General features: G+C 42.2%; 3 protein-coding genes across 4 annotated transcripts; 2 read left to right on the plus strand and 1 right to left on the minus strand.

Moving 5' to 3' along the window:
- The first annotated feature begins 31,256 nt into the window (after positions 1 to 31,256).
- Positions 31,257 to 46,186, plus strand: LOC124152994. Its single transcript, XM_046526086.2, has 8 exons — positions 31,257 to 31,342; positions 32,479 to 32,589; positions 37,027 to 37,192; positions 41,670 to 41,864; positions 42,405 to 42,584; positions 42,826 to 43,121; positions 44,276 to 45,048; positions 45,765 to 46,186. Exons 1-8 carry the CDS (start codon positions 31,308 to 31,310, stop codon positions 46,088 to 46,090), a joined length of 2,082 nt encoding a protein of 693 aa, XP_046382042.2. The 5' UTR covers positions 31,257 to 31,307; the 3' UTR covers positions 46,091 to 46,186.
- A 7,317-nt stretch (positions 46,187 to 53,503) lies between these two features.
- Positions 53,504 to 67,035, plus strand: LOC124153016. Its single transcript, XM_046526113.2, has 9 exons — positions 53,504 to 53,620; positions 54,477 to 54,554; positions 57,411 to 57,652; positions 59,208 to 59,308; positions 60,669 to 60,848; positions 62,603 to 62,892; positions 63,963 to 64,107; positions 65,218 to 65,845; positions 66,521 to 67,035. Exons 1-9 carry the CDS (start codon positions 53,583 to 53,585, stop codon positions 66,841 to 66,843), a joined length of 2,025 nt encoding a protein of 674 aa, XP_046382069.1. The 5' UTR covers positions 53,504 to 53,582; the 3' UTR covers positions 66,844 to 67,035.
- Positions 67,036 to 72,894: 5,859 nt separating this feature from the next.
- On the minus strand, positions 72,895 to 118,555 carry LOC124153017 (protein HIRA-like). 2 transcript variants are annotated; one of them, XM_048401276.1, is made up of 27 exons: positions 118,395 to 118,555; positions 116,308 to 116,370; positions 113,542 to 113,652; positions 112,727 to 112,817; positions 111,958 to 112,046; positions 110,020 to 110,115; positions 108,995 to 109,077; positions 108,533 to 108,610; positions 106,800 to 106,967; positions 105,314 to 105,364; positions 104,375 to 104,431; positions 103,470 to 103,540; positions 102,553 to 102,658; positions 101,799 to 101,993; positions 95,901 to 95,992; positions 94,984 to 95,236; positions 93,359 to 93,453; positions 91,984 to 92,161; positions 91,289 to 91,381; positions 84,384 to 84,544; positions 83,063 to 83,224; positions 82,319 to 82,377; positions 81,537 to 81,639; positions 79,701 to 79,823; positions 78,488 to 78,651; positions 76,885 to 76,976; positions 72,895 to 76,164 (listed from the first exon to the last, which is right to left on the minus strand). In XM_048401276.1, the coding sequence occupies exons 1-27, from the start codon at positions 118,429 to 118,431 to the stop codon at positions 76,057 to 76,059; spliced, it is 2,979 nt and encodes a 992-aa protein (XP_048257233.1). In that variant the 5' UTR covers positions 118,432 to 118,555; the 3' UTR covers positions 72,895 to 76,056. The 2 variants fall into 2 exon arrangements, with proteins under 2 accessions (XP_048257233.1, XP_048257232.1); XM_048401275.1 differs by having other exon boundaries at positions 101,775 to 101,993.
- Positions 118,556 to 128,204: the final 9,649 nt, after the last annotated feature.

Genomic DNA, 128,204 nt, shown 5'->3' on the forward strand with positions numbered 1-128,204 from the left:
CCTTGAATGCTTTGTGAAATGATGCCAAGCATTAAGACACTACATCAGTGTCTGCTCACTTTGAGAATTATATCTGTGCCTTATATTTGTGGTATTTGTGGTATTATTGCTCAGTTTGTGTTTTCACTGAGGTATTCTTACGAGAAAGTAAATATTATTGTAGGGTTTGTTAGTAGTAATAAGTGACTAAGTAATAAGCGAGTTCGAATAAAATATTCCTTGTAACTATGTTTCTAGATTTCACAGCACCATAACCGTGCCCGTGGGTTTCACAAAAGTGGTAAATGTCTAAAACATGCATCACTTCGAGCTTTCCCACCACAAAACCGGGAGGACGTGGGACAGTATCATGCTACAACCACCGTCTTCGCCAGGTTATTATTCGATTCATAACAGGCTGAATATTTGCTTTGGTGGGAATAGTATATGAAATATAACAAACAAACTGGTTATACATTCGGAAAAACGGACATCTATTACGATCCTACTCATTAAATACCGACCGCCTCCGTGGTCCGGCCGCGTCATACCAAAAGACGTTGAAAAAAGGTACTTATTGTTACCCTGCCTTGTGCTCGGCATAAGGGGCTAAAACAAGGACTGGTCGGCTCAAAGTCAGTATACTGTGTCTGAGTGGGATATTCTATTAATCCGTGGCATGGTATCTCAGTGGGCTAGCACTATAAATCGGCATCAGTCAGGACTTGTACAAGTAGCCACACACAAACACACGTGCATGCACGTCGCTATATAAGTGAAATAATCTTTTACGCGACGTTAAACCCCATTTCACCTCACCTCATTAAATACCACGTTTGGCAAACCTGCTGATGTTGTCAGAAACAAGCGGTTGGTTTACTATTGCTAAAGTATAACATATTGATTTTTCTGTAAAATCTTCCAATCAACACGTTAATGTCACAGGTATATATTTGATCGGCATGCCATACAGTATACTCCTGAGTGGATAATGAGTGCATTTCCATTTTCCCCTTTAAATGAATGCTGCATCATCACATGATCAGTTGCTTGCGAAATCACTGTCGTGACAACGCAAACACATGTCACTGTATATTCTCACAACTCGACAAACTACACATAATTTGCAAAGATTTTAATCCGTTAGGGTTTCAGTGACGTTATTTCTATCACATTTGTCAGTAATGCTTTCTATTCCGCGCTTCAACATGCTTTCGGTCATAGTTGGAATCTATTTTGGCCTTAACTGTGCTCAAGGAAGCAGCATTGAAGCATCATTACACCAGCATATTTTCAACAACTATAATAAGCATGTCCTGCCTGGAGATGTTGGTGAAGCTGTGAATGTATCTGTGGAGGTGGGGTTGGAGTACGTCTTTGGTTTGGATGAGAAGAATCAGATGCTGTCAACAGGAATGTTTTTCATTGTAAAGTGGGTGGACAAAGCCTTATCGTGGAATGAAACCGAATTTCCAGGTATGTATGAGACGTTTGTCCCAGATACACAGATATGGATTCCTGAAATCGCCATCCCATATGCTCTAAGAACAAACCGATACTTGACCGTGGGGAACTACCTTACTAACATTAAATCAAACGGGACAGTAAACTGGGTTCCTGACTTTTCCGGAAATACTCATTGTCCAATAGACACAACAAGATTCCCATTTGACAATCAAACATGTGTTATTACTGTTGTGATTTGGACATATGAGAGCAAACATACACAAATTGTTGAGACGAAAGTTCGTGTTGGATCCTCAGTAAAGGAAAATGGACAATGGGAGGTTATTTCTGTAGAAAGTAACCTGGTTCGGGGATTGGGTGAAATGAACATGGTTGCAATGACTCTGAAAATCCGCCGGCGACGAGATTATCACTTGGTCAGCTTGATATTACCTACCGTTGTAACCTCCTGTTTGAATCCCTTCGTGTTCCTGTTGCCGGCTGAGAGTGGGGAGAAGGTGGGATTGGCCATGACCCTGATGCTTTTCTACTCCGTCATGCTGAGTCATATCTTTGGGAGCATCCCCGCTACGTCCCTCACTATGCCCCTATTTGGAATGTTTATTGGCGGACAGCTCATATTGTCAGCTCTATCAATCGTCTGTACGGTAGTTCTTCTGAAGCTGAGGCCAAACAACAGAGATAAAGCAGTGGACCTGAAGACTGAAAGGTCAGAGGATGGAAATAAAATACAGATAAACTGCGTTTGGAAGCGAATTGATAATATATTATTTTCGGTGTTTGCAATAACTGAAATTGTGTTATGTGGAACAGTTTTAGTTTTGATGCAAGTATGACGACTACATACTAATTATACACAGCATTGAGATGGACTTGGGTGTATTATTTGTGGTCATTGTACACTATTGGTGTCCATATACAAACAAGTACAGTTTCAGCAATTTATAAGGTATAGAAAAGTGACCTTGCATGTTTTGTGAAATCATACCAAGAATTAAGACAGTACATCAGCGTCTGATATCTTTAGGCTTAATAATTGTGGCGTATTTCTGTGGTTTAGCTTTTTTCGGTGTAATTGTGATGGTGTTTTTATTAGCTAAGTTTGTGTTTGCAATTACATGTAGGTATTAAAAGGTGCCCTTGTATGTTCTGTGCATTGATACCAAGAATATCATAGTTTGTATTTTTTCTAATATATCATGGTAAACTGTTCTTGTGTGATCTTTGATAGTATCCTTGATACGATACCTTAAGTATGGTCACCAACATGTTTTATTGCTGTAGATGTAAATTGCTCACTTGCATGTATGAGTATAATCGTATATCTGCAGTTTCATCGTAAGATGAATATATATTGTCGTAGATTCTGCCGTGAATTTAATAAATTACTCTATTGTGATTGGTCCGTCAGAGGTGTCAAATCATAATAATCCTTGATGGAGACAGCTGATTTGATGGTTGCATCTCCACAGAAGCCACAGATGTTGTCATAATCTCAAGTATTCTATTGCTTCTCGTAAGAGTCAATCAAACTAGATCGGGTTGTCAGACTATGTGACTTGACTGACTGCGGATCAACATGGCCCGAGGGAGGTACCCATGTTTTCGGTGTAGATTCGTTTATTTACCATAATAAAACTAGTATTGTGTTGGATGTGTTAAACGACCTTCACCAATTATGAAAAGCAAAATTATTTAACACTCACAAATACCTTAAACTAGCGATTGTTTAAAGTAGTTACATATCGCAGTAAATCGCTACCCTGTTGTATGCATATACATGATTCCCAACGCCAGATATTGATTCTTGCTGACACGTGTATGCTAAAGGTATTGTCAATCCTCAAGTACGGAGTAACTTATAAATGTGATTATAAAACGTTAACGGCAGAGATACCCAGTCTTGATTATCTGTTACGTGGGTTGTCCCATTATTGAACAGTGAACATTCAATAGTTTTGTATACAGAAATATTATCAGCTTGTTACAACTGAGTTATGCCAAGTAAACGTCATTTGATGAACTCTCAAAACGTTGAATTATACCTCAGAATACTGGTCGCATATGTGATCCATTTATAAGAGATTAAACTTTCTTTGTTAAAGATTTAACTTCCAAAAGCAGTGGACACTAAGCAACAAAAACGAAACAAAGGTACCTCATAATTATCTTTCCTCTTGTCACATTTCACATTCAGTCGTTGTAAATTAAGCACTATCCATGTCCACTGTTAGAATTAGGACTCGATATTGATTTGGGTGTATTATGACTGTTGCCTGTATGGAAATGCCTGTTCCTGGAATGAAACCATATTCATTATTTATATATTATTATTTATTTCTGTTAATACTGCACTCAGCAATATTTCACATCTATGACGGTAGCCTATAAATAATCGACTCTGAACCAGACAACATGCAGAGAGCAACGTCCCATGCGGCCGTGGGAGTACGATAACACGTTATCATCCAAGTCATCAAACCTGATCCCCCGATCCATTAAGTCACCTCTTACAAAAATCATACGTTGCTGGAGACCTATGACAACCCCTATGGGGTTGAGGTGAGCCATGAGCTGTGGATAAGATAGATTGATGTTTTGTTTGTTGGTTGGTTGGTTTACACAACACTCAGCAATATTCCAGCTATATGAAGGCGAGTGTTGGCTGTATATGAGAAAGATTGATATATAGGTATCCAACTGAGTACATTGCCTTTTCAAAGTGAGGACTCATCTCCGAGGAACGGAGCTTTAACCTGCCAGGGTTGTTGAGGAATGTTATCGTGGAGTTCGAGTGGAAACCAGTAGCAGAGACTTACAAAACCAGTGTACTTTCTAAGAAGGTCAGTATGTTGGAATGTTCCACGTTGTTTCACAGGCAGTATTGTTGATTGATACCATTATACTGTTTATTACACTGCTAACAATAAAATACAGCTGTGACGTCACTATTGTTTCAACTGTTGATCATCTGTAACGGATTGACAGTTTACTGACCTACTTTCTGCAATGCAATTTTTTAGATTATGCATTAACTCCAAGCACATGCATTGTGGATATACTAGCTACAGCGATTAAATCGCACAAAATACACGTGCAGTAACAATATTACGCGCTCGTGTTGGATACACAAAGTTAAAGATTCCGTGCAGCATATTGCGTTGTACTTATTTTCATTTATTTTAGATCTTTTTTTAAATCTGAAAATGCAGTGGTTTGTTCATAGTTGTACAGTGAAAATTTGATAACTCCAAGTTCTTTGGGCAATTGAAATGTATGTAACTTGAATGCAGATATTTAAGAATTGCCTTCAATATTGTTAAGCATATTAAGGTACATCTTTCCAAGCCAAGAGAGTTAACTGACTATAAAAGTCCAGTTTCAACCCTTGCCAAACTAGGCTGGAAATACTGAGCTCAATCGTAGCGCCACCAGTGGCTATTACCAGTTTTGTCCCTTCTAAGCCTCTCCTATGGACCAATCAGATTCCACCTCTCGTATTACTTGCGTTTGCTTGACACAAAATGGTGGCGCCCAGTCAAGACGATCTGATCGATAATCAAGTTCCATATTGTGATAAAAGGGGTCTTACATTGCATCAAATCACGTGAGCACCTTGATTAAAAACATGAAAAGATTTGGAAAATATCTGCTGACAACGAGTTGGCACTGCACATGTTTTGAAAATCCTGCAATCGACCGAACTCTGCATGACAGTTTACAAACCGGATTTCGATTTCGGTGCGCGAATTTGATTGGACTATGCATAGACTCGTTAGTCCAGCCAAAATGTATCTCCATAATACCAGCCTAGTTCGGCAAGGGTGGAAACCATTTGGTGTTTATGGCAACGTTGGCAACAGACGAATGCAGTCAGAAACCATACTCGGAGGGGCAGGCCACGCGTAACCAATAATCGACAAGACAACTGGATTCGAACAACACACCTACGAAATCGATTCCAGCCAGCAACAGTGACTGCAAGAAGCATCCCTTGCCTTCGGCGAATATCTTCACAAACCGTACATCGTCGCCGTAGATGTGCAGGGATTGTCGCCAGAGGACCCGCCAGACGTTCCATTTTGACAGGAAACCACCGTCAAGCACGTCTACAGTGGTGCAGACAGCGTCTACGCTGGACGGCCATGCATTGGGGGCAAGTTCTATTTACTGACGAGTCTCGTTTTCACCTCAGCCACAGCGATGGACGGAGTGTACCGACATCGAGGTGAACGTTACGTCAATCAGTACATCATGGAAGAAGATCGTTTCGGGGGCGGCAGCGTTATGGTATGGTATTGGATTACAGCAAGACAGAGGACCCGTTTGATAGTGGTAGAGGGAAATCTCAATGGACAGCTTTAACGAGATCATCGGCCCTGTTGTTCTACCGTTTTTGCGTCGCCATTACCTTACAACATGACAATGCCCGGCATCATATTGCTCGACTTGTTCTGGATTCTCTTCAACAAAACAACGTGAATGTCATCCCCTGGCCGGCTCGCTCCCCTGATCTCTCACTAATCAAGCACATGTGGGATGAGATGGATCAGCACCTTCGACGTCAACCACAGACACTTCAGGAGCTTCGAAACATGCTCCAGCAGATATGGACAGATATCCCAAGGACTTTGTGCGACGCCTGGTCCATTCCATGAGGCGAAGATGTGTTGCTTGCATCGCAACCAGAGGTGGACACACACGCTATTGATTTGTAAATTAACATTTTGGCATGTTCGTCAGAATGGCAAATAAAACCATTTGAACATTTACAGGAATCTTTTATCTGTTGTCAACCGAAATTGTTTCAGATTTGGTAAAAAACATAACTTTGCATTACATCTTATTCAATGTCACAGGAACTTTTGTTCATCAGTATATTTCTTTTAAAAAAACGATGAGTAAATGAGCTCTTATTTGACTAAAAAGATCCTTGATGGATGAAACTTGAAAAACTTATCCCTTGTAATGGAAAAATCAATACAGTAAAGCAGGACATGTATCTTGAATAGCCATCGTCGTAAAATTACCTCTTCAAATCTGGACTGACAACCCAAGGTGTAACCGATAGTTGGCTTTATTTGATGTAATTTGATACCTACTTGGATGGCCCACTTTTTTGCATAAGATCCCTGATGTAACACCTGATCACAGTTTTATAATCACTGTATGGAATTAGAAGTGGTGTCACAGACTTGTTGAGTGCAGCTTTTGCAGCAGCAGCAGCAGCAGCCATTGGGTTACCAATGATTTGAACATGGCTCGCTAACCAACAAAAAACGATTGGCCAGTAACACGATCATAAAACAATTCAATAATTTTGATTAAAATCGGATGTGTACAAGATTGATATTTAATAGCTTGAAGGCAAGAGAGTAAGTAATAAATTGTTTATGTTTTGATTGGTTATTGATATATTATAATGTTGTGAATATGGCCTTTGCTTCGGCCGTAAAAAGGGAACAGTTATCTGGTATTCGGTTTGATATAGTCCTCGATCTAATGACAGTGGCGCTGGCAACAGCATCACCATCCTTGAATTCATCTGTAAATATAGTTTTGTGGGTATTGTATGAGGATCCTCATTGATTATATTCTTGCAGATTCTAGTTGATTTGTTTAAGATTTTTTTTAAATTAGTTAGAGAAAGGTCTACTTCAGGCCTGACTAATTGCCAAGGAGGAGTAGACAAAAGCTAGCATGGAGATATTATATCCAAGTCAATACTAGCATTTGCAATGTGAGGCTTGACCCAAATGCGAAGTGGCGGTATAAGCTTTGGCTTGTTGTGAAACAGTTCCTCATTGAGAGGATGAAAGTCGCAGTTATAAGCTGGATTTGATTGGTTTGTACGTAATTTAGTTATATACTGAAAGGATAATTTTAAGCGGCGTTGTGGAAGCGAAACTCATCGGCCTCCACATACAAACTAGCTACAGGAGAGGTTCTAAATGATCCAAGACAGAGTCTCAGTCCTTGATGATGTATGCTATCTAATTTCTCTAAATTACTTTTGGCAGCTCCACCATATACAATTGAACCATAATCTAGTGTAGATAGTCTCTGATAAGGGATATATACAGGTGAAGTAAAGTTGTCTGATCCCCACCCCACTTAGTATTTGCAACAACTTTTAGCAGATCCAGAGCCTTCAAGCATTTAGTTTAAGATATTTTATATGAGGTAAAAACTCAAGTGGCGATTAAAAATAAGACCCAAGAACTTGGTATCCTCAACAACCTTGATGGGGGCACCGTTTAACAATAGTTCCTGGTCTTTATGTGGTCTATAATTTCTACAGAAATGGATACAATTTGTCTTTGCTTTAGAAAATCTGAAACTATTTTCAAGCGACCACTTTTGGATTTTATTTAGGCAAAGATGCAGTTGCCTTTCTATTGCGTTGAAATCATCTACAATTGAGCCATTCAATACCTTGGAGAGGCTGTTAACTTTAATGCTGAATAATGTGACAGACAAGATACTGCCTTGTGGTGCACCCTGATCCTGATTGTAATGATCAGACAGGGTTGAACCCACATGGACTTGAAATTGTCTGTCGGTTATAAAACTGGATATAAACTGAGGCAAACTACCTCGCATTCCAAAATCATGAAGATCTTTTAAAAGCCCATGCTTCCAAGTGGTATCGTAAGCCTTTTCTTAATCGAAAAAGATAGATAAATCATGTTGTTTCTTTATAATGGACTTTTTATGAACGGTTCTTAACGCACCAGATGATCAAAGGCACTTCTGTTTTTCGGGAAACCACATTGTATATCTGTAATAAGATGATTGGTTTCCAAATACCAAACTGAACGATTATTCACCATACGTTCCATACATGTAGTTTTGCAAACGCAGCTTGTGAGAGATATCGGACGGTAATTTGATGGATCTGAATGATCCCGTCCTGGTTTTGATAAAGGGACTACAATCGCATCGCGCCGCGAAGGAAGAAAAATCCCTGATGTCCACATATCATCAAATATAGTTAAAAGTGTTTGGAGACATGATTCAGTCAAGTGTTTTAAAAACTGATAATGAATACTATCTGCTCCAGTTGCAGTATCATGAGCTTGCCCAAGGCTGGTATTGAGCTCATGTAGTAAAAATACTTCACTATAGTCTTCACCATTATAAGAATTAAAATTAACCTTTTTCTTTGCCCGTTGTTCCTGAAATTTCTGAAATTTAGGATCATAGTTGGATGATGAAGAATGCTTGGCTAAAGTTTCACCTTATTTATTTGCGATGTCAGATTTATCTCTTAACATATCATTACCATCTTTGAGATGTTTCATGCTGGATTTAGAACCCTTGCCTTTGATTCTTTGAATCATATTCCACACCTTTGATATAGGTGTGCATGATTCTGGATACATAATTTCTCCAAGACTGACGCTTATTTTGTTCAAATGTTCGTCTAGCCTTTGTACTATTTATTTCTACAATATTCAAATTATGGACCGTAGTGTGTTGGCGGAAAAACCTTCTGATTTTTTCCTACGTTTTCTAGCCTGTTTGCAATCATCGCCAAACCATGGTTCGCGAATGTGTGGGTTCACAGAGGACTTAGGAATGATTTCATCAGTTGTCCTGAGAACATCTGAATAGGGTTCTGGAATGTTTTGGGAAGTTTCCAGTTTCTGTTTGAATAGAAATTGATACTGTAGGAGAAGTTGGAGGGGAAGGTTCTGGTAATTGGAGTTTGATTGACTTTCAAGAACCTTCTTAGCCTCGTTAAATGAGATGTTTTGCTCATGTTTCAGCTTTAGTATTTTTGATTGCTTTTGCCAAACTGGACACAATTTAGATGAAGCTAGATGTTGCCATTTACAGTTTGAGCATTTGATGTCAGCTGTACATCCAGTGCTGCCATGGCCGTCACCACAGCGCTGACAGACTACAGGGTTATCACATGATTTAGAGCCATGTCCAAACCTTTGGCACTTGAATCATCGGAGTGGATTGGGGACATACACCTCCACTCAACAAGAATTATTTGTTCAAGAAATACTCAAAAATATATATTTTGCCGAAAGCAGTATATTTTTCGCTGGAAAGCTGGATGTCCTGTAATGATGTGTTATTGAAAATTGTTAGACTCTTTCCAAAATATATTAACTGATCTGTTTTGCAGTGAGTGTGTGAGTGAGTTGGGTTTAACACCGCTTTTAACAGTATTCCAGTTAAATCACAGCGTGTCAGGTTAATGTGGGAGGAAAGCGGGAAGTGATGCAGGTCTGAGACGTTTACCACTTCAGTGAAACCCACGAGTACGGATATGGTACTAAGAAACCTTGAAACCTTGTCGAGGCGAAGCGGGATTCGAACCCATAATCATAGGTTTCTGGCGTGTCCAAGGGACTCTGCATAGCGAATCGCTGCGCCTTAGACGACTGGGCCACCCAGTACGGTCGGTTTAGGTGTTTAGTTTCATTTAGTATTTGTCCAGGTGTTCCTGTGATAATAACCATTTTTTGTCTTGATAATTTTATGGGTATGGCTGGTATATGTTTTTAGATATTTGAGATAGCTTTTGTCAGTGAATGCTGTTTGATATGGAGTGAGTGAGTGAGTGAGTTTGGTTTAATGCCGCTTTTAACAGTATTACAGTTATATCACGGCGTATCAGCTTAATGTGGGAGGAAAGCCCGAAGTTATGCAGGTCTCAGACCTTTACCACTTCGGTGAAACCCACGAGCACGGGTATGGTGCTGACAAACCTAGAAACATAATCAGGGCGAACCGGGACTCGAACCCACAATCATAGGTTTCTGGCGTGTTCAAGGGACGCAACTCTGCACAGCGAATCGCGGTGCCTTAGACGACTGGGCCACCTGTGCCCCCCTGTTTGATATGGAATGTCCACCTGTGGGGATTGCGGATAAGAATGGGCCCTCAGCAGTCTGTGATTGTCACTGGTTTGCCTGGTCGCCGTTATTTGCCTAAACCCTAAACAAATGATATGCAAATGCACTCATTCTAACTGATAGTTATGTATATACTGATAAGTTCATGATGAGGAAGTTTGTGTTGAACGCTGTAGTTAGAATTTGGAAAAGAAATGTGCCCGTCGTCGAAAGTGACTACATTGGGAATCGTTTGTCAAGAACTGCACAATCTATAAGCTTCCAGATCAGTGACGCCCGACTAAGACAGCTTCAAGGTCTTGTAAAGATATATCGTGTTTCCGTGTTCGAGTGGCATTGCTCACTCTCTCAAGCGTGTTCATGATATTTTCGCCAATGCAAATGGATCTAATGATTTCAGCATTGTATTTTTGTTCATTAATCTAATTTTATAAAGTCACTGATTTATCAAAGCACTCCGTATGAGCCACTTTCAGGCACGTGGGTGTGGCTGTTTGTACAAGCCCGGATGTATGCCAATTTTATAGTGCTAGCCCACTGAGTTTCCATGCCGCAGTTTAACATAAATATCCCATTCAGACACAGAATACTGACTCCGAGCCTCTTAGACCCTTAATACCGAGCGCCAGGCAGGGTAACAACAAGTACAATGTTTTGACGTCTTTTGGTATGACGCGGCCGGGGATCGAATCCCGGACCTTCCGCTCTCCGGACGGATGCTCTACCACTGAACCACAGAGGCGGTCGTTTAGACTTGAATGACTTCTTAATGTTTTGTTTTTTTATTATTGTAAGTAATAATCCTTATCGCCTTGTTTTCACTTTGTATGTTTAGCACACATACAGCTAACTTCAGTAATCATCGCGATATTTCGTGATTTATTTCCAGTGTCGAGGACGTTTAGGCCAAGTGTCCTAAGAAGGTCTTTGAAATCTTCGTAGAAATAACAGTCTTGTGGACAGTCAGGAAATACAGGAAGCTATAAATCTAAGTAAGAACATGTCAAGTCTGGTCACTATTGGTTTACATATGTAGGCTAAGCGGTTACAACATTCACCCATCGTGTGTGACGGCGTTGTACTTCTTGCCAGACCCGTGAAGATCCGGGGTAGAATAGGTCTTCAGCAACCCATGCTTGCCGTAAAAGGCGAGTGTGCTTGTCGTAAAAGGCGACTAACGGGATCGGGTGGTCAGGCTCGCTGACTTGGTTGATGCACGTCATCAATCCCAACTGCGTGGATTGATGCTCATGATGTCAATCACTGGACTCGATTATTTACAGACCGCCGTCACATAGCTGGAATATTGCTGAGTGCGGCGTTAAACGACAAACCAACCAACAACTTCTTGCCAACCTTATCAAATAGTCTTTTCATTGCAGGAAAACAACTGCACATTCCAATACTGTATACATGTCCAGTATAATCACAGCAGACGTAGTGAATACATTTGGATAACATTGCGTATTTAACTTGTACATATTTATAAAAGTCACTCTTCACTCACTCACAAATTCACTCACGCACGTACCTATTACTTTAAAAAACAGCTAGATATACAATCACCATTATGTCAAGCTTCACACATGTACATATGTTCAGGACATAATGTGTGTATTACATTAAAGAACCCTCACTCTACAACAGCCAGTAACAAGAACTGAGACTAAGCACTCTAGAGCACGTTACGCGAAACCCCCTAAAACATTCGCATTCGGGTACAAACCATCAAACGGGTATCCCGTTTGTTATAAAAATACGTCTTGAGGTTCCTGACTGTTTCGCCTTTTCTGAAGACTATCGAAAGGTTTTTGTCGACGTATTTACTAGGAAATAATTCCAAGTTCTGTCGTGGCCAAATGTGAACAGCAGCCAACAGCATCGAGTGAAGCGTTCCACGTGGTCTTGTACTAGAGTTATCTCCCCTCGATGCGTACATGGACATGGTCTTCTTGATCGTTCTGGAAAATTATGGATGGGACAGTTTCTAAAAGCCTGGCTATGCGTATATTTCAGAGTGATAAGAGGGCGATTCGGGGCCTTTTTCGACCTGTTTCAAATTTACTTACCAAGTAGAGTTTGGATACAGAATCAAAAATAACGTTCGCGGATCTTAGCGCCAGTCTATGAAGGAATTCAAAGCTTCTTAAAACTACACTTGCTATCTCTTATAAATACCAACCCTTCACACAAATTTATTCATGATAGTATATGCCAGTGCATGTATTTTCCATTTTCCAGCCTAGATGGACCTTCACAAATCTATTTCAATCACAGGCACAGTCCTTAGCCCGGTGCAGTGACACCTTGATCCTACGCAAGAGTAGCATTGGTTCACAACATGTATCTGACCTCACCTCATCTTCAGGCATTTGTATGTCAGGCTATAATACATATACCTGCATGCACCAGAGGACAAGGTGGGTATTGAAATATACAGGGTCCTTGCGAAAAAATACAGTTTCTCTTTTCATTTCATTCTGGGACAACTCCATGAATCTTCATTTTTTTTAAATCGCCAATGTTTTGACTTTCATTTGAAACAGAAACACGATGGCGTATAAAAATGATGCAGGCATGATTGGGAGATGGACCTTTCACAAATCTACTTCAAACGCGGCACAGAGCTGAGACCTGTGCAGTGACACCTTGATCCTACGCAAGAGTAGCATTGGTTCACAATATGTATCTGACCTCACCTCATCTTCAGGCATTTCCGATCAGTTTTATGTCAGGCTATAATACATATACCTGCATGCACCCGAGGACAAGGTGGGTATTGAAATATACAGGGTCCTTGCCAAACAGTTTAACCATCGAACTGACACAATATAGCTTCATTTCAAGTGTTCCCTTCACCAGTAGGTAGGTAGCTATCTCTCAAAAGATGGGTAGAATACATTCAGGCCACATATGTTTACTCGTATGTCAAACCTGCAAAAATAATGGGTCAAAAGTTCACAACTCCATGAATCTTCATTTTTTAAATCACCATTGTTTTGGCTTTCAATTGGCAACAGAGTGAGTTTGGTTTAACGCCGCTTTTAACAGTATTCCAGTTATATCAAGGCGTGTCAGCTTAATGTGGGAGGAAAGCCCGAAGTGATGCAGGTCTCAGACGTTTACCACTTCGGTGAAACCCACGAGCACGGGTATGGTGCTGACAAACCTAGAAACATAATCGGGGCGAACCGGGACTCGAACCCACAATCATAGGTTTCTGGCATGCCCAAGGGACGAAACTCTGCACAGCGAATCGCGGCGCCTAAGACGACTGGGCCACCCGTGCCCCCTATTTGGCAACAGAAACACGATGGCGTATAAAAACGATGCAGCCATGGTTGGAAGGATTAAGCTGAACACAATATACCTTCCCATTGGACAAAACAGAAATACATCTACTTATCTCTAAGACCAGATTGAGTTGGTATTGAATTAGGTATAGCCAGATCAGAGGTTCATGCTATACCAACCAGACAAAGGTTCCTGAAAGTCATTTCATGATACTGAATTATCGATCTATTTCACAGTAATAAACGCCAATCAGGATAGCATGTGATCCTTCTCCTCCAAAACATTATATATTCTGTACCTGAACGTTGATGGACATGCTCACCGCAACACTAGAGTTTCGTAGAAGGACATTCTTGTCGTAAAATATGCTGATGTAAGAATGATTTAATGTTGTTTACTTGTACGCAGAAAACACAAACCGATATGTCAATACTGACAGACAGCATCTTGTGTAAGGCTGTTTGGACGAGATGTTTCTACTCAGAAAACATACATTTGTGTATTACATAATTTATGAGGACAACGCTATGCCTGTACGTCACTAATCAATAGCTTTTGCAATTTCCTTTTATATAACATACGACTAAAGTCCTCTGCAAACACCAATTTATCCTTTATAATTTTTTATGTGCTCTACGTAACGGCAATTATTTTCAGGGATAAAGTTAGCTTTGATATCATGTAGTACTAAAGCATCCTTTGTTTACATCACTAATGTGTTTTACGATTGATTGTGGTCCTGCTGAATTAAGCTTGTAATGCAACCTGACCTTTCCACCACAGAACTTGATGTAGATTTGGCCATATTTCGCCAATAAATCAAATGGATTATACAAACGTTTTCTATCGCTCCCACAACTTGTTCGATCAACTTCTGTGTGGGAAAGTCATTTATTTTCACAATTTGTCACGGAAAAGGTATTGTGGGTTCATATAACTATCTGAATTAAATGAGGATCAAGTAGGCCAGGTTCTTTGTGGTTGGTTGGTTGGTTTGTTGTTTAACGCCGCACTCAGCTTTATATTGGCGATCTGTAAATAATCGAGTCTGGACCAGACAATCCAGTGATTGATATCATGAGCATCGATCCCCTGCAATTGGGATACGATGACATGCATCAAGCAAGTCAGCGAGCCTGACCACCCGATCTTGTTAGTCGCCTCTGACGCCAAGCATAGTCGCCTTTTACGGCAAGAATGGGTTGCTGAAGACCTATTCTACCCCGGATCTGCACGGGTCTGTTCTTTGTGACATGGTGATTGTATTCCATCATCTTTCAGAAGACTTCAGAAGGCCGTCCCTGTCCCTCGGCAAGGCGGCGTCCAGTAGGCGTGCCAGAAAAACGGGTCCGAATCACACATTCGCACTATGTTTCTACATTTTTCAGCACCATACATCTGGCAATAGGTTTAACGAAAGTGGTAAACGCCTGAGACGTGCATTACTTCGGTCTTCCCTACTACATGAAACCGAAACGCCGTGATATAACTTAAATACTGTTTAAAGCAGCGGTCAACCAACGTCACTGATTATACAGCGACCACGTGGGACGTTATCATGCTAAAACCACTGGTTGTTTTGTTTGTATGTTTGTTGTTTAACGCCGCAATATTCCAACTATATGACGGCGGTCTGTAGATAAGAATAAGAATCCAGTGTTTGGCATCATGAGCATCGATCCACGCAATTGGGATACAATGACATGCATCAACAAAAGCAGCGAGTCTGACCACCCGATCCCGTTAATCGCCTCTTAAGACAATCATAGTCGCCTTTTACGGCAAGCATGGGTTGCTGAAGATCTATTCTAACCTGGATCTTTACGGGTCGCTAAAACCACTGTTTGGTCCGAGTATTGTTCAGTTATTAACAATGTGCATTGATTGGCTTGAATAGAATATGAAGTCATGCTAATATTATCATAAACAAGCAGATGGTCAACATGAGCACTGCTTAGAAATGAAAGATATTGATATGTCTGACACACCATTTAATCTACGAGTTAATATCCCAATGCCACACAATTTATTCCTGAGTAGTTAATGAGTTAAAACCCTTTACATAAACAGACTTTGTGCTCACACAATGCCCCAATAAGCACAGATGACAGAATTGCACAATCCTATACATGCATAATCACATGATGTTGTGAAATCATCGTCACTGTGACAACAAGAATATATATGTATGTGTGTGTGTTTCTATCTGATCGTCAAACTACAGCTTTCTGTGTAACAAGAAGTTGCATGATCATGTCTCTTGGGTCCGTCACTATGTTGGCGTTGGCAATAGGAATTTGCAGTTGCATTGTATGTGCACAAGGAGATATGGTTGAGGCATCTTTACATGAATACATCTTCAAAAACTACAACAAACATGTTTTTCCTGGAGCATCAGGTGAGGTTGTAAATGTCTCTCTCACATGTTTTATTAACCTCTTTCTGGGACTTGACGACAAGAAGCAAATGTAAACATCAGATATGTACGTACAGGCTACATGGTTGGATGGTGGCCTCTCTTGGAATGAAACAGACTTTCCTGGGATTAAAGACACTGTTGCCCCTGTGGGGTATGTATGGACACCTGATATTGCAATACGGAATGCGATGACATCCAAGCGTCGACTAGTGAGCGATGATCAGATTGTTATAGTTAGATCTAATGGTACTGTTATCTGGGTAAGCGACTATATTGGAGAAACCCACTGTCATTTAGACATGACAACATTCCCTTTTGACAGTCAGACCTGTTATATATTCCTTGAGCCTTGGATACATTTGGGAAACCATGTTCGGATTGTTGAAGCAGGTCTTGGTTTGAACCCTTCATCGTTTGTCAATGGACAGTGGGAACTGATGTCATTTTCATGCAGCCTTTATTCAGATGAAAGACAAACCAATGTTGTTAACATTACAATGAATTTACGTCGCCGGAAGCAATATTACCTATTCAGCATTGTGCTCCCAACCGTGGTTGCGTCCTGCTTGAACCCTGTGGTGTTCCTATTGCCAGCTGATAGTGGGGAGAAGGTTGGTTTAGCCACAACATTGCTGCTCTTCCACTCCGTCATGCTGAACCACATCTTTGATAGCATCCCTTCAAATTCCTATACAATGCCTATCTTTGGTGTGTTTATAGGGGCACAAATGGTACTAGCTGCTCTTTCCCTTGTATGCACCGTACTCCTCCAGAAAGCAAGACACAGGGATGTTATGAAGATAGCAAGGACTGAAGGGTCAAGGGATGATCACAAATTAGAGACAAAGTGTAAACATGTTGAAATGATATTATTTTCAGTGTTTGGAGTAACTGGACTTTTTCTGTGTGGGACAATTCTGATACTGATGCATCAGTGAGGACTTCCTACTTCATTAGCTTGTTGCGGTAGTCTATAAACAATCGACTCTGGACCAGACAAACCAGTGATTGATATCAGCAACGATCCATGTCGTTGGGGTACGAGGAGACGCAATCAGCCAAGTCACCCGATTCATTGAGTCACGTGGTGCGACAAACATCGATGTCTTGGGGCCAGTTCTAACCTAGAATCCCAAACAATATTATATTATTCCTGTATGTGACGCGAGTTCAAATTATGAATGTTGGATAAGAAGCTCATGTGTTGATTCTTAACATTACATCTAATATCACTGACAATTCAACCCGGATTCTATGTATTGATGTAATGATGGTATGACAATTTTGACGTGGCTTGACTATACATTAAAGGTTTTGTTTTGAAAGATCTTGACCTAAACTATACAAAAATAGATTTTGCACAAGCTGAAATGTTTCGTCACAGGGTGAAAAAGTCTATTTTACTAATGTAGGCAGCCAATCAAAAGTCATTGTACCACAGAATTCCCCATCGATTACTTTTACATTAATTTTGCCTGTGTGTTTTTGATTGGATTGGTTTGGTTTGTTGTTTAACGCCGCACTCAGCAATATTCCAGCTATATGACGGCGGTCTGTAAATAATCGAGTCTGGACCAGACAATCCAGTGATTGATATCATGAGCATCGATCCGCGCAATTGGGATCGATGACATGCTTCAACCAAGTCAGCGAGCCTGACCACCCGATCCCGTTAGTCGCCTTTTACGACAAGCATAGTCACCTTTTACGGCAAGCGTGGGTCACTGAAGACCTATTCTACCCCAGGTGTTTTTGACTTTGGATGATATTTCTAATCATGGCTCATGGTGTGGGCCAGAAGGATGGTGTAAATCCTGCTGGGGTATCATGCAGGAAGCAGATGTACCGTAAGCCCCCATGGTCCCTAGTTTTGTGTCCTAACTTTGGTTGCTGGTGATCTCTAGCCCATTTTTATAATGTATTGTTCAGAGTAGTCACATTTTTATGATAACATGCTAGTTTTAAATCTATCTCTGTGATAGACTAGTGCTTTTATTGTCCTTTGTCGACAGATTTTAATATCTATATGAATGTATTATTACTGTATAACTTGATTTAGTCACTATATGGCTGAAATATTGCCGATGTGACTTTAAATCTAAACTCACTCACTCACTCACTCACTCATGGTGTGGATCGCCGCTCATGCTTTAAGTGATTTGTGTGCCTGGTCAAGAGTCGATATAATATTGGAAGCTGAGAGCGGTGTTTCTGTGCAATATTCACACACTTTCCTACTGTGATATGTTCAATATTGTAAATATTTATTTAAGTGAACGAAACCTGTCGATAAAACTATTAAAGGGCATGGTGTCGTGTTCTTATTCTTATGATTACACATTGAACTATAACAAGACTATATGATTATTTTCTGTGACTATATGATTTTATTCTGTGACTTTATGATAATATTATAGGACTATATGATAAAATTGTAGTACTATATGATTATATTATCTGACTATATGATTATATTCTATGACTATCTGATTATATTTTATGACTATATGATTATATTTTATGACTATAAAATTATATTATAGGACTAAATGATTATATTATAAGACTATATGATTAGATTATAGGACTTCGAACGACTGCCATTCAAGGTCAAAGTCACTGTGAAATGTATTTCAGTGACTTGGTAATATTTGTCTAGCTTTGCTAGTCTGACGTTTCATGAGTGCAGCTTATTTGTGTGTAATTAAGCATTCCTGTGTAAAGTTTTTGCCTGAATTTGACCACTGTCGCACTGTAGCAAACCATTTGGGGGGTTTCAAATTTGTACACCACTATCCCACATGACCAACTTAAGCAAAAACATTCCTTGATCCATGGGGCTTATGTTACAAATCGTGGTGTATAGTTAAATATCTGTTTTCAAAAGTTCAGGAGGATTTATAAGAAATGAAAGCAAATGTCATGTGAAGTTTACTGAGAAAACAATATGTGAAATGCTGGACTTCCTCATAGATGACATCAATGTGAAATATGGGGAATGGACATTTAGGCAAGAAGTAGGCATCCACAGTGAACATGCCCAGTGTGCTCCACTTCTTGCTGATCTGTGTCTTTATGCTTATGAATCGGAATTTCTGTTCGGATTGGCATATCAAATTACCTTATTAAATATTCACTGTAATAGCTTTCATATGCAAAACGAAGTACGTATCATCATCAGAGTGGGGCGGTCGGGAAGCCTAGTGGTTAAATCGAAGTTTGAGATGTCTTGATAGTGGAAATGTCTTTAGGTTTTGTTCATTACTTTAGCTTGATAATGTGATATGAGATTGCATTTGGTATTCATTTCATCAAATCGAAGGTACACTTGCAATGATGGCATTTACTGATTTCTTGAGCCTCCTAGATAAGGAAACAATTGCTGAGTAACACATGTTGGCGCTATTCGTTTAGAAACAGGGAAGGGCATGATCATACCACAAACATAGGCAAATAGCAGGTTTGACTGATTGGAAGGCTGTTTAATGACATTTGAGCTGAATTACTACAGTGATTAAGAAACAAATATCAGCTACCACTTGCAGACAAGATATATAGTTCTAAATCTTGTAGTAGGTGACATAGTAAAATTTTGTATCTATTACTTGAAGTTGTGTTTGGTTTTACTGAAACCTGAAAAGACGTTTAACACAAATTAACATTGTTACACTTTTGAAGATTAAATATTTCTGTTCAAAGCTAGGCAAATTGTTTCAACAACTTGAAATTTAACATTTCGTGTGTATTGAAACAGAAAGGAACAACATTGTTGAAATGGTGATACAAACATGATCATTCACATTGACATTCCTTGTGGTATGTGCATTAAATACATATGTCAGCCACCTGAAATTCGAATTGGCTGATAAATTTCAAGATGTCTCCGTGTGTCACGTTGATTATCTATGTGTGACCAATTTAATAAAAGCTGATCTGTTACTCAATTGCAAGTCGATACTTCTCTCTGTCAAGTTCTGACAAATCTTTCATAAAATATCACGTCAGATAAAACCTTGAGTGAACTTTGATCGGTAATTAGGGATCGTGCATTGTTTCAGCCATTCACTTTTTTTTCGTTGTCGGTCAGCTTCTGATTTGTCAAATTGTTTGACACCCCTCGATTATCGCGAAAAGGTAAGGAAGGTCCTAGACTACCTGTATCCCCCGAAGTTTTTAATGTCTTGGTCGGAACATTTATTTTGCAGTTGACTCGATCTACATACATATGCTACTGAGCTTATTATGAAACTCGGGGACTTCAGTTCACCAGCAGAAATATCGACCAAGTCCACGTAAATATGAAAAGTTTAAGCCAGACAATAACCGGTCGTGATTATCGACCAAAATAGAATCCGTTGGGCTTAAAGGCAAAATAGCCGTGACAAAAATATGAATGGATCACTGAAATGCAGGTCGTGCCATACCGGTAGCACCCGCCACTCGTGCAGTTTGTATGAAAGGTAATCCTGCCATCCTGTAAACAAACCAGACAATCAATTTTTTAGTTACCAGAAAACACGATACGAGACACGATAACATGCGGGCAATATCTCCTTGATAGTACAGCCTTGTTAGTGTTGATGCCATGACACTCTGAACCACAGGGAATCAAGTATCTACAAAATTGGGAGGTCATTACTTGTCTCCATTAGGGACTACAGACTTTACATTCGTTTTCGAGATAGTGAAATTAGACATACTTTTCTGAATTAGTCATTCGCTTGTACACGAAATAAGGAAGCCTCAGCGCTGATTGCCTGACTGAATCGGAGTAATATATTTGATATTCACAGGATTGTTTGTTACATAGAAATTCACAATTTGGGCGATCTTGGTATTATTTTTTAAGTTCACGAGACTGCTTTACTACTTTACTTGTCGGGGATAGTACAAGCACACACGCACGCACGCACGCACGCACGCACGCACGCATGCATGCATGTCTCTATATAAGTGCAATATTCTTGGACGCGACGTTAAACCCCACCTCACCTCACCTCACCTCACCTCACCTCACCTCACCTCACCTCACTGGGTTAGAATGGGTCCCCAGCAACTTATGGCGGTCGCAAGAAGCTCGGGTCGTGAGAATCTGTGACTTGGCTGTCTGCGTGTCTTCATACCTCAGCGGCGTGGATCGTTGCTCACAACATCGATCACTGTGTTGTCTGTCTGGACTCCAGTATTTACAGGCCGCTGTCAAATAGTTGGAATATTGCTGAGTGTGGTGTTAAACTACACACACACGCTTTAGGCCTTTGTGACATGCCATTATTCTTTACATTGAGTGACACAGCATACATATTCGTGTGAGCTTTACCTGTATGACATTATCTGTCATCCATCACATGGGTACTGCTGTGCTAGGTTTGGTAGAACACCTGGTGTCATGACTGATTTTCAGTGATCCATTCATACATTTGTCACTGCTATTTTGCCCTTATGCCCAGTGGAATGTGTCCCGGCAGTTGATCGAGTCTGGTTGTTATCTGGCGTTTGACGTTGTACGTTTCCATTGTGGAGTGGAGCGGACAAGAGTGATTTTTGGGCAGAATCTTTCAGCTGATGATACAAACATGAAAATTCTCATGAGCAGCCGTCATGGGTCACTTGAAATTTCAAAATGGCGGTGCACGGAACAGAAGAGCCCAAAATTCAAGTTCTGGTTTCTCATTAATAGGATGGAGCTGACCGTTCCCAGTTCTGAGAAGTTCGAGAAGCTAACTTCAGACTGCACCGTGAGTAACTGGTTGAACTGATACCATACGTCTTTGATGGCAAAAGCTTTAACTGTGCTCGATGGCTTCAAATCCATCTCTGAGACAGGATGTGCATTGAGGAGCACCAGAAGTGGCTAGCGAGGTTCAGCAGGGGAACGTTGTTGTTCACACGTCAGACAGAGATTTCTCTGTAGTCGCAATTGATCGACGTCATTAGCGAAACAATGCTGTCGTCAATAATGATGGAGCAGCATCAGACAAAGGACCCATCAGCACTGAGAAGATGGACGGTAGCAGGTCCAGAGGTTGCAAGTTATGATGCTACGTCAGGTGCCAAAGATGTGAAGAAAAGTAATCGTCACCAAGAACAAACAGAGGCTGCTTAAAATTCATGTTTTTTGACAAAGTGAAACGACTTACGTCGGTGATGCGGGAAATGGACAACCCTTTCATGGAAGAATCAGATGATCTGTTTGTCTTGGACAGGAAGGATGTTGTTGATCCCAGAGCAGCTGGCCTGATTGCGGTACATCACGAACGAGACAAAGAGCAGTTCAAGTCATTCATGACAGATTTTCGGAACCCGACAGGCAGTGCTCTTTCTTCAAGCCGATTAAAATGAATATGATAACTTTCTTCAAACACAATCCAGCTGTTTGTGGAACAAACTCCCAAGGTGAAGGTGCGAAAGAATCACTACCAACTATTCATCTCCTGCCAGTACGGGCAATGTGATTTGCAAAAGTTCTTCAAACATAAGAACTAATCAGTTCCCGCCTCTCTCAGTGATAGAGGGAAATTCTGCCCGTGTACCAAATCACAGTTGTCTGATATACTACAAGTCAAGAGACATTGCCTGACAAAAAAGCCAGAATCAGACGTTCCCATTGTGGATGGACCAAAAGCTTTTGACGAATATGCATAAGAGGACATACTTCCGAGAATAGAGACATACAGCAATACATACAGAAGGATGTTTGATGTTTACTGGCGGTCAAGTCTGAAGTCTGAGACAAGGTCTAAATGGGGAAAAGCAACAAGGAGGAAAGTGACAGGCACAAGCAAAACGCCATCGAACTGGCAAAGCTTCCTACAAGATGAAAACAACAAGTGGGAATTCAGTTGCGTTGCTGATGACGTTACGGAAATATGTACAACCAATACAGTCATTGAGACGAAAGGGGGGGGGGGGGGGGGGGGGGGGGGGAGTTTTAGCAGCCAAGCTGTAAAAGTGGATCCAGTAGCTCCGTATAGCTGTGAAGAGGCAGACACACGTATTTTTCTCTATATATGTCCGGCATGCATTGAATGAGGGACACAGATCCCTGATGATCGATGAGAAAGTTCATTGCTTGTATCACCACCTGAACGAGTATATCACTTACCTGCTCCACATTCATTATTCATACATACATATTAGATTACAGACGTATATTTTTCATTCGATACATGGCTGTTGGGTGCTGCATATACATGTCTACAGACGATTATCAGGTAACAAGGAGATACTTTCCATATGCCATACAACTTGTTTACGTAGTTGGAAAGGGACAGAGAAGACATTCCTAGCCTCTGACATTCCCAGATTATTTCATTTCAACAGACTGGTATAGGTCCAACAGCCAGCATGTTACTTTCAGTGTTGTTGTGTGTATTTATTGTTTCAAATGATGCACACAACATGCAGTTCTGGGTGAAGAAACCAGGACCGCAGATGGACCAAATTCATTACAAGCAGGTTTCTATAATGTTCATAATGGAATGTTTTAAAAAGGATGGTGAGGATGTAGATGCGTGTCTTGACGGTGAGGATGATCCTGTAACCACAACTACATCCACGACTCCGTCAGAAGTAGATGGCTCTTTAGAAAATGAAGACGTAAAGCAATGTGACTGTACCCTTCTATCTCCATATTTACCATCAAGAAATGAAACAGCATTTGCCGTGCAGCCAGAAAAGGGAATTTATATACTTGACTTTACAAAACAGGCTTTCATCATGCTTAGCGAGTATGACATTCCGGAGTATGACTGGATCCATGTGGATTCCAACGACTGCCATTTTATCATTGTGAACAAGGATACAGACGTGACTAGCGTAGATTCATATTGCCTTAACACAGGTGAACACATTACAAAAGTAATGCAAACTCCCTCTAACATTCAGGTTGCTCATTATGATAAGAATTCGAAATACTTGTACTATTTAGTGAAAAAGAGCACTCGGAAGTGGCGGATGATTGCCCTCAATGTACAAACTTTCAAATTAAATGTAATCGCGAAAAACGTTATCTTTGTGGATGATGATTCATTCATTACTGGTGATTCTGAAAGCCACATGATAGCGTGGTGCAGTGAAGAGGAGGAGGATCGTCATGAAATAAGTTATGTCATTTACAATATGTCTGTGGACGTAGAGCCACTCCCCCTTACGCAGATTATAGATGAAGATCTAGATGGTATAATTATTGTGAAAGGAGCATTGGTTTTAGATAAAATGGTCGGTATCGAGGTTGTAACTGATTTATCCACTGGGACGACTAAAGTGCTGTCGAACATTTCAGTTGACGAGTTAGGTGCTTTAGGTAATTATTTCTACATGATTTGTGAAGATGAAGTTACTCATTTTTATGTTATGGGTGTTAACGGAGGCAACCCTAGTATGATCTCCGTTCCTCTTGATTTTGAAGGGTCAGATGTCATAGTGGGTTGATAGTATAAGTATATCAAAGTGTTGATAAACACCGAAACCTTCGCCACACCTTCAAAACAACACATCAAGATAATATAATGTTTTGGTCCTGACAGTATCATTATCGTATTGGCGTTTACCACTGACACTCCACATGACAGAAACTATTCATTATTGGATGGTAATCGGGTATTCGAGGTTACGCGATTTGACTGTATTTCCGAATTTTAGTTCGGAATACCTCCTGTATGTCAAATCCAGAGAACATACCCCTCTTTAACTTTCAAATCTGCTAACTTTGCATGAGCTAATGGAAGTAGAATTACATTATTTGGTCATTATTAACAATTGCCAAATGTAATCTGCATTAAAGGCTTTTCTTTTATTTAAGATGTATCTTATGTAATTATTGTTAGTGTCGATTCCCAAATTGAATGAATGTTAACCCAGACATCTGAACGTAAAGGAATTAAGTGTGAAACCAACAAACAACAAACAAGCGGTATACAATCAACAAATTTATTACAAAATTTAGCGAAGTTTACAAATCAATTAGGAGATAAACATACTGTGTTTTCAATGTATAGCTAGGTTACCTGTAGATTTAACCCCGCTAAATTGAATTCGGAACCGAACGCACAGCGTGAGGTTTCAAATGTTAAATTCAGCGCGGTTAAATTTACAGGTAACCTACCTCTACATTGAAAACACAGTTTGTTTATCTCCATTCTACCATGACTAAATAAAACGCGAACTCTTTGGTGTTAGCAAATATACCGAGTGAAGCGGCATGGGTTGAGTTCAGTGTTTTGAGTGGGTTATCGATCTGAACTACGGAATCACCGAACAAAATATGGTGCTGTATACTCAAGCAGTTTGTTTACACCGTAATACTTCACTCGAACATATGACAGGCATTCAAAGCATATAAGCACGGCAACTTCTTAAGCTAACGTGAAGTGGGCAAAGAAAACAAAGCAAGCTTTGCAAGGCTTTCGCTCTACATCGCACGTCACCATTATGACGTCATATCGCTCATTGTGACGCAAAAGATATGTCGTCACAGTCGTACATAGAAAAGCGCCAAAATTCCAAGTTCTCTGTTGTCTCCAAAACGTAAATAAATTCCCTTTGGTGATTTCTGTCGTGTTTTTCTACACGAAATATATTGCCACACATTCTTTGAATATTGTAGTAACCGCATCTGTGCATATTGTAACATGTAATTGTAGATATAATTATTTGAATATGCCTACCGACAATGACTAAAAGAAGTACTATTCTATGAATATTAGCTTCCGCGGTGATGCGGCCGTCAAACCAGCTGTTTCAATCAGAGGGGGTTTATTGTGATTTAATAGCCTCTGATTGACCAATCAGAATCGAGTAATTTCCAAATTCATGGTAGAATACGAAATACTGCGCAGCAATTACAATGAGTGGTAAACAATAGAGTGGTAGTACAATATGCAATGGCAATATCTAATATGAAGGCAGTGGTCAGTATCAAATAATATATACTGAAACGGATTAAAAACACACCAGAGGAGAAAAGTGAAATTGACTCACAATGCCTTCTCATGGACAGTATCAGCTTGTGGTCCTACGCAACTCACGTTCCAGGACAAGTGCGAGCTCCCTTACGTTGGCGATTTGAGGTTGACATGCAATGCGCTGTCCAAGGTAGTCCCGCAAGTGCTCCCTGGGCGATAGATCGGGAGATAATGCAGGCCATGGCATCACAGGTACGTTATTCTGTGCCAGGAAGTCCATAGAAGCACCTGCTGTATGTGCTCCGGCGTCCTGTTGGCCGTTCTGTGCCGAAAACTGATATCGCATCAAACCAACACACTTCCGCCGCCCCATCGATCAACAGTCTGCACAACACGATCGTCGTGACAACGTTCACCACGGCGACGCCATACCCGTATACGTCCGTCGGCGTTCCTGAGATGAAATCTGGATTCGTCAGAGAAGAGAACGCCATGCCAGCGTCGAAGTATCCATAGTCTCTGCCGTGTAGACGTCCATTTCGGTGCCTGAGGGTCGGAGTCGGGCTTAGAATAGCCTTAGAATGCCATCCTTTATACCCCATTTCTGCATGAAAAGGTGATGGCACTTTGCTTTGTTCGTGTTTTTGAGTACTGTTCTCTTTTGCCTTTTGGCGACGACTCACAACGGCTATCAAACTTGACAAAGGTTTTGGAGCTTCCTTAAGTCCTAACATGTTCTTTGCCAACTATCATCATATTTTCATGGATTCATGTTGGTGCATATTCAACACGGGTCAGTATATATTCACCCAGCGGTGACTGTGTTCAAGCTCCAGAGATGGGCTAGGCAGGAAATCAGGGATAACGAGCGATCTTTACATGAAAGCTGGTTCCGATGTGATGAAGTGCTTGAGAGAGACGTAAAGACGCTCTTGTCCCCATACATACAATCTAACCAGCCACTGGAAAATTTCACACAGTGCCCTCACCAGTGCATCGGCACTAGAACATTAAAGAGGTTTCCTATTATACTATCACCGTCCGTGGTATACCGGACCGGATGTTTACACACTACAATGGCATCTAAATATAGTAACTTCCTGATCACTGATCAATATCCACACAAAATGCAATGAGCGTCTAACGAATCTCAACACAAACAATGCAACATAGCTACACTCACTGTTAACCAATAGAATACACTGCCATATACCACTGGCATATGTCATTTGTGTGACAATGGTACCTCAGGGACAAAACACTTTCATTTCAGAAGCGACAGAAAACCAAAATGATTAGTGTCTCAGTTTACAATTCTAACCTTTGGCTGTCATGCGCAACTGCTTAACACATGCTTACACCTCAAGGGTTGAAACTGACACTAGATCAGCTGAGGTCATATCCAACTGTTCGTATAATAATGTAAAGTTTATGTATGTGGATGCCGATGCCGACGCCGATGCCGATGCCGAACCCGACGCCGATGCCGATGCCGATGCCGATACCGATACCGATGCCGATGCCGATACCAAGCCGATGCTGATGCCGATACCAAGCCGATGCCGATGCCGATGCCGATGCCGATACCAAGCCGATACCAAGCCGATGCCGATGCCGATGCCGATACCGATACCGATGCCGATGCCGATGCCAAGCCGATGCCAAGCCGATACCGATGCCGATGCCGATGCCGATGCCGATGCCGATGCCAAGCCGATGCCGATGCCGATGCCGATGCCGATGCTGATGCCGATGCCGATGCTGATGCCAAGCCGATGCCGATGCCGATGCCGATGCCGATGCCGATGCCGATGCCGATGCCGATACCAAGCCGATGCTGATGCCGATCCCGATGCCGATGCCGATACCAAACCGATGCCGATGCCGATGCCGATGCCGATACCAAGCCGATGCCGATGCCGATGCCGATGCCGATGCCGATGCCGATACCGATGCCGATGCCGATGCCGATACCAAGCCGATGCCGATGCCGATGCCGATGCCGATGCCGATGCCGATGCCGATGTACTTGCATGCTACATAAATCCATTTCGTCATTATTGTAAATTACTGTAGCTAGACTACCTCTCAAGATATAAAGTAATAGCATTGTTAGTCTTTAAAAAAATACAATTTTCGTATTTCCTCGCTCGATATATAACAAAACGGAGAGACGGAAAATGGAAATATTTCACACACTTTTGCTCAATTACATGTGTATACATCTGGAAACATTGTAAGCATGTCTTTGTCACATCACTTGCTTGATAACCTTGTTAGTGCCTATAACGAAACGTCGCATTGGTTGTAATAAAGAAGTTATATTTCCATAGAACTATCTCCCTTTTTCATTTCTCCCTTCGAAATGTCATTTCATAGTCCAGGCAAAATAAAGTTTCATTTGGAACAAATTGCAACAGAATTTATTTTACCACAGTGCATTTCTATAAGGTCCCAAGAACAACATACCAAAAGTCCCAAGCAATCCTAGTGTTGGAAATATGTCTAATTTGGATAATCCATAATGACCCCTTAATTATCAAACAATCTTCCGTTTTTCAAAAGAGCTATTGATGAAAAAAAGACTGTTTCATTGCAAATTAGCAATACTATGTTTCTAAAAAGATATTCAGCAATTCATACCCTACTAAATGTTTTCAACAATTAACAAATTTTCACAAATTCAAGATGGCCGACAAGTGAGTGAGTGAGTTAAAGAAGTTAGTTACAAAACATGTCATTTGATAATTTATTCCGGTTTCTGCATGTCCCCTTGTAAACAAATGACACGATAGGCGATTTCCTATGTTTGGAACTATATGGTTATCGGTGCTTATGGTTTTACATGAGTATATATATTAAATGTTAACTGGCAAGATGGGCAATATGATGGAAAAAACTTTGTCATAACGTTCAATGTATTGCAATTCTAAATCTGAATTGGCAGTGTATTGTAGGGGTGTAAACGACACATCCCCAATCTGACAGTAAACTACGGTTATAACGAACACAAAGGGACCACTAAGTTAAGTTCCTTATAACTGTAGTCCGTTATAAGCATTTCGATATGTCCTGTGTTTATTAATCGTATACAACTATTCAGCAAGTGGCCAGTTCGTTACATCCGTCAGTACGTCATAAGCGCGTTCGTTATAAACGTAGCTTACGGTACTGCATGAAGCGAGAGATGGGAGACTACGTAGGTAATGAAAATTAGCAAAATTGATAGCTCAGACTTTTCACAAAAGCATCAAAGGTAAGATGTTTCGGGTGTTTTGGGGGGCGTTAGGTTTTGGTTCCAGAACTATTCTTTTTTTTTTTCTCTGGCAGCTATTGTTCAAAACTGATCTTTCTTCTGATGACCGATTTACATATATTTTCTATGATCTCCTACTTTTCTTGGAGTGTAAATATAGATAGAAACAGGTAGGTGGTTATGAATTGAAAGGAATGCTAGAAACTGTCATTCAGTAAATTAGAAATTGTACTTTTTGCTGAAGATGAGTATATATATATACACTACTATATATAGGGTGTGGGTTTCGAGAATTGAGGATGTCAAATCATTCTTCAACTTCATCATTAATTCTCATTCTTACTTTCATATTCTAACAGATTCTTGTTCCAGTTGAAGGGTGCCGTTGCCACAGACAGAATACTGAGGTAGCGCTGTCGGCTTGATGGCTTTTTATAACCTCTACGGTCCCAACCGATACCAGTGATTCCAACAGCAAAAAAGAGTTACTTCCCTTTACAACTTAAATGAAGCCCGCTAAAATATAAAATTAACCCAAACAATTAATCAGAATTCAACATAGGGACTTGCGAAGATTGTTATTTTAAATATCTATAAAATCCATCCATATCCTTGTATCTTCATACAATACCATCATGTAGGCAAACTGTCAAGAGATATCACGATGCTTTACAGCGCCATAACAACCACTTAATTAATTATTCATGTATTTATAAATTTATAGTACAGCTATTGATTACCTTATTTTTGTCATTCTCATCTTGTGTGTTTTGTGGGTTGCTATGATAGATCACTTAATCGTCTTGTCAAGCTTCGAGTGTTTATGATTTGCCGTCGTACTGCAGGAGTATAGCTGTGCGTCATCAAGCAACAAATAAAAGCTCCAAAACCCTTTCGATATTCAGAAGGAATTTCTGCGAAAAGCAGAATCAATAATATGATTCTGGCATCATCATAAGTATGCGTTTGTTTATCACTATCAAATAGTGATGATACCAGGTGTTCAGGAAAAGGAGAGCGTATCCTGCCCACCGATAGCACCCGTCACAAACACATACAAAGACTAGTCAACTGTACACCTGGAATAAACTCGGAAACATATGGTACAATTCAATAGAGTTAATTGCATCAGACATGGGAACATATGGTACAATTCTAAATAGGGAATTGCATCAGACTGGTGCATCACTGATGCGTCAAATTTTTCAAATGTCTTCCACATGTCTACGGCCATGGGCTTTTGAGATAGAGTCGTTTGAAGCTCTTTGAAATCTTCGGAGACAGAGCACGCTCGGTTGTACCTCAAAAGTTGTGAAATGTAGACTCCAAAGTCTGAAACTTTTGGAATATTGCTAAACATGAAGAATCCTCGTTATTGTATGGAATCCTAGAAGGGACATTGTCGCGTTGTGCCATCGTCGCATTTTTGCCCTTACAAAAACAAGAATAAAGTGTCAAAATGAACCAAAGCGCGACAATACGACATTTTGACCATTTGTCGCATTGTCGCGTCGTAGAAATTTTTTCCTTTGGAAAAATAATAAAATATTATTCAAAGCGCGACAATGCGACCATGCGACAAATGGCAAAAATATTAATGTCGCGTTGTCGCATTGTCGCGCCTTGATTAATTTTGACACTTTCTGCATGCTTTGTAAAAGGGCGAGAACGCGACAATGCGACATTACTCCTTCCAGGATTCCATACTATGATCTTACAGTAATTTGGATAGTCAGGTTCACTGTACATACCGGAAACAATTACATGCATCTTGAAGCAGACAGTTAGCGTGTGCATGACCAAGTCTGGTCACTCACTCACTCATTCACTCACTCACTCACACACTCACTCACTCACTCACTCACCCACCCACCCACCCACCCCACTCACTCACACACTCACTCACTCACTCACCCACCAACTCACTCACTCACTCACTCACTCACTCACTCACAACACTTCGTCGTTTGGAGACACACGTTGTTGTGTTACCAATACTTATCAACACTGATTTAAGAACGTTCAATCAATGCCTGACCTGTGTACAGCCAGATCCCATATCAATATGCACACAAACTGGTCTAGCTATAGGTTGTGAGTGGATTACTAACATGGACCGTTGTGAAGTCGGAGAAGTTCTCTATGGGTACGTATCTATTGGGACCCGTGAAGATCCGGGGTAGAATAGGTCTTCAGCAACCCATGCTCGCCGTAACAGGTGACTATGCAACTGGATTGTCTGGTCCCGACTCGATTATTTACAGACCGCCGTCATATAGCTGGAATATTGCTGAGTGCGGCGTTAAACAACAAACAAAACAAAACGTATCTGTTGGCTCAAGTCAGTGTTGCAGATGGGTTCCGAGGTGAGCTCAGATGATAACTTGCTGACTACGTGGCCGGAGATATGTGGTCGGTGGTCTTAAAGGGCATCTATTTCGTCGGATAATCGAGACTGGTTATTCTCTGTCTTTGACGATTCACATTTATGTCAGATTTTTGGCGACCCGTGAAGATCCGGTGCAGAATAGGTCTTCAGCAACCCATGCTTGCCGTAAAAGGTGACGGTGCTTGTGGTTAGAGGCGACTAACGGGCTCGGGTGGTCATGCTCGCTGACTTGGTTGATGTATGTTATCGTATCCATATCAATGCTCATGATATCAATCACTGGATTACTGGTCCAGACTAGATTACTTCCAGACCGCCATCATATACCTGGAATGTTGCTGAGTACGGCGTTAAACAACAAACAAAACAAAAACATCTTTTGGAACATGAAAAAGAAATGGAAGGTATCTTCATAAACTCAACTACATACCCTGCAAGGTTGTTGGGCACTTGCTTATGAAGAGATCATGAATGAATCTCTTAAGGTCAGTGCTGACACCAGGTGTTCGTGAAATCATTAAATGAGTTCGCGAAAGGTTCGGTAAAGTTCGTCAAAAGCCAGCAGTGACCGAAAACAATACTGTTTACCAAAGTCCGAGGCCCCTGCTCCCCCGAATATTAATGTCCCGTGGGGCGGTCGGGTAGCCTAGTGGTTAAAGCGTTCCCTCGTCATGCCGAAGACCCGGGTTCGATTCCCGACATGGGTACAATGTGTGAAGCCCATTTGTGGTGTCCCCCGCCGTGATATTGCTGGAATATTGCTAAAAGCGGCGTAAAACCATACTCACACACTCACTCATTAATGTCCCGTAAAATATCATTGCGAGCATGCGCCGTATGTCCGTTTACAGTATGACGATTTAGTATTTCAGGCGTGTATTTAATTTGTTCAGGAAATCTTCTGATGTCGGCATCACTTCAGCTCCAGACACCAACATGGCGGGAGAGGATGAAAACGAGGATGTATCCTCCTCCTCAGAGGAAGAGGAAGAGGAGGAAGCTGGGTAGGAAATCCATGTTTTAGTTGAGGTATTTACATAGGGAGATGAACATATTGTCTGTGAAGGACTTTATAGAATTGATGGCGTTAGACTGATGCAGTTTAATGCCGACCGCCTCCGTGGTCTAATAGTAGAGCGTCCGCTCGGAGAGCGAAAGGTCCGGGGTTCGATTCCCGGCTGCGTCATACCAAAAGATGGTACTTGTTACCCTGTCTGGCGTTCGGCATTAAGGGGATAAGACAATGACTGGTCGGCTCGGAGACAGTATACTGTCTGGTTGTGTATTCATGTTAAACTGCGGCATGGTATCTCAGTGGGCTAGCACCATATTAATATGCATTAGTCCGGACTAGTACAAGCAGCCACACACACACGTGCATGTACGTCGCTATTTAAGTACAATAATCTTCGACGCGCCGTTAAACCCCATTTCACCTCACCTCACCTCAAACCCAATGAACAGTGGTGATGGTTCACTTATATCACAGGAAGAACCGAACGCGAGCCTACGGCATGACAATCCTCACTTTAACCTCTATCCATCCATCCACATAATTAATACATCATATCTATGAGTGAAGTGAGGGAGTGAATGATATTTCACCCGCCATATCACATCTTCTAGAGGCAAGGGCGTTAACTGACTATATAAGTCCAGTTTTCTCCCTTGCCGAACTAGGCTGAAATTCCGGAGTTACATTTTGTCTGGACTAACGAGTTTATGAATAGTATTATCAAAAAGTAAACAACATGTCAACGTGCAGATGTCCGTCGACTGCAGGATTTGCAAAGCATTTAAACCGTATATATTTTGCAAATCTTTACATGTTTTTAATCAAGGTGCTCAAGTGATTTGATGCGGGGTAAGACTCGTTTTATTACAATGTAGATCTTGATATCAATCAGATCGTCTTGACTGTGCGCCGCTTTTTTGTTTAAAGCAAATGCAAGTGATATGAGAGATGAAATCTGATTGGTCAATAGGAGGGACATAGAAGGGACATAGCTCGTAATAGCCATTGGTGGCGCTACCATCGAGCCTGAAAGTTCCAGCCTAGTTTGGCAAGGGTGGAAACAGGAATTTTTAAGTCAGTTAACGCCCTTGCCTCGGGAAGATGACCATATAAAGCCGGCCTGTAGAAATAGTATCTTTCCTTTAGTCGAGCTCCTAAACGAAAATAATAGTTTCCGGAATCCCCATCCTGAAACACCGAGGAACAAAAATATGCTAGATGTCCAAAAGCTATTAAGCTTGTATGATAGTGGTGTCACGACTTGCCTTAACTCGCTTGTGATGCAGATGTCCTTTCGCTGCTAAATCCTCTGCTCCTTTGGTCGAATGCCAGGTTCGAAAAACCAGACAGACAAACAGAAAGACACACAGATATGTTATTAAAGTCAATTAAGATACAAACAGAAATAAAACAACAGTACATGCATCATAATACTCTAAAATGATACACAGCAAATATAACGAGCCACCCCACTAGTTACGAGAGGCCATCAACGATATATACAATAACAGAATTTACAATATATTGAGGATCACACTAACATCTACTGGTATATAACTTTCGATTTTAGGGCGACACTGGCAGGTCTTGGCAGATACTAAAAGTACATCTGGACTGGAGTGTATAAAACCTACCTTCCTAATGGCGGTACAATTACACACACTTCATTTGCTTCTGCAAAATCTAATCTTTCCACTTCAAACATGTAAGCGACGGTTGGGTAGCCTCATGGTTAAAGCGATCGCTCGTCACGCCGAAGACCCGGGTTCGATTCCCCACAATGTGTGAAGGCGATTTCTGGCGTCCCCTGCTGGAATATTGCTAAAAGCAACCAAAAACATACTACTCACTCATACAGGTAATTTAATAAAACGTGTTTATCATCCTTAACTTCAAAGGGAAGATGTCTCCGTTAACAGCTGGATAATTGCTGATGCGTCGTAAAACAATATTCATTCATTCAGCCAGAGGGGCGGTCGGGTAGCCTAGTGGTTAAAGCGTTCGCTCGTCGTGCTGAAGACCCGGGTTCGATTCCCGACATGGGTACAATGTGTGAAGCCCATTTCTGGTGTCCCCCGCCGTGATATTGCTGGAATATTGCTAAAAACGGCGTAAAACCATACTCACTCACTCACTCATTCAGCCAGCCATTCATTGAAAAGGGATAAACTCGATGAGAGAATGCTGAGTGTTGTAACGACCCATTCGGAATTTAGCAAAAACGCTTCATTGACTTCTTGGGAATGTTCAACCCCATAAATTTCCTTAAAGGTTAATTGATTCCTTAATTAATTCCTCAGTCTGCCATTAAGAGTTGAGTCACTTTGGCTTCACTTACATTGTACATGTCCACTGCCCTTTAAGAACAATCCACCCACTCACACATGACATATGCAGTTAGACCTGGCCATGGTTGATAACAGTAATCAGTAACAGTAAAATATCGATATGTCAATGGCAAGGACTCAATTCACAAAGTGAGCTTGGCTGAGTTGCGATAGTCTTATCACTTGTGTAAATCCTACTCAGGGTTACATATCTGATTCGCTCGGTAACATGCCTGCAGTGCTAATGCGGACCTCGTGTATCAATCAGTCTGTAACATGAAGGCAGGCTCCCCCGCAGTGGTTGTGTTATATGACGTTGTTGAGCTCCAAATTGTTACAAATGACCTATACTAATCTTAGTTGGGCGGTATTATAACTGTTTATTTTAATTTTCATTTAAGGATGGACTGTGTATTTTTTTCGGTTCATTGAGGTATGAATCGAAAAACCAATGTACAAACTGTATGAATCCGCGTAGCGGATTCTTACAAAAGTTTGCTTATAATTAAATTCGACAGCATAAAACATGTTTTATCTACAATAGTTTAACCAAAAACAGTTGTATATATCAAAACAGACAAGAATGACGAGATTGATAAACATTCCAGGTGTAGGAATACATACTGTGGCGTGACATGAATCAGGTGATTGTTTAATTTATGCACATAAATTGACACGCCTACACTGTCAGTAGCCAATCAACGGAGAGCAGGATCAAAACAATGTCCATTGGACCTGTCAGGTAAGACAAGAGGCGAAAAGAACTGCAACAGTCAGACTGTAACGAACTGGAAGAAATATGTCCGGGAGAAGGCGGCTGTTTCAAATTACATGGTCAGTTACCGCCAGATTCAAACATAGCTTCCCTGATTACGGTCAAACACAGTTGGAAAAATGCTAGTTAGAAAGGAAACCCGAAGACAAGAAGTTGAACCGAGTCGAGCAGAAAAAAACAAACAGACGAGCGAGCCTGCACGTTTGCTGTTTCATTCAATCTCGGCCATCGGTTTCAAAGGGTAGTTTGGACAATGCATATGCACGAAAGTCGCTAAATGTCCTGTGCATGACGATACACGTGAGCAGAAAGGGAATTCCCTCGGCTGTAATATTGGGATTCACCGACATTCCGAAGTAATAAAAGTAGTGCGCCTCGTTTGGCGTGGCTTATTTTTTTACATTCATTGGAAAATGAATGCAATAACACGTGACCAATTCAGCTAATCAGAATACAGAATACAGGAAGTTCACAAAAATTTAATTATTATAATTGTGTCACTAAATCTAGAGCCAAATATATGAATTTATTTAGTTGTATTTCAATATTTTCATAAAACATGGGTAGGTATTCTCTAGTTGTGAAATCAATATCACAATTCCAAAATCACGACAGTATCAATCCATAAAAAAATATTATATGCCACCATCCTAGTAATCGTTTCATTCAAATAACTAGGACCTTTGTAAAAACTCTGCAAGATACGAGGTCAGGATGTACGGGTGGTGGGTCGAAACCTGTTCCAATGTTGGTATGCGCAGCAAGCAAACTGTAGATAGGAATCGAGTTTAACGTATTCGTACCTCCACCGTTGAGTGAGTGAGTGAGTGAGTGAGTGAGTGAGTGGGTGGGTGGGTGGGTGGGTGAGTATTTAGAAGTAGTAGTAGTAGTAGTAGTAGTAGTAGTAGTAGTAGTAGTAGTAGTAGTAGTAGTGAGTGAGTGAATGAGTGAGTTGGGTTTAACGCCGCTTTTAACAGTGTTCCAGTTATATCGCGGCGTGTCACCTTAATGTGGGAGGAGAGCCCGAAGTGCTGCAGGTCTCAGACGTTTACCACTTCGGTGAAACCCACGAGCACGGGTATGGTGCTGACAAACCTAGAAACATAATCGGGGTGAACCGGGATTCGAACCCACAATCACAGGTTTCTGGCGTGCCCAAGGGACGCAACTCTGCACAGCGAATCGCGGCGCCTTAGACGACTGGGCCACCTGTGCCCCCATTAGTAGTAGTATACATAGATATTGTTACAGTACAATTCATTGTCAAAATATTGCTGAACTGCCGAAGGGATTTAAAAATTTAACTCTCTCTTTTGTTTGTAAGGGATATATTTGTTGCCCGCGAAAGCAGTCCCGATGCTATGGAGCGAGCGATCAAGCCACTGGGTCACGGCGTGCTCGCAGATGTTCCTTTGAAGCATGAAGATGTGAAGTGTAAGCTGGTAGAACTGGATGTACCGAGGAGAAACTGGCAGCTCGTACAGTTGCGGGTCAGAAACTATTTATTTTCCATAGGTCATGAGCTGCAGCTAAATGCTTTCAGTAAATGGTAACTATTAATATTTGCTGCTTCATAGTTTCATGTCCCACAAGAAACTATTTATTTTCCTTAGGTCATGAGCTGCAGCTAAATGCTTTCAGTAAATAGTAACTATTAATATTTACTGCTTCACTGGATTGTGTCCCACAAGAAACTATTTATTTTCCATAGGTCATGAGCTGCAGCTAAATGCTTTCAGTAAATGGTAACTATTAATATTTGCTGCTTCACTGGATTGTGTCCCACAAGCTGCATATTCATTCTTGCAATAGTTATGTCTGTACGATGCCGTCGTTTGCTGACATATGGAGTTGGCATGCTCCTGTACATATTCTGCATGTATGTCGCCTATATGTTGCATGATGGTGCCTTATATATTTTTGTTGCACATTGCAGGTATGTTGTATGGACGTTGCAGGTATGTTGTATGGACGTTGCAGGTATGTTGCATGAATGTTGCTGGTAGGTTGCAGGTATGTTGCATGGACGTTGCAGGTATGTTGCATGAATGTTGCTGGTAGGTTGCAGGTATGTTGCATGGACGTTGCAGGTGTTGCTTGAATGTTGCTGGTAGGTTGCAGGTATGTTGCATGGACGTTGCAGGTATGTTGCATGAATGTTGCTGGTAGGTTGCAGGTATGTTGCATGGACGTTGCAGGTATGTTGCATGAATGTTGCTGGTAGGTTGCAGGTATGTTGCATGAATGTTGCTGGTAGGTTGCAGGTATGTTGCATGGACGTTGCAGGTATGTTGCATGAATGTTGCTGGTAGGTTGCAGGTATGTTGCATGGACGTTGCAGGTATGTTGCATGAATGTTGCTGGTAGGTTGCAGGTATGTTGCATGGACGTTGCAGGTATGTTGCATGAATGTTGCTGGTAGGTTGCAGGTATGTTGCATGGACGTTGCAGGTGTTGCTTGAATGTTGCTGGTAGGTTGCAGGTATGTTGCATGGACGTTGCAGGTATGTTGCATGAATGTTGCTGGTAGGTTGCATGGACGTTGCAGGTATGTTGCATGAATGTTGCTGGTAGGTTGCAGGTATGTTGCATGGACGTTGCAGGTATGTTGCATGGACGTTGCAGGTATGTTGCATGGACGTTGCAGGTATGTTGCAGGTATGTTGCTGGTAGGTTGCAGGTATGTTGCATGGACGTTGCAGGTATGTTGCATGGACGTTGCAGGTATGTTGCATGGACGTTGCAGGTATGTTGCATGGACGTTGCAGATTTGTTGCATGGACGTTGCAGGTATGTTGCACGGTCGTTGCATGAACGTTGCAGGTATGTTGCATGGACGTTGCAGGTATGTTGCATGGGCGTTGCTTGAACGTTGCAGGTATGTTGCATGGACGTTGCAGGTATGTTGCATGGGCGTTGCATGGACGTTGCAGGTATGTTGCATGAACGTTGCAGGTATGTTGCATGGGCGTTGCATGGACGTTGCATGGGCGTTGCATGGACGTTGCAGGTATGTTGCATGGACGTTACAGGTATGTTGCATGGGCGTTGCATGGACGTTGCAGGTATGTTGCATGAACGTTGCAGGTATGTTGCATGAACGTTGCAGGTATGTTGCATGGACGTTGCAGGTATGTTGCATGAACGTTGCAGGTATGTTGCATGGACGTTGCAGGTATGTTGCATGAACGTTGCAGGTATGTTGCATGGGCGTTGCATGAACGTTGCAGGTATGTTGCATGGACGTTGCAGGTATGTTGCATGAACGTTGCAGGTATGTTGCATGGACGTTGAAGGTTTGTTGCATGGACGTTGCATGAACGTTGCAGGTATGTTGCATGGACGTTGCAGGTATGTTGCATGGACGTTGCATGAACGTTGCAGGTATGTTGCATGAACGTTGCAGGTATGTTGCATGGACGTTGCAGGTATGTTGCATGGACGTTGCAGGTTTGTTGCATGAATGTTGCAGGTATGTTGCATGGACGTTGCAGGTATGTTGCATGGACGTTGCAGGTTTGTTGCATGGACGTTGCATGAACGTTGCAGGTATGTTGCATGAATGTTGCAGGTATGTTGCATGAATGTTGCAGGTATGTTGCATGGACGTTGCAGGTATGTTGCATGGACGTTGCATGAACGTTGCAGGTATGTTGCATGAACGTTGCAGGTTTGTTGCATGGACGTTGCAGGTATGTTGCATGAATGTTGCAGGTATGTTGCATGGACGTTGCAGGTATGTTGCATGGACGTTGCAGGTATGTTGCATGGACGTTGCAGGTATGTTGCATGGACGTTGCAGGTATGTTGCATGGACGTTGCAGGTTTGTTGCATGGACGTTGCAGGTTTGTTGCATGGACGTTGCATGAACGTTGCAGGTATGTTGCATGAATGTTGCAGGTATGTTGCATGGACGTTGCAGGTATGTTGCATGGACGTTGCAGGTTTGTTGCATGGGCGTTGCATGAACGTTGCAGGTATGTTGCATGAATGTTGCAGGTATGTTGCATGAATGTTGCAGGTATGTTGCATGGACGTTGCAGGTATGTTGCATGGACGTTGCAGGTTTGTTGCATGGACGTTGCAGGTATGTTGCACGGTCGTTGCATGAATGTTGCAGGTATGTTGCATGGACGTTGCAGGTATGTTGCATGAACGTTGCAGGTTTGTTGCATGGGCGTTGCAGGTATGTTGCATGAACGTTGCAGGTATGTTGCATGAACGTTGCAGGTATGTTGCATGGGCGTTGCATGAACGTTGCAGGTATGTTGCATGAACGTTGCAGGTATGTTGCATGGGCGTTGCATGAACGTTGCAGGTATGTTGCATGGACGTTGCAGGTATGTTGCATGAACGTTGCAGGTATGTTGCATGGACGTTGCAGGTTTGTTGCATGAATGTTGCAGGTATGTTGCATGGACGTTGCAGGTATGTTGCATGGACGTTGCAGGTATGTTGCATGAACGTTGCAGGTATGTTGCATGGGCGTTGCATGAACGTTGCAGGTATGTTGCATGGACGTTGCAGGTATGTTGCATGAACGTTACAGGTATGTTGCATGGACGTTGCATGAACGTTGCAGGTATGTTGCATGAATGTTGCTGGTATGTTGCATGAATGTTGCACTTATGTTGCATGGACGTTGCAGGTATGTTGCATGGACGTTGCAGGTATGTTGCATGGACGTTGCAGGTATGTTGCATGAATGTTGCAGGTATGTTGCATGGACGTTGCAGGTATGTTGCATGGACGTTGCAGGTATGTTGCATGGACGTTGCAGGTATGTTGCATGGACGTTGCAGGTATGTTGCATGGACGTTGCAGGTATGTTGCATGGACGTTGCAGGTTTGTTGCATGGACGTTGCAGGTATGTTGCATGGACGTTGCATGAACGTTGCAGGTATGTTGCATGAATGTTGCAGGTATGTTGCATGGACGTTGCAGGTATGTTGCATGGACGTTGCAGGTATGTTGCATGGGCTTTGCAGGTATGTTGCATGAACGTTGCAGGTATGTTGCATGAACGTTGCAGGTATGTTGCATGGGCGTTGCATGGGCGTTGCAGGTATGTTGCATGGACGTTGCAGGTATGTTGCATGAACGTTGCAGGTATGTTGCATGGACGTTGCAGGTATGTTGCATGGACGTTGCAGGTTTGTTGCATGGACGTTGCAGGTATGTTGTCTGTTTTTGCAGGTATGTTGCATGGGCGTTTCAGGTATGTTGCACGGTCGTTGCATGAACGTTGCAGGTATGTTGCATGGGCGTTGCAGGTATGTTGCATGGGCGTTGCATGGACGTTGCAGGTATGTTGCATGGACGTAGCAGGTTTGTTGCATGGACGTTGCAGGTATGTTGTCTGTTTTTGCAGGTATGTTGCATGGGCGTTGCAGGTATGTTGCACGGTCGTTGCATGAACGTTGCAGGTATGTTGCATGGACGTTGCAGGTATGTTGCATGGGCGTTGCAGGTATGTTGCATGGGCGTTGCAGGTATGTTGCACGGTCGTTGCATGAACGTTGCAGGTATGTTGCATGATCGTTGCTTGAACGTTGCAGGTATGTTGCACGGTCGTTGCATGGGCGTTGCAGGTATGTTGCACGGTCGTTGCATGAACGTTGCAGGTATGTTGCATGAGCGTTGCAGGTATGCTGCATGGACATTGCAGGTGTGTTGTCTGTTTTGCAGGTATGCTGCATGGACGTTGCAAGTATGTTGGATGGGCGTTGCAGGTATGTTGTCTGTTTTTGCATGTGTGTTGCATGAGCGATTCAGGTATGTTGCATGGACGTTGCAAGTTTGTTGCAGGAATGTTGCAGGTATGGTGTCTGTTTTTGCAGGTATGCTGCATGGATGATGCACTTACGTTGCCTGAACGTGTCTTACACATGGTTGCAATAAATGACTGTTTGCGGGTAAACATCGATCTTTAAAGTCAACCTTTTCTTGTTAAATTTGCGCACAGCTGAGTTCCAGCGAGAGTCTGGTGAGCCACTTCTTTGAAACAGACGGGAAAGACAATATGCATATGCCTGATGACGTCATCATCAACATCCCGGTGATGATTCCACGCAGCAAGGTGCGACCAGAGAAAATGTACGACTTCTTTTTCATGGTGGAGAATGCGGGGGTCTGGTCACGCTGCCCAGCTGAATACAAGGTTGGACATTCACCTGACTTCATGAACCATACTTATGGAAGTTCAATACACGCACAGAAAGGGTTCAATCAGAATAAATGCTGGAATAGTGTAAAGAATCAAATGTCATTAAAGTAACAAATCTATATTAACAGGGATCATGATTGCAGTATCATGATGGAGGGGCGGTCGGGTAGCCTTGTGGTTAAAGCGTTCGCTCGTCACGCCGAAGACCCGGGTTCGATTCCCGACATGGGTACAATGTGTGAAGCCCATTTCCGGTGTCCTCCGCCGTGATATTGCTGGAATATTGCTAAAAGCGGCGTAAAACCACACTCACTCACTCACTCAGTATCATGATGGCATTCGTTTTCGTCAAAAACAAGCATCATTCGAATGGTTGACAATGAGATCCAAGTGATAAACTCAAATAATAATTGCTAACGAGAAATTTCTGTCTACAAAGAGTTCTAACAATTTGTTGTCGTCTTTGATAATACATGAAACAAAATAGAATTCGTTTGATTGATGCTGTTGTAAGGTGTTCCTGTTTTAATATAGAACCGCAACGCCAAGGCAAGCATCAAGGAGTTCAAGTCTCTGTGCGTGATTGCGAGACTCAAGCCAGAAGAGCATGTTATCACTCCTAAGGGATTCAATTTTGTCTCTGATAAAGATCAACACGTCACAGTCAGTTTCCCAGAAGGCACCGTGGAGAAAGATACAAATTTTAAGTTCATAGTATGTATACCATTTTAAAAGGATTCGTTATCGTATTGCCATCACAGTAGGGATCAAAATCAAGTAGTAGTAGTAGTAGTAGTAGTAGTAGTAGTAGTAGTAGTAGTAGTAGTAGTAGTAAAAGTAGTAGTAGCATTGTCGTAGTCGTCGTCGTCATTATTATTATTATTATTATTATTATTATTATTATTATTATTTTTACAAACATGCCACGTAAACCATCCATGTTTCATCCGTCAAGGTGGAGACAGTTGACCCCAAGAGGAGTAAGAAATACAAGACCTACAATCCTTCCACCTTTAACTGCATCCTTGGCTTCACCACAACACTGCACGTGAAACACGTGCATGACACGTGCCTCAAGCATCTCGTGGAGGTCTGTCTTCCCATACACAAGTCGGGGGATGATGATGGGGAAGAAGAGGTGGAAGGGGAAGTGGTGTTCCTCAGATGGGAGGGCGATGAAGTAGAAATCGTTCAGGATGAACCGACAAGGGAGGAGAGCTCTTACAGCATTCCTGTCAAGCATTTCTCAGGGTATGATCCGTTTCATCTTCATATACACCCAAACCACCAGCCCATCTGGTTGATTGATTTTGTCGGTTATCCTTTTTTGTCTTTCCGGAAACATTAGGGTTTCATTAACGTTTTACATAACTACAGTGAATCCATTTGCCTGGGCCTTCCCATTGAACTCATTAATACCATTAATTCCTACAATCATATGATGGGTATAGAGTTGTCCTTTGGTGCATTTGGGTTAATTTTTTAATCTGCAATTGAATTTCCATGCTCCGAAATAACGGGTTTCTTTGTAACATTTTATCTTTTTCTGACCCCTGTCTTTCTTTCTTTCCGCCCAGTACATTCTGTTCCGGCGAATAATCGAGATTTATGTTCTCTGACGTTGACATTTTTTATTTGCTGATCACCCGTGAAGATCCGGATTAGAATTGATCTTCAGCAACCCATACCTGTCGTAAGAGGCGTAACGGGAAGTGGTTGGTGCATGTCCCAATTGCATAGGGCGGTCGGGTAGCCTGGTGGTTAAAGCGTGATATTGCTGGAATAAGGCCAAAAAGCGGGGTAAAACTATACTCACTCACTCACTCACTCACTCACTCACCCAATTGCATAGATCTATGTTCATGATGTTTTTCATCGCCATGATACAGCTAACCTGTTGCGACGTTGAACAACAATTTTAAAGGAATAAATAAAAAGAAGATTGTTGATATGATAATGACCATTTTTGTAAATTATTGGAGATGCATATTAAACAAGATACAAGCTCACTGACTTGGTTGATGCATGTCATCGTATCACAATTGCGTGGATCGATGTAATGATATCAATCACCGGATTGACTGGTCCAGACTCGATTATTTACAGACCGCCGTCCTATAGCAGGAATATTGCTGAGTGCGGCGTTAAAAAACAAACAGACAAACAAACGTTGCTGACATACGTCTGACATCTGACCATTAACAGAACAAATGGAAACATGACATTGAGCTGATATTGTGATATGGCTGTTCTTGTTTCCGGGCGTTAAGACAACAAGTGGTTAAAGAGTATACAAGGCTCATTGAAGACATGGTTCAATTACCACAGGGGTTAAGTATGTAAAGCCCATTAGTGTTGGTAAAATAGATTAAGACACCCTCACGCTTACTTTTTTATGTATTAAGCTATAGTGCCGTCCGTAAAAACAAATCTGCCTCCAACCAAGATGTCTTGACAGCTGCCCGCATCTTGGCCGGAAAGGAGAACCTCTGTACCCTTCTGTCCTTCATCAAGGTGCGTACTATAGGACCTACAGTCCTCCTGGACGTCGTTGAGTCTTGTAAGGCAGAGAAGGTCATCCGGATACATCGTAGAGCAGGCATGAAGGAGATCGAGATGAGCAGATCCCGTGACATTCCAGTGTCGGACAGAGAAAGGATCAAGATCGAGCTTGGCGGAAATCTCGCCCATGTCTCATGTGTCCCACGTAAAATCTATAACCTCACGTTCGTGAAAGCAGCTTCGACCAATAACGTCAGCTTCCCTCTACAGACACGGGTCTCGTCGTCAGCTTACAGCGTCATCAACTTCAGAGGAGGAAGAGGACGGTGGGTCCACTCTATCCATTTCGATCTTGGCCTTGGAACTAGAAACCCCAAGAACACCCTTCTTTGTCCCACCAGTGTCTGTTTCCCGACCTTTCAGCATTACCAGGCCGAGTTGAAGTATAGGCCAGTGTCGGATGTCCCAGTAACAAGGGTGGTCTTCAAAGGGTTAGATACCCCCGACAGCCAGTGGGATGACAGCAGGCCAGTAACCCGCCAGTCAACAAGTACAATGCAGTCTGTGGAGGCGGACTCTGAAGTGAATGTAATGTTTGACAGGCCAGTTAGTCGTGCAGTGTCATTGAAGTCAGAGTCAACCGTTGCCTCACCCACTGCATCAGTAATCGAAAAAAGTAAGAATATTTATACCAACAGTTTATCATTTTGTCACAAATGAAAAATATATGATTCGTCTATATAGCTCTACACTCTGATGTTTGATAAGTGTATAATTTGTTAATGAAATGATAACACGTTTATTAATTTTGGGACTTTTTTCCTTCCTATGCATATGGAAGATGTATAGAGGGGATTTGGCTCTAGTTTATTGGCTGTTTGATTCAAGTCATTCACACAAAACAATATGTCTATGTTAAATTTTATTGATTATTCTAATTTCTCCGAGAAAGTATGTCAAAATCACACAAGGCACTGCTTACAACGTGTAGACCAAGACTAAAATTTGGTACCAGGTCATTGGACATGGGGCAGCACGGGTGGCCCAGTCGTCTAAGGCGCCGCAATTCACTCTGCAGAGTTGCGTCCCCTAGGCGCGCCAGAAAACTATGATTTTGGGTTCGAATCCCGGTTCGCCCCGATTATGTTTCTAGGTTTGTCAGCACCATACCCGTGCTCGTGGGTTTCACCGAAGTGGTAAACGTCTGAGACCTGCATCACTTCGGGCTTTCCTCCCACATTTAGCTGACACGCCGCGATATAACTTGAATTCTGTTAAAAGCGGCGTTAAACCCAACTCACTCATTCATTGGACATAGTCTAAAAGTACATCAACAATCATCAGAATTATATGGGGATGGTTTTACTATTTTTATTTATTATGCTTGTTTAGGGCACCCTCTGTTGAGCGAGAAAAGCCTACTGGCCCTGAGCGAGCAACTTTCCATGACTGAATGGAACCGAGTGTTGGTGGAGCTGAATATTGGCAGTTCTGACATAGCCCGGGTCAGTGAAGAAGCAACTCGACAAAATTTTAGTCAAGCTTTCAAACTACTTGTGTTTTGGATACAGACCAACAGGGGCAAGTCTGACAGGGATCTCATCAACACTCTGGTTGCAGCCTTTGTTGAACTATGTAGAATTGATATGGCGGAAGTCATTCGGAAGGCCGGAAGGACGCACAGACATTTGAAACGGAGTGATTTTAAGAAAATGTGAGTGAGTTTAGAGTCGCTGTTGACAGTATTTCAGTTAAATGTCAGGTTTATGTCAGGTCAATGTCAATCTCATTAAAATCAGATCTTAGTTCTCGCTACCGCTAAACAAAGATCTGAGGACACCCCATTAGGGGTCACGTCAGACCGACCTTGCGCGAACTTTGACCGACCAATGGAATGACTGACAAGAAGTCGACATTGGCCAATCAGATGGCAGCTTTCTCGTGCTTTACGGCACTAATTTCAAATTGGCGACCACGCTTGGAAACATATTTTGACAAATTCTCGATTAAAAATTTGGAACCTGAACAAAAGAACATTCTGGAATGGCTAATCGATTATCTAGATCTGTATGGATTCAATCTTTAAGCCTGTAACTATCGTTCGGAATACCCCATATTAAAGTTTTTGAGGTTGCATGATTAGAAATCACATTCCGACTGTCACTTTCATGATCTGGTAAGCGACGCTCTGATTGGACGGATGTAAGGTCGTTCTGGCGTGACCCCTAATGGGATGTCCTCAGATCTTTGTTTAGCGGTAGCGAGAACTAAGATTTGATTTTAATGAGATTGGGTAAATGTAGCAAGAAAACCATAGACCATTCGGACTTTAAGGAAGCCCAGGACCATGGATAAAATGCTTATTAACCAAGAGTCAGGAGGACCCTAGGATTCCTGCATCCGATTCCGGTACGACTAAGGGATCTAACGCTAACAGCCACACACTGGGCCAACCATCCCCTGTCTCCTAAGTGAATTACTGAAAGGTATATTTCAGCGGTTTCCATGTGTCAAATATAAAAAAGGCTTTTATACATACCCGATCATTAATTGTGAAATAGTTGCAAAACGCATATCCCATTTTGATGTTGCTGGTCAGGCCTAGAAATCCAAATAATAACATCCTTCTTTGCCCTACCAATATGTCTTTCCTGACCACGCAGCATTATCAGACAGAGTTGAGGTATAGGTCAGTGTCGGATGTCCCACAAGGGTGGTCTTCCAAAAACATTATTTGTTATATAGTGCATACATATTATTGTAACTAATGGATATCACAGCATTTGTTACATTGTCCGACACGGCATTCCGTTTTTTATGTGACTGTAGCCAATCTAACATTTCTGTGACATTGTGTGACATAGCGTTCTGGTTCTTATGATTACTATCAATTTATAATCATTTGTTACGTTGCGTGAGGATCGAGTAACATTGACCAACTTCACATTATTTATAACATTGTGTGACACACCTTATAGCTTTTTGTGACTGTTACCAGTGTAACATTATATTTTTATTTTGTGTTGTACATACAGATTATTGTGACAGTCATCAACATCACATTGTTTAACATGGCATATAAGATCCTGTGACTTTGACCGACATCACATTATTTGTAACATTGTGTGACATAGCACATCGGCTCTTGTGACATTGACCAATATCACATTATTTGTAACATTGTGTGACATAGCACATCGGCTCTTGTGACATTGACCAATATCACATTATTTGTAACATTGTATGACATAGCACATTGGCTCTTGTGACATTGACCAATATCACATTATTTGTAACATTGTGTGACATAGCACATTGGCTCTTGTGACAATGACCAATATCACATTATTTGTAACATTGTGTGACATAGGAAACAGGTTCTTGTGACTGTAGCCAATAAAACATTATTTGTAACATTATATATGTGAAATGGCAAATAGGTTCTTGTGACACTGACCAACATCACATTTTTTGTAACATTGTGTGACATTGCACATGGGTTCTTGTGACACTGACCAACATCACCTTATTTGTGACACTTTGTGACATAGTACATGGGTTCTTGTCACTGTAGCTAACATAACATTATTTGTAACATTGTGTGACATTGCACATGGGCTCTTGTGACATTGACCAACATCACCTTATTTGTAACATTGTGTGACATACCAAATAGGTTATTTGTAACAGTGTGTGACATAGCAAATAGGTTAATTGTAACACTGTGTGACATAGTACATGGGTTCTCGTGACGGTAGCCAATATAACATTATTTGTAACAATGTATGACATGGTACATGGGTTCTCGTGACATCACATTATTTATCTTTAATGTGATTTTGAAGAGGGATACTTCCTGGGAAACAGGGTCTATTGGTATTTAATTCCGCTTCTTGAAGCAGGTGCTTCTAACGATAAATGATATGTATAAATGATAAATGGAAACTCACTGTTAACAGTCAAACTAAGATTATTGTTTTCAAAAATGGTTGCAAACTTGCCAAAATTGAAAAATGGTCCTTTAAAGGTGAAAGTTTGAATGTGACTACACACTATAAATATTTGGGTGTTTATTCAGTAGCAGTCTAAATTGGTCAATTCATCTAAGAGAAGCATCAGTTCAGGCTTTCAGGTTTTATTTTGTATATTTAAGAATATACATACACATTATCCTTGGTGATATATCTTAAAAGTCATTCTTTAAAATCTTTGATGTTAAAATTAACATCTGATGAAATATGGGGATTAAAACAATTTAATGATATCGAAAAGGTACACTTATTTGCATGTAAATGTCTTGGTGTAAAACCAAACACCTCTAGCAAATGGTTTATAGAGAATGTGAATTTATATATTCACAGCTGAAAGTCACAAAGTACTGACTGAAACTCCTCAAAAAGTGAACTCATCGAGACACCCTCAGAAATGTTACAATATGATGATGTTATACGATACGAATGGAAAGACTAATTGGGTAACTGATGTGAAAAAATTGTTATTCAACAGTGGTTTTGGAAATGTTTGGTATGATACATTTGTACAATCTGAAAGTGTATGTACTAATTCTTTTCACAAAGGCTAAAATATATTTTTTAGCAATCGTGGTCATTTTCGTTGATATTATCGAATAAATGTGCAGCATCTCTGTCACATGTACTAAAGGCCTGGAGCTTGAATAAAGATTGATTGACAATATTTATTACATTGTGTGACACAGCATACGTAAGTTCTTGTAACAGTTACCTACATCACATAATGTATTACCTTGTGTGACATAACATTCATGTTTCTTGTGACACCTGCATCTTCTCTTGTAAAATCAAAATTATAAGTATATGTCATTTGAAATAAAATGGAGTTGCTTCATATCAACTGATTGTGTGATAATCAACATCATATAACCTTTGGCACCAACTTGACCTGCTTAGTTGTGCTCCATTGCACTCGTAACAGTTCTTCTTTTCCTGGAACACATCTATATAAGTACTCGTTCCTCTTGAATACCACCTATGTGGGATTTTTTAAGAAGATAAAATTTGTTCCAGAAAAAAAAAGAAAACTAATTATTTTGCCTCAGATTTAAAAAAAAGAAACAACTTCTCGCTGTTGAATGCCGTGAAACATGTGCAGTGAAAGCAAACGTAAAGGGTCCGGCTCCTCTCTCCAGAGATGCAAAGTTACGTCTTGATGCAGCAGCTGAAAATACAAAATCTCTCTCCAACTTCCTGTTCCATAAACCGAAAACACGGATAAATGGTCATAATGAGTGAGTATGGTTGTACGCCGCTTTTAGCAATATTCAAGCAAATATCACGGCGGGGGACACCAGAAACGGGGTTGACACGTTGTTCCGACGTGGGCGCCCCGACGAGCGAACGCTTTAACCACTAGGCTACCCTACCGCCCGGCCAGAGCAACTCATTACAGATGACAAAATGTATAGCATAGATGCGTGGTTGTGGGTTGTTCCACGACTAATGACAAACGCCCACTAATGTGTATTCCATATTTCCCTTACTTCGAAAGACAGACGTTAAAGAACTCGGTACATTTCCAATACCACATACCTTCTTCATGTAGTTTGTAAAGGGACGGTGACGTTCCACGTTTTAAAAAACAGTCACCATGCTACTTCCAGTGTTCTACCCGTGAAGATGTTTGGTAGAATTATAGGTCTTCGGGAACCCTTTCTTGCCGTAAGAGGCGACTATGCTTGTCGTAAGGGGCGACGAACGGGATCGGGTGGTCAGGCTCGCTGAATTGGTTGATGCATGTCATCGATCCCAATTGCGTGGATCGGTGCTCATGGTGTCAATCACTGGGTTGTCTGGTCCAGGCTCGATTATTAACAGACCGCCGTCATGTCGCTGGAATATTGCTGAGTTAAACGGCGTTAAACAACAAGCAAACTAACAAACTTCCAGTGTTCCTGTGTGTATTTATTGTTTCAAATGATGCACACAACATGCTGTTCTGGGTGAAGAAACCAGGACCGCAGATGGACCAAATTCATTACAAGCAGGTTTCTATAATGTTCATTTAAGGATTGACTGTGTATTTTTTTCGGTTCATTGAGGTATGAATCGATAAACCGATGTGCAAACTGTATGAATCCGCAACTATATCCACGGCTACGTCAGAAGTAGATGGCTCTTCAGAAAACGAAGACGTAAAGTAATTGGAATGTACCCTCCTATCTCCCTACCTACCATTAAGTAATAAAACAGCATTTGGCGTGAAATATGAGAAGAGTACACACGATTTGGTCAGTCTAAGGCAGTGTGAATTTTACAACGGATCTTTGTCGATTTCAACGCCTGCTGTTCATCTTTGCCAAGAGTAAGTGAGTGAGTGAGTGAGTGAGTGAGTTGGGTTTAACGCCGCTTTGAAAAGTATTTCAGTTATTTTTAATGTGGAAGGAAAACCCGAAGTGATGCAGGTCGCAGACATTTACCCATCAGCTCGGTCATGGTGCTGACAAACCTAGAAACATAATCGGGGCGAACCGGGCTTCGTACCCACATAGATTTCTGGAGGCAATTCTGCACAGTGAGTAGCGGTGCCTTCGACAACAGGGCCATCTATGCCCCCTCCTTGCCAATGAAGTAGAAAACATCACTAATGTTGATACATGTTCCCTGAACACTGTTGAAGACATAGTCTACAGCCTCAGAAATATGCGTTGCTCATTATAAGAATTCGAAAGCCTGTTACTATGTATTTAAGAGTGCTAGTAAATGGTGGATAAAAATGGTTTAAAGTGTACAAACTTTCAAATCAAATGTCATCGAGAAAAATGTTATTTTTGATTTCATAATTGGTGATTCTGAAAGCCACATGATGGCATGGTGCAGTGGAGAGGATGAGGTGAGGTGAGGTGAAATTGGGTTTAACGTCGCGTCCAAGATTATTGCACTTATATAGCGACGTGCATGCACGTGTATGTGTGTGTGTGGCTGCTTGTACTAGTCCGGACTGATGCCGATTTATAGTGCTAGCTCACTGAGATACCATGCCGCAGTTTAACATGAATACCCCACTCAGACACAGTATACTGACTCCGAGCCGACCAGTCCTTGTTTTAGCCCCTTAATGCCGAGCGCCAGACAGGGTAACAACAAGTACCATCTTTTAACGTCTTTTTGTATGACGCGGCCCGGAGAGGATGATGATGAGAATCGATATGAAATAAGTCGGAGAAAGTAGTGCCACGCCCCTTTACATGGATTATTAATGAAGTTATATATGGTATTATCAGTATGAGAGGAACATTGTTGTTAGATGACATGAATGGCCTCGGGCTGTAGCGGATTTATCCACTGTGTGTGTGTGGGGGGGGGGGGGGGGTGTTACCAAATTGCTGACGTTATGTATTTTTGGCAATGCTTTGTGCTAGACTCGAAGCACGTAGGTTACTTCCGTTTATGTAATGGGTGTTAACGGTGGTGACACTATGACTCCAAGTCTATTAAGACTGAATCGGACGGAAATGTCATAGCGGGTTGATAGCATGCTCATGCAAGGCAATTTTATAAACACTGAAACCTTGTCCACAACTTCAATTGAATATACTGATTTACATGATGTAACGTGTTGGTCCTGACAGAATTATTATCGTTGTGATATTAAATACATCGGTCCACTTGACACAAACTATAAATAACTCGCGATTGTTCCTGCATTTCCATTGATTGTTCAGGAAACGTTCTTTGTGTGAAATCTGAAGAACATCAACTATGTCTGTTTTATGAATGAGTGAGTGAGTGGCTGAGCGAGTGAGTGGGGTTTGGGTGAGTGAGTGAGTAAGTGAGTGAGTGAGTGGGGTTTGGATGAGTGAGTGAGTGAGTGAGTGGCTGGGCGAGTGAGTGAGTGGGGTTTGAGTGAGTGAGTGGGTTTTGAGTGAGTGAGTGAGTGAGTGGGTTTTGGGTGATTGAGTGAGTGAGTGGGGTTTGGGAAAGTGAGTGAGTGAGTGAGTTGGATTTAACGCCACTTTTAACAGTATTACAGTTATATCAAGGCGTGTCAGCTTAATGTGGGAGGAAGGCCTGAAGTGATGCAGGTCTCAGACGTTTACCCACAAGCATGGGTATGGTGCTGACAAACCTAGAAACATAATCGGGGCGAAACAGGATTCGAACCCACAATCATTGGTTTCATTGGTTTTCTTGGTGAGTGAGTGAGTGAGTGAGTGAGAGAGTGGCTGGGCGAGTGAGTGAGTGAGTGGGGTTTGAGTGAGTGAGTGAGTTTTGGGTGAGTGAGTGAGTGGCTGGGCGAGTGAGTGAGTGAGTGAGTGGCTGGGCGAGTGAGCGGGGTTTGAGTGAGTGAGTGGGTGAGTGAGTTTTGGGTGAGTGAGTGGGTTTTGGGTGAGTAAGTGGGTTTGGGGTGATTGAGTGAGTTGAGTGGGGTTTGGGTGGGTGAGTGAGTCAGTGAGTCAGTGAGTGAGTGAGTGAGTGAGTGAGTGGGGTTTGGGTGAGTGAGTGTAAAAGGTGTAAGTAGTGACTTATAACATTTTACCAGATTACAGGACTGCGTTGTCACCTTATACCATTTGCTGTACGAAAGGTAGGACTGGAAATGCGTTGCGGCCGATGTACGACACCACTAATCCGATACGCTCTATGTGCGTATTAGCGTAATCCGATCAAGTACGCGCTGTAGCGCTATAAACCGCTTGTATGCTGGCTTCTACTTAATATTTCGCATTAGGTAGGTTTTCACGCGAGATCTGGTAAGTCTGACCTGGTACGTGACACGAAGTGGTGCACAGCGGTGAGAGATTGTATATGCTGATACTGCCGTTACAGAACTAAATTCTAGTAATGCTAAATATATTTTTGGCTTGTACCTATAAAACATAACCATTCAACTATACTGGAAGTGTTATCAGATGGTCGTTTTAAAGATTTCAAACATGGCCGTTTGTTTACAATCATGTGGATATGGCGAACTATTGTGAAACAGAAATATATATGCCAGAACGTAGTAAATATCATATATGCTGATGTTAGAAAAAACAAGTTATCAAAAGTTATTTTGTCAACGTTGAGTACCATGTTGATTTTTGTTGATTTTGTTTTCTTGATAAGCGCTGATCGTGATGATAACATGATATTTCTACTGTAGGCTTATTTATCAGTGACAATTTACGTTACTATTCCTGATTTATAACCACAGTATAGGGAGTGCAGGGCATGTGGACCTTGATTCAAAATGGCGGACATCCAGGGAAAGATTTTCTTCGTATACACGTGAGTACAATGTTACCTTTTGCTCGAGATTTGAATGAGTTTTTAAATCAGTAATATCCCTTGTGCATTTGGAACAGCATGTTAGTTTGTTCAACGGGAGAATGGAATTATATTTACAGAATATTTGTGTAACGTGATTAATGTTTACCAGTGTGAAAGGAAAAGGTGTAGGGAGTGGAACACTACTTGAGTGAGTGAATAACGATTTACGCGACTCTAAACAGTATTTCAGTTATACCACTGCTGTCGCCTTCATGAAGGATAAAGCGTTTGGGTGAAGCAAATAGTGCAGGTCTTAGACATGCAGATTCGAACCCTCAGCTAGCGAACCTGACCCTCCCAAAAACCACACACATTTTCCCAGTGATTATTTTTTTATCAACAAATTTTCACATGGAGAATTTTCCTCCATCCATTGGCCAACATCTACATAGATATAGATAGAGAGTATTTCCTGAGTAACCGAATGAATAATCATTCTAATTTTATATACATTTGTGTACATCAAATAATTCTGCTGTTCATGTTTGTCTTTAGACTTGTCTCTCGTGAAGATTCTGAATTATAATACAATGTACCGCAACTGGCGATTATGGCGATCGGTGCTCATGGTGTCAATCACTGGATGTCTGGTCCAGACTCGATTAGTTACAGACCGCTATCATATAGCTGGAATATTGCTGAGTGCGGCGTTAAACAACAAACAGACAAACAGAAAGACCTTCAAGTGCCGAATGGAGTTTGGAGCATTACCGTTAAAAGCAGAGAGTGTTTATAGTTTAGTCGGCTTATATTTCTAATTAACAACACTGGAATCAAGTTTTACTTAACTAGAGATTTGATCTCCCCCAAACAGCCACGAGGGTAATGAAGATTCGCCGCCATCTTGCACAGAAAAGTATGACGAGGAGAAAGGTTTGGATGAAAATTTCAGGTAAGCTAGATATACCTACAGCCACATGGTCAACACAGCCACATTGTATACACTACGTTTCTCCTTCACCCGTGAATACTTTAACAGTCGACTTTCGGTCTTCTCCCTATAAGGAACCAAAGAATCACGCCACCGTCAGCGAGAGGTGTACTAGCGTGTGCTCTGACCAATGAACGTTCAGATAACATCGGCAATATTCTCGTGCAAATTGTGCTATGGCCTTCTGCCTTTGCTCTAAACACTGCTTCAATTTCAGGCAACGGTAGGGATCGCACAAAGACTATACACGGAGTATGGCTCTTTTAACTTCCCCAAACACTGCCTCATTTCAATACCTGATTAAAAATAGCCACGCGTCATTATTACATGGCATAACGGCTGTGCGTATTATATTAATAACAATGCTACTTATGTAGCGCTAAACTCCACACAATAAGGTATGCTCAGAGCGCTTGCAAGAACTGATGGTATTTCGTTTTCGTACTAATGCTTTAAGTCATAAATCCGAATTGAAGTGTCTCTGAGGTGGCGTGTGATTTAGCGGCGAGTGAGGGCCGGCTTTAAATCCATCGATCAGCTGCCACATAGGTGAAGGGTCGATTTCCAAAGGTCTTCTGATAGGTTATGGAACTTCCAGGTTCATCTTTGTGATTGAGCTGGGGTCTTGAAGGGGCGTCCTTGGGAACAATATCACACTGGTAGGCTGGGCTTTTTTCTTTACACATCGGCAGGGTTGACGGGAAGCCAGTGAGGGATTTTAGTATATGTGTTATATGGCAGTCTCGGTGTGATCTTCTGACAATGCGTGCCCCAATGCGTGTTTTGGATTTTCTTGACATTGCACTAGTCTAGCCTTGAACGAAGCAATACTCTATCGAGTGCAGTTACACCTCATTCTGTGAGAAAATGCCGGATACTGCCAATATGTCTCTAAAGGTGTCTCTAAAGTTCAGGTTAGATCTAGGCTAAGGTAATTATTCCGTTAAACATACCTTCCCGGGCTCGGTAGTACTGTGAAGGGTATTCATATGCAAATAAAATAAGAATATAAACAATAACCTGTTTTATTGCATTGCTTGAGTGGACGTCTGATCTGATTTTCCAAGCTTAATAACGTATTATGTTGAACTGCGATATTTTTTACTACCGCAGCAAAATGAACAAAGTTCTATCCAACTGTGACTTGTCCACGGAGTATATCTTGTCTCCGTACTTGGGGCACGAACAGTCTTGTCATCATTCAACCTGTGGTGAGGTGGGGTGAAATCGGCACACACACACACACACACACACACACACACACACACACACACATGGCATTAAATATCGTACTCAAATGGGGATTCGAACACAGTGTTTCGGTGTGGCGAGCGGGCGTTTGTACCACTATTTTACCCCCGCCCGAATCGGTTCTCGCAACAACCATGTTGCACCGGGGACCCTTTTCTTCCCGGGATCCCCACTGGGACTACTCGTAGCACTGGGTAGCCCAGTGGTTAAAGCGTTCGCTCGTCACGTCGAAGGCCCCAGTTCGATTCCCCACATGGGCACAATGTGTTAGCCTATATCTGGTGTTCCCACCGGGTAATTGCTGGAATATTAATAAAAGCGGCGTAAAACCGTACTCACTCACTCTCTCACTCGCAGCACTGCAGTAAACGCGATGTAATCTTCCGCTTTGTCTGTTAACGCTAAGATTGACTTGAGGGTTGGTCTTCAGCAATCCATGCTTGTCGTAAGAGGCAACTGACGGGATCGGGTGGTCGGGCCTGCTGACTTGACGGATAAATGTCATCGTACATGATCCCGCGGCAAGGGCGTTAACTGACGATAAAAGTCCAGTTTCCACCCTGCCGAACTAGGCTGAAAATTTGTGGCTCCGTCGTAGCGCCACCAGTGGCTTTTACGAGTTATGTCCCTTCCTATGTCCCACCTATTGACCAATCAGATTCCATTTGCTTCACACAAAATGGCGGTGCCCAGTCAAGACGATCTGATCGATAATCAACATCTATATTGTAATAAAACGGGTCTCACCTCGTGAAGTGGATCAATTCACTTGAGCACCTTGATTAAAAACATGAAAAGATTTGGAAATACACGTGCTTTGCAAATCCTGCTGTCGACTGAAATCTGCAACGTTGAAATCCATGTTGCTTACTTACCGGATGTCTAGTTCGTTTTTCAATTTTCGTCCAGCGAAAATGTAACTCCTCAATTCCAGCTTAGTTCGGCAAGGTGAGGTGAGGTGAAATTAGGTTTAACGTCGCGTCCAAGATTATTGCACTTATATAGCGACGTGCATGTACGTGTGTGTGTTAGTGTGGCTGCTTGTACTAGTCCGGACTGATGCCGATTTATAGTGCTAGCTCACTGAGGTACCATGCCGCAGTTTAACATGAATACCCCACTCAGACACAGTATACTGACTCCGAGCCGACCAGTCCTTGTTTTAACCCCTTAATGCCGAGCGCCAGACAGGGTAACAACAAGTACCATCTTTTAACGTCTTTTGGTATGACGCGGCCGGGGATCGAACCCCGGACCTTCCGCTCTCCGGGAGGACGCTTAGTTCGGCAAGGGTGGAAACTGGACTCTTATAGTCAGCTAACTTCCTTGCCTCTGGAAGATGGTCATCGTATAATTCCAATTGCGTGGATCGATGCTCTTGATATCAATCACTTGTCTGCTCTAGACTCAATTATTTAAATACCGCCGTTGTGTAACTGGAATATTGTCGAGTGCGACGTTAAACGACAATTTATGATATAAAAAAATAATAAAGATTGTTGATTGATAATGCTGACATTTTGTGTGAATTTGCATGTAAAACAACCTACATTTTCACCCCGACAGCGAAGTATTTGGAGTTCTGACTGGTGATGGGTACCACTGGTGCCATGACAACCTCGGCGATGGCGCGGCTGCAGACGACTATGAGAATTTGCAATGTCGTCTGGAGGTTTGGGACGTGCAGACGCGAAACACGAGACTGGAAGAGTTGGACCTCTCGGCAGACGACATCCTCAGCAGCGACATCTATGAAGTGCGATCAAAGCCTCTCGTCTTGCACGATGGCGTCACAATAAACGTCCCAGGTAGTAGTAGTAGTAGTAGTAGTAGTAGTAGTAGTAGTAGTAGTAGTCGTGATTGCATCAATTTGGAGAAAGACATAATAAATAAAGTTGCCCGTGACATTTGATTGGCTAGCCAAAAATTTGTTTACGTTTGTTTCCCAAAACTGAAACATATTTAGACCACGCCAACCAACAGACTACTGTGTCCTGATTGGCTGACAACAGAATAGGAGGGGTTTGTGTTGCACCATTGGACAGAACGTATTGTTGTCATCAGATATTTGTAAGTTGGTGATTAAATAAGCAGTCTGATAAGTTGTTATTGTTGACGTATATATTTATAAGAATTAATTTCAATATGTTTGCGTTTATGGAGTTATGGAGCACATCGGTATTTTACGCTTATACCTAAAAATGTAAGTCTTAAGAATTAGTGGAACATTTTGGTGTTTATGGAGGTATGATCGTAAACCTCGATGTGCACACTGTAAATCCACTGAATCACTTGCAAATTATTTTTATACAAATTTACCTGAAATTTGAAACCAAACTATCTTTTTAAACAAGAAACATCTGAAACATAGAGAAAAACTGTTTTCACAAGGACTTTCGTGACAAGCGAACGCTGTTAAAATACAAAGCTAATATTAACGAATAACCTTGTCCGGGTGTTATAATCAGCCTTACATAGCTGAGATACTCTTGCACAGTTACTTAACCAGGTCAGGGCACTGGTGGTCGGTCTAGTCGACTAAGCCGCCGCAATTCTTTGTGGAGAGTTGCGTCCCTTAGGGGTTTTAAACACACTGTCGTGGTGAGTTCGGATCCAAGATTTGCCCACTCTCATTTAAATAAGATCTTAGTTCTCGCTATCGCTAAACAAATATCTGAGGACATCCCATTAAGGGTCACGTCAGAACGACCTTTCATCCAACCAATCGGAGCGTCGCTTACCAGATCATGAAAGTGACAGTCGGAATGTGTTTTCTAATCATGCAACCACGAAATATTTATCACGGGGTATTCCGAACGATAGTTACGGATTTTATGATTATATCCATACAATCTAGGCCATCTATAAGCCATTCCAGAATGTTCTTCTTATCAGTTATAATTTTTTTAATCGAGAATGCGTCAAAATATGTTTCGAAGCGTAGTCGCCAGTTTGAAACTAGTGTCGTAAAACTCAAGAAAGCTGCCTTCTCATTGGCTAACGTCGATTTCTCGTCAGTCATTTCATTGGTCGGTCAAAATTCGCGAAAGGTCGTTCTGACGTGACCTGTAAAGGGATGTCCTCAGATCATTGTTTAGCGGTAGCGAGAACTAAGATCTGATTTTAATGAGATTTAGATTTGACCTGATTATGTCTCTAGATTTGTCACCACACCCTGCTCGTTTGCTTCACCAAAATGGTAAACGTCTTCACTACGTGTTTCCCTCCCACATTAGGCTGGAACGCCGTGATTTGACTGAAATACTGTTCAAATCGGCGTTAAACCAAACTCACAACTACCAGGACTAGCTTGAAAAGCATTGCTATATTATGAACATAACCAAGACGTAGCTGTATTTCCAGTAAATATACCCAAGAGCTACGTCCCTCCTGGAGAAATGTACGACTTCTACCTGAAGGTCATTGAAAACGGGGAATGGGTTTTCGTTCCTGCTGTTTACAAGGTAAGTCATGGCCACGGATGGGCGTGTATGTCCGTCTCAGCCCTGCTTGTAACAACTAGCAGATATTCGTGCAGATAGTACCTGTAGTAGATCGGATCACGTCTTTTGGTTTTTTGTTTAATTGTTTATAACCGGAAGGTAAATGTGCATCACAACACTAAAACAAATCCTTCAATTCAATGTCAATGTCAACACGCTGTTGATGAAAGGGTATTTATTTATAAAACACAGTTACTACAACAGCTCGACATATTGATAATGACAATACTTTATCCGGCAATTTTGTTAGCCAATAAAACAATTTTGTTTGGACGTGATTTATTATGAAGTGACAGAGCTCCATACCAACACGGAAGGGAAAAAGTTGAAACAGTTTCAGCAAGAGAGAGGTGGCATTTTGGTTGACATTAAAACATCTTAATTTGCCCATCAAATGTAATCTTTGTTGGCATATTTTAAATAAGCATCAGTGCTTCCAGTTTAACTTATTTCTGTAAAATATCTTGAATACTCCAATACAACTTCCACAGTCGTGGTGTTGAACCTGGCAGGTATTAAGTCGTCTTTAAATGTCTAAATAGAAAAGGACAAAACCCTCTCCATAGCCACAGAAAAATCTTTGCTAAAAACAAAGTCGATTGTACGATTCCAACAATATCATGAGCATGCGTTTCTCTATCACTATCAACACAAACACACGCAAAGGCAGGTCAAGTGTTCACCTTTACAGACACAGAAACATATGGTACAAGTCAAAATAGGGATGCGTCAAATTATGAAATGTCCTCCACGTGTCCAACATAGAACATTTTGAAAGCTTTACTGCGGCCTTGAATGTTCTTACCTTGATCTTAATTTCAAACTCTTTTCGTTTAGAGGAGGGCTAAGCCAATGTTTGTTTGTTTTTTAACGCCACACTTAGCAATATTCCAGCTATATGACGGCGGTCTGTAAATAATCGAGTCCAGTGATCGACATCATGAGCATCGATCCACGGAATTGGGATACGATGACATGCATCAACCAAGTCAGCGCGCCTGATCCCGTTAGTCGCCTCTTACGACAAGCATAGTCACCTTTGACGGCAAGCATGGGTTTCTGAAGACCAATTCTATCACGAATCTTCGTGGATCGGCTACGCCGATGCTCAAATCCGGTCTAGATAAAAATATTTATTTGTGTCTCGCATGAAACTGAACCATTGCATCTGTCTAAGGAAGGTTATCATTCAAGGCTAGATCGATCAACATCAAAATGTTAAGTTAACAAGCTTTGAACTCGCTAGGACAGCCAACGGGGTCAAGAAAGTCCCTCTAAACTCAACACATTTATTTAAAAAGCAATATTTGTGCCGTTTCAGCACGGGTGTGCGCGTGCGCATCTTGACAGCCTACAGTTGCTGACAGTGGTGGCCAGGCTTAAACCAGAGCGGACAATAATCACACCAGAGGGCGTGGAATTTGTGTCAGACAAAGACCCGGATGTTAAAATTGAATTCCCCAAAGGAGCCGTGGAAGAGGATGCGGAGTTCCGGTTTGTGGTGGGTATTGTGTTACCAGGCAACCAGACACGTAAACAATGAGTGAGTGGGCTGTGTTTACCGCCGCCCTAAACCGTAGTTATGTCACGGCGTGTCAGCTGGATGTGTGAGGTCAGTGATGCAGGTTATACGCATCTTTGGTTAAACGCATCTTTGGTTAAACGCACCTTTGGTTAAACGCATCTTTGGTTAAACGCATCTTCCCGAGTCAAGCGTGTCCACTAGCATATTTCAAAGCCTAGTTTCTGCCCTTGCCACATCAAGCCCACTTTTCTAGGCTAGATCGGGGCGCCACTTCCCGTAGATTAATAGTTCTCAGCTCGTATGGCTCCAAGATGGCGACCGGAGAGCGGAAGGTCCGGGGTTCGATCCCCGACCGCGTCATACCAAAAGACGTTAAAAGATGATCCTTGTTGTTACCCTGTCTGGCGCTCGGCATTAAGGCGCTAAAACAAGGACTGGTCGGCTCGGAGTCAGTATACTGTGTCTGAGTGGGGTATGCATGTTAAACTGCGGCATGGTATCTCAGTGAGCTAGCACTATAAATCGGCATCAGTCCGGACTAGTACAAGCAGCCACACAAACACACACACGTACATGCACGTCGCTATATAAGTGCAATAATCTTGGACGCGACGTTAAACCCCATTTCTCCTCACCTCCAAGATGGCGACAAGCATAGGCGAAGACAGGGTCCATCAGACATCGAAAATATTCGCGAAAAGACATATTCGTGTCACCAAAGACAGGTAGCGGTAATCCCTACATACGAATGTGGTATCAGTTCTGGGAATTGTGACTATTCTCATCATCGTACGGCTTACAAGCGCAGTATTGGGCAACTTGATTTAAAACTTAGAAAATGCTTGTCTTTGCTAAATTGTTGAAAATGTTCAGCGCAAATTCGTAAAGCTATGTCATGTTTTCGGAACCAAGATGTTGATTTTGTGAAACGTTTTCTGATTGAACTATCGATATGTGCTAAAGTCCAATCATATTTAGCATAGAAAGGTGGGCTTGCTATGGCACATTAGCGGACGATCTTGTCTGACAAGCACGGTTATGGTGCCGATAAATCTAGAAAAATAATCAGGGTAACTAGATTTCGGGCCGATGGTTATAGGTTTCTGGCACGTCTAAGGGACGCAACTCTCAACAATGAATGGCGACGACTGGCATCCAAAAAGCCTCATTAAATTGAATCAGATCAATGTTTGTGTTTTTAAAACATTTCTTTAAAACGGGGATATATTAATGGCGAATAAAGCCAGTAAATCATTTTTTTAAATACCCTAAAATTCGGTTCAGGTGTAATTGCTGTACGGAAAGGATTTCGCCCTGAACATTTATGTACAAATTCGGTCATAAAGGTAACCTCCTTAAATCCCGTTCGGGCCACGTGTTACAATGGACGCCATATGTACATACTACTCGTAGCAAAAAAAAAAGAACACCCACAATTAGAAGGCTGTGTGTTGCAATACCCACCAGCCATGACAGATTAAGTAGTCATAAAGATGAAGTGGGTGTCTTTAATTTCTTTTGAGTAGTATATATTATTATTCGATGTCAGGATCAATTAATCATTGTGTAGTTATTTACGGACAAGCTATTTCCCAATAATCAAACGGTAAACGTCTGATACCTTCGTCACTTTCCACCCACATTAAGCTGACACGCCGCGATATAACTGGAATACTGTTAAAAACGGCGTTAAACCCAGCTAACTCACTCACTCACCCAATACATTTCAGACGGAAACGGTTGACCCAACAAGGTCATCCGAATACCGGAACTACAACCCAAACACATTTCAAAGCATTATGGGATTCTCAACAACCGTCAACATCGAACACAACCTTAAAGGAGAGCTGCAGACAGGGGCTAAGGTGACACTACCCATTCACGAATGTAACGACGACGACGGCGGCGGTGATGGAGACGTGGTCTTCCTCCGGTGGCATGATGGTAAAGTGGACATCGTAGACGACGTTCCTACCAAGGAAGAAGGATGCTACAGCATCAATGTGAAAGGGTTCTCTGCGTAAGTATACATTACTCGTACAACCTCCTAATATGTGGGGGCAGGGGTGGCCCAGTCGTCTAAGGGATCCCTTGGGATATAAGTCCCCGGCAACGAATGCTTGTCGTAAGAGACTAAGAAATGGATCGGGTGGTCAGGTTCGGTGACTACCGTATTCGACGTAATAAGCGCCCAGGGCGCTCTCAAAATTAGAAATAGAGGGCTCTTATTAGAATATTATTTTGGTGGAAAAAACAGAGTTGAAAGATAAATTTCGTGGTTTATGCTGACAGCCTGAAAAGTTTATATACGACAGATATATTATTTTCAGAATTTAATTGCCCATTATTAAGGGTGCATATAACACACGAGTGCGTATTATGCGCGAATAAATAAGTCTTGGACATGTACATTGATCAATCGGAAGGGGTGCTAATTGGGATTGTTCACTAGCCAATATATGAGCAATTATTGCCGCGGGCGCGTATTACGTCGAATACGGTAGTTGATTCCATGTGAATGATAGAGTGAGTATAGTCTTACGCCACGTTTAGCAATATTCCAGAAATATCACGGCGGGGGACACCAGAAATGGGCTTCACGCATTGTACCCATGTCGGTAATCGAACCCAGGTCTTCGGCGTGACAAGCGAACACTTTAACCGCCCCTGATTCCATGTCATTGCATCTCTATTGTGTTGGTTGATGCTCATGATGTCAATCACTGGATAGTCTGGTCCAGACTCGATTATTTACAGACCGCCGTCATACAGCTGGCATATTGCTGAGTACGGCGTTTAACAACAATCAAACAAATATAAATCGTACAACTCTCCAAAACAATCCCATTAGTCATGAATAAAGGAATGACTGTTTACTGTTCTTGGGTCTCAGATATTTGCTAGAAAACATTTATTTATTAAAAAGCTGAAACGAAGAGAACATCGAGCGAATTTTTTTTTTTCCAAAACCATGAGGCAAGAATCGTAATCATGGCGAAAATGATATTCGAAGCCACGACAATCGGACAATGGTGACTATGCATGCGTGCCCTGTACACCAGACAGCTAATATACAAAATGTTCTTCCAGATACAGTGCTGTGCGAGTGAGATCAGCGTCGGTGTCAAGGTCGGAAATTCTGACGGCGGCCCGGTTCTTGTCGGGGAGGGAAAACCTGTGCACCCTTCTCTGCTTCATCAACAACAAAGGCCTCGCCGGCTTGCCAGTGCTGCTGGTAAATATTTATGTTGTACCGTCAGTTCTTCGTCGGAGAAGAGAGCCGCTTTGAACATTATTCCTGTTATATCACGGCGTGTCAGCTTCATGTCGGAGAAGAGAGCCGCTTTGAACATTATTCCAGTTATATCACGGCGTGTCAGCTTCATGTCGGAGAAGAGAGCCGCTTTGAACATTATTCCAGTTATATTCTGGCGTGTAGGCTGGATATGGAAGGAAATCCTGCTGGAACTATCAGCGCAAATTACTGTGAAGTGTTGGCTTCCATTGTCTTGCTAATCACCCATCAGCGCCAATTATCTGTTGGCTTCCCCTGTTAAGTTTCCACCTTTTGTTATCTTATTACTTTTGTTATTCTTAAATGTACATGTATATGCTCTCTGTCTCATAGCATCCATTCACCTGATGAAGGAGTAAACAAATACTCCGAAACGTTGTGTTCCTCATTATAAAGAAGTTGACATCCATAAATTCTCTTCCTTAATCCAAAAAGAGATTTCAAATTTTGACTTCTTTCATTTTGATGACACCCATGTGGTGCCGCTAAACAAAGGATCATATTCAGGTCGAATCTGGGATTCTAACCCACGATCAAAAGATCCTTCCACGCCCGAGGGATGTATGGAATAAGAATTCCAAAAATAACTTGAAATATTAAACATACCAAACTAGTTTCATTTTGTATCATTGGTGAGTTTTCATGACCCGTGTGCGTTTTCAGAGTTTAGCACATAAGCACATAAGCATTGCATTGTGTTACTACATTAATTTAATGATACATGGGGGACACGGGTGGCCCAGTCGTCTAAGGCGCCGCGATTCGCTGTGCAGAGTTGCGTCCCTTGGGCACGCCAGAAACCTATGATTGTGGGTTCGGATCCCGGTTCGCCCCGATTATGTTTCTAGGTTTGTCAGCACCATACACGTGCTCGTGGGTTTCACCGAAGTGGTAAACGTCTGAGACCTGCATCACTTGGGGCTTTCCTCCCACATTAAGCTGACACGCCGTGATATAACTGGAATAACGTTAAAAGCGGCGTTAAACCCAATTCACTCACTCATTAACGATTCACGAGGGTAGCACATCTAACTCGTCGTTTGCTCTCAGGTCGACGTAGTTGAGTCGTGTCGAGCTGATGTCGTGGCGGAGGAACACAAACGTGCCGGGCTTGAGGAGATCAGCATGAGTCGGTCACGTGACATCCCTGTAGCCGACAGGGAGAGGATCCGGATCGAACTGAGTGGAGATATTACATACGCGCCCGGTATCCCAAGACAAGCGTACGCACTGGTGTTCGTTAAAGCTGCCAAGAAAAACCACGTTACCTTTCCAATGAAAGTCAAAGTGTCATCAACACCTTTCAGCATCATTACGTTTATTGGTAACAGATCACAGTGGACGCACAGGGTACACTTCAACGTTAATCGTGGAACAAAGAGTTCCAAGAATCTGCTCAGTCAGCCTCGGCAAAGGTCAGGGTCAGCCCTGTCTCGCTCTGGCTCAGCACTGCCTCGTTCTGGCTCAAGCCAGTCTCGTTCAGGCTCTGCAACGGGGTCGGTTCAGTCCGAAGGCAAGAGACGACCGGCCAATACAATGGTAGGTAGGCCGGATGTTCCGGACAGACGTCAGCGGTTGGTCAGCTGTAGCAGTGTATCATCCGCTGAAACGGCTTCGATGATGTCATCTCTAGCTTCACTGTCGTCAATTTCCGAAGATGGAGTGTTCGAAGAGAAAAGTAGGTTGTTTCTTGATAATTTTGCTATCAATATTTTATAAACATTGATATTACGGGAGAGAATATCTTCTCAGTACCCCGGGTTGTAGTGACCCCTCACACATTTTAGAAATCATGCTACACACGCGTTCTTTGGGAGGTTTGATAGGTGATCGGGTATACGTAGTTAAACGTTTTTTAACACCGACTTAATGAGAATCTATTTGATTTCAGTGTGTGTGTGTGTGTGTGTGTGTGTGTGTGTGTGTGTGTGTGTGTGTTGGGGGGTGGGGGAGGGGGTGTGTGTTGCAAATGAATAGCTTGTTAAACAATATGCCTAAAATGAATAGTTTGTTTCAATGAAAATTTCCAAAGCTTTTATGTGTTGATAGTGAACATGCCTCCTTAAAAATCAAGTGGATGCTTCCTGAATCATTTGGTGATACGTTTTCAACAATGAATAAATAAAAACGCAAATTTCTTCGCGACACAATTGCATGTCGTCAACACTTATATGGAACTTGAGATCCCAAAACGCCACCACCTCCCTTTTCCAAGCGGGTTTATCTGCGCTTGCTCTTCCGTAGCATATCTCACATTTCAATCTTCTATAGACACACACAATTACATGTCGAGTAACTTGTGTTCTTGCAGTGTTTCAGTATAAGAGACGTTCTGTTTCTCCTTGTGTCGCAGGGCACCCAGCTCTGTGCGAGAAGAGCCTTCTGGTTCTAAGTGAGCAGCTGCCTTGGTCTGAGTGGCAGAAGACGGCCATTGAACTCGGGATGACCTTGACCCAAGTGGAGAGAATCTCAGAAGAGGCCAGTGGACGTCACATCAGCCCTGCCTTCAGAATGTTTCACAAGTGGATAGCTACCAACAGCGGCAAATCCGACTGTGACCTCATCAATGACCTCGCTTGTGCCTTTCGCGAGTTCTCCCGAAACGATCTGGCGGATGTTTTAATTGCGGCTGAAAAAGATCGACTACCGCTTAGGAGAAGGGACTTCCATAACTGAGATCCTGCATCCACCATATCAGAAGCCACAAGATTTACCAAGACACCTTATACAATGGCGGATACATACTACCTCCATTCGTGACCAACTCGTGTTATTCCGGGACAAGCCGAAGAGCGACTCGTGCCCCTCTCATGGCCATTTTTGCGACCGGGTTCCGTCTTAGCGCAAACGGGCATACCTAAAACAATTGTCAACTCGTTGAGTAATGGTTCACATATATTTCCCCATATATTATATATATTTCAGATGCAATTTAAAGCACATCGGGACATGCGGAATTATACAGTATGATTGACCACATTTTAGATGCAAGACATATGTTAAATCAAAAATTGTTTCTGGGGGATTCTTTGACGAAGAACTTCAAATGCGCGCATTCTGATTGGTTTGTTGTATTTTCGCACATAACATTCCTCGATAGGGGGACGAGTCTTCTTGCAGGTTACGGAAAGGGGCGAGTGGTGACGAATGATACTACCCCTTGAAGGGTAGCGCAATAGTCGAGTTACTACGTTAGTCGTGACAGGATACGCCGATTATCATCGGGATATTTTCGGGCATCGATTGCAAAGCAGTTTACGGCGCAGAAACTTTCTGAGCCTTGCGAAAATCCGACAATTATGGTTTGAATCGGCCTCAAGTTGGACCTTCATCCCACTTTAAGGACATCCCTAATACCGCAGACATATTGTTAAACCAATTAATGACCGTTTGTGTGAAGACATACCGCATGAAAGCATGTTCAGCTTGAACAAAACAAGTCGCTCAAATCTTCAGTTTGCTCATGATCTGCCGAAGTGGACCAAGACCATCGGTTTATGTTTAGGCCTTAAGCTCAGGGGTGGGTGAGTGGGTCGGTGCTGTTTCACTCAAGTCAGCAATATTCCATCTATATTACTGCGGCTCATAAGTAATTAAGTCTAGACCAGACATACCAGTGCCTGAAAACACGAACAACAATCCAGGACATTGGGGGGAACATGACACAAAGTCATGTAGGTCACAACTTGACAGGCCCTTCCCTTGTTTCAGTTTCAGTGCACGGCACTGAGGACCTACGTGCGTTCTTCTTCTGAATCCACACTGGGCTTCTGTGTTAACACATAGCATCTACGGATGAACGCAGGTGTATGCGTGTTTGTCTGTTGTTTAATGCTGCAATACTGCAGCTATATGACAGCACCCTGTAAATAATCCAGTGATATTGTGAGCAACGATCCACACTGTCACTTAACGATCCACATTTTCAACCAACACACCAAGCCCTGATCCATTAGGTCGCCATTTACAACCTGCAAAGGTTGCTGGGGACCTATTCTGACCCGGATTCTCCACTGGGAACGTGAAATAGAGCAGACAATATTTGTTTTAGTGATCAAATTATTTGGCATTTACCCGTTATCTAACCATGTATTGTGTGATAGCAGCTGAAGTCGTTTGAATGTTCTACATTGAACTGGCTGAAACATCGAAGATACATGTTTGGAAATGAGGCAATGTGTTTGGCTTTAACATAAACCATATAGGGTATTTTCTCTTTTTTCTTTATTTGAAGCATATGAGCACCATACAGTGCATGTGTACTTCCAGATCAACGGATTGACAAAATTATTTAATAAAACATCTTGACAATGACCTAGATATTTAAAACTTACTTCGTGCCTGGACATCAAAATATGATTAGCTTTGACAGTCTGTTTGGTTGGCAGCGAGCCTTGCTATTACCATCCAGTCAATTTGCGCATGCTTGACACGCTTCATAAATACACGAGTGAGGGAATGAATTGTTTATTACCTCGCCCTTTTCACAATTCCAGTCTCAGGGCAGCCTGAGAATAATCGAACATAAAATAGGTAAATCAGTGGTCGACGGAACCAGCACCGATCCACGCAGTCGGGATGCGATGCCACTTCATAGGGGTGAAACGATACAACAGTGCCCCGTCACGCATCTCAATATTTCCTGCGACGATACGATACACGATACGCTTTTTCTGTACCGTTACAATTGCTAAAGTAAATTACCTACCACTCATTTACTGACGCCCACCCCAGCGTTCTTGTCTCATGATTTGACGTAAATAAGTATCGTATCGTGACCTAGGTACCATATGCATCGTATCGTGGCCTTGCTGTATTGTTTGACCCCTCGATGCCACACCATGTGCCAGGCACCGTTCCACAAAGACTTCCTAGTTATACGATAGTCGCAACTTGTGTTGTCTACATAGACGTACGACTGTGGGTCTCTCGGAGGAACGCGTCTTGGTCAAGCACTGGCCGCCCGATCCTTATCACGGGCGGCTCTTACGCTCTTCGGCAACCCATGCTTGGCGTAAGAGGCGACTAACAGGATCGGGTGGTCAGGCTCGCTGACTTGGTTTATGCATGTCATCGTATCCCCATTGCGTAGATCGATGGTCATGTGAATCACTGGATTGTCTGGTCCAGACTCGATTATTTGCAGACCGCCGTCATATAGCTGGAATACTGATGAGTGCAAAACATACAAAACAAAAAAATGGATTCAAATACACTGTTCAGATCCAACCTTGCCGTCCAATGTTTGTCCACAGTGTGACTCGTTAAATAATGGTAATAAAAGATAACAAACAAGTATATTTGACTCGTACAATTTCATTTCATCAACGCATATCAGACAAACAAATCCCTTCACGGTTTCCCACGATCTCAACAGTTTGGTGGGAGAGAACATTTCATAATTTGCCCTTGACCTGGAAACCCCTCCTGAACATTTGCAGCTCGCACATCCTTCAGGGAGAACACAAATTTGTTTAATAATTTCAGGGGGAAAAAAATGAAAGAAACATAATAAAGTCTAAACGTGTTCATGGAATGGCGCCACTAAAAATAGCATACCTATCTTATTACTTCAAACATGGATAATCGGTTAGAATCCACCAAGATATGTAGATCGAGAAGAAACACGACAACTCTTTGCATAGCACTTGGTACACTCAACTCAAGAGATGTAATAATACCGAAACAGGCATTGATGCTTGGTCTATACACACACGTGACACCACCAAATATGTCCACATACACATGCGAAGTTGAACCATGCAAAGTTACAACACGCTCGCAAGGTTCAAGATACTAAGGTCGGACTGCATGTGGAAACCAACACCATTGTTTTCTCTTTAAATGTATTACTAAGACATTAACACAGCGGGAGACCCACAAGGTCTCTCACTTAGTTCTCCTGTGAGGGATCAAACACTTCCAATCATGTCCACATACGCATGCTGGTACAGCGCCTGTTGCAACTGGTGAAGAGATACCTTTGGTGAGGTCAATCAGTACAAAATGTCCATCTGGCAGGCAACTACAGTATACATTCTATTTGAGAAGTCAATATCTAAAGAAGACCAACTAGTTGATCATGTAACAGACAAACGTAACATGAATAGCCCATAAGAAAATCTTATTTTTAATTTATTTCACTATCATCATGACCACTACCTGTTTTTCTGAAATATTCACTTGATCCCAGGAATATGCTTTCAAAATTTTAGGACACTGGAGACGTTTCTTTTCCTTGTCTTGTTCTTTAACGCCACACTCATCACTATGATGGTGGCCTGAAAATATCAAATCCCGACCAGGCAAATAAGTGACTGATATAAGCAAATCAACCAAGTCACTAAATTTTACCAGCCGATCCCCATTTCGTCGCCTAACGACAAGCAGAGTTTACTGGAGACCAATTCTAACCCAGAACCCCGACAGAGGCTTTTGTTTTAGAGGAGAGGAGTCACTGTACCAACAACTATCACTGACCTTGCAACAATCTCGCCAACTGCAAAATATATACAATTCGTATATACAACATATGAAAAAAACATTTCAACAAGTTCACATCCATAGTGTAGAAATATGGCAAAATGGTATTGTAAGGTATAAAACATAGCAATACAGCACTAAGTGTCATCGACAAACATAATCACACTACCCTATATAACAGGGTCTCAATTGTCCAGATGCAGGTATCTCAAAGCTACAACACGCTCGCTTGGTTCAAGATACTGGGATCAAACTGCATGTGGAAACCAACACTATTGTTGTCTATTTAAATATATTACTAAGACATTAGTGAGTGGGTGAGTATGGTTTTTCGCTGCTTTTAGCAATATTCCAGCAATATCACGTCGGGGGACACCAGAAATGGGCTTCACACATTGTACCCATGTCGGGAATCAAACCCGGGTCTTCGGCGTGACGAGCGAACACTTTAACTGCAAGGCTACACGACCGCCCCTAAGACATTAACACTGCAGGGCTCCCACAAGGCCTCTCACAAAGTTCTCCTGTGAGGAATCAAACCTTGTCAAGTCACATGACCTTTAGGCAAATGAGATAAAAATATTCGGAGCCTGAAACTTATTTAAACAAGCTTAACCTGGCAGACATGAATTGAATGCCTGCAAGTTTCATAAATTCAAGAATTTCTCAGGTACTTTTAACCCTGCTTTGAGACTGTCATGAGGTTGTGAATCTGTGATGGGGATTTATAGTTGATGCCATTCCCAAGTATAGCTCCTGCTCCACATCAAAATACACATGGCAGGTTCCTTCATACACCTAAGTGACTGCAGACCAAAGTTGATTGGTGTTTAAACAAATAAGGATATTAGGCTGAAAGAAATAATAGTCTTGGTTCTCAGGCACTGCACACATCATCATGAAGTCAGCCCCACGTTTCGTTTTTATTTCCATTTTTGAAGAAAAAAGAAATCCAAGTCCAATGGTAGTCAAATACTGTATTCCAGTATTTTACTCATCAAGGAATACATTTATGTAGGGAGGCCCTTTCCCAGATTGATTGTACACAACTTTTTATTTGGTTACATAACAGTTTGAACAACCTTAAAAAAAAAAAAAAAACACCGCCTGCCCGCACTATATTTACTAAAGCCATTGCCTGAGAACCAATTCTTTTATTTTCTAAAGCCTTATTCAATAGATATTTTTCATGAAGCCCTTGGTTTTGGTCAGATTCGTCACTGAATGACAGTGCATGTATGAGGAAGTGACTGTTTCAAATAATCACCATTCCTGCTTTCTGTTCTGCAAGCTATTGAATTGACATCACTCCACACCTCATTCAGAAAAAGTGTTCTATAACGATGGCCCGGGCGATGAATTAGCGTTTACAGTATTTCTAAACTGATGGTGTTCACTATGTCCTCGGAGTGTGAACATAACTGAGTAAGTGCAAAAGTGCATCATTAGTGCCATTTTATAGTCATGAGACAAGCTCACTCCAGCCTTCTATTCCATTGCATAAACAGCATACCTCCCTTGACGTATGAACAACCTGGCTGCTACAATGGTTCATAGGACTCAGGTGGTAAAGAAGAACCTGACCACTTGTTTCTTGTATTCAGATGAATTAGGTCAGTTCAGACCAGATATGAGCACAGCAATACTTGTTTTTGGAGGGTCTAGTTGGTTGGTTGCTTTGTTGTTTAACTCCGCACTCTGCAATATTCCAGCTATATGACAGCGGTCTGTAAATAATCGAGTCTGGAACAGACAATCCAGTGATTAATATCATGAGCATCAATCCACGCAATTGGGATCGATGACATGCATCAACCAAGTCAGTGAGCCTGACCTCCCGATCCCGTTAGTCGCCTTTTACGACAAGCAGAGTCACCTTTTACGGCAAGCATGGGTTGCTGAAGACCTATTCTACCCCAGAATCTTCACGGGTCTGGAGGGTATAGTATTTGTGTAGTCCTGACAAACCAAAGAATCAGGCATTGAAACCCACTCATTTATTATAAAACTATGTTTCTTTGTGACTTGAAAACTGCACTCATCAATATTCCAGCTATATGACAGTAGTCTATAAATAATCAAGACTGCAGCAGACAAACTAGTGATTGATATAATGAGCAATGATCCACACCATTGGGGTACAAGTGAGTGAGTATGGTTTTACGGCGCTTTTAGCAATATTCCAGCAATATCACGGCGGGGGACACCAGAAATGTGCTTCACACATTGTACCCATGTCGGTAATCGAACCCGGGTCTTCTGCATGACAAGCGAACGCTTTAACCACTAGGCTACCCGACCGCCCCTTGGGGTACAATGACATGCTATCAACCAAATCAGTGTCTGACCAACCAATCCACTGAGTCTGACCAACCAATCCACTGAGTCTGTCCAACCAATCCACTGAGTCTGTCAAACCCATCCACTGAGTCTGACCAACCCATCCACTGAGTCTGACCAACCAAATCCACTGAGTCTGACCAACCAATCCACTGAGTCTGACCAACCAATCCACTGAGTCGCACAAATTTAAACTGATTCCTCCAGAAAATAAAGGCTGATTGTCAAATTCAAAAAATTTACATGCTGCTTTAACCAGTGTTGGGACTGGATTCAAAATCCCTGAGACAATAGATGAGATAACCTTGACTGTGCTCTTCCCTGACTTTTGATGAGATGAACCAATAACTGGTAAAGATGCTGCCATGGAGACATACCATATTTTGCTGTCTATAATTAGGGGCGCAACTTGGCTATTTTTAACTGTAAGCAAGATCTACTTTACAAAGGCACGCTAGAGGCAAACTCCCCCAGAATGTTTTTTAAATTAGATGCTCTTAAACCCTATTTCCTGCATTTGGGGACCGTTTATGTTAGATTTTATTTGTAACAAATATTGGGAATTTATCTATAATGTTTTATTTGTAATATATATACGTGTTTCCCCCCAACGCATTGTCAACTTTCATTCATCAAACATCTATAATGACAAATGAAATTTGAACATTAAAACGAATCGATAATATATATATCGATGTTTTTACATCTTCATTTGTGTGAGTAAAGATTCCGATTTTCAAGTTAGACAATAAATATATTGTTCGACCGTGTAGAGTTTGAATTAACAACTTACTGCATATATGATAAATTGAGGTTAAATTATTAAAAAAAAGTGCTTTTGTTAAGGTGTAAGCAATTGCTCCTCTGCTACAATGGTGCCGGTAGGTTCACCCTTGATTATACGACCCCCTCTGTAGAAACCTTCAAAGTCAGGATGTCAGATATAATTTGTCTTTATATACAAAAATTTCTGGTTATAGTTATTTCAGACGAAAAAATGCGAAGTTTCAATGTCGTCAGTCACCTAACTTTCAAACAGAGGTTGACAAATTCAATGGATGCTGAAGCAGCTGGAAAACAACGTGAGATCTTCTACCCCTTTCATCACCCCGTCATTCTAGGGGCCAAAACCTCGCAATATAGATGGCGATATATGGTATGTTAGAGACCACTGCTGAAGTAGCTGGAAAACAACGTGAGATCTTCTACCCCTTTTATACCCCTTTCATCACCCCGTCATTCTAGGGGCCAAAACCTCGCAATATAGATGGCGATATATGGTATGTTAGAGACCACTGCTGAAGTAGCTGGAAAACAACGTGAGATCTTCTACCCCTTTTATACCCCTTTCATCACCCCGTCATTCTAGGGGCCAAAACCTCGCAATATAGATGGCGATATACGGTATGTTAGAGACCACTGCTGAAACAGCATCGATGAATTGCATTGCAGAATGCTGATGTATTTACATAGTGATTGGCGATCAATATCCTTAAGTCTCCTTGCAGTAAACTGTTACCGTATTCGACCCAATAAGCGCCCATGTCCCAATAAGCACCCCCCACCGGTTCCGGAAATTTATATAGAAATAATTTCATTTAAATTAAAATCATCCAGGAACCGAGGTTTCCGGATATTTGAAGTCCGTATAAGCAGGGCATGACTGTATTCTGTTTATTTTAGATATTTGTGACTTAAGGCTTACTGATGAATTTACGCCAATTTGACTCTGAATTGGTCCAATAAGCACCCACCCCTTCTGTCTTTATTTTAAGCGCCCTGGGCGCTTATTGGGTCGAATACGGTATGTATTTTATTCCTCACATTTCCTCTTATGACCTTCTCAAGGTCTGGCAGTGAATCAACGTCAGTCACAAAAGTGAGTTGGAGTTCAATATGTGAACAACATCTCAGATATATCACAGGGTGTCAGTCTATTGTGGGAGTGATGCATGTCTTAGACGTTTACCACTTTGGAGATGGTGCTGGTATGGTGCTGACAGAACAAGGATCGTAACCAAGGCGAATGATCAGCGGATCCTGGCAAAACAAGGAATGCAACCCTGCACATTGAATCACAGGATCTTAGACCAGACTGTGTCATACATATATATATATATATATATATATATATATATATATATATATATATATATATTGCAAGCTGCAGATCAGTTTAAATATATCATGATGTATATTGACAGCAGAAGGCAAAAGGCTCAGGTTGCAATATATGATATATACATTGCAAGATAAGGGTCAGGTTGCAATCTACAGTGATACATATATTGCAAGCTACAGGTCAATTTGCAATATATCATGATATATATATCATAGAGTTAAACTCAGGTTGCAATATTTCATGATATATGTCTTGCAAAGTAAGAATCAGTTTGCAAGATATCATGATATTATTGCAAGGTATAAAAATCTTGTTGCAATATTTCATGATATTATTGCAAGGTGAGAACCTGGTTGCAATATTTCATGATATTATTGCAAGGTAAGAATTAGGTTGCAATATTTCATGATATTATTGCAAGGTAAGGGTGGGGAAGCAATATATACCAAATACATGATCATCAGAAGATGAATTCATAAAGATCTCAACAATGGGTTTGGCATCTTAGATTACAATTTTTACAGCACAACATTTAAGTATTGATCGTTTCACGGTGGTCCTTTCATCCCATGAATATGTACAATGATTCCATGAGCTGCGCCTAGCCGGCCTTCCTCCACGCTCCAGGCTACAGATGAAGGAGTGAGTGAGTGAGTGAATATGGTTTTACGCTGCTTTTAACAGTATTCCAATTATATCACGGCATGTCAGGACAGCCCGAAGTGATGCACTTCAGTGAAACCCACGAGCACGGGTATGGTGCTGAGAAACCTAGAAACATAATCAGGGCGAACCGGGATTCGAACCCACAATCATAGGTTTATGGCGTGCCCAAGGGACGCAACTCTGCACAGCGAATCCCGGCGCCTTAGACGACTGGGCCACTCGTGCCCCCGCTGATGAAGGAAGAGAAGCAAGTAGATGAAACCAGGAGGTAGGCCGACTCAGACTGACTCTAGCTGCTCATGATATTCTGTGTAGAGGCGCTGCCATCGGAGATTGCTGCCAATTATTGGGAGGATTTCTCGTAAAACATCTCTTTTGTTGAGACCCTGTAAAAGACAAGTCACTTTACAAATGTACTTCTGAAACTTAATGTTTGTTTGTTTGTTGTTTTAAACCCACTCAGCAATATTCCAGCTATATGATGTAAATGATCAAGCCTGGACGAGACAATCCAGTGATTGATACCATTAGCATCGATCCACGCAATTAGGATTCGATGACATGCATGAACCAAGTCAGCTAGCCCAACCACTCTGTTAGTCACCTCTCACGACAGGCATAGTCGCTTTTTACTTCAAGCATGGGTTGCTGAAGACACGGGATCTATTCTACCCCGGATCTTCATGAAACTTAAGGGCCAACTGGTATATACTTGGGAACACAATTTAAAAAAAAGCACCGTGGGAACACAAGTTAGGTGTCTCAATTGCAACACTGTTAACACAAGTCATACAAATCAATTCAAAAGCCAAGTAGCAGACAGAGTTAAGCTAAATAATGACCCTCTCTTTACCAGCATCCACAAAAATGTAGTCCTTGTGAGTATTTTTTCCTAGATTGACATAGTATTGATATAAATTAAGGAAGAAATAGTGCTTTTATTGTAGGGTCAGCAGAATCCTTGAACAATTTTCTTTAAAAGTCTTGCCTTAATACAACAACCCCTACATCTGTAATCTCTAACATAGGAGATAGAATGTCAGTATGGACGTCTTTGTCTAAGACTGAACACTGTATACTGGTGTAAAGACACACATCCAACCTACCAGCACTTGTTCCTGCCATGAGGAGGACTTCTTGGACTTGTAGAGCGGCCCAAGAAGATCATTACACACTTCCCGTAGCTGGGTTTCAAAACCTAGAAAAGAAACATGCCTGCTTCAACAGAACAAACTCACTTTCCCTTTCTGTTCTCAACAAGACAACTTTCCCTCTCTATTCTGAGTTCTTGTATCCCTGGACAGGGAATGAATTGGAACCAGCTCCGGATATTTCTGATATATTTGTTAGCTTGTTCTGTTTGTCGTGTAACACCACAATCAGCAATATTCCAGCTATATGACAGATATTTGTTACCCATGAGTTTCACCTATCCTCTGAAAACTGTCACAATGGATCACTGCATATAAAAATAGAGCCATAAGGCTCTGTAGCTCACCTGAATTATGCACAAATAATCGCAGCCATGTTCACAGTCAGTTTGGAATTCTGTGAGCATTATTTAGAGATACTAAACCTGGCATCATTAACTTAACGACGGATGAACAATGCGATATCTGACATGTCTCACCCTCCTGGATTAGATATCTGACATAAGTCTCACCTTCCTGGACTAGATATCAGACATAAGTAAGTCTCACCCTCCTGGATTAGATATCTGACATAAGTCTCACCTTCCTGGACTAGATATCAGACATAAGTAAGTCTCACCTTCCTGGATTAGATATCTGACATAAGTCTCACCTTCCTGGACTAGATATCAGACATAAGTAAGTCTCACCCTCCTGGATTAGATATCTGACATAAGTCTCACCTTCCTGGACTAGATATCAGACATAAGTAAGTCTCACCCTCCTGGATTAGATATCTGACATAAGTCTCACCTTCCTGAACTAGATATCAGACATAAGTAAGTCTCACCCTCCTGGATTAGATATCTGACATAAGTCTCACCTTCCTGGACTAGATATCAGACATAAGTAAGTCTCACCCTCCTGGATTAGATATCTGACATAAGTCTCATCTTCCTGGACTAGATATCAGACATAAGTAAGTCTCACCCTCCTGGATTAGATATCTGACATAAGTCTCACCTTCCTGGACTAGATATCAGACATAAGTAAGTCTCACCCTCCTGGATTAGATATCTGACATAAGTCTCACCTTCCTGGACTAGACATCAGACACAAGTAAGTCTCACCCTCCTGGATTAGATATCTGACATAAGTCTCACCTTCCTGGACTAGACATCAGAAACAAGTAAGTCTCACCCTCCTGGATTAGATATCTGACATAAGTCTCACCTTCCTGGACTAGATATCAGACATAAGTAAGTCTCACCCTCCTGGATTAGATATCTGACATAAGTCTCACCTTCCTGGACTAGATATCAGACATAAGTAAGTCTCACCCTCCTGGATTAGATATCTGACATAAGTCTCACCTTCCTGGACTAGATATCAGACATAAGTAAGTCTCACCCTCCTGGATTAGATATCTGACATAAGTCTCACCTTTCTGGACTAGATATCAGACATAAGTAAGTCTCACCCTCCTGGATTAGATATCTGACATAAGTCTCACCTTCCTGGACTAGATATCAGACATAAGACTCACCTTCCTGGACTAGATATCAGACATAAGACTCACCTTCCTGGACTAGATATCGGACATAAGTAAGCAGCCAGAACTTGTACTCCGATGTCGACTTGAGGTTGAGGCAGACGGCAACTTGTGACTCCAGGTGGCTGAGTGTGGCCGTCTTCTTCAGTTCTGATGAGGAGCCAAGCATGCCTGCTGCCTTGTGGCCAGGTCTGAAACAACACCTAGGGTTCTACTGGGATCTTCCATGTATGTGCAAGCAGGTTTCTTTAGTGTTTGTTTGTTTGTTTGTTTTTTGTTTAACGCCGCACTCAGCAATATTCTAGTGACATGACGACGGTCTGTAAAAAATCGAGTCAGCAAGCCTGGCCACCTGATCCCGTTAGTCACCTCTTCCAACAAGCATAGTCACCTTTTAAGGCAAGCATGGGTTGCTGAAGACCTATTCTACCCCGGATCTTCATGGGTCACTCACAGCAAGGGTCAGATCAGTGTATTCAGGCAAATATTTGAAGATGACATCATCCATTTCTTACAAAAAGGTTGACAGGTAAATAACAGAATAACCTAAAGGGAACTTATAATTGGGATCATCTGTCCCACCGCCCCTCAAAAAATACAAATTAATTCCTCTTGTTCACTATGTCCTGGGTAGGCCACTAAGTACTGGGTACACCGCTAAGTACTGGGTAGGCAAATAAGTTCTGGGTACGCCGCAAAGTACTGGGTAGGCCACTAAGTACTGCTTACGCCACTAAGTACTGGGTAGGCAAATAAGTTCTGGGTACGCCGCAAAGTACTGGGTACGCCATTAAGTTCTGGGTAGGCCATTAATTACTGGGTAGGCCACTAAGTACTGGGTACGCCACTAAGTACTGGGTAGGCCACTAAGTTCCTGGTAGGCCACTAAGTACTGGGTACGCAACTAAGTACTGGGTTCGCCACTAAGTACTGGGTAGGCCACTAAGTTCTGGGTACACCATTAATTAATGGGTAGGCCACTAAGTACTGGGTAGGCCACTAAGTTCTGGGTAGGCCACTAAGTCCTGGGTTGGCCACTAAGTTCTGGGTAGGCAACTAAGTTCTGGGTAGGCAACTAGGTTCTGGGTAGGCCACTAATTGCTGGGTAGGCCACTAAGTCCTGAGTAGGCCACTAAGTCCTGAGTAGGCCACTAAGTCCTGGGTAGGCCACTAACTACTGGGTAGGCCACTAAGTTCTCGGTAGGCCACCCTAAACCTGCATGACAGTAGTAGTTCTCACCTGTCCGGGTTGGCCTGTAGTGATGTGAGGGGTCCGGCTATCATGTTGACGCTCCCAGGCGGCAGGCAGCCATGATGGTTGGAACACAGATGTAGAGTGTCTTCTCTGTCGTTGACAAGAACCCTGTGGAGTGAGTGAGTGAGTGAGTGAGTGAGTGAGAGTTTCAATGCTCCAGGAACTCTTCAGCAGGTGACACAAAAAGTAAGATTCAAACATTAATATCATCTTGTGTTTCAAACCAGTTCTCCCCTTCCGGCCCAATCTCCCTTCCCCGCCCAATCTCCCTTCCCCGCCCAATCTTCCCTTCCCGGCCCAATCTCCCCTTCCCTGCTCAATCTTCCCTTCCTGGCCCAATCTCCCCTTCTCTGCTCAATCTTCCCTTCCTGGCCCAATCTCCCCTTCCCTGCTCAACATCCCATTCCCTGCTCAATCTCCCCTTCCCTGCCCAATCTCCCCTTCCCTGCTCAATCTCCCCTTCCCTGCTCAATCTTCCCTTCCTGGCCCAATCTTCCCTTCCTTGCCCAATCTCCCCTTCCCTGCTCAATCTCCCCTTCCCTGCTCAATCTTCCCTTCCTGGCCCAATCTCCCCTTCCCTGCTCAATCTCCCCTTCCCTGCTCAACATCCCGTTCCCTGCTCAATCTCCCCTTCCCTGCCCAATCTCCCCTTCCCTGCTCAATCTCCCCTTCCCTGCTCAATCTCCCCTTCCTGGCCCAATCTTCCCTTCCTTGCCCAATCTCCCCTTCCCTGCTCAATCTCCCCTTCCCTGCTCAATCTTCCCTTCCTGGCCCAATCTCCCCTTCCCTGCTCAATCTCCCCTTCCCTGCTCAATCTCCCCTTCCCTGCTCAATCTTCCCTTCCTGGCCCAATCTCCCCTTCCCTGCTCAATCTCCCCTTCCCTGCTCAATCTCCCTTCCTGGCCCAATCTCCCCTTCCCTGCCCAATCTCCCCTTCCTGGCCCAATCTCCCCTTCCCGGCCCAATCTCCCCTTCCTGGCCCAATCTCCCCTTCCCTTCCCGGCCCAATCTCCCCTTCCCGGCCCAATCTCCCCTTCCCGGCTCAATCTCCCCTTCCCTGCTCAATCTTCCAAAACCCGGCCCATCTCCCCTTCCCGGCTCAATATCTCGCAAAGGAAGTTTCTATGCCTGGTAATATTGCTGAGTGCCTAATAGCTCAATCTTCCCTTCCCAACTCAATGTCCCCTTCCCTGTTCAATCTCCCCTTTTCACTTTGGTGCCTACTTATTTTTGCAGTACTGAGATAGTATGATCAGATGAGTACACTTTGTATATATTCCAGGCTTTGTTTGACATGATGTCAGGACTAATGAGTTCACATTTCCAAGAATTAGTAGATTAAACTGGAAATGACATATTGAAACATGGTTCCCACTTTTTTCCTTCCGAAAAATTCCGACTGGAATTTTTTCCAACACATTTCCAGGTTTTCCAGTGGCAGTGGGAAGCATGGGAAATGCCAAACCAGTCCAGCTGGATTCCGTTGAAAACCCACTCCTAAATCACTGTGTTAACATTTGTAAAGATTGTGAAGAAAAAGTGAACCTCTTTTGAGATATGTACAGGAAATGTTTGATTGTTGTTTAACGCTGCACTCAGCACAATTCAAGCTATAAAATATATGTAATCAAATCTGGACCAGACAATCCGGTGATTGATATCATGGGCATTGATCTATGCAATTGGGATACAATGACATGCATCAACCAAGTAAGCCAGCCTGACCACCCGATCCCACTTGTCGCCTCCTATGACAAGCATGGGTTTCTGAAGACAAATTCTCAGCTGGAATCTTCAAGGGACTGTCTGATATGTACATACCATGTTCCCAGTTCCACGGCAAATGTGTAGGACTTTTTGTTGGAGAGGGAAATGACTGGTATCCCATCAGATGTCAGAGCAGTCTTCTCCACCTTGTCCGAGCCTGCACAACAGGAGAGCATTCACAAACATTCACAAACATTCACAAACATTGACTAACTCATATCAAACCCATGTCCAAGCCTGCGCAACAGGAGAACATTTACAAACATTTACAAACATTTACAAACATTGACCCACCCATGACCAACCCTGATATGAAATAATCCAGTCCTTGTGTCATTCTCTTTTGCAGAGCGCCTGGCAGGTTAATTAATAACAAGTACCATCTGGAGGTGTCTTTTCGTACAACGCAAGGATTGAAAAACAGATCTTCAGCTCCCAAGGCAGACGCTCTATCCACTAGACCTAGGAGGTGGTCCTTTTGAGATAAGAATCAAATCTGACCACCCAATCCATTAAGTTTCCTCTTACGACCAGCACAGGCTGCTGGAGACCAAGTCTAACCCGAAGAATGCCCAAATAGTCGCCTCTCAGTACTGTGGACGTCAGTTCTTACTCCCTTAGAGTGAGTGAGTGAGTATGGTTTGACGCCGCTTTTAGCAATATTCCAGCAATATCACGGCGAGGGACACCAGAAATGGGCTTCACATATTGTACCCATGTCGGGAATCGAACCCGGGTCTTCGGCGTGACGAGCGAACGCTTTAACCACGAGGCTACCCGACCGCCCCTTCTCCCTTAGAGTGCTGGGACCCCCTTCTGCAGAAAGAGCTGCTTACCTGTCATGATTGATGCCAGACATTCATTCTTTATAACAGCACACCGAGATTGTAGATTCCTGGATCATGAAAAGGAAAAAGTGTTATATTTTTGGTTAGTTAAGCTGCACTCAGCAATATTCCAGCTACATGACAGCGACCTGTGAATAGCCACAGACAGCTGACAGACAAAACCACTAAGGTTTTCGGGGCAGGTGATGAAAGGTTGTTCAATTTTACATGTCATGACTTCAGTTGTGTGCACATGGCTTTTCTCTAGAATGCTTTTATCGAATTCCTTTAATACCATTCTTTCAACATAAGGTATACAAACCTATGTTTTCTATTTCTTTCATGCATGTCGACAGTTCATAAGTTGGATAAAACACTCCTCCTTGGTTTTGGTTGATTATGTAAAACTTCGAGCCAGGGAAAAAGTTGCTTGCTTATGGTGCTACATTTTTAGCCAAACCCTTAGGAGTCATGTTTTATCCTTAATCTAAAAGTTACCAGCCAATTTCAAATTTAACTAGCCTAAATATGCAGAGTTTTTTCCCCCAGAAATTTAATTCTATGAAGGTATCAATAACGAAAACTTAAATTACAAAACATGAATCAAATATGATGAATAGAGTAACTCTGATTTCAGGATATAAAAACAAGATGAGTAATAGCTTCACACTTACTTAAAAATAATATTTCACTTTAAAAGCTCATTCTGTACATTTTAGGAATCTGTAACGTGCAAATGACAAGATGACTTACCAGACATAGAGACTCCCTTTGCGAGTTATTGCCATGACATGGTAGTTGGTACACTTGAGTATTGAGACATTAGAGTTCAGCACGATGGTCGGGAGGGTTTTTCTCCCTCCCTCGCTGAAGAAGGACACGGAATGATTCTCACAGCTAACTCCATACACATGGCTGAAACAGGAAGTACCTACGTGAGTGAGTGAGTGAGTGAGTGAGTGAGTGAGTGAGTGAGTAACTTGGATTTAACACCGCTTTTAACAGTATTACAGTTATATCAAGGCGTGAAAGCCCAAAGTGATGCAGGTCTCAAGACGTTTACTCACGCGCACGGGTATGGTGCTGACAAAGAAACATAATCGAGGCGAACCAGTATTCGAACCCACAATCATTGGTTTTTGGCCGCGCCTTAGACGACTGGGCCACCCGTGAGTGAGTGAGTGAGTGAGTGAGTGAGTGAGTGAGTGAGTGAGTGAGAGGGTTTGTGGATGGGAAAGGGGGTGAGGTAGTGAATTGGTGAGAATTTTAACACTGATTATTTGTATTGTCAACACTCAATACAACGATGTCCTTAAAATATTATCATAAAGCTTGTCTGTTCATACAAAATATAAGCCACCAAATTCAAGGCTTTTTTGTGATCTTTTCAAGGCAATTAAATAAGGCCATAGGTAAGACCCTAGTGTGCTCTGAATCAGATTTGTTTTGGACATTCTACTTGATTTTATTGTGAGAATGCTTGTCCAATTACACTAGCGAAATATTCAGATCCACACATGAGTTTTGATATTATTCTTTTGACATGAAGTCATTAAGGCTTATTTGAGAAAACATAATTGTACTATATCAATCGAACAACACAGTCAACCTTGGTTTCCACATTCAAGGCTTTTTATCAAATCCCAGGAGTGAGTTGAGTTTTACACCACTTGGGACAGTATTCTAGTTATATCAAGGCATGTCGGTATAATGTTGGGATGAAAGCCCAAAGGGATGCAGCTCTCTGATGTTTGGTGAAACCCACGAGCACGGGTATGGTGCTGACAGACCAAGAAACATAATCGCAACGCACTGGAATTCGAACCCACGATCATAGATTTCTGGCATGCCCAAAGGAGGCAACTCTGCACAGCAAATTACAGTGCCTTAGACGACTGGGCCATCCGTGCCTCCGAAAAGTTACGATTTTCCAAGGCAGGAGCATCACATTCAAGGCCCTTTCAAGCCTGTGCAAACCTTGGTGATGATACAAATAAATACATGGAGATGAAAATACATAAATGTCATCAGTGTAAGGGCAACTGTCAATAAACATTACAGAAAATGACCTGACCTTGACCCTGTTACAGCATTGACCTTGGAGGTCATGACCTGCTCCCATGTGACATTTCCATCCTTGACACACCTGACCTTGTGCAGCTTGTGAGAGCCGCCACCCACGCAGTTCTCCACCTCTAGAGCTACAGAGCCAGGGACGCCTGCCTTGCCTAGAATCTGCAACATCAGCATATGTGTGTTACTAGTGAGGAGCACGGGAGTTTTCAGTGAGTGAGTGAGTGAGTGAGTGAGTGAGTGAGTGAGTGAGTGAGTGAGTGAGTATGGTTTTACGCCGCTTTTAGCAATATTCCAGCAATATCACGGCGGGGGACACCAGAAATGGGCTTCACACATTGTACCCATGTCGGGAATTGAACCAAAACGCTTTAACCACTAGGCTCCCTGACCGTCCCTGGGAGTTTTCAAGCTACAATGGTCTGAGGTAGATCCTCATTATTTGAACCTTAGTGAGTTGGGCTGTGTATTGGCAAAAGGTTTAGATTGTGACATATTGGAAGCTAAAGTGTTGGACACTTCTGCATTTCCATCATGTCATCAATAAATTTCAGGGAACATCATTTGTAAATGAATTCGTGTGTAGATTTGTTATATATTTTTATCCAATATTAGTAAAATCTAAATATTTTTTACATTTGTATACTTATCCTGCATTACTCCTTAAAGCATTCACTGCTTACTTACGACAACTAGAAGGACAGCGCTGCGAAGGTCCTGGGTGAAGAAATAAAGTTGTTGTTCTCAAGTCCCAATCAGTGGCCTTCCGTCGCTGTCCTGTGACCTTGATGACACCTAAGGTCATCTTCACATCACTGCCTGTCGCCCAAGCTCTTAGAAAAACATACTTTTGAGGTTTCTGAAGCCAAAGTGGGGAGGCAAGTCTAACGACGGGTGGGCCTTAAGCGTAGTAATGCAGGATAAGTATACAAATGTAAAAAATATTTAGATTTTACTAAATGTTTTACTTATCCTGCATTACTCCTTAATGCATCTGTATCGGACGGTTTGGAGGTGGGTAAACCTTCAGAATACAGAAACCTCAATAATTCACACCCTGCAATACGACCCCATTTGGTCGATAAACCGTGAAGCGGAAAAGTTCAGACAAAAACGCCATTACGGTAGGGTTGTTCAAAAATCAAAAACATTGAACATAGGAATTAAAGAGAAATTCCCTATACACGCTTAGTAATAAAGAAAATAATAGCTATTCAGCTAATTCTTTACTTACTGCGTCATAGAGCCGTCGCTGACAAACAAGATTGTCTAATATTCTTCCACTGGTGGCGACTGAGTGACTGCACATGGAAGTTGACTGGCTCTGTATAGGGCGAGTTCATTATTTGCGTCAGTGGTTGGCAATCTGCAGGATAACAACCAGAGGGCCAAACTTCGAACGTCTTCGATATCCTCGAGAGTCACAACGCGAAGGTTATGACTAACGAAAATATGTGTCGAATCTCCAGAAATATCCTTCCGTGATTGTTCCAAAACCACAATTGCCGTGTTGAGCCCTGGTAAGGCTGACACCTTGAGATCTTGAGGGTAATTCGCTCTCGGCGAGTTCCGTTTGATGATCTCGTAGGCCTGAAGGATTACTGCGGGTAACCATATAGATATGGTTTTTGCGATTATGCGACTAACTTCTGTCGTGGACGAACCACGCCTTGTCTTGGAGCGTCGAATGAAAACTCGAACTGCTCGCACCGAGCCCAGGAGAACTTCACCATGTACGATTCCCACAATAGTCGATATCGGTGGGATGGTGAAGAACGGTCGGGTTGGCCTGGTAGTAGATTTTAGCAATAAAATCCCAGCATAACCCTAGATGTCCCGTTCCGTGCGTCCCATGCTCAAAACGGATCCGGGTTGAGTCGATCACATGTAGTTCGCTCACCCGTACCGCCATTGCTAATGCCAAGAGAAACCATTGTTTCCTTGGTGATGTCCAAGCTCCTCACAGCGATAGCCCGTTCGCGGAGCTCTCTATACTATACCGAGAGTGTAACGAAGGTGTCACGCGCTGGGAAGGAGCTTGAAAATGAGGATGCAATGAGGGGCTCGAAGGGGGCCCTCGCAAACCTCGAAGTACCACGTTCAAGTCCCAATCAGGTGGCTGGAACTTGGCCTTCTGATCCTCAAACCTGAATGAGCATAATATGGCCTGTAGTTCCGTGACCTTAATCACACTGTGATTTTCCGGAAACGGCCAACACTAAGATAATTGCAGCCAATTACGTAGTAATGGTGCTACCTTCCAAGTGTTTTTGGGTACGCAATGTAGGAGGTATTCCTCTAGGAATTGTGACGCAATCGTAGGGTCTTGATTCTTTTCTTCCCTGTAAAAAGTCTCAAGTGATCCCCACTTGTCATCGTCGTCTCTGGGAGAGTAACGATGAACTAAAGCTATAGCTTTGCTGCCCGTGTCGAAATAACCCTTCGCACTTAAACGCCTTTTAAAGACGAACCATGCGTGCAGACGTTGGGTGAGGCAATTTTCTGTTGAGGGTGGATGAGTAGGTTGGACCACTGTGAGAGGGGAAGTGAATCGTTTTAGATTTTTCCGAGCTTGACGAACTACCCTCTTGCCGGTTACCATGGTGCGATCAAAGGAGAGATCGAGATACCTTGTCTCCTTGATCCCCTGTAGCACCTTGGGAAGTAAAAGTGGTGGCAGAAGAGTTTTAGTTCTTTGCCCTTCCCAAGTGATACTGAACTCGTCCACCGCCCAAGTCTGCGGATCCGGCAATGGGGAGATATATACGTCATGAGTTGGTGGCCTAGGCAAGTAATAAACAAGTCAATGTTTGGTTGCCTGAATTCCTGAAGCAGTAACTGGAATGCTTCTGTGAGAAATTTCCACTCAGTGGGAGCCACCCTGTCTGGACGTGATAAAGTATCGGCCAGTATGTTTCTACATCCGGGGATGTGCTGAACTATGAACCTTAGTCACAGCCGATCCACTAGATGGAAGAAATCTGAATGTCCTTAGAAGTGGAGAGTGGGAGTGTGTTGTTCCCCGATTGCACAGGCACCACACCGCAGTGCTGTTGTCTGTGGATATAGCGAGTCGGGTAGTTGATTCTGCCAATGTGATATAGCCAGAATTAAAGCTTCCAACTCCAAGTTGTTTATGTGCCACTTCCATTGTGCGCCGGGCCATAGCCCTGAGCTTATCTGGTCTTGTAAGTGAAGACTCCACCCCTGAAAGGGGACGTCCACCAACAGGTGTGTATTCGGGGGAAACCCGAATAAACAGACTCCGCAGACATTCAGCGCCACAAATTGAGGCAAGGCTCTAGCTTAGTCGGTAGAGTGATGGCCTTGAGTGGATCCTGACTCCTGATGTAAGGGTTCAGGAAAAAATTGAATTGGTCGCTGTTGTAAGCGGCCCATGCTAGTTAACTCCTGTGCCGAGGTGATTAACCCTAGCAACACTTGCCACTGGCGAAGTGTGTGTGGTTGGTGTAGAGTAGATGACAAAAGAAGTAGAAACTTGTGCCATCTGTCCCTCAGTACAGATAGGATATCCTGGTCTGTCTTAAACAGGTCTCCTATGAACTGAAGTCAATAGGAAGGAGAATACTCCCGACTTCGCCTCGTTGATTGTCTATCCAAGTTATTGACATGTGTTGATGATACAGTAGATCGCCCTCCATCTACGACTCGAACCAAGTGTTTGTCACGTGTAGATAGTTATTGGCTTCATTACTCCTGTAAATAGCCATAAGTGTCACTGACATGTCAAATGGGAAATACTACCATTGGTAGTGAACCCCAATGAACTGGACCTGAAAAGTCTACGGTTGGGATGGATAGTCGAGACTGATGAAGAATCAAACGTTTGTTGAACACAGAGATTGTGGATCATTCTCATCTTGTCTGGGTCCTTCATGAGTACCAGGTAGGTGTGAGGATAAAACCCCGGAGTAAAGACTGGGTTGTGAACCCACTCTACAGCTCTTCTTACCAACAGTATGTCTATGTTGGATTTTCCCAATCAAACTGTGGTCAACGGTGGGGTTAACTCTACCCTTATACGGACACCATGATATAGTGCGATAAGTACGAAATCGTCCTTGAGACTTGTCTCTGCCACTCCCTTTCTCAGTAAGGGAATGCTGGTCTTCCCTGAGAAACGCGCGTCTAGGCTTATAATTTCCCTGACTTGGACTTTCCAAGCTTTTTGGGAACTTGACGTGCGTGTCTGCGATCTGTTCGTTGAACAGGGGAGTAGATGATCAAGGTTGACGTAATAGACTGCCCTTGAAACCAGCATCCCAGTTGGAAACGCTATAAAGTCTTGGGTGTAACGGTAATCACCGTCAGAACGGTCTCAAGATGAATTTTCCTGTGGTCAAACTGACGCTGTAGGAAAAACACCATAGTTTGGAAGTGATCTAATCAGATGGGGTTATCCTCTAATAGATTCTGATCCACTGCAAACATTGACGATATTGGTCGCTTAAATCACGGAGCAAATGTGAGTTTTGGAGAAGGCTTCCTCCAATGGCCTCGTGGTGTCCCTCTTATTTACCCTGTTATCAGGGGAGGGCGTTACTGACACGAGATGGTCTGCTTCCCAATCGGGTACATGTGCTAAGCTGATCATGTGCCGGTTACGTAACCGAGTACACTGTAAGCCTTGGGCTAACGTCATTGTGGAGACCTTGATTGATACGCAGACGCTGCGCTCAGCGCAGGTCTGGAATGTTGGAACAGCGCAAAGCTGATCGTGCGCCGCTTGCGTAATAGAAGTGCTTGGGTTGTAGTCAAGTGCTGCGCTCGGCGCAGATAAATCAGACACAAAGCTCAAAAGTATTGACTGGATCAAGGCTTGCGTCTAATCTACCCCCATCATAGCATCTCGATACGCTGGTGCTGGTGCTGTCGCCGACGTCACAGATTATCATACATGTATCTGGAAGTGTCCGGCGGCTGAAAAAATAGGAGCAGTTACGATACTCACAAAATCCTCCGGTTTTGTTGATTTCGGTGGATGGTGTACTTCTGCAATCACAGGCGTCATAATACCTGCCGATAATAACGGTTGGGTGGTAATGACAGAACCATATGTCATTCGCTATTCTGCGATAGTGACATTCCTCTCGTCTCACGACGGAATAACTGCAAAATATGATTGTGAGTAATCTGCTTTTATATAGTAAACTCGTTGGATTAGAGATTTACATAAAAATTACATTTTGAATTTTGGCGAGCACATCTACGTGCATGCCTATGACCGTGGATAAAGAGCTTTGGGCGATTATTCCACGACAATATGTACACCGAGCAAACATAATTATGTTACGCAATTAAACCATTGAAGAAATGGTACTGGAAGAATGCCGTAGAATTGAACAGTAATCTATCGGCAAAAATACGAATTGCAAGGGTATACAATATTTTTATATACGCAATTCAATGTAAACCAAGGCTATTTACATTTAGAGATTGGAGAGCACATCCGCTCGCAAACCAACCAATCGTGGATGATAAGCTTGTAAGGTTTTTTCCACGACAATTAGTAAAATGCTCAAAGGTATGTTACGCAATGAAACCCTTGTTGATGAGATAATACTGGAAGAGTGCCGAAGAATTTGAACACTAATCTATCGGCAAATTTATGAGTTGCAAGGATATACAATATTTTTGTATGCGCAACCCAATGTAAACCAAGGGTATTTATATTTTCATTTAGGGTTTGGAGAGCACATCTGCGCGCAAACCAAACAACGTGGATGATAATCTTTGTAAGATTTTTCCCACGACAATTAATACCACGCTCAATCATAAGTTACACAATTACATATATATATGTATAATGTATAATCAATACACACACATATGTATAATCAATGTCTGTACATATAGAGTAGGGAAAGGGCCACCTAAGTTGGATAACTTTTGCCCAATCCCGTTGACCATATATGTCAATAAAATATGTTTAAAACAAACACAATTACGCCATTGTTGATGAGGCGGTACTGGAAGAATGCCATAGAATTGAACAATAATCTATTGGCAAAAACTACGAGTTGCAAGAGTATACAATAGTTCATATACGCAACTCAATGTAAAACCAAAAATACCAACAAAAAACTATTTAATCGCATAAACATAGGTACGCAATAAAAGAATTGTTGATGAAGCGGGACTGGAAGAAAGCCGTAGATTTGATATTAATCTATCGGCAACCATATTTTTAACGAGTTGAAAAAGTATACAATAATTTTAGTATACGCAACTCACTGTTACGCCAAAGCTAGTAATATTTAAGAACATGTTATACATACGTAGCTGAGAATTGTAAACAATATGACTACCTTGGCAGGCAAACGATTGTAACACAATTCAAAATGGCGGCGAACAACAATATTTTGGCGGGAAAAAAGACAAGCGTCTTTTCACGCCTAATTAATTCACATAAAACTACACAACATGGTGAAAGTAATATGAAAAGAATACATCACCCATCGCAGATCAATTTTTAAGATTGTAGACAAACTGAAGGTCTAAAATTAATCCAAAAGGAGAGCTCCGCTTGGACACGTCCTAGCTGTGCTGCGACAAGCAGTGATGTGAAGATGACCTTAGGTGTCATCAAGGTCACAGGACAGCGACGGAAGGCCACTGATTGGGACTTGAGAACAACAACTTTATTTCTTCACCCAGGACCTTCGCAGCGCTGTCCTTCTAGTTGTCGTAAGTAAGCAGTGAATGCTTTAAGGAGTAATGCAGGATTAGTAAAAAATTGCCGTTTTAATTTCAAATTTTGAATTATTTTTTATGGGTCATTGGGTTCCATGATATGTTATTTTCCAAATAGAGGGGTTCAAAACTCACGTCCTTTTAAAAATATTTCATTTAACGACCACAGAAAAACATTTACAGTTTCCTCACCTGTTTGTTCGATGCCTTTTCAATGGTTGGCACGGGAAGGTGAAGGTCACTAGGCACCGGCACATGACGTACAATTTCTCGGTCAGGTGCAAGCTGCAATTATAAACATATCTTGCTAGTGAATATTACATTTACTAAACAAAATATGCTTACTAATAATGAATATGATGAAGTTTGGCCCCATCGTGAGCGAGTTAGTGAATGTTTTGTGTCCTGTGGTCAGTGATATTTCAGACCTGTCACTGCAGGGAGACAAAGTACAGCCACCACATACGCCAATGTGGGCAACTTAGAAATGCCCATCTGAAAGTGAGGCACTCAGAAATATCTGAGACAATTGGATTCTAAAGTTAGTAAGTTCCAAAAAACATTAGTAATCATTTTATGTATGTCTGATGAAAATATATCCTTTGCATTATATTTTATCACCAAACAGCTCAAAATCTGTCAACATCCCTTCAAAAGCTACAAGAAGTGATTATGAATAATTCATAATAATCGATTGTCGCCAGGTTCATATCTAATAAAATAATTAAGTTTTTGACAAAATTCATAACATATTTCACTGAATCCTACTGGCAATATTTGGTTCATAACATTGTAATGATTTCGCCAAAATCGTAATGGCTGTCATCTCAGGGAATTGAACCCGTGCTATGAAGTTTGTCCCCCACATAAAGTGTACCAAGTCTCACCGGGGTAGAGATTGACTGGGATATGCTGATAGCTGCTCTCTCTGCCTCCCTTGCTTCCCTATCAGCCTTCCGCGGTCGTCCCACTTTCCCTGGCCGCCGGTCATCGATCTTCCGTTTTAGTGACAGCCCAGAGGCGAGTTTTGCACGATGATATTCCTTCTGTTTGTCCTCGACTGACCTGTACAGTGAGTGATGTATGTCAAGCCAGTCAGCACTATTCAGGGATTCATCTTGGATTCTAATCTACCCTTTGTCTTAATGTAAAGCACCCTTGTCAGGTAAAATGAGAATACTTGTTATTCAAAATTGGAATTATCTCAAAAAATTATTTTCCTAAATTCAGAGATATTTTAACATTGAATTTTAACACTGAATTCAATGCTAAACTATCAGCCTCTAAACAGGTCTCGATAAATCCCTTATATTCCAGCAACAGTCGAACCTCTTTATCTCGAACCTGGTTATCTCCAATGAACCAGCTCTCCAGTCCTGACCTCCTCAATATATTAATACATATAAATTTGATTGCTTCCTTTGAATTCGAGATAAATATATATAGTGCTTTCTCAAACCTTGGACTAGGTCCCAACTTCAACTTTGATATAGAATTTTGTACCTTTATCTCGAAGCTGGCATTAGCCACATCAGTATTCTGCCAAGAGCGCAGCCTTGTGGGATTCTTGCAATAATCTATTGATAGGCGCGTTATATTTACCCTCAGTGGTACATCTGACCCATCCTTGTAGATGGGTTTATTGTATATTATTATGGTAGTCACTAGCTGTCTCAATTTTTTTTTACATCACTCGGAAAGCTGCCTCTATTATTGCATGTAAACATCCTAATTTTCATTGCCTAATATGTCTAAATTTACTATCAGTTCATTGGCTGAAAGTCACAAATGGTCCAATCAGAATCAAGCTTTCACATTTTTTTGCAAATATGGTAGTCAAGTTCTAAAAATGCCAAAGATGTTTCTGCTTCAAATGGCCCCGGTATTGCAGAATCACCGACGACAAGTTAAAACACGGTTCTGTTGGGTTTGACTGAGTGAGTGAGTATGGTTTTACGCTGCTTTTAGCAATATTCCAACAATATCATGGCGGGGGACACCAGAAATGGGCTTCACACATTGTACCCATGTGGGGAATCGAACCCGGAACTTTGGCGTGACAAGGCGAATGCTTTAACCACTAGGCTACCCAACCGCCCCTGTTGGGTTTGAGATAAGGGGGTTCGACTGTATATCACTGTGACCATTCAATAAACAGATCTAGAACAGAGGATCAAACCACAAGCCCCTCCAGGCAGACACTCTAACCACTGGACCAAGGCAGCAGTTACTGAACCTGAAGGCAGGACATTAAACACTTACTTCTCTGCTGGGGTGGTGGTGGTGGTAGTGCTTGGGACTGGGACAGACTTCGACTTTTCTGATTTTGTGGGCGTCTTCTCAAGGGCTTTCATCGGCTGAAATACAGAGAATTCACTGATAAAAAGGATACATACAAACTTGAGGCATCAAAGCTAAAACTTTTCAAGGCAATGATCACATTCTTCAATGTGAAAGAGTAATCCCCAAATGTGCTTTCAAACAGATTTCATGTATGTATTTCATTGTTGGAACTACATGTACGTCCAACTACACCATTAGATTCCTCGAGTTCACAGACCAGTGTTTCATCGATACATTATACTCAAACTGTTGCTAAATGCCATGTCGCATTATAAGAAAAAAATATGATTGCACTATATTTAGCTTACTACAGAATTAACCACAGTAGCCAAATACAAGGTCTGTTTGATGCATTTGACTGAATTTTAGGGAGGCAGATTACAACATAAAGCAGTTTCACGGCAGGATTGAAAAACCACTCTGGACTGTCAAATTCAAGTCTTTTCAAGCCTGTGTGAACCTTGATGTCCATTGAGAGAGTGAGTCTAGCACTGCTTTGAATAATATGTAAGTTATGTGAACCAGAACAAAAAAGTTTATCACTTAAAAACAGTGATGGCCTGACTTTCGTATTCAATAATTTATGTTTTGGTTTGGTTTGTTGTTTAAACGCCGCACTCAGCAATATTCCAGCTATATGACAGCGATCTGTAAATAATCGAGTCTGGACCAGACAATCCAGTGATTAATATCATGAGCGTCGATCCATGCAATTGGGATTGATGACATGCATCAACCAAGTCAGCGAGCCTGACCACCCGATCCCATTAGTCGCCTTTTACGACAAGCATAGTCACCTTTTACGGCAAGCATGGGTTGCTGAAGACCTATTCTTCCCGGAATCGTCACGGGTCCAATAATTTATGTATTGCGATATGAACCACACTATACTGCATTCATTCTTTTATCTGTAATTTGTTATTAACCTGTAACAAAATAACCCAAATGTCTTGGTGCGAAATGGGCCCATATATCGGATTATCCCCACACAATATTTTCCACTTCCTAATTATCCGTCATTTTATTGGATGTTGCTAAGATCACAATGCATGTGTAACAGACACATTATATACAGCAAGCCGGTCGCAATTAGTTTTGCTTTGTTGATAACCGTAATCATTTGTTAATTTCTGAATTTGTGAATTTCAATTCGACTTGAAATATTGTGATACTTTTGGTTCATATACCGTATTCGACGTAATAAGCGCCCCGCTCTAATAAGCGCCCACGGCGATATTTGCGAATATATTGGCTAGTGAACAATCCCAATTAGCACCCCTTCCGGATGATCAATGTTCACAAGACTTATTTATTCGCGTATGATACGCACTCGTGTGTTATATGCAACCTTAATTATGGGCAATTAAATTCTGGAAAAATATATCTGTCGTACATGAACACAAAATTTATCTTTCAACTGTTTTTTTTTCACCAAAATAATATTTTAATAAGAGCCCCCTATTTCTAATTTTGAGAGCGCCCTGGGCGCTTATTACGTCGAATACGGTATCAATGCTAAAATTTCCAGCCTTAGACTCCCGTACCTGAAACACAGCAGTGGAGGCGGAAGAGGCAGGTGTCTTGGCGTCGGTGGCCTTGTGTGGGTCACTGGTGGAGGGGGTCTTACAGTCCTGGGAGCCTAGGCTGCTGCCCGGGGGTGGGGACTGGAGGGACTGGGAGGGAGAGGACTGTATCCCCGGGCCCGTCACTCGATCCTGCTTCTCTATCTGTATTGAGCTCTGTCTTTCAGACGAAGCAAATTCTATTTTTTTGCTTGTGAAGGGTAGAGGAGCCTCCCTGCGTGGGATGAAGAGTTTCATGATGAGTGAACGATGGAGAGAGAGGAATTTCAGTTCAGGCAAAGTCAAAGATCCCAGTTTACTTGTGTGAAGGCCTATGAACCGTGAAGATGAAGCTGCACTCAGAAATATTCCAGCTGTATAACATTGGTATCTGAATATTCAAATCTGGACCAAAGAATCCAGGGACTGACATCTTCAACTTGATCTACGCAATTGCGATATGATGACATGCGTCAACCAAGTCAGCGATCCTGACCACCCGTTAGTCGCCTCTTACAAGCATAGTCGCGTTTTACGGCAAGCATGGGTTGCTGAAGACCTATTCTACCCCGGGCCACAAACATGGGTGATGAGGGGACCTATTCTGTCCAGCAATCCCGCCCCTGGGTAGATTCCAGGTAAACTAGGTCCCCACAACCTATGATGGCTGTCAGCAGCGACTACAAGGTGATCAAACTCGGTGGCAGGGAGCATGGTGTCTCTTCGTACCCGAACAGTTAGTACTTTGCTCACAGTATCGACCACTGGTTTGTCTGGGCCCGACTTCATTACCTACAGGCCGCCATCATATGGCTGGATTATCGCTGAATGCAGCGACACAACAAACACATTAATGAGGGTCTGGGCTAGAATCCCCTCAGGATCCCCCGTGAACTTACTCAAATCCGATCTCTGGCTGAGGAGCAAGGAAGATAGGCGTGATTCTCCTCCTTCCATCAGCCGTCTTCGTCTCGATCTGTTTATCTCTCGGCTGTAACAGAAAACACTAACAATAGTACCTGGTGAGACTGGGTACCTGTGAACTACTCATCAAAGACAGGATAGGGGACAGGGAGATCTGAATGACTCTACACACAGAATTGTCATTTGTGAATCAGCAAAAACGATGGAAACTTTATTACTTGCTTCTTGTTTAAAGCGTCTTTTTGTCAAGAAAATCAGAAATGATGTAGAAATCCCATGGTACTTTCATCATCTTCTAGTGGACTTTCAGCCATTGAACCATTCCCCCAAAATACCAGCTACATCACAGCTCTTAGCAACATACCACCTACGTCATAGCTCTTAGCAACATACCACCCACATCACAGCTCTTAGCAAAATACCACCTACATCGCAGCTCTTAGCAACATACCACCAACACCACAGCTCTTAGCAACATACCACCCTCACCACAGCTCTTAGCAACATACCACCTACATTACAGCTCTTAGCAACACACCACCCACATGACAGCTCTTAGCAACATACCACCCACATCACAGCTCTCAGCAACATACCTTCCACATCACAGCTCTTAGCAACATACCACCCTCACCACAGCTCTAAGCAACATAGAACCCACATCACAACTCTTCGCAACACACCACCCACATCACAGCTCTTAGCAACATACAACCCACATCACAGCTCTTCGCAACATACCACCTTCATCACAGCTCTTAGCAACATACAACCCACATCACAACTCTTCGCAACATACCACCCACATCACAACTCTTCGCATCATACCACCCACATCACAGCTCTTAGCAACATACCACCCACATCACAACTCTTAGCAACATACCACCCACATCACAACTCTTAGCAACACACCACCTACATCGCAACTCTTAGCAACATACCACCCACATCACAGCTCTTAGCAACATACCACCCACATCACAGCTCTTAGCAACATACCACCTTCATCACAGCTCTAAGCAACATACCACCCACATCGCAGCTCTTAGCAACATACCACCCACATCACAACTCTTAGCAACATACCACCCACATCACAGCTCTTAGCAACATACCACCTTCATCACAACTCTTAGCAACATACCACCCACATCACAACTCTTAGCAACACACCACCTACATCACAGCTCTTAGCAACATACCACCCACATCACAGCTCTTAGCAACATACCACCTTCATTACAGCTCTTAGCAACATACCACCTTAATCACAGCTCTAAGCAACATACAACCAACATCAAAAAATCAAAGATTGTACATCAAAGTGAATCAAAATAAGGGAAAAGTCAAACACAGTTCCTTATAAACAAGACAACTGTATTACTGACTGCAGGAACATAACCAGGTAACCATGGTAACCACAAATTTGCATAAAAATGAACACGTGGCCATGATTTGGTTGGATATTTTACCACAATCAATTATTCTGGTAAATATTAACCAACATGAATATAAAGTAGACGTGGGAACGTAGCGTTCTTAATTTCCCCGATATATGGCCAGTATACAATGCAATAAGAAGCAAGCTGGAGTAGGGTACAATATGCAAACATTCATGTTCTTCACACACATTAAACAACTTTTGCACATGGACCAAAAATGGTGTTGAGAAAAAAAGGTGTTCCAAACATGTCCAATCAAAACAAGTTTGAAACAATTCGTCATTTTTGCTGACTCAGCTACAAAAATCAGTCTGCATGATGAAATAATCATCCAAAAGTAACTCCATAGGAATTTCAAAAATTCACAAGAACAAAATCTCTGACACTGCTAATCCAGTGGCGACATCTTGTGTGAGTTCTTTGATGAGTTTTTCTATAGAAAAGGCAGGGTGGCCTCTTGGATTCAATGGACAGTCATGTCTGCAATGGTCTGTACTCTGTATTGGCTGTGGTACTTTCAAGTGAGGGAGTATGGTCAAACAGGGTTCATCTCACCTCCCTTTCAGAATGTTGAGATCTGAATGGTTCATGTGATCTTGATAAACTACTACGCATCCCGCCTGGGAGGGAAATACATTTCTGAGCAGGAGAATAAATCTCTTTTACCCGCCACCCAGAAAACAGGCCGCATGTGGATTTCCTAGCGGGAGAATAAATATCTTGAACCCTGCTACAAAGCAAAGAAGCCGCACATTGTCCACTAGTCAATGAAAGTCACGTGACAGATCACAAGAGCCCCTCCAGCATGGAATAAAACCTAAGGCGGGATGCAAAAAAACACATATACCCCTCGTGATACTGTTACGTCTTATAATATTTATTGGTTTACGGACTCGACCAAATCCACGAACTGCCAGAACTTGTTTAGAGTACTGACCATACTGTACAGTAATAACATTTGGCATGTATTTTTTCAACCGAACCAACTGACCGAAACATCATGCCAAATTTATAACATTTTTCTTTTGCTGTTTAATGCTGCACTGAGCAATATCTCTTTCTGTATGACAGTGACCTGTAATAATTAAGTCATGACCTGAACAAATCGAGTTTTTGACCCGACAAACCAGTGATCGATATTGTGAGCAACATTCCATGCTGTCAGGATATGTTGACCGCTATCTGCACCAGCAGATGAGTTCCAAAGCCATTGAAGGCCTTTTTACCCACTTGCCATATGTGGTTTGGATTGGTGTCTGTAAACCGCAAATTCCTGCCAGCTTCCAACAACATTCAGGATTCAAGAGCTGAGAAAGGCTGGTCTCAAGACACTTGAGAGTGACAAATTTCTGAACATACATGAACACACTAACATATTACTTCTGGGGCCCTTTCCTCTCGCTTCTGCCACTTATTTAACCAATGTATTTACTTTTATTGTAAACCCAAAATTGTGTGTTTCCATAAAATTTATGGATTATTCATTGACCCTGTGTAGTTATTTATTGATTTCACAATTTAATTCTGTATGTACCTAATTCTAGGTCAACCTTTGTGTTTCAATTTGGAAAACACCTTGAAACACACTCTACACAATGATCAACTGTATTTTTTAGTGAATGAGTGAGTGAATGAGTGAATTTGGTTTTACGCTTTTAGCAATATTCCAGCAATATCACAGCAGGGAACACCAGAAATGGGCTTCACACATTGTACCCATGTCGGGAATCGAACCCATGTCCTCGTCATGACGAGCGAACGCCTTAACCACTAGGCTACCCGACCGTCCCCTGTATGTTTTAGAATGATCCATCCATATCACAGCAGGGGTGACCAAGAACTCATGTTAGATATTCAATGTATATTACTTAAAAGATAAACTATAGTCATATGAAAAATATTGGGTGAATGTTAACTTTTTTTGTGCAGGATATTTTTCTTCACATGCGGTACCTGTTTGGAGTTGAACCTAGATCCTCCCCCTGACAATCACATGTACATACCACTACTCCACCAACAGACATTGCAGACACAAATGACCAAGGAATCTAACGACATTGTCAGTGCTTCATTGGCTCCACATACTACGTTCCTCCATCACCTGTCTATGTTCCTCCGTCACCTGTGTAGTTGCTATTTTTAACCTATGAATCAATCCATTCAAGTATTCTAAGCTACAGTTATGACCTCTGCAGCTTATTCAGTCAAAATCATTGTCCATCTCTCACTTCAATCGGACAAATATTTGATCTGAAAGAGACTTTCCATAGCCCGTAGGTATTACTGCCATGCTATCCGGCCATCAACATTCCAGAACGTTCTTTTGTTCACTGTTTAAATTTTGTTTGTTTGTTTGTTGTTTAACGCCACACTCAGCAACATTCCAGCTATATGACGTCAGTCTGTAAATTGAGTCTGGACCAGACAATCCAGTGATTGGCATCATGAGCATCAATCCACACAATTGTGATACAATGACATGCATCAACCAAGTCAGCGAGCCGGTCCACCCAATCCCGTTAGTCGCCCCTTACGACAAGCATAGTCGCCTTTTCTAAATTTTGAATTGCGAACTTTGTCCAAACAGTCTACAAAGTGTAGTATGGAATGGAAGTCACCAATTTGAAGCTAGTGCAGTAAAGCTAAAAAAGAGCTGCTTTCTGATTGGTTAACATTGACTTCTTGTTCGTCGTTTCACTTGTCGGTCAAAGTTCGCAATGTCTTCCTGATGTGACCTGTAATGGGATTTCCTGAGAACTTTGTGAAGCGAGCACTAAGATCTGATCTAAGTGAGTGAGTAGGTGGGGTTTAATGCCCTTTTCAGTTACATCAATGTGCATTGGCTTAAAGAGTCAGGAAAATGAAGTGAGGCAGGTGTCAGACCGTTACCGTTTTGGTGAAACTCACGAGCACGGGTATGGTGCAGACAAACCCAGAAACAGAATTGGGACAAACCTGGATTCAAACTCTGATCATTATTCTGGCCTGCCAAAGGGATGCAACTTTGCAAATCTGATTGCGGCACCATAGAAGACTGGGCTACCTGTGCCCCCTTGACTAATATGACACTGCTCAGAAGCCGTGGGATACAATGACATGTTTTAACCAAGTCACTGAGCCTGACCACCCGTTCCCATTAGTCCCATCTTAAGGTGAGGTGAGGTGAAATGGGGTTTAAAGTCACGTCTAAGATTATTGCACTTATATAGTGACATGCATGTACGTGTGTGTGTTTGTGTGGCTGCTTGTACTAGTCCGGACTGATGCCGATTAATAGTGCTAGCCCAATGAGATACCATGGCGCAGTTTAACATGAATACTCCACTCAGACACAGTATACTGGCTCCGAGCCAACCAGTCCTTGTTTAAGCCTCTTAATACCGAGCGCCAGACAGGGTAACAACAAGTACCATATTTTAACGTCTTTTGGTATTGACGCGGACGGGGATCGAACCCCGGACCTTCCGCTCTCGGGCGGACACTCTACCACTAGACAAGCATGGTTTGTTGAAGACCAATTCTACCCCGGCACTTCACAGGCCTTCTGACAGGTGATGGGAGTTGTGTAGTGTATACAAGCTTGTGAAGCACTGACGATGTCTAACAATGGTAATGACTGTTGAGTAATGCACTAATAAAGCGAGAGTAGAAAGAGGGTAAAATCTAACAAATTTCTTTCCTTTTAACAATTACATACATCATAAGTCTGGCTACAAGGAAACTTGTAATTACTGACTGTACAAGAAATTCCATTACAATTATTGTCCAAAGGGTTGTACTAAGCAAATAAAAAGTCATTGTAGCAGATTTCATTATTAATAACTCTTCATAGCCAATCTTCACAACTGAAATCAGCGGTCTATCAACAGTTAAAAATAGAAGTTGAAACTATTCCTCAGGCCAAAACAAATTGATTAATAATATGTATGATTTTTGGTGACAGTGGGTATCAATATTTCTGTTGTCGAAATTGAAATGACATGAAATTATATATTTAATTCAATTTTTCTCATAGTTGCTAACTACTATTTATTGACCAAGAATTCACAAAGCATTACCCACTTAGCAACAGGACTTTTTTTCAGGGGTCATTTTCAGGACTTTGGTGGAAATATGTTCCTGCCAAAAATGCTCATAAGAGCTCATCATAAAAATCACAGTTATTCTTTAAGATCACAAAAAAAATAATTCTCATTTCAACAGGAAATAAATCAATAATAATAAAAAATATATAATGTTTCTTTTTTTTAACATGAGTATCTGTTGTAGCCTCAGAAATTTAGCTAACATTCCTCTGAATTTGGACAACTGTTGAGACAAATCTAGACAGACGCAGACTGTTAGTAAGAGTGACAGTCATGTTAGCGACAGACTTATGTAGTGTATAAGCAAGGTTCTCGTTACATCAGTGTTGGGTTTTTGTGACACCTTGAATGGCGTCTCCCCGTTGACCTTCATGGACGAGTTGCTCTTGTTCTCAAGGTCGTTGAATTTTTCCTTCTCTTTCTGTTGTAGCTGAAGATTGAAAAGTGCCGCAGACTCGATTATCTGACTCGCTGCATTGGCGGCCAGGTTGGACTGCAGAGGTAGACTCTTGCCGTAAATCTTCTCTAATAGTGTTTGCTGAAAGAAAAACGACTGTTCATAAATCCGACAACCAAACAAGTATGGACTTAATACAGAATTGTTTGTGTTTGTGTTTTTGTTTGTTGTTTAACAGACAGAGGCTGAGTGTCATCCTTTGCTTTCAGCTCCACCTCTTCCGAGATTCACGAGGAATATACACATTATCATCAATGCTCATGTTTGTTTTGTTGCTTAAGACTTCACTCAGGAATATTCCAGCTTTACGACAGCAGCCCGTAAATAATCAAATCTGGACTAGACTATGCAGTGATTGATTGTTTGTTTGTAGTTAAACACTGCACTCAGCAATATGGCGGCGATCTGTAAATAAACGAGTCTTGACCAGAAAATCCAGTGCTTGTCGTCAAAAGCATCGATCTACGCATTTGGGATACGATGACATGCATCAACGTAGTCAGCAAGCCTGCCAACCCAACCCTGTTAGTCGCCTCTTACGACAATCATGGGTTGCTGAAGACCTATTCTAACCTAGATCTTCTCGGATTCATATAATTAGCAACAATCCACATGATATTTATGAAACAAAATCACTCACCACTTCCTGTTTAGACAAAGCATGACCAATTTCCTCTTGAGTAAAGTTGACATAGGCTACGGAACCATCTATAGAGCAACACATCAGCTCCAGGCCGTTCTGACTCCTGGGAAGTGGACAGAAAGGAGAGTCAAGTCACAAGTTTGTTTGTTTGCTTATTTGTTGTTTGATGCTGCACTGACATCGTACGACACAGTCAGGGGATGTCATAAACATGTTGGTTGGCTTGTTGTTTAACGCCACACTCAGCAATATTCCAGCAATATGACGTCGGGCTGTCAATAATCGAGTCTGAACCAGACAATCCAGTGATCGATATCATGAGCATCGATCCACGCAATTGGAATACAATGACATGCACCAACCAAGTCAGCGAGCCTGACCACCCGATCCCGTTAGTCGCCTCTTTTGACAAGTACAGTCACCTTTTACGGCAAGCATGGGTTGCTGAAGATCCATTCTACCCCGGATCTTCACGGGACTCAAGACACAAGTAATGCAGCTTTGACAAGTATTTGGGATGTATTTACACCTGTCTCAGAGGCTGATATTCAGGCCAAAGTCTACACCAAATGATAGTAAAAATTCCCAAATTGGAAATAAAAATTTCCCAATTCATGTCAATATATATAAATGATAACTAATTTTATGGTATTGTAGACCGAACCTGCTTTTCACTGATAACAGGATCAGCACATTGGAAGAGGTTTTAATATTAGGTTTTATACAATCTCAAAATACTTAATTAAAATACCTCTGAATTTAAAAAACTAAGCATGTTAAGAACTTGCTAGCAGTGTAATGTGAAGATGAACTCATATGCTGAAAGCAAATCTGAAAACGGATGAAGAAGTCACAATTGTAAATAGTTTTCAGTATCACAGTATCTGCTTGATACTACTCGCTGCACTACTCACCATGATATATCCATGATTGAGCTGTTGAACAAATCATGTGTGACAACCAGGGGTCGTCGCAAGGCAGTCAACTGTAATAAAGAATATATAGGTCAGGTGAGGTTGTGTGTATGTGTGTGTATGTGTGTGGCTGTGTGTGTGACTGCTTGTACTTGTCTAGACTAATGTCAGTTTTATAGGGCTAGCCCACTGAGATACCATGCTGCAGTTTAACATGAATATCCAACTCAGACACAGTATACTGCCTCCGAGCTGACCAGTCCTTGTTTTATCCACTTAATGCTAAGCACCAGACAGAGTGGCAACAAGTACCATCTTTTAACGTCTTTTGGCATGAGTGAGTGAGTTGGTTTTAACACCAATTTTAACAGTATTCCAGTTATATCACGGTGTGTCAGCTTAATGGGTGGAAAGCCCAAATTAATACAGGTCTCAGACGTTTACCACTTTGGCAAAACTCACGAGCAGTGGTGCTGACAAACCTAGAAACAAAAGCGTGGACGAACAAGGATTCAAAACCCACAATCTAAGCCAACTGGAGCACCTTTGACGGCTCAGGACTGGGCCACCTGTGCCCCGTCTTGATACAACACAGTCAGGGAATGTCATCAACATGTTTGTTTGTTTGTTTGTTTAACACCAATATTCCAGCTATATGACAGCGGACTGTAAATAATCAAGTCCGGATGAGACAATCCAGTGATTGATATCACGAGCATCGATCCACGCAATTGGGATACGATGACATGCATCAACAAGGCAGCGAGCCTAACCACTTGATCCCGTTAGTCGCCTCTTACGACATGCATAGTCGCTTTTCACAGCAAGCATGGATTGCTGAAGACCTATCCTACCCGGATCTTCACGGGTTCAACAACATGTACAGCTATTGACAGGGTACCTACCCATATAGAAAGAGATCTGTCTTTACTTCCAATAGCACAACATGAATATTGCTGACTCTGCAAAAACAAAAAACAAAACATTTCATGATACAGGTCTTGAGTCCATTTCAAGCATCATCATTGCATGAGAAAGTGTTTTACGTAATAGCCCATTCATATATTGTGTCCAGTGAATAATCTTGTGTCATAAAGACCAGAAGTTGAAAACATGAACAACAACATCACAAAGGTACGGTGACACACACAGCCACGTCTCTCACATCACTACAGTCTTGTAGCATGGATCATCCGCAGTACATTTGATGTGGGCCATGCTGTAGTTAGTGAGTGAGTTTGGTTTGACGCCGCTTTTAGCAATGTCCACCAATATCACGGCGGGGGACACCAGAAATGGGCATCACACATTGCACCCATGTCGGGAATTGAACCCAGGTCCTCGGCGTGACGAGCGAACGCTTAACCACTAGGCTACCTGACCGCCCTGGGGGCCATGCTGTAGCCTGCTGGTTACTGTACTGGTTGGTTGTTTGTTTAACGCCGCACTCTGCAATATTCCAGCTATGTGACGGCGGTCTGTAAATAATCGAGCCTAGACCAGACAATCCAGTGATTAATATCATGAGCATCGATCCACGCGATTGGGATCGATGACATGCATCAACCAAGTCAGCGAGCCTGACCACCCGATCCCGTAAGTCGCCTTACCACAAGCATAGTTGCCCTTTACGGCAAGCATGGGTTGCTGTAGACCTATTCTAATAATTGAGTCTGGACCAGACAATCCAATTAAGATTGACATAAGCATCAATCCACACAAGTGGGATACAATGACATGAAATCAATGGACCAAGCCAGACCACCCAATCCATTTAGTCATCTTATTTGTTGCCAAGATAATGTTTCATAATTGGTAATACTAAGGCACCTAATCCAAATTACCTTCCCGGAATCTTTCTTTATCTTTTTGGTCAAAATTTGAGGGTTAAATCTCTGGAAGAAAAATATAGTGTAAATGTAAACATACAATGGTCAATGTCTGTTTGTTTGTTGTTTAACTCCGCACTCAGCAATATTCCAGCTATATGACGGCGGTCTGTAAATAATCAAGTGGGGACCAGACAATCCAGTGATTGACATCATAAGCATTGATCAATACGATGGCATGCATCAACCAAGTCAGCGAGCCTGACCCAATCCTGTAAGTTGCCTCTTACGACAAGCACAGTCACCTTTTACGGCAAGCATGGGTTGCTGAAGACCTATTCTACCCCGGATCTTCACGGGTCTACAATTGTCTAAGAAGTAATGAAAAGGAAACAAAGTAGTGTTATTATTATGTAATACTTTCATAATGAATGAATCAGAAATGAACCAGGGCTCGATTCAAGCAACTTGATTTAGCCTGCTTAGGTGCAAGTTGACATGAAAAGCTAGTTGCACCAAACTGAACCAGGTTGCACCCTGGTCTCATAATTATTTCAAAACTGAAACACAGATGCATAAACTCGTCTAAATAAGTAAAATCCTGAAACTCTGATGACTGTGTCATGTGTCATGAATTATAAACAAGAGTTTGCCACTAACGTGGCTATATTCCCCGCCCCTGTTGCAGAATTTATGACATACTTAAATCTAAACAAACCCTAACCTTTTTTAACTGAGGTGGAACTTGTCATGGAAATTGTAAAAAAAAGAAAAGTTTGGAACCTAAGTCCATCTTGATGCCATGGAAACGTATAAAAATAAAAATTTCTAAATAGCAAAAGGCACCAGTTCATGTACCTGACAAACCTGCACAGTTTGATGAAAGATATTGAACGGTTTATGAGTTATGCTCTGGAAACGAACCCTACCCTCACAGCACCTAAGTCAATCTTGTTGCCATGGAAATGTAAAAAATAAAAATTTCCAAAATTTCTAAATACATAAGGCACCAGTTCAGCATGTGCCTGACAGACCTGCAAAGATTGATGAAAAAATATTAAACGGTTTATGAGTTATGCTCCAGAAACGAAACATGACGCCAACTTTGTTGGACGGGGGATAATTACATTGTGATTAGTGATATAGTGTGGTAAATAAAGTTTAGAGACTTGAGTGTGTTCAAAGACAGATGTTGTTTGGACAATAAGGGTAAGTCATATACAACTTCAATTTTTTTTAGACATGCACTTGGTGCACGTAGACATAAATATAAGTTGCAGTTTTCAATAACAGGGCGGACTGGTACATGTTTAATAGAGCAAAATCAAGCCCTGTTGATCATTGTCATTCTTGAAACACATTTCTTTGAAGGACCAAGCTGTAATTATTGCATAAACAAATCTCAAAATACCAGACTGCTCAACTATAAGCATAGCTAAATCGCAAGCTGAAGATTCATGTTTGAGTTTACAAATGAGTACATGAGGCAGTGTTGACTCACAACAACAGTAATAGCTTTCCGATGTCCAACAAAGTCGAGCGTTGCCTTCCACCCATCCCGCTCGATGATCTGCGCCGTGGGGCCCGAGTTGTTCATGGCATGTGCTGAGACGATGTAGTGGCCATCTGGCGACCAGTTGAGACGAAGTACATGGGTCGTACCGCCACACTGAATAGTCAGACAATCGTGTCACAACAAGCAACAATTGGCAAAGTAGAGCAACAGCATCTTGTTTCTTATTTGTTGTGTAACCTAACAGTCAGCAAGATTCTGTAAATAATCAAATTTGGACCAGTTGAACAAGTGATTGATATTATGAGCAACTCCTGAGCCGGCAGTGTACGATGTCACAGCATTCATATAATCATCCTTTATTTCCAACCTGTTGACGTTCGGACCCAACTTATGTCAGCTACATTGTACACCTGTGTTGTGCAGCCTTTTGTGTGCCCTTATTGTGCACCTGTATTGTGCAGCCTATTGTGTGCCCTTATTGTGCACCTGTATTGTGCAGCCTATTGTGTGCTCTTATTGGGCAGCCTATTGTGTGCCCTTATTGTGCACGTGAATTGTTGCATTGTGTATTTGTTGTTCGAATTGTACAGCGGTATTGTGCAGCTACAATGTGCATATTGTGTTGACTGTAATGCACAGCAGTGTTGTGTGGCTGTATTGCACAGCTGCATTGTGTGGCTGTATTGCACAGCTGTATTGTGTGGCTGTATTGCACAGCTGCATTGTGTGGCTGTATTGCACAGCTGCATTGTGTGGCTGTATTGCACAGTGGGGTTGTGTGTCTGTATTGCACAGCTGCATTTTGTGGCTGTATTGCATAGCTGCAGTGTTGCTGTATTGCACAGCGGGGTTGTGTGGCTGTATTGCACAGTTGTATTGCACAGAGGGGTTGTGTGTCTGTATTGCACAGCTGCATTGTGTGGCTGTATTGCACAGCTGTATTGTGTGGCTGTATTGCACAGCTGCATTGTGTGGCTGTATTGTACAGTTGTATTGTGTGGCTGTATTGCATAGCAGCATTGTGTGGCTGTATTGCACAGTTGTATTGCACAGCTGAGTTGTGTGTCTGTATTTCACAGCTGTATTGTGTGGCTGTATTGCACAGCTGCATTGTGTGGCTGTATTGCACAGCTGCATTGTGTGGCTGTATTGCATAGCAGCATTGTGTTGCTGTATTGCACAGCTGCATTGTGTGGCTGTATTGCATAGCAGCATTGTGTGGCTGTATTGCACAGTTGTATTGCACAGCTGAGTTGTGTGTCTGTATTGCACAGCTGCATTGTGTGGCTGTATTGCACAGCTGCATTGTGTGGCTGTATTGCACAGTTGTATTGTGTGTCTGTATTGCACAGCTGCATTGTGTGGCTGTATTGCATAGCAGCATTGTGTTGCTGTATTGCACAGTTGTATTGCACAGCTGAGTTGTGTGTCTGTATTGCACAGCTGCATTGTGTGGCTGTATTGCATAGCAGCATTGTGTTGCTGTATTGCACAGCTGCATTGTGTGGCTGTATTGCATAGCAGCATTGTGTGGCTGTATTGCACAGTTGTATTGCACAGCTGAGTTGTGTGTCTGTATTGCACAGCTGCATTGTGTGGCTGTATTGCACAGCTGCATTGTGTGGCTGTATTGCACAGTTGTATTGCACAGCTGAGTTGTGTGTCTGTATTGCACAGCTGTATTGTGCAGCTGTCACAAGCTGTGACTGACAACTCACCTCTTTAAAAGGCTCTGCCACACAAGTCTCCTGCTGCCAGTCTAACGTCCTCCACACCTTCAGTGTCTTGTCATCTGACTGTAACACGTGGAATATTGCCGTACAGTCACAACGCCCCAGTACTCCTCTAATACTTCCCCCTTGCCTTAATACCAGAACAAAATGCTTCAAAAGGCTTTTGCTGAAGCATCAGAACCAAGACGTTTCAAGCATTGGTGTATTATTGCAATACACTAGTTCTAGGACACTGATTGACATCCATTTTGTCCAATAGATTTTAAAAAATTTGGTAATGACATAGAAGAATATTCTATCAAAAGGAAATATAACAATGAGAATATTCCGAAGCCATCTCTAGCGATATCACTGAATACATCGCAAACAGTCGTTCACATATTTAATCTTGATAATCTCATCAGTAATTCACTGTCATCAAATGAGTGTCCGGGAAAGCAGCATTACCTGTGAGGCTAAGTACTTTCCCACTGGATCCCACGTAACCCCTTTCACAAGGCCTGAGTGACCCTTCAACGTTGCAACTTGCTCTGAAATAGAACCAGTATCCCAGTCATATCATGGCGTGTCAGTTTAATGTGGGAGGAAAGCCCGAAGTGATGCAGGTAGAGGAGACTTGCATTTCACTAGTAACTGCACCAATAGGTGAGGTGAAATAGGGTTTAACGTCGCATCCAAGATTATTGCACTATTGCTGCCAGTTGGTTCTTTTAAGGCATAGATAATGAATGGAATGGATGGCAGTCGTGTACTTGGACCACAGTGATGTCAGTAAATTATTGAAAATGCTACATGGAAAAAGAAATGCATGGTTAGGTCATCGATGACATGTGAGGTGAAATGGGGTTTAACATCGTGTCCAAGATTATTGCACTTATATAGCGACGTGCATTTACGTGTGTGTGTTTGTGTTGCTGCTTGTACTAGTCCGGACTGATGCCGATTTATAGTGGTAGCTCACTGAGATACCATGCCGCAGTTTAACATGAATACCCCACTCAGACACAGTATACTGACCCTGAGCCAACCAGTCCTTGTTTTAGCCCCTTAATGCCGAGCGCCAGACAAGGTAACAACAAGTACCATCTTTTAACGTCTTTTGGTATGACGCAGCCAGGGATCGAACCCCGGACCTTCCGCTCTCCGGGCGGACGCTCCACCACTAGACCACGGAGGCAGTCTAACTGCACCAATAAAGAGGAAGAGGCTCAAGGCGGATTTGAAATTATCATGCACATTGCAATGATAAAAAAAATATATTGAACAAAATATTTCTTTTTCCCCCTATTTTCCTGCTAAGCCACGTAGTTTGTAATCCTACATGAATCCTTGTAAAATGGCAGGCAATTTTTGAAAAAAACTTGGTTTTTTTTGCTTGAAATTGAGATTTTGGCAAAGTTCTTATTTAAATTAATGTGAGCATGTCAAGACAAATCCCTGCATAATGACTACCTCAGAACATGTTAACTCACCAGGGAACTTGTGCACGTTCCACACGATGATGGTATTGTCCACACTGCAGGAAGCCAGCCAGATGTCCTGGGGGGACCACGCCAAGTCTAGCACATCTGAAACAGAGCATCACTTGTACAGCTCATTGTCTCAGGGACTATCTATTTATGAGTGCTTGGGAAGCCCCGACAAGTCTACGATATCTGTTTGTTTGTTGATTAATGTCACACTCGAGCAAAATGATGGCGGTCTGTAAATGATCAAGTCTGGACCAGACCATCCAGGGATTGACATCTTGAGTATCGATCTACCATCCATTCCCATGGGTCGCCTCTTATGACAAGCATAGTCGCCTCTAACGGCAAGTATGGATACTAAAGATTTATTCTCCACCCAGATCTTCGTGCATGAGTGCGTGCTTGCGTCTTCTTGTACTTGTCCAGACTGATGCCGATTTAAAGTGCTAGCTCACTGAGATACCGGGGGCATGGGTGGCCCAGTCGTCTAAGGCGCCGCGATTCGCTGTGCAGAGTTGCGTCCCTTGGGCACCCCAGAAACCTATGATTGTGGGTTCGAATCCTGGTTCGCCCCGATCATGTTTCTAGGTTTGACAGCACCATACCCGTGCTCATGGGTTTCACTGAAGTGGTAAAAGTCTGAGACCTGTATCACTTGGGGCTTTCCTCCCACTTTAAGCTGACACGCCGTGATATAACTGGAATACTGTTAAAAGCGGCGTTAAACCAAACTCACTCACTCACTGAGATACCAAGCTGCAGTCTAACATGAATACCCCACTCAGACACAGTATACTGACTCCGAGCCGACCAGTCCTTTTAGCCCCTTAATGCCGAGTGCCAGACAGGGTAGCAACAAGAACCATCTTTTAACATCTTTTGGTATGACCACTAGACCACGGAGGCGGTCTACATGAATATCAACAGAACAGGACAGGGTCAGACTTAACTTTCATTGAGCGTCTTATCAATAGCAATATCAGTTAAATCTAATGCACACTTCAAAAGAATAACTTTAAATGATTAAAAAAGCCTAACCAAGATCCTTTTGGATAGCAGCATTTCTTGCAAAATGCAAAGGAGTATTCCAGGTGCACAACCTGCAGGTATGTTTACATGAGAAGTGAACAGTGCGCTAATATGACATTAGGGATAGACACGGTCTTGAATCTGTTAGTAAGAGACAAGCAAAAATTCAGAGAGACTAGTAAATATTCAGAGAGACTAGTAGTGAGTGAGTGAGTATGGTTTTACGCCGCTTTTAGCAATATTCAAGCAATATCACGGCGGGGGACACCAGAAATGGGCTTCACACATTGTACCCATGTCAGGAATCGAACCCAGGTCTTCGGCGTGACGAGCGAACGCTTGAACCACTAGGCTACCCGACCGCCCCTGAGAGACTAGTAAATAATTAGAGAGACTAGTAAAAATTCAGAGACCAAGAGAAATTCAGAGAGACTAGTAAATATTCAGAGAGACTAGTAAATAATTAGAGACTAGTAAAAATTCAGAGACCAAGAAAAATTCAGAGAGACTATTAAATATTCAGAGAGATTAGTAAATATTCAGAGAGACTAGTAAAAATTCAGAGAGACTAGTAAATATTCAGAGAGACTAGTAAATATTCAGAGACACAAGTAAATATTCAGAGATACAAGTAAAGATTCACAGACACCATTAAATATACATTATGATACATAGAGACTACAAACATCTCGTCATTTTAAATGAGCATTTATTAGAATCACATCCTGAGATATCCCTGTCAGGAGCTTAAGCATGTTAGTACTTATGAATACAATACTTGACATGTGAAACGTGCTGTTGGATAAACTTTGTTACGACTGGTTTATGCAATTATGGATAAATTTCCTTCCAATAACAGGGATAGCAAGGGTTGTAAAGACACACAATACATGAGGAAGAAGAACGCCATACCTCCGAGATGCCCCCGTAGTGTAGATGCAGGCCTCCATGATTCGACATTCACGACGTTTGACCCGAACACTGATGACGGCCGGGCAAACCTACAAGCAGTGGAACAGAATAATACACTCTTACCATGCTTACAGTCCGATTAAACATCCGTAATGCAGTCACTGTTTCTATTTTATTTGTTGCTAACGTCGCACAATATTTCAGCCACAGGACGGTGGTTTGTAAATAATGGAGTCTGGTGCAGACAATCCAGTGATTGACATCATGAGCTTTGATCTACACATGGCTTGAATACGTGTCCCTATGTGTGTTTTCTAAGCTGCCAGGGTGAATATGGTAAGTCATCTTTTACTAGGTTGGTTGGTTTGTTGTTTAACGCCGCACCAATATTTCAGCTATATGACGGCGGTCTGTAAATATTCAAGTTTGAACCAAACAATCCAGTGATTAATATCATGAGCATTGATCCACGGAATTTGGATCGATGACATGCATCAACAAAGTCAGCGAGCCTGACCACCCGACCCCTTTAGTCGCCTCTTACGACAAGCATAATCATCTTTTATGGAAAGCATGGGTTGCTGAAGACCGATTCTACCCCGGATCTTCACGGGTCTCTTTTTCACTAGGAGTACTTGGGACCTATTCCATGTAACCTGTGCCTGAAACACTATGGCAGGAACAATCACAATGAGAAAGTGGAATAGTTCACTGGTGACCCCCTTTCTTCGTTAAGAAGGGATAAGACGGGCTTTAAGCTGTCTCTTACTTGCTGTGCTGCCAGATCATGATAAGCTTGTCATCACCTCCCGAAGCAAGGAATTTGCCACTGTGAGACCAGCGAACACAGTTCACGCAAGCTGGAACCACCAAACAACGTCACGTTACTTCCAAGACAATATGTGGACAACATCATAGGTATGAGCACTGTAACCTGTATCATAAGGCCTTTCTATTCTTAAATACTTGAAACATGCATTAAAAGACCTTTCTGTCCTTGAATACTTGATAAACTGCATTAAAAGGCCTTTCTATTCTTAAATAGTTTGTAACCTGTGACATAAGGCCTTTCTATTCTTAAATACTCCATAACCTGTATCATAAGGCCTTTCTATTCTTAAATACTTGATAACCTGTCATAAGGCCTTTTGTTCTTAAATACTTAACCTGCATTATAAGGCCTTTCTATCCTTAAATACTTGATAACCTGCATTAAAAGGCCTTTCTATTCTTAAATGCTTCATAACCTGCTTCATAAGGCCTTTTTGTTCTTAAATACTTCATAACCTGCGTCATAAGGCCTTTCTATTCTTAAATACTTCATAACCCGCATTATCATAATTATAAGGCCTATTATAATTTTATAAGTACTTGATAATGGGCATAATAAGGCTTTATAACTATGTTCTACTGTAGGGAAAACACAAAGTAAATGTTCTCACTATTCTTTTTGTACAATTTCAGATAAACACTCATGAACCCAAAAATCCGTTCTAAAGATGACAATTTTCACTTTACTTTCAGAGCTACATTGAGAGGAAATGTTACATTGATTGAACTAATGGAAACATTCAAGAACCCTACCTAAATGGTCGTCCATCTGACACAGTACTTTTGGGACATTCTCATCCTTCTCCACCTCTTCGTCCTGGACCGGGCCCATGTTCCAGATGACCACATTGCCTGCATCATCACCTGTAATATCACACACCACATTGCCTGCATCATCACCTGTAATATCACACACCACATTGCCTGCATCATCACCTGTAATATCACACACCACATTGCCTACATCATCACCTGTAATATCACACACCACATTGCCTGCATCATCACCTGTAATATCACACACCACATTGCCTACATCATCACCTGTAATATCACACACCACATTGCCTGCATCATCACCTGTAATATCACACACCACATTGCCTACATCATCACCTGTAATATCACACACCACATTGCCTGCATCATCACCTGTAATATCACACACCACATTGCCTACATCATCACCTGTAATATCACACACCACATTGTCTGCATCATCACCTGTAATATCACACACCACATTGCCTGCATCATCACCTGTAATATCACACACCACATTGTCTACATCACCTGTAATATCACACACCACATTGTCTACATCATCACCTGTAATATCACACACCACATTGCCTGCATCACATGTAATATCACACACCACATTGTCTACATCATCACCTGTAATATCACACACCACATTGCCTGCATCACATGTAATATCACACACCACATTGTCTACATCATCACCTGTAATATCACACACCACATTGCCTGCATCATCACCTGTAATATCACACACCACATTACCAGCATCATCACCTGTAATTTCACACACCACATTGTCTACATCACCTGTAATATCACACACCACATTGCCTGCATCATCACCTGTAATATCACACACCACATTGCCTGCATCATCACCTGTAATATCACACACCACATTGCCTGCATCATCACCTGTAATATCACACACATTACCAGCATCATCACCTGTAATATCACACACCACATTGCCTACATCATCACCTGTAATATCACACACCACATTGCCTGCATCATCACCTGTAATATCACACACCACATTGCCTGCATCATCACCTGTAATATCACACACATTACCAGCATCATCACCTGTAATATCACACACCACATTGTCTACATCACCTGTAATATCACACACCACATTGTCTACATCATCACCTGTAATATCACACACCACATTGCCTGCATCACATGTAATATCACACACCACATTGTCTACATCATCACCTGTAATATCACACACCACATTGCCTGCATCATCACCTGTAATATCACACACATTACCTGCATCATCCCCTTTAATATCACACACCACTTTACCAGCATTATCACCTGTAATATCACACACCACATTGTCTACATCACCTGTAATTTCACACACCACATTGCTTACATCATCACCTGTAATATCACACACCACATTGCCTACATCATCACCTGTAATATCACACACCACATTGCCTACATCATCACCTGTAATATCACACACCACATTGCCTACATCATCACCTGTAATATCACACACCACATTGCCTGCATCATCACCTGTAATATCACACACCACATTGCCTACATCATCACCTGTAATATCACACACCACGTTGTCTACATCATCACCTGTAATATCACACACCACATTGCCTGCATCATCACCTGTAATATCACACACATTACCAGCATCATCACCTGTAATATCACACACCACATTGTCTACATCACCTGTAATATCACACACCACATTGCCTGCATCATCACCTGTAATATCACACACCACATTGCCTGCATCATCACCTGTAATATCACACACCACATTGCCTACATCATCACCTGTAATATCGCACACCACATTGCCTGCATCATCACCTGTAATATCACACACCACATTGTCTACATCATCACCTGTAATATCACACACCACATTGTCTACATCATCACCTGTAATATCACACACCACATTGCCTGCATCATCACCTGTAATATCACACACATTACTAGCATCATCACCTGTAATATCACACACCACATTGTCTGCATCATCACCTGTAATATCACACACCACATTGCCTGCATCATCACCTGTAATATCACACACCACATTGCCTACATCATCACCTGTAATATCGCACACCACATTGCCTGCATCATCACCTGTAATATCACACACCACATTGCCTACATCATCACCTGTAATATCACACACCACATTGTCTACATCATCACCTGTGATATCACACACCACATTGCCTGCATCATCACCTGTAATATCACACACATTACCAGCATCATCACCTGTAATATCACACACCACATTGTCTACATCACCTGTAAAATCACACACCACACTGTCTACATCATCACCTGTAATATCACACACCACACTGCCTGCATCCTCACCTGTAATATCACACATTACCTGCATCATAATTGTATTTATGCACCTGTTAATAACAGGTTATATAACAGTTATAACCACATCCTTTTGGTTTTGCAGAAAAATATCTATATTTGTAAACAAAAAATAATTTTGAAAAAGAGGAATTAATATGACTGAACAAGAGTGAGTTGGATCTTATGTGGCTTTTAGCAATATTCCAGCTGCATAGCAGCGGTGGAAACTAGAAATTGGTTTCAGGAATGTGGGGAATCAACCTCGGACCTTCGGCGTGACGAGCAAACATTTCAACCACTAAGCCACCCAACAACCCCAACTAAACAAGAGAAATATTTGGCAAACATATTTAAGATTCCACTTACTCTGACCTCCCGTTGCAAATCTTGAGCCATCTGGGTGAATGTCAATTGAGAAAATTGGTTTGCCTGGAATGAAAAAAACATGTCATGTTATACAGGACCAGGGACTTGTCTAAGTATTGTCAAAGTTCAATAATGTAACCATTCCCCAATTGGTATTACAACTTCTGATTTCAGGTTATTACCATGAGGACCTATGTTTAGCAATGTAAATTTGACTTTTTTATATCACTGATAACAGGACCAAGAAAGAGAAAACAGCATTGATACTTTGTTTTACATGACTGCATTGTAAGCAGTGTTAAGATGACAGTATTGGCACGATTATGACATGTTGTGAGGTGAGGTGAAATGGGGTTTAACGTCGCGTCCAAGATTATTGCACTTATATAGCGACGTGCATGCACGTGTGTGTGTGGCTGCTTGTACTAGTCCGGACTGATGCCGATTTATAGTGCTAGCTCACTGAGATACCATGCCGCAGTTTAACATGAATACCCCACTCAGACACAGTATACTGACTCCGAGCCGACCAGTCCTTGTTTTAGACCCTTAATGCCAAGCGCCAGACAGGGTAACAACAAGTACCATCTTTTAACGTCTTTTGGTATGACGTGGTCAGGGATCTAACCCCGGACCTTCCGCTCTCCGGGCGGACGCTCTACCACTAGACCACGGACGCGGTCGACATGTTGTGAGAACATTTATCAAAATGTTTTGAATGAGATTACAACATGAGATGTTTTCAAGCACCATTTGTTAGATACTTTGTGAAACGGGTTGTTTAATAAATGTTATCTGACATACTTTTCCAACCAAAATTAAAATTAGAATTTTGGCATCAATCAAAACATAATATTTTTTTTAACACGGTAAAACATTAACTTACGATTTTTTGGTGTGTGCCATAAATATATAAGAAGATAGTTTACATCATTACATGATATGAAGATTTCATCTGTTGGTGTTGGCTTAAAACAATTGAATCCTGTATACATACTTACACTGTTTCTATCATAAACTTTCAATATTATGTGAGTGAGTAAGGGAGTGGGTATGGTTTTACGCTGCTCTCAGCAATATTCCAGCAATATCAAGGAAGGGGACACCAGAAATGAGCTTCACACGTTGTACCATGTGGGTAATCAGACCCGGGTCTTGGGCATGACGAACAAACACTTCAACCACAAAGCTACCCCACCTCCCCTTCAATACAAATACTGTGTCTGATCATGTGCCGATTCTCATTACAACTTTCCCAGAAAACTTAACATGAACAGGAATAATACAACGATCCCAAATTTCAAATGAGCAGTTTTACAAAAGATGTAAAATAATGGCATCGTTCCTTCTAAAGCTGGACTTGTATAATGCGGTTATATAGGTCCCTGTTCTAAAACCAACAGCAACGTTGCCATAAACCCATGCAGTTTCAGCTGGAATACATTCAGAATCAACAAAAACAACTTCTACAGCAGGGCTGAAAAAGAGGCGCGACTCGAAAATAGGATGCTTTGAGACAAATAACATGTATGGGTTCTGGACACAAATTACTTGTATAATGCAAAGGTTTGCAATACAGATCAGCAGGTCTTTTCTGACATAAATAATTAACCTGAATAGCAGAATACTAACCATCAAATGCGATGTTGATCACTAATGTGACCATGGATCATTTCTGGGCTATGTATAGGTACAAAACGATTGAGGAACAAATCGATCTGTGATAAGGTTAATCTTGGGATATAAGGTTTAATGTTTGGGTGTCTAAATCTATTATTACTAATGTCATCTCCTAAACAACATATTTGTGATTTTAGAAAATCTTATTCAAAACATAATATTTCAATGTCAACACAACATTTCTACATAGTCAACAATAAAAATAATAATGTAACATTTGTTCCATGCGTAATCTGTTGTGGCCAGGTTTATTTGGTCTGGTAACAATGTTGTCATAACCATCTGCGTTTCTTTGTCAGTGTTACGCATTGTGCAATTACGCTCAATTTGCATAAATTTGACAATTTCGAAATTCCTCAAAAAAGACATTTCATTGAACTATAGATAATACATATATGCATATTTACCCTCGTGGGATACCCAGTTTGGCTTCAGCAAACGCATTCTTGCACATGAAACTTTCCGAAAATATTTTCGGTTTGTGTATTTTCTACAAAATCATTTGTCACGCTCTGCAATGGGTCCCGCCATGTTTGAAGTTTACACTGAAATCTCGGGCCGCGCGAGGTTCAGCTGTCAAAGGTGAAGGTCATTATCAAGGGACAGGTGCCCGTCTTGACATCGAGTTACTTCCCCTGGACTACTACGACAACGTTTGCATACGTTGTTGGGTTTTTTCATCATAATCGCCAGATTCGCCATCCGTTGTAAGGAAGAAAATACAAATTCAAAGAAGGGCAATAGGAAAATAACAAGTTCTCAATTATTCGTCTATAATTTCCGTTCCATTGCATTTTTCAAAACCTCTTCTCCCAAACATCTGCGCATATATATAATAACATGCTTTTTAAAACACAAAGCATTCAAAAATGGAAATCGCAACAGAAAATAATGTCAAACTCATAATTATAAAGCCTTCACACCAAATATTTTCCCCAGAAACCTTCAGGCATCGTTTTTCTTTGCCCTACAACGATTTGTTAAATATTAAAAGCTCACATTTAGCTACTGCTTCCGTGCAGTAGATCACGGGACCATGTAACTAATAATAATAACAAACAAACCATCAGACTACGCCTCGTCTACGAGTTCTTTTGCGAATTTGCTTATTATTATCATTATTATTATCATCATCATAATCATCATCATCATCATTATCATTATTGTTGTTGTTGTTGTTATTATTATTATTATTATTATTATTTATTTTTATTATTATTATTATTTGTATGGTCCTGTGAGTAGATAGAGCGTCTGCCCAGTAAGGGAAAGGTCAGGGGGTTCGATCCATGACCGCTTCATACCAAAAGACGTTCAATCAAAGATGGTACTTCTTGTTACTCTGTCTGGAGTGCGACAGGGATACAAATCGATTGCAGTATGCTATCTCAGTGGGCTAGCACTAAAATACCAGAAATAGTCTGGACTAACACACAGGCACACACACACACACACACACACACACACACACACACACACACACACACACACACACACACACACACACACACACACACACACACAGAGGCACACACACACAGGCACACACACACACACCAAAAACACACACACCAAAAACACACATACACACACCCTCAAAAAACAAAAAAAACAAAAAACCCGCCGTCATTTCGTGTAAGTTAGTTAGTTTCGTGAAAAAGGCAAGAAATGTTTCCAAATTACATCTCTAAAGATCCAAGTAGACACATACGAGGGTTTACTGATACGCTTTGAGCCCCACACAGAAGTAATTGCGTAAAAGTTAATGTTTTGTTGTGGTTTTGGTCTGGTTTGTTGTTTAACACCGCACTCAGCAATATCCCAGCTATATGACGGCGGTCTGTAAATAATCGAGTCTGGACCAGACAATCCAGTGATTGACATTATGAGCATCGATCGATGACATGCTTCAACCAAGTCAGCGAGCCTGACCACCCGATCCCGTTAGTCGCCTCTTACGACAAGCATGGTTTGATTTGTCGTGGACGTTACATGGTGTGGTAGGGGTTTTGGACGTTACATGGTGTGGTAGGGGTTGTGGACGTTACATGGTGTGGTAGGGGCTGTGGACGTTACATGATGTGGTCGGGGTTGTGGACGTTACAGGGTGTGGTAGGGGTTGTGGACGTTACATGGTGTGGTAGGGGTTGTGGACGTTACATGGTGTGGTAGGGGTTGTGGACGTTACAGGGTGGGGTAGGGTTTGTGGACGTTTCATGGTGTGGTCGGGGTTGTGGACGTTACAGGGTGTGGAAGGGGTTGTTGACGCTACATGGTGTGGTAGGGGTTGTGGACGTTACAGGGTGTGGTAGGGGTTGTTGACGCTACATGGTGTGGTAGGGGTTGTTGACGCTACATGGTGTGGTCGGGGCTGTGGACGTTACATGGTGTGGTAGGGGGTTGTGGACGTTACATGGTGTGGTAGGGGTTGTGGACGTTACATGGTGTGGTAGGGGTTGTGGACGTTCCATGGTGTGGTAGGGGTTGTGGACGTTCCATGGTGTGGTAGGGGTTGTGGACGTTACAGGGTGTGGTGGGGGTTGTGGGCGTTACATGGTGTGGTAGGGGTTGTGGACGTTACAGGGTGTGGTCGGATTGTTGACGTTACATGGTGTGGTAGGGGTTGTGGACGTTCCATGGGGTGGTAGGGGTTGTGGACGTTACATGGTGTGGTAGGGGTTGTGGACGTTACAGGATGTGGTAGGGGCTGTGGACGTTACATGATGTGGTCGGGGTTGTGGACGTTACATGGTGTGGTAGGGGTTGTGGACGTTACAGGGTGTGGTGGGGTGTGTGGACGTTACAGGGTGTGATATGGGTATATCCAAACAAAAAACTTAAGTCAATTGAACAGATTGTTTCGCTGTAAAATTAGCAGGGATCTGTGACCTTTGGAAAATGAACAAACTTAAGTAACGTGCAGTAATAAAGTACTTGCAAAAAAAGGCCTTAACACCAAAAGCCATCCATGAAGATATGAATAGATGCCCCTTCCTATGCCACCGTGAAGAGGAGGACAGAAGAGTTTTAGCATGGCAAGGGGATTATTGAAGACGATTACCGTCCTGTACATCCTGTCAACACCACCAGACATGATCCAGAAAATCCATTTAATACTGATGAACGACCGACGAATGACTGAGATTTATATTGCTTGTTCAGAAGGTATATTTCACAGGAGAGGGTACATTGCATGGTCACAGACATTTTAACAGTGAAGAAAGTATCAGCTCGTTTGATGACAAAGTTTCTTACGTCTGATAAAAAAAAACGAACCAGGCACAACATGTCTCGTGATAATCTAACTCTGTTTGCAGCTAATCCAGAAGGGTTCTTGCAATAAATTTGTGATTCTAGACGAGGGTGTCATCGTCGGGGCTATCTTCGGAAATGCCAGACAATAAACGGAGCATATTATGCTGCACTGTTGAGGCAATTTCAGGATGGAATTACGACGATGAGACGTGGAAGATGTGAAAATGTGTGCTCTCACGACAATACTCCAGTGCACAAATCCGTAACTGACATGTTTACGAGTGTGGCTTTCTCCTGATCAGGCTCCGCCACACTTCCATCTGTTCCCAAACATCAAGAAAGATCATCCGGAACCGATTTCGACTCGATGATGACGTCATAGCAACTGCATAGAACTTTGTGGAGAGCCGAGAGAAGGACTTCTCTAACACTGGGATAAACTCCTTCCAACGTTGTTGTCAAAGGTGTATCAATGTGGAAGGGGATAATGTTGAAAAATAATCATTTCAATGTCATTAGGTCTAGTCTTCTGTGAGGCTCACAACTTATCGTTTGTTTCTTTGTTTAACGCCGCACTCAGCAATATTCCAGCTATATGACGGCGGTCTGTTAATATTCGAGTTTGGACCAGACAACCCAGTGACTGATATCACGACCATCGATCTACGCAATTGGGATCGATGACATGCATCAACCAAGTCAGCGAGCCTGACCACCCGATCCCGTTAGACGCCTCTTACAACTAGCATAGTCGCCTTTTACGGCAAGCATGGGTTGCTGAAGACCTATTCTACCCCGGATCTTCACGGGTCATCGAACATTTAAAGCGCAAGAGGGGGCACGCCAAGCCGCAATTCGCTCTGCAGGGCTGCGTCCCTTGGGTTAGGCCGTGTTTTAATCTGTCGATCAAGGTGTTCCCAGATGTGTTCAATTGATGACATGTCAATCAATCTTTATTCATGATACTGATGAGGCCATGTCTGGGGTGTGAAGAATGGGAAAACAAATATATATAACTACCGTCGTTAGAGTGAGTGAGTTGGGTTTAACGCCGCTTTTAACATTATTCCAGTTATATCACGGCGTGTCAGCTTAATGTGGGAGGAAAGCCCGGAGTGATGCAGGTCTCAGACGTTTACCACTTCGGTGAAACCCACGAGCACGGGTCGTCGTTTGATGTGTAAACGCGTGGGCTGCGTCACCAGGATCTGCAACCAGAGTGTCCAAGGGCCCGACCCCCAAAGCGTTCGTTTGTTTGTTTATTTGTTGTTTTACGCCGCACTCAGCAATATCCCAGCTATATGACGGCGGTCTGTAAATAATCGAGTCTGGACCATCTTCCCGAGACAAGAGAGTTAACTGACTGTAAAAGTCCAGTTTCCACCCTTGCCGAACTAGGCTGGGATTATTGAGTTACATTTTGGCTGGACTCACGAGTCTATGCATAGTCCAATCAAAATCAAAAGATGAGTCTGGACAAGACAAACCAGTGATTGACATCATGGGCATAGATCCACGTAATTGGGATATTATGACATGCATCAACCAAGTCACCGAGCCTGGCCACCCGATCCCGTTAGTCGCCCCTTACGAGGGGGTTGCTGAAGACCTATTCTACCCCGGATCTTCACTGGTCCACAATGCGTTCGTAACTTACACAGATTGTTAAAACTTACGATCGAAATTTAAATGGTTTAACTTATATTTAAGATCTATACACAAAGCGTTCTTAATCGGTTCGTAAATTAATTGTCTTATGATCATGGTTACCGGAAATATAGGTGGGGGGTCCCAGTCACGTCATTATTTCACAGGGGAATCCATTCGCCGACAGCAGACGACAGCTGTGGTATTATTGTTTTTATCACCGCGATCAATGGATTCTAGGGTGTCATGACTGGCTCTCAGCTGCAGCATATCAACGACTCTTTTTGCCGACAAACGTGACAGGTTATGGTTTTCCTCACTGACGAATATTTTGAGCCGTTTTCACACCCATGTGCTTCCTGTGATCATGCTGCACGTGCATTTCTAATTAAAGCGAACAAAGTCATTCTCAACATAATTCATGCGTGTCTGCTGTATGTCTGCGGTCGATATAGCGAACATTATTTCGTGTTCGAATACAAATTCTAATAAATTTTATTTTGGTATAGTTTTTGTTTTCGTCAGTGTATTTTGTATGTTTCTCATCTCCATGATGGGGTTCTGATCCGGCGAAAAAGAATAAATAGAAAAAAAATAATTTTGAGAATACAAGCCTTACGTTTTGTATTCTTTAAAATATGTGAAAAATAAGTTCGCAATTTGATCGTTATTTTATTGTTTGAAGTGCGAATGTCAATGTATCAATGTTGGGGTTCACTTGTTTGTTGGTTGGTTGGTTAACCCCGCACTCAGCAACATTCAAGCTCTTTGACGGCGGTCTGTAAATAATCGATTCTGGACCAGACAAGCCTGTGATTGACATCATGAGCATCAATCCACGAATTTGGGATACGATGACATGTATCTACCAAGTCAGCAAGCCTGGCCATCCGATCCCGCTAGTTGCCTCTTACGACATGCATGGGTTGCTGAAGATCAATTCTAACCGGTATGAAAGACCTATATATGTCCTTGCCTGGATCTTGAGATGTTTCTACCTTGGTATGAAATGCAATGGTCAACCGTTAGGAGCTTTGTCAAAACTTCTTAAAACAAAGTCTCACCCACGTGGTCAAGTGGAAAGAGTCTGTCCAGAAAGCCAAAGGTTGAGGGTTCGATCCCAGCCATGTGAGGTGAGGTGAAATGGGGTTTAACGTCGCGTCCAAGATTATTGCACTTATATAGCGACGTGCATGCACGTGTATCTGTGTGTGTGGCTGCTTGTACTAGTCCGGACTGATGCCGATTTATAGTGCTAGCTCACTGAGATACCATGCCGCAGTTTAACATGAATACCCCACTCAGACACAGTATCCTGACTCAGAGCCGACCAGTCCTTGTTTTAGCACCTTAATGCCGAGCGCCAGACAGGGTAACAACAAGTACCATCTTTTAACATCTTTTGGTATGACGCGGCCGGGGATCGAACCCCGGACCTTCCGCTCTCTACCACTAGACCACGACCTTGGTATGAAACGCAATGGTCAACCTTTAGGAGCTTTGTCAAAACTTCTTAAAACAAAGTCTCACCCACGTGGTCAAGTGGAAAGAGTTTCTGCCCAGAAAGCCAAAGGTTGAGGGTTCGATCCAAGCCATGTCATACCAAAAGAAATTAAAAGATGCTACTTGTTGTTACCATGCCTGGTGTCAGTATAAACTGCAGCACCATATCTCAGTGGGCTGGCACTATAAAACCAGCATATGTATGGACCTGTACAAGCTTCCACACACTCACATGCATGGACTTTACTAGGCAAGTGCCTTAATCTTGAACCACCATTATCCAATTTTAACTCACCTCTTATCCCAACACAGCTGTTGCACCCTGGCACCAGCCTCAGAAACCGCATCCCATTTGTGTTGTGGGCCTGAGCTCGCATTGCATAGGTGATCCAGGTTTTTTATATATATATACATGCAAACACTCACTTTCAGAGAACACTGATCCAAGTACCAAAGCTAAAATATTGCTGAACACTTGGTAAAACAGCTTTTACTCTCTGCCCTAACCATTCATGTTGTCACTTGACAATGTCCCGAGACATCTCACAAGAGTGAGTGAGTGAGTATGGTTTTATGCCGCTTTTGGCAATATTTCAGCAATATCACGGCGGGGGACACCAGAAATGGGCTTCACACATTGTACCCATGTCGGGAATCGAACCCGGGTCTTTGGCGTGACGAGCGAACGCTTTAACCACTAGGCTACCCGACCACCCCATCTCACAAGAGAGTCAAGAGTGAGTCAGGGAGTTGAATTTATGCCACTTTTAGCAATATTCCAGCAATATCATGGCAGAGGACACCAGAAATTGGCTTCACACATTGTACGCAAGTGGGAAGCCAACCTGGGTCTTTGGTGAGATGAGCGAACGCTACCACTCGACAACACAACTGCCCCAGTGTAGACCAGAAACAGGCTTCACACATCATACCCATGTCGGGAATCGAACCCAGGTCTTCGGAGCGACAAGAGAATGCCTTAACCAGTAGGCTACCCATGAACTGCACCGAGCCCTTGTACCACAAAGCCTCATGAAAAGACAAACAACTGGTTGATATGAACAATATATTTCCTTCAAGTTTACATCAATTTCAACATAAAACAACATTAGTACAACTCAATTCTGGTCAAGGACAAGTTACAGAAGCCCACTAGCCAATTACTAGTCAAGTACAAGTCAAGGAAGTGTATATGGATGTAAAGGGACTCTAGCTCGCTGGACCATAACAAATCAAGATGCCTCCATCCCCACCTTGAACAGCATTTCAGTAATGACACTGCATGTCAGTTTAATGTGTCACTGAGTGAGTTAGTTAGTGAGTTGGGTTAAACGCTGCTTTAACATTATTCCAGTTATATCACGGCGTGTCAGCTTAATGTGGGAGGAAAGCCCGAAGTGATGCAGGTCTCAGACGTTTACCACTTCAGTGAAACCCACCAGCACGGGTATGGTGCTGATAAACCAAGAAACATAATCGGGGTGAACCGGGATTCGAACCCACAATCAGAGGTTTCTGGGGTGCCCAAGGGACGCAACTCTGCACAGCGAATCGCGGCGCCTTAGACGACTATGCCACCCGTGCCCCCTCATTGCCTGTGAACCAATTCTTTAATTTTTTCAGCCTAAGGTTTATGAAAAGGGTCCCTTGAGTTTTATGAGTTTTATGTGTAAAAATATAGTACAAAATTGCTGCCAGTTGGTTCTTTTAAGGCATAGATAATGAATGGAATGGATGGCAGTCGTGTACTTGGACCACAGTGATGTCAGGAAATTCTTGAAAATGCTACATGGAAAAAGAAATGCATGGTTAGGTCATTGATGACATGTGAGGTGAAATTGGGTTTAACGTTGTGTCCAAGATTATTGCACTTATATAGCGACGTGCATTTATGTGTGTGTGTTTGTGTGGCTGCTTGTACTAGTCTGGACTGATGCCGATTTATAGTGCTAGCTCACTGAGATACCATGCTGCAGTTAAACATGAATACCCCATTTAGACACAGTATATTGGATCCGAGCTGACCAGTCCTTGTTTTAGCCCCTTAACGCCAAGCGCCAGGCAGGGTAACAACAAGTACCATCTTTTAACGTCTTTTGGTATGACGCGCTCGGGGATCGAACCCCAGACCATCCGCTCTCCGGGCAGACACTCTACCACTAGACCACAGAGGCGGTCCTCATCGATGACAAGTACTATATAAGAGTCTGGTGCACATAGTTGATTTCACACTTCAAACATCTCTTATTATTCATATGCTGAAGAGCTATCACTGTTGCGTATATGTTACATGTGGGTCTCCTAAGGCAAATGAAATATGTCTCCGTCAACCTAGCAGTTAATGGGTACCTGGTAGGGAGATATGATAATGTGATTGTAAACCTTCAGGCGCCTCACAGTGAGTGAGTGAGTGTTAACAGTATTCCAGTTATATCATGGCGCGTCAGCTTAATGTGGGAGGAGAGCCTTTCGACGTATACCACAGCATGGGTATGGTGCTGACAAACCTGGAAACATAATTGGGGCGAACCGGTATTCAAACCCACAATCATAGGTTTCTGGTGTGCCCATGGAATGCAACTCTGCACAGCCATTTGAGGCGCATTAGACGACTGGGCCACCTGTGCCCCCACAGCGAATTGAGGCGCCTTAGACGACTGGGCCACCCGTGCCCCCACAGCGAATTGAGGCGCCTTAGACGACTTGGCCACCCGTCCCCCCACAGCAAATTGAGGCGCCTTAGACGACTGGGCCACCCGTGCCCCCACAGCAAATTGAGGCGCCTTAGACGACTGGGCCACCCGTGCCCCCACAGCGAATTGAGGCGCCTTAGACGACTGGGCCACCCGTGCCCCCACAGCGAATTGAGGCGCCTTAGACGACTGGGCCACCCGTCCCCCCACAGCAAATTGAGGCGCCTTAGACGACTGGGCCACCCGTGCCCCCACAGCGAATTGAGGCGCCTTAGACGACTGGGCCACCCGTGCCCCCACAGCGAATTGAGGCGCCTTAGACGACTGGGCCACCCGTGCTTCTGCCTCACAGGCAGCTCTGAGAAAGAAAATTGAGTGCATACATATCCATTGTTCAGGGTGATAATACATGTAGCCCTGTTATCATGGATCAGATTCGGCGCAGTTCTAATGTTGACTTTCTGTGTGATTTATGTCCAACCCTGTATCACAATTACTTATCGTTGAAACTGTAAACCTTTGTTTTACACGTTTCATAATACAACACATCATTGCACAGACAATTGCAAATATAACTGGAAAAAACAGTTGTAAAAACCCTGGATAATATTGATGTTTTGTCAACACATAGACAGTCTTGACACTGATCTTGATATTTACCATAAATGTTGACCAGTTACAGACTCTTGTGATTCTTATTAACTGGTTTACAGATCAAATGTATTTTTGTTCTTAACAGCTGAATGCAAACATCATATGTTTTGAAGATTAGCCAAATAATACAAATATTGGATATCAAACACATTCCTGTTTTTTATTTTTTATTCCATCTTCAAGCTCCTTACTTCATTCAGGAAAGGGTGGTAATTCTACATCTCAAACTTACACAAATTACCATATTCAAGATAATCCATGCCCTGCTCCAGTAAACGCCCCCGGCAAACTTTTAGATAAATCTGTTAGTAATCCATATAAGCACCTCTGTATAAGACCAAAATTTGTAGAAGATTTGCATTTATCACACATTATTTATACAGAAACCACCAGCACAGAGGGGTCTATAATTGTCTATAATAACTATTATAAAACGGTTTTAGCTTCATCAACTTCTGAACTAAA

Source organism: Haliotis rufescens, unplaced genomic scaffold (assembly GCF_023055435.1).
Source record: "Haliotis rufescens isolate VD_foot unplaced genomic scaffold, xgHalRufe1.0.p SCAF_21, whole genome shotgun sequence".
In the NCBI taxonomy this organism is placed as follows: Eukaryota; Metazoa; Mollusca; class Gastropoda; order Lepetellida; family Haliotidae; genus Haliotis; species Haliotis rufescens.

Coding starts and splice junctions, on each gene's coding strand:
- LOC124152994 (XM_046526086.2), top strand. CDS start 31,308: ATGGACCGTTGTGAAGTCGGAGAAGTTCTCTATGG. Junction 31,343..32,478: donor GTCGGAGAAGTTCTCTATGG/GTACGTATCTAT, acceptor TAATTTGTTCAG/GAAATCTTCTGATGTCGGCA. Junction 37,193..41,669: donor GGCAGCTCGTACAGTTGCGG/GTCAGAAACTAT, acceptor ATTTGCGCACAG/CTGAGTTCCAGCGAGAGTCT.
- LOC124153016 (XM_046526113.2), top strand. CDS start 53,583: ATGGCGGACATCCAGGGAAAGATTTTCTTCGTATACAC. Junction 62,893..63,962: donor AATGTGAAAGGGTTCTCTGC/GTAAGTATACAT, acceptor ATGTTCTTCCAG/ATACAGTGCTGTGCGAGTGA. Junction 64,108..65,217: donor CCGGCTTGCCAGTGCTGCTG/GTAAATATTTAT, acceptor GTTTGCTCTCAG/GTCGACGTAGTTGAGTCGTG.
- LOC124153017 (XM_048401275.1), bottom strand. CDS start 118,431: ATGCGTTTGCTGAAGCCAAACTGGGTATCCCACGAGG. Junction 106,968..108,532: donor TGGCAGAGCCTTTTAAAGAG/GTGAGTTGTCAG, acceptor CTGACTATTCAG/TGTGGCGGTACGACCCATGT. Junction 95,237..95,900: donor CAGCCAGAGATCGGATTTGA/GTAAGTTCACGG, acceptor CATCCCACGCAG/GGAGGCTCCTCTACCCTTCA.